The sequence below is a fragment of the Anopheles arabiensis genome, chromosome 3 (genome assembly GCF_016920715.1).
Source record: "Anopheles arabiensis isolate DONGOLA chromosome 3, AaraD3, whole genome shotgun sequence".
Taxonomy (NCBI): Eukaryota; Metazoa; Arthropoda; class Insecta; order Diptera; family Culicidae; genus Anopheles; species Anopheles arabiensis.
Genome location: NC_053518.1, coordinates 4191295 through 4332332, shown reverse-complemented (window position 1 = coordinate 4332332; position 141038 = coordinate 4191295). Strand labels below are relative to the sequence as shown.

The 141038-nt window shown below is 47.8% G+C and overlaps 10 protein-coding genes across 37 annotated transcripts; 6 read left to right on the top strand and 4 right to left on the bottom strand.

Moving 5' to 3' along the window:
• Positions 1 to 35898: 35898 nt before the first annotated feature.
• Positions 35899 to 104612, bottom strand: LOC120904492. 15 transcript variants are annotated; one of them, XM_040314515.1, is made up of 29 exons: positions 75670 to 75848; positions 62740 to 63388; positions 62151 to 62366; positions 57563 to 57966; positions 55341 to 56040; positions 55077 to 55224; positions 51840 to 51946; positions 51453 to 51776; positions 50938 to 51306; positions 49998 to 50501; positions 49247 to 49395; positions 48876 to 49160; positions 48505 to 48792; positions 48355 to 48441; positions 48220 to 48285; positions 47920 to 47964; positions 47265 to 47306; positions 47111 to 47200; positions 46951 to 47030; positions 46736 to 46884; positions 42071 to 46649; positions 41800 to 41933; positions 41611 to 41723; positions 39967 to 40088; positions 39749 to 39899; positions 39486 to 39673; positions 38070 to 39045; positions 37875 to 37996; positions 35899 to 37799 (listed from the first exon to the last, which is right to left on the bottom strand). In XM_040314515.1, exons 2-29 carry the CDS (start codon positions 62867 to 62869, stop codon positions 37643 to 37645), a joined length of 10725 nt encoding a protein of 3574 aa, XP_040170449.1. In that variant the 5' UTR covers positions 62870 to 63388; positions 75670 to 75848; the 3' UTR covers positions 35899 to 37642. The 15 variants fall into 15 exon arrangements, with proteins under 15 accessions (XP_040170449.1, XP_040170439.1, XP_040170438.1 ...); XM_040314505.1 differs by lacking the exon at positions 75670 to 75848 and adding an exon at positions 104310 to 104612 and having other exon boundaries at positions 51453 to 51946; XM_040314504.1 differs by lacking the exon at positions 75670 to 75848 and adding an exon at positions 104481 to 104612 and having other exon boundaries at positions 51453 to 51946.
• A 2255-nt stretch (positions 104613 to 106867) lies between these two features.
• Positions 106868 to 108211, top strand: LOC120902708. The gene is made up of 2 exons (XM_040311686.1): positions 106868 to 107719; positions 107797 to 108211. The coding sequence occupies exons 1-2, from the start codon at positions 107678 to 107680 to the stop codon at positions 108070 to 108072; spliced, it is 318 nt and encodes a 105-aa protein (XP_040167620.1). The 5' UTR covers positions 106868 to 107677; the 3' UTR covers positions 108073 to 108211.
• A 1997-nt stretch (positions 108212 to 110208) lies between these two features.
• Positions 110209 to 111072, bottom strand: LOC120902645. Its single transcript, XM_040311539.1, has 2 exons — positions 110711 to 111072; positions 110209 to 110639 (listed from the first exon to the last, which is right to left on the bottom strand). Exons 1-2 carry the CDS (start codon positions 110978 to 110980, stop codon positions 110310 to 110312), a joined length of 600 nt encoding a protein of 199 aa, XP_040167473.1. The 5' UTR covers positions 110981 to 111072; the 3' UTR covers positions 110209 to 110309.
• A 2392-nt stretch (positions 111073 to 113464) lies between these two features.
• Positions 113465 to 122048, top strand: LOC120901548 (peroxisomal acyl-coenzyme A oxidase 3). Of its 3 annotated transcripts, XM_040309576.1 has the most exons (7): positions 113465 to 113960; positions 114623 to 114829; positions 118171 to 118364; positions 118438 to 119361; positions 119434 to 119908; positions 119967 to 120144; positions 120217 to 122048. In XM_040309576.1, the coding sequence occupies exons 3-7, from the start codon at positions 118230 to 118232 to the stop codon at positions 120587 to 120589; spliced, it is 2085 nt and encodes a 694-aa protein (XP_040165510.1). In that variant the 5' UTR covers positions 113465 to 113960; positions 114623 to 114829; positions 118171 to 118229; the 3' UTR covers positions 120590 to 122048. The 3 variants fall into 3 exon arrangements, with proteins under 3 accessions (XP_040165510.1, XP_040165509.1, XP_040165511.1); XM_040309575.1 differs by lacking the exon at positions 114623 to 114829; XM_040309577.1 differs by lacking the exons at positions 113465 to 113960; positions 114623 to 114829 and adding an exon at positions 116616 to 116702.
• A 73-nt stretch (positions 122049 to 122121) lies between these two features.
• LOC120901550 (lamin Dm0-like) lies at positions 122122 to 124346 on the bottom strand. The gene has a single exon (XM_040309578.1). The coding sequence runs from the start codon at positions 124057 to 124059 to the stop codon at positions 122332 to 122334; it is 1728 nt and encodes a 575-aa protein (XP_040165512.1). The 5' UTR covers positions 124060 to 124346; the 3' UTR covers positions 122122 to 122331.
• A 542-nt stretch (positions 124347 to 124888) lies between these two features.
• On the top strand, positions 124889 to 125884 carry LOC120901551 (PPE family protein PPE11-like). Its single transcript, XM_040309579.1, has 3 exons — positions 124889 to 125208; positions 125306 to 125464; positions 125581 to 125884. Exons 1-3 carry the CDS (start codon positions 125114 to 125116, stop codon positions 125759 to 125761), a joined length of 435 nt encoding a protein of 144 aa, XP_040165513.1. The 5' UTR covers positions 124889 to 125113; the 3' UTR covers positions 125762 to 125884.
• A 1122-nt stretch (positions 125885 to 127006) lies between these two features.
• Positions 127007 to 132209, top strand: LOC120900235 (ATP-dependent RNA helicase glh-2). 11 transcript variants are annotated; one of them, XM_040306973.1, is made up of 8 exons: positions 127007 to 127077; positions 129228 to 129286; positions 129351 to 129389; positions 129453 to 129612; positions 130257 to 130355; positions 130963 to 131245; positions 131313 to 131382; positions 131617 to 132209. In XM_040306973.1, exons 2-8 carry the CDS (start codon positions 129241 to 129243, stop codon positions 131733 to 131735), a joined length of 816 nt encoding a protein of 271 aa, XP_040162907.1. In that variant the 5' UTR covers positions 127007 to 127077; positions 129228 to 129240; the 3' UTR covers positions 131736 to 132209. The 11 variants fall into 11 exon arrangements, with proteins under 11 accessions (XP_040162907.1, XP_040162901.1, XP_040162909.1 ...); XM_040306975.1 differs by having other exon boundaries at positions 127060 to 127127; XM_040306971.1 differs by lacking the exon at positions 127007 to 127077 and adding an exon at positions 127084 to 127206.
• A 561-nt stretch (positions 132210 to 132770) lies between these two features.
• On the top strand, positions 132771 to 135892 carry LOC120900233. Of its 2 annotated transcripts, XM_040306963.1 has the most exons (5): positions 132771 to 133029; positions 133405 to 133444; positions 133581 to 133598; positions 133709 to 135563; positions 135631 to 135892. In XM_040306963.1, exons 1-5 carry the CDS (start codon positions 132975 to 132977, stop codon positions 135784 to 135786), a joined length of 2124 nt encoding a protein of 707 aa, XP_040162897.1. In that variant the 5' UTR covers positions 132771 to 132974; the 3' UTR covers positions 135787 to 135892. The 2 variants fall into 2 exon arrangements, with proteins under 2 accessions (XP_040162897.1, XP_040162898.1); XM_040306964.1 differs by lacking the exon at positions 133581 to 133598.
• A 741-nt stretch (positions 135893 to 136633) lies between these two features.
• On the top strand, positions 136634 to 137602 carry LOC120900236. Its single transcript, XM_040306978.1, has 4 exons — positions 136634 to 136768; positions 136842 to 136887; positions 136962 to 137349; positions 137424 to 137602. The coding sequence occupies exons 1-4, from the start codon at positions 136711 to 136713 to the stop codon at positions 137547 to 137549; spliced, it is 618 nt and encodes a 205-aa protein (XP_040162912.1). The 5' UTR covers positions 136634 to 136710; the 3' UTR covers positions 137550 to 137602.
• Positions 137603 to 138378: 776 nt separating this feature from the next.
• LOC120900234 lies at positions 138379 to 140108 on the bottom strand. The gene is made up of 2 exons (XM_040306965.1): positions 139072 to 140108; positions 138379 to 138919 (listed from the first exon to the last, which is right to left on the bottom strand). Exons 1-2 carry the CDS (start codon positions 139835 to 139837, stop codon positions 138609 to 138611), a joined length of 1077 nt encoding a protein of 358 aa, XP_040162899.1. The 5' UTR covers positions 139838 to 140108; the 3' UTR covers positions 138379 to 138608.
• Positions 140109 to 141038: the final 930 nt, after the last annotated feature.

Sequence of the window (141038 nt, the reverse complement as noted above, 5' to 3'; positions counted from 1 at the left end):
TCGCTCCATTTTGGCACAGCAATGGCTGTGCTGCCAGTGTGATGGTGGTGTGTTTGGTGGATCGGATCGAGCATCAATCTCGCGTCTGGCCGTTACAATAATAACATAATAAAGCCAGCGATCCTTTCGGACAGTTCTTCCTTACATCGCCAAAGAACCAAGCCACGATCAGCGCGCTCACTCTATTGTTTGGACGGTTTTTCCATCCGATTTTTTTGTGTGCTCGCGAGCAGTGCATCCTTCTGGCTTGTTTTCTAGTGTTGGACCAGACAGACAGCAGGGAAGAGCAGCAGCAGCAGCAGCAGCAGCAAACCAACAACCAGGACGTGCAGTCAGTCGTGCACGGAATGAATAAACATGTGGCCGCAGCACTGCTCGCCTTGCCTTGGGACTCGGGATTCGGGTGCTTATTGTATTATTAAAGCAGAAATAAAGCGAAAACGTGAGCGATCATATCATTATGAAGTCTGCTGTTGGTGGCGGATGTTTGGGCTTTTCGGTGCGCCGCTGGTGCTGGAGCGCGATGCAATCGCTTGCACACAGCCAAACGAATTGACCCATTGCCGTGCCCCGTTCGTTTAGTTTGGACTGTGTAGTTGGGGCCACATTATTTTAAACGTCTCAATGATTGCTAATTTACTTTGCAGCAGCGGCAGCACCGAGGTTTTTTCAACCCTCTCACAATCGACCGCCAGTTTCACGCAGAGACGGCACAAAGTGTCTAACAAAGTTTAAGGCAGGCCATCGCCGCCATGTCGTGTCTTGTCTCGCATAAAATGTAGCAAAATGTCTTAGTGCAAATAGTGCCCGAAGCGATGCAGCAAACGTATTACAATGTTTCACGAGGGAAGCTTTTGAAAAATTGAATTTATTAATCTTCATGGATGATTTCTTCGCCGCCTGAACATGTGTGTCCTTTTCCATGCTATATGCTTCCATTCTCGTTGCGGGCGCGGAACACATAATCCCCTCGGGGGAACAGGCTAAAGTCCTCGTGTGTGTACAATGTACACACCTTTTTTGCGGATGAAATGACTTTTGCAAAGTCAACCAACCAGCCTCGCAGTCTGGTAACATATTTCCCCGGGACATGCGGCCAAAAGAAGCCACATTGTATAATCCGCTGTCATCCTAATTGAATGCAGATTGCTGCAGAGGTAAGAGCTGTACGAGCAGAGCAAACCCCAAAAAAATCACCTTAAAAGCAATAATAAATAGAAAGCTTAAGTACGTGCTTGCTTGGCGGCGGAAGCGAGCCCAAAAAGTGACACACACACACAAAAACATCACATCACAAGAGCCTTATTCGGTAGAGGCACGCACGGAACACGCTCGCAAGCGCCTGGCTCATCCCAATTCTATGAAATTGCCAACTCCAAAGCCGTCACCCGAACGAAAGCAGCTGCTTGCCTGCGTTTCCCTGCGTCAATGACACAACAGAAGCAGCCCCGACGTGCATAAAAGAGTTTAATGGGGTTGGGTCCTTTGCTCTTGTTCGGGGTGCACATCCGTGGTCCGGCTTTCTAGTCTAGTTTTGCCGACGGGGACACACACCAAAGCGTCTGTCGCATGTGCCGATGTCCTTATACGAACCGCTTTTATGTTTCAACCTTTCTTCTCCTGCTAATCTGAAGGATGTGCCGACTGTCTCGTTTTGTTTCTTGTTCACCTGAGCGTGTTTTTTGTCGTTGTTCTTGTGTGTCCACCGAGAGGCAGCTTAAAATAAAAACTAATTAAATTTCAAAGGACACCTACAAGTCAGCAGCAGCAGGCGGTTGGCATTTATGATGAGCTTAAAAAGAGGGCAAAACATTAAAACTCCAGGGAACGGTGAAGCAAACGGTGAGAGGCCAAGCTGCGTGGCTTTTCAGCTCTGCCGACGGAAAATTGTTTGCTCCTTTCAGGCAGAAATGGCAGAAGGTCTCTTAAATTGTGTGTGTGTCTTAAATTTAATTTTTGAATTTAATATTCTCTAATGAGTGTTTTGGTTAGCTCGTATTTCTTGTAAGACAGTGTGCTTGTTATTGTGAACTAAAAATAGTTAAACTCATCATTGAGAAGCTTATTTAAATACTCTTTTTATAGTCTAAAAATAGCTCCCTTGTTAATTTTAATTATCACCTTATTTTGTACACTTTTTTAATCACATTTAATGTCCTAACCTTAATGAAATATTCCGCTAAAACTAACTTTTCACTGTCAATGATTTTATTTCCCCAACAAAAAAGCAGCAACCAATAATTGAATTCACCGCTTGTTCCCATTTGTGAGCATAATTTATGTTTCACCGTTTCGCTCCATTTGCCCTGTCATTGTCGTCCGGTCGCAGTACAGTACCAAAAGCTTTGCTTTGCAAAGCTGCTGGCCCGAAATAAACCTGCCAGAGCACAACGCTACTACTCAGAGCTACTCGGCACCCAATCCAGGTCCAGCTTGCACATTTATGCCGTTTTTTCCCTTAACAGCAAGGGATGAAAAATCGATTTCACCAATCGAGACCGGCCCCTGCGTTCTATCCCCTGTGGTGCGGCAACAGCAAACAACAGTACATAATATTGTGACTTTTCTGCACCATTGCATAGAGACACACTCACACACACAGCTGTAGGAAGCTCAAATACCGTCCAAATACCAAAAGAGGGTGTTTTGTTGTGCGATGTTGTGCTTATTGACCGGTTCGATTGTGACCATTTAGGACCCTCTTCTTCTTCTTCTTCTCTTACTTCTTCTTGTTCTTTCCCATTCGTCCCAAAAGGTGGGCTGCTTGTACGGGGCTTGGGCTAATCGTTTTTCCACCGCACAAAAGATCAAACAAATCGTCCCATTTGGGCCGAAAGCGATCCAAGCCAAACCACGTTGATACAAATGATCCCGAACGGATCCACTGCACAGTGGTTTGTGTTGCATTTGGCCAATTTATGACAACAATCAGGGATGGTTGTGGTGTGTATGTGTGTCCTTTTTGTTTCCTCAGGAAGGATGGTTGTCCATTTTGTGTGATGCAGTTTATTGTACAGGATCGTTTGCCGAATTATAGAGGCTTATGGCTTAGGACATGGGACAAACCTGCCATTAAATAGAATTATTACATGATATTGAAGCTGTTGTTTCGGGGTTTGTAGTGTTGTCGAGCTTTCAGTAGGATTGGCATAGAAAATCAGAATTCAAATGGAGTTCTGTAATGCTATTAATTGCGCAGCCAAAAAATACGGTACACACAAACAACAAATCGTTGTGCGTACGAGCACTAAATAACCTTGATTAAAACACACTGACCCACTCGCTCTGTGTATTTAACCACCATTTTGTCCCTCGTCGTTTATTTGTTCTGTGCCGTAATGACCATGCTCACTCAGCCACAGACTCGGCCATAACGATAACGCATACGCATCATCACACGTTCATTAATCAAATCCAAATGGTAACAGGTAACCAGGGTAACACGATACGGTTAGCCTTTGTGCTCTGCTACCTTCGCTCACTGCAACCTGACCGCAACTGCCCAGATCCTGGACCGCATAAATCTTAATGTTGTGACATGCGAGCCCGGAAAGAGAAGCCCAATCATAACAATTCCTGCCTGAAACGCCCGAAAAAAAAAGAAAGAAGTCGGCCGGTATCCCAAAAAACGTATCGACACCGAAACGGTAATGACACAAATAAAATGCGCTCCGAAAAGGGAAAGAGCCCGATCCCGACAACCCCCGTGGTGCCGTGCGTTTTGGGGAAGGCTAAGGGACCCGTGGGCCGAGGGACAATTAGTCTTTCGATAAGGTGAAAAATTATTCCACACTGGAGAACTACAACGTAAACACAACACACACACAAAAAACGGGTCAAGAATACAACGTTCCTGACGACTCACGGGAGGACATACGGGTTGGAGGATTGTTGTACATGAGGTTGAGGTTTCCCTACTCTCTGCTACCTTCGTCTCCTTCCCTGATCGACACCATCAAACATCAAACGATGCGCGTGTGCCTCTGAAAAGGTGTTTATCTCAACGTAAAACGGCTTCCCCGGGGTGCGCTTGAATCGTCCTTGGATGCTCAGGATGCCGCCACCATTTTAATAGCCACCTAACCCTTGTGTCACCCCGCAAACAAACGGCCACGGACCACACACGTTGGGTTGGATTCGGGATCGTGGGTGCGTGTCTAGTTGTACCTTTGGCCGGTTTTATACCTTTCCTCACGTGATACGTACAAGAAAAAGGGAAGATCTAGCGGCGGATTAAACGTTATTGATCGCATTAGACAGTGCTATGGGGACGTTTGTTGGGTGCTTGTTGGCTAGATCATTAGGAATGTTTATGGCATTTTTCATAATGAATTCAACATTTGGAGTAAAAAACAATGGAATGGAGATTTTCCTCCAAAAATAACATAAAAATAAATGACCCCAACGCACTGTTATTTCTTTATACAATTCACTCACACACAAGCAGCATACAAATTACCCACCACTTTACACACAATGGTAAGAAAAGGCAGCACACCACCACCACCACCACCACCCACTCACAACTGTATTAAAAAAGGGCGCAAAGGCGTGTTCCCCGGCTGATAAGACGCTAAGCCCTACAAAGCGAAGGTGCCTGTGTACATAATCATGAACCAACGTGCTGCAATAAGTGATCTCCCCCCCATCGAGTTTCCCCTTCATACTTTCTACACTTTAAACCCTCAAAATGCAAAGCAACAACCGTTACGATCCGTGCTGCAGTGCATCGGCAGCGGCAGAAAATGGTTGGAAAATTGTATTGTAACCATTTTGCCGGTCTTGATTTAATTAACCCCTTGCCGGGCAGCAAAGCTTGGAAGCGAAGGTTTCACCCTCACCCAACCCACTTAACGGTGTTTCCAAGCTCCCATACAAACCATCCCAAGTACAAAGCGTTTATACCACTCGACAAAATTAGTAACACACACACAGACCAACCAACAGCACTTTTACGACGCCATTATTCCACCATGACGCCCGGGAGAAAACTCATCTTTTGCGCGTAAAGTGGCGTAACGTAATGCTGGCTAATTCAACCCAACGTCGTCGTCGCTGTCGTCGTCGTGATAGAGCAAACACGCGGCAGTGTGACACACCCACGCCACACGCCGTCCACCCCGTTCCAAAAACCGGGAGAAAATCCCGAAAACAGCGCACTGCTCATGAAAAACCCATTAAAATTATGAACGGCTGTCCCCGTTCGGGCACCAGGGAAAGATTCGGGCCGTCCCGCCAGACAGAACGAGTTTTCACCCACCAGCTCCCCACAGAGCCTTTTGAAGCCCTTTTCTCCCTTTGGTGGTGGTTTAAAACAATCACCCAAATGAAGTCGGCCATAAATTTCAATCTATCGGCTGAACAGCTTCACTGGAAGAGGAGCGAGGGAGCGGGAAGGCAATCCCAGTTAATCCACTTCAGCAAAAATAGGGGGAGATGGAAAACAATCACAATCCACAGGGAAGTGGAAGTCCTTCATGGCAGGGAATGGGGCATGAGAATAAAACATGAGCGCAGACAGAAGATTGTCACACTTCAGTCTGTTGAAGATGTTTGTTGTTTCATCCCATCCATGCTGCCTGGGTGCAGGGGTGGTCGTTTGATAGGAGCAGGAGGTGCCAGTGGTGTTAAATATTTAATTCAAAATCACGATCGTTTAAGACGGGTGGATGGACGCGATTTGCTGTGAAAAAGGGCTTATAGAGCACGACTGGATTGGGCTGAGAGTCACAGGCCTTAGAAAGCAAGGGTGGATTGATATATGTATAGGACGCGTGTGACCTATGTGTGGGAAGCGTGGCGAATTGTAACAACTATTTGAACAACACAGAAGAGTTGTATACAATAATTTCTCATCAACTGTCTTTATACACTATAACATCGATGAGAGATTGATCATTAACCTTAACAGAACATTTAATTTTTAATATATTGAAGATCTCTTTCAAACAAACTTCTAAATTTCTCTTTGTATCGATGCATCGCCTATCAATTCATCTTCAACGAATGCACCGAGAATGATGCTCGTAAACCCCCCGCATCGATCAACCTAATCACGCCTAATAGCAACATTGTAACACACTTAATGACGATCCGAAAGGGTCATTTAACACCTCCAGCTTTGTCACCGAATACGAACACACCGAAACCTCCCGAAAAAGGTTAAACGATCATCATGAACACCGCGCGCCAGCAGGCTGCAGCAAACAGGACCGTTCACCGCGCTCAGGAGAACGACTGCTGCGTGAAGCATCGGTTTCGGGTTCGTCGCTTAACCTACGGTCGCGAGTGATTCTCCCGCTGCCCTTCCATTACAATAAAACCCGCTCGCCAGTGCACCGCGACGGGAGAAATAAATGGCCGTACGAAGCGCGAGTGGACAGCTGTCCAGATAAGCTGCCGGTTCGGTTGCTCTCCGGGGTCGGCTTCAATGTGTCCCCGCGCACCGTCCGCTCCCGACGCCCGACTGAAGTGCATAGTGGCGATCTAAACGATCCTCCACGACTATGTGCGGGGCCCGCGTTGCATCTGCCACATTGGAAGCCCCGAATGCGTCAACGCGTTTCAGATAGAATAAATGATGTGACACATTCCCGGCCCATTCCTTCCGTCCCCCAGTCCGCTCGTCCCGAAAAAAAAGGTCGTTTGTTCGCGCGCTCGCGGTTACGTTTTCTCGCGCCATCCGCCTCTTCCTGCTTTTGTTGCTCTTCCCCCTCCCCCCCCCCTTGTTGTCCTGTCCACACAGCAGTGCATGTTTGTATTCGAAAGAGATTATTTTACCAACTATGATCATTAATTTGAGCCACCGGAGAGATAAATCCTGTTACCGTATGGGTGCACCGGTCAGGCGTCCCAGAACCCATAATGCACTCACGATATCGGTGACCGCCACCGCGGATTGCACTTAAAGGATGACGCAGGGAAGGGAGAAGGTGGAGCGATACATTGAGAGAAAAGGGAAAGAGCGCTAAATGGACACTATGGAGAATGGAGAATGGGTCGAGAAGAGCGTGCACTTACACGCAACGTGCGCGCACACACATACGCATTAACCACTGGCTACCTTTTAGCTGCCGTGCTGGCGCAGTCATCCTCGTCGGTGCCGGCTGATAGTAGTGTGTTTAACCCTCCGCAAGGGAAAATAAATGTCCTCGAGTGGATCGTGTGACAGCTTCGAGCCTGTTGATAAAAAGGATCGATTTTGGTCCCGCTCGAGCGTGTGGGTTCGGTTCGGTTGTGGTTAATCATTGAGTGGAGGGAAATTGATTTGGATTAGTGACGAGAAGGTTTTGGATCTGTATTGTAAAGAAGTGCTGTGATAAAAGTAAGCATATAAATTAAAAATATTTGCAGTAGATTATTAAACTTTCACTTGTCCTTTTCATACAATGTTGAAGCTTAATAGTCAACACACGTCCATTTGTGCGTGTAATGTGCCGCACACAGCAAGCCTTGAGCAAACAAATTTGCAACTCATTTTCACCGACACGCCATCATTATTACGAACGCGCGCGCGTACTCGGCCATCATTCGCCCGTTCCTGCGACCTCCTCCTCCGTCCAACGTGGAAAATCCCGCTCTATTCCTCCCCGCTCCATTGACCACATGAAAATGGTAACCACACAAACAAGCTAATATACCGGGGGGCAAGGCAGCAAGAAGCAGCCAAAAGGAATCCATTTGCGAAGGGCAAACTACCATCACAGCACACACACTGACACACTCTCTCTCTCACCCAGTTCCACGCTCAGTTTCACGCAAAACAGGGGTGCGCCATTTGTTGTGTGTTTTCATTCTCGTCCTTGTTGGTGTGTTCTTCTAGCCGCACGCTCACCGTAGACCGTTGATTGAATTTTCACCCCATATAATACAGTGGTGGAAAAGCGTCGCAGCTGAAATCGATCGCTGCTCGAGCGCAGCGAACCCCTTCCTGGGAAGCGCCAGTGAGAAAGAGATGCACAAACGCGCTCGGTTGGACTGGGTGTGTCCTTTTTCTCCCTCCCAAGGGCATTACGGAGTGAATTTGTTGGTTCAGTTCGCTGCTACTGCCTCTGTTCGCATCACAAATTGAATACGTGTTCATTATTACGCAATTTTCAGGATCCTTTGCGTCGCTTTCAGCCTGCACACTGGGCTTATGGGGATTTGTAGCTACACGTATCATGGCTTGTACGTTACGACTTTTCCTCCTAATGGTGGTTTCTGTACAATCAAAGGCCGGACGCTCGGTTTTGTTCCTGCTCGAAGGGGGAAAGGATGGGAGAAAACCCATCCAATCTGCTTTGTTTGCGATTAGGGTGATAAATGAAATGATCACATGAACGCTTCACGGTGCATCAATTCTTCTTTCCCGCCGGAGATGGGAGACGTCGCAGGGAAACAACATGAAGACAACCATAACGAAGTTGGTGTATATTGTTTTTTGAAGGGGGAAATGGCGCAATTCTTACAAACGACGATAGCCGGCGATAGATATTGTCACATGCGAAAGACCATCTTCCGTTTCTGTACCATCTTCCCTGCGTATCAGTTGCGCAAGCTGTGTGCAAATGAAGAAGCAAATTAACATCTTTATGAATGCATTTATTTTATCTTCGTGTCTTTTTATTGTCCCCTCTGAGGATGTGTTGCCGAAGGACATAAATTTCGGCAACACAATCTAGTTTATTGGCCATTTTGGGGGTACAGATTGAATTTATCTGTTCTCGGGGCAAGAAAAACAACACTTCCATTTTATTAAACACTTTCCACAATGTGTAATAGAAATGAAGGGGAATTGATGATATATTTTATTGTTTTTTTTTTTGTATGATTCAAACATCAACAGCAAACAAGGAACTTCTTTATGAAACCTTGTGTTTCGTGTGCTTCATTTTAGAAGTACTTTAACCGACGGCAAATAAGCGCAAACGTTCCACTAACATGTTTGTTATTATGAAAATGCTCAAATAGCGATAAATCCTTCCCAAACTATAATTGCCCGTAGCTGTACATGTTCCACTGCATCAGCATCATTTTAATCCACTCTGGAAACAACAGGCGTTTAAATCGTGTTAAAAATCAACGATTAAATCGAACCGAACTGCAACCATCTGGCTCTGGAAAGATCGTCTTTCCGTGTCAAAAATGGGAACGAACCTCTACAAAAACAGCACACTAAACATCTGCAGTACCCCGCTCTCTCTCTCTCCGCTTGCCACTCCGGGGGAAAACCAAAATCATGCTTTCGACGGGCACGAATAGCTCAGAGCACGATCGTAGGCATAAACAGATATTGATAGATATTAAACGAAGATAAACTTATTAAACCCGAACCACACCGGCTTGCACGGCCAATTCCAGTGCAGGCGAAACACAGGGCGCTCCAGCCACCCGTGATCCTGCCATGTATTCCCTCGCCCCCCCCCCTGCTTCCCCTTTGCACGATCATTTATTATGATGTTGCCAGCGACCCAACAATTCCAACCCGGGCGGGTGTTCCGTAGCGCTGAAGGTGAAACCATCAAGCCCCGGGACCGGGTAACACTAGGACACGGGCAGTGGAGAAGACCCTGTTAAGTTCTTGCCTTCAAAAAAACTCGCCCCATCCAAGAGTGCGATCGAGCAAGAGCCCCGAAGGGGCACCAGCAAGCACAGGCAACACACAGACGACACCCAAAACAAAAGCTACCATCATCATCAGCTAGCGCGAAACGATGAGCTTAAATTGGAAGAAATGGGAAAAACGAAATTCCTTCCATCACAACACAGCAAGAAGCACAAACATAAAACAAAAGCAACACGAAATCAGAAGAAACAAGAGCGAGAGAGAGAGAGAGAACGCAACCAAAAACTGATCCACAAGCGCGATGGCGAAGGCAGGTCTGTGTCGAATTGGATCCCCTTCCGGCGACGAAATGAAGACGAAAAACAACGGACGAAAGCAAGAACAGCAGACACCGAACGCTGCAGCAAAACGCTGGAAAAGGAACGATCCCAAAAACCCGCCGCACTGCGATCCAGGGCCGCGATCGCGTACGTTCCTTCCGCTCCCGCTGTCCCTCGCGCTGGTATGACGACGATGGCGAATGGGCGCGATCCCTTTTGGTGTGTTGCTGTGGCCGGGTCTCCGTCTCTCCCTCGATTAACGCCCATCTTCTTTCGCAGTTTCAGTTTTTCGATTTTCGGACCTCCTCGACCGGTGTGTTGCCGCGGGTTTCAAGCGCTACGAATTGGCTACGTTTCCCTTCTCGCTCTCTATGTCTCCCTCTCGTAGCTGTGCCATGTGCTCCTCCCCTCAGCCCGAGAGCCCTTTTTCGACCGTCACTTGCGCTTTGCGTCCCCGGGGCGATTTGTAATATTTCAATCTAATAATTATACACGGTGTCAGCCATATTGCCGAACGTTTGTATAACTTAACTAATAGCCGCGGAACGACGAGCTCGGGTGTTTTTTGTTTTTTTTTTTTTGTTCACTCTCTTTCTTTTCCCGTTTTTGCCTGCTCGTAATGATCAAGTTCTTGTTCTTGGGTTGGACCGGTGGAAAACATGGGTTCCCCTGCAACCTCCTGCTCCGGGACAGTAACAACAGCATCAACGGCGCATAAAGCCGTAACATAACACACAGCACACGAAACACAAAACACATCTTTTCCCCGTGCTGGTTCCTTGCCCATCTCGCTAGAATGAGAATTTTAAGCTGAATCATAAAAAGTAAATTAGAAAACGGCATCGGCAAAGGAGCGCCCCGGAGGGATGCGATGCAAGACATGGCACAACAGACCAGAGATGCCAGAGATGAAAAATGGCCCCGGTGTGTTGCTTGGAAACTGGGGAAACTGGGTGGCAGGCCGATCGACGTCACTAGGCAACGAGCTGGAGCGGAGAGTGATTCTCCCAATCGATCGAGCTTTAAAAATGGCCACCACAGGAACCTCACTATCGAATTCCGGGATTTAATGAACATCGGGTCCGTGTTTTTGATAGATGCTTTCAATGCCTTCTATCCTATCAAAGCGTGCAGAGAGTCCGCTTTCTCTCCGTGGACTCCACAAAAAAGGCCTTTAGAATAGAATGGAAAGATAGACCCTCGATTAAGCCGCTCGAATGTTCATACTGTAGGGCTTAATTAATTTTATAGAGTTATAAGCGATTCCGTTCACGATCTCCAAAGCCTGATCGAACCCACAGAAAGAGAGGTAGAGAGCAACGATCAGCCGGAAACCATTCGCTTCGGCAGAGCAGCAAACCAATCGAAACTGAAAACCCCTGGCGTAGAAGCTTATTCGGAAATGGAGTCAGAAATCACTTTAGTCACGATTGCTCACGATTGCAAACCATTCTCCGTTTGATTGTATCGAGCCAGACAGAGCGGGAGGTTTTTTTTGCAATTAACAACCAAAGACAAATTGATTCGTTACTTGAGCATCGTGTTGTTTGATCGAGTCGTTGCAAAGCAAATAACAACAGCAGGAATTGTCTTCATTTGCTTCCAAGAACAATTAGGTGTTGTGTTTTATTTTTAAATTATTTTTCATGCAACAAACCACAACCTACCCCGAAACGATCGATCGATATAGCACGATCAATTGAACCGGTAAAGTGCATTCCAAGAGGAATTAAATTCCACCACGTTAAACTATTCTCTTCGCACAAGGATGTGTGGTTTCCGGCTGTAAACTGAGAAGCTCTCGTCGCCACAAAATCGATCGCAATCGACAACTTCACCACAAACAGAGCATCAGTTCTGCATGGTTTAGCAAAAAGCTCATTTCCACCACATTCAATTGAATTCAATCGGCCCAAACGAACCACCGATCGGAAGCGAGTGTGGTTGGTTTAATGTTTTTTAAATGAATTCCATTCCCTTGGCAATTGCAATTGCCGTGGACAGGCAGGCACGTTTACGAACGTGCAAGGAAGCGGCCAACGTTCAATCAATTCGAAACAGTTCCCATTCAACCGTGCGTAATTTCTCGGTAAATAGTTTCCTCTCCTTTAGACACCTTTTTTTCCTACCTCACAACAATCAGTTATCAGCAGCATAATGAAAATACTATGTAGCAATCGACGCACAGAGGGGGCGAAAAAACAATCATCAGCAACATCGTAACCCTATCGATAGCTCAATAAATTGCAGCTGACAGATTGACAGGTTGCCCCGCTTGGACGGGACCAAACTGTGGCACAACTGTTGCCGTTGTCTACCGATCGCACCATCGATCAATCCGTTCAATTAACAGCCTCACCTCAATCTGCTCCCCTCTCCCTGCAATCGCTCCACCTCAAATAACAAATGTTTATGCAAACGCAAAGTTAACCAATTATTGACGCGATCGTAGCGCGGAGGGCGTCGAAGCGTCCGCGTTCGGCCAGCTGGACATCAATCATAAGTAAAACACAGCCCAACTTACCAACGCTTCCTTCGGGCGCTGAAAAGGTAACACAGAGAGATAAAGAGAGAGAGAGCGAGAGAAAGAAGGTAAGCAAGCGATCCTCATTCAAAATGAAACTGACGGACGAAATGGCTTCCAACGGGCGATCGCTCGGACCAAAGGCGTCATCATCATCATCGTCGTCGTCTTGGTCGTTGTCGGCGGCGTGGTGAAACTTTCCCAGCCCGGGCACAAGGTGGCCATCAAGCCACAAGTTGGAGGGCTGGGTTTTCAAACCCGGCCAACCATCACAATCGATCGTGGCAATTTATCATCCTCGCCCCAAACCGGACACCCCGAGTTTGCAGCGGGGGCCAGTCCATTCAGCTGGACGCTGGGGTCTCCCCTGTTCGGGGTCCCACTTGACGCCAATCTCGTTAAATTTCGCGCATACGAATGTGTCCGATTGCACACGTCCATCGTGCGCCGGAGTGTGTTTTTGATGGCGTGGCTTCCCCAGGCCTCCAACGATCCACACCACACCGCACCGAAGAGCGGTGAAAGAAAATCAAGGGTGTAGAATAATAATAACTGGTGGCGTGCCCGACCAGAGGGAAAAGGGTCGAGGGGAAGAGAGAGAGAGCAAAATGTCTGCGAGTAAAAATTACCAATCAACCAACATGATTACTATATAAAGTTCGACAAAGGAGGAGTCTTTCTTCCTCTTCCCCCGGTGTGTTGTCCGATTCGCGGTGTTCCACCGTGTCGTGTCCAGGCGTTTGTGTTGTGTTGAGTTTTGTTTTGTAGAGATCTCGCCGAGTTAAGGACTCACAAACAAGCACTCCCTGACCCTGAGGATAACCGTGGAGGGAAAGTACCGGACGAAGGGTGCAGATGATTTATTTAGCAAAAACCTGCGCTCGAACACGACCGTCCATCCGTCCGTTGGTGCCGTTACCATTCGCCGTTTGCTGTTACTGGGAAGTGGGAAATTATGTTGAGCATAAAACGAGTCCCTACGGGTAACACAGGCCAGAGCAACGAAACGAAACGAGGCGCACTCGCAACAAAACTGCGCGAACGAAAACGAGTAGTTGCATAAAGTCATAAATTTATTGAAGTCGTTACTCGGTACGTTTTAATACCGGACCTCTATGCGGAATGGAAATCGACTCCACGCGCACACACTGACCACGGCCCGTCACGATACAATCAACGCATTTTCAACGCCACATGCGAGCCCATGTGCCCCCAAAATCACACCTCGGTTGAGCTGGTCGCCTTATCAATAAGGCGTTGCAGTCACCAACCAAATACTCGCGATCGTGCGCAAAAGTGACTTTGCTTCATTATTCAACACACTCCGACGATCACTGGCGACGACTGGTTGGGCTGGGACGATGGCGACAAAAACGGGACGCCCCAACTACAGCAAAAGGAGAGGGAGAAAAAAAAATCAGTAAACGATGGAATTTTGATTGGTGTGCTGTGGATCCGTGTGAGACTCCCGTTTTGCACCTCCAAAGGGGTTTCTCGGGGTCCGGGGGCAGAAGCATTCGAGGGGGTCTTTATTTAGCGCCCTAACCCTGTCAGCACTACGCTGGTGGGCAAATTAATTCTCCACTCTAACGAAGCTGTAAATAAGTTGGCAACGCAATCGCGCAATCATCATCGGGTGAGTGGGGTTTTTTGCTGTATTTTTTGATGATTACGCGTATCGAATTGGAGCCGGTTTTAGGGGTGCAGATTTATTCATTCTCAGCTCAATACAGCATACCGATGATTATTGATTTCGGGCTTTGTACGGGTTTGAGGAAAAGAAAGGGAGGGATTTTTGTGTGAATGTCAATTAACATTGAAACATTTATGTAAAATCCAGAAACAATTGATTATGAGGATGAGCACAGGAAGTCCTACACGCTTAATGTGTAGCGCTTTTTTCAATATTTCCCTTTCAATGATGATTCTTGCTACTCACTGTGATCCGAAAATCGTTTGGGGAATCATCTGACTCCTACACGGACTTCTAAATGTGTTCCAATTCTCGTTTCCTACCCTGCAGTATATTAAAATAAGGTTCATACATCAATTACGATAGTAAGACAGATCTAGGCTACAGTAAGGCCCGTCCTTTGGAATGCTCTCTACCTATCTCTTGGCCTAAAACAATATCTTGGTCTAATTTCTGTTCCCAGTTATGGGTTTTTGTCAAAGATTCACATGATCTCTTGACTTCAGACAATATATGAGACTAAATATCAGCAATGTTGTTTCATTCTAATTTATAGTTACAGACAACATTACGACCCGTGTTACCTCCAATGAACCTGAACCTGTTTTGGCATTAGTATAAGAGCTCCATATTCTATTATTCGGTAAATACAGATCCGCAAGTATTTCACTACACATGTTAAAGCCTGCTTAGCTGTTTATGTGATCGTTCCTGATCCTTCTCTTTCTCTAATCTTCTGATTATTTTTATTTGGAATCCTAAGGCAGAGTTGAACTTTGTAAATCTAATCTGTAACCTTATATCAATGAATAACTCTAAAATTCGAATAACATATAAAAAGATGAAAAGAAGGCATAAGTCCTTGTGGATGTGGCCTTAAATCAACAAATAAATGCAACCCATCGCCAAACCTAAAATTAAAAATTTAAAAACACTGCAACGCATTGCAAAACGTTTGGCAAACATAAATTAAATCGCAATATAATCACAAATCATAAGCTCATAAACAAAACCCCAAAGCAATTGCAGTGCCGGACAGCCGGGAAAAACGAGAAAAACAAAAATAAAAACATTAATAACGCCCAAAGTACTTTGCGTTAAAATATGTACTTTACCCTTTTTTTTGTTGTTTTGTTTGGTTTCTTCCTACGGTTCAATGTTGGCATACCGTGGGCACCCAGTGCCCCAAACATTGAACGTTAGTTTCGAGGGGAGCAAAGGAAAAGCGATTGCTTGCCCGCGTTACCCCCCGCGCTACGGGTTTGCTGTAGCCCATTTTTTCCTCTGAGAATCAGCAAAATGTTACTTACTTTCAAAAACCAACACTTTCAGGTCCAACCTCCCTGTGTCTCTGGGCCCATTGGTCCATCAGGGAGTTTTGTTAACTTTAGCTTGCGGTATTTTATGTTTTAATACTCCTTCCCAAAGCACCGAACGGCTGCACAGCTGCAACAAATCGGGTCGGTGTAATGTCCCGCTCGAAATTCGCCTTTGCAAAAGGTGGCCACATCGGTATGCCCCTTTGCAAACAGCACAACAGCAAACAGTGTGTGGAGTAAATCTTTCTACCGACTAAAAACGAAGCAGTGAGCTGAACAACAAACAGACATACCTGAACCTCAAAACCGCCGGGTAACGGGTGAAGCTGCGCTGCCCCGTGAAAAGTAAACATGTAATTATAATAAATTTCACCTGCGAGCTTCATAAATCTATCACCCCGGTGCCAAACGGTTTTTCGTAACCTCCGGTGGTGTTGCGAATTGCTGCGCAGAGGAGAATTTTCCATCCCGCACCATAAGCTACCTTTGGCGCGTTTGTTTTTCACCCCATCCCGATCCGATCGTTCGGGAAAGGCGATTTTGCATCAACTCGCTGCGCTGCGTTATCGTTATTGGAAGGTTTAATATCCTGGTACTTGTTTTTGTCTCATTCTCTCTCTTTCCTTTGCCCATCAAACGGAGGTTGTCGAACGCCGCTACTTGAGAGGTTGGGAAGGTTAAGAAAAAAGGTTCTGATCAACGAGTGATAAATCAAAACCTCCGAATCGCGGGTTGTTGGGTGAAAATAAAACACACGACAGCGTTGCTAATAAAAAAAAAGGTACGCTAGTGTTTATTTTGCACCGCATTTTTACGACTGAACACCTTTCCCCCGTGTACTGGGAGCCTTTTTGGGGGTGAGGAAAAACGCTTCCAAGGCGTTCTGGCAACAGCCAGATAGCGGGAAGTTGTAGACTAAGGTCAACAAATGGGTGGCATATTATTATTAACATTTACCAGCAGAAGCATGCCGGGGAAAAGGTTATCTAGCACCTTCATCGCTGTGGGCCGTGGGCGGAAGATTTTCGAACAAAAAAATAAAAGGTAAATCTTCTTCTCCCTCTTCTCACTCAGGGTAGCCGCTCGGGCTGGAAGAATCCGTCATCCTAAGCGATGTTGTTTTTCATTACCGCTGATGTTTGGGTCACGTTTCGGTGTGCTCGTACACCAAGTGTTTGACCAGTTTGATGAGATTTCCGCTTAGATCTCGGTGAATCGGCTAAGCTGCAAAGGACCGGAGGCTACAGCACAAAAGGCAAAAGCTCAGTTGATTTATTCGATCAACAGCTTAACATCACGCGAAATAAATCCATTGCAGTGGAGTTGGAGCAATAAATATTAAAGATACAAGCCGTGATTATAAGGAAAGGCGGCGTTTTAGTGACCTCCTCTTCGATGGGGAACATTCTTCACTTTATGTGCTTTTTAACATCACTTGAAGCAACTCAAGCTTTATCTAGTTCAATTTAACATAATCTCTTGCATCACGAGTGCCGTCGATCATACAGAAACGATCAACCAACGGCGACTTCCAACTGACTTAAACTTCTTACTCAACTGCTACTACAATAATTACGAGCTCGCTGTCAACCCGTCCAAATGAATGGTGACATAGAGCAGCAGCAACAGCAGCAGCAGGAGCGTCCTATAGTCCCCTCCTGATCTCCTTTCACTTTGCCACAACAGCCACAAGCATTGACAGGCCACGACGTTTTTTGTGTGTGTGCAATGTCATTTTGACAAGCTTGAAACTATCGCACCGTTTGTGAGTCGTGCCGCTTGCCCCGGGACCGATCATCATTCATTACGCGGAGACGTGGGGACGTGAACAACTTTCCGGGCAGGTGTAATCTACCGCAACGGATTCATAATTCGCCTCCCCGCCAGCTTTTCTCATCGAAAAAACGAACACACAAAAAAAAAGTCCACCAAAGAAACGACATCGATCACCTAGCACACCTTAATTTTTACCGGTTTTCTCACCCGAATTACACGCCGCACCTATCAGGGAAGGGAGCTTAACGAGTGAGTCCCACGAAATTGCGGTTTTGACTGGCGGACAGGTTCCACCATTGGATGGCTGCCCAGGTGAGGCCCCGAAACAACATTATCAACAATTATCAGCACTTTTTCCCTCGGTCGCAGCAATGGGAGGCTCAATTTTCACGTACGAATACGCGTACACCGTGAGGGTACATCGTAATAAGGTCGTTATTTTGACACTTTTTCCATTACACCGACACCGGGTGAAGGTGATCGACGTTTCGGGGTGATACGATTGTTTTGTAAAATGATCGAGATTGGTGAAGATCCTGGGAGGGAGGGTGGGGCAAGCGACCCAGTACGTACACAATTTCAGGGGTAATTTAATGTTTCGAAAATGAGAAAATTGCCATCTCTACTTAAAGTTTGGATTGGGAGCTCTCGGTGCCTTCTGTTGTGCTCCTTTTTAACTCACCCCGAGGCTGCGCTTGGCCCCCGCTGATGCCGAGCGAAGAGAAGAAAACAAAACGTATAAAGAGTCATCCCGTTGTTCTCTTCATCTCTCTCCACTGTTTTGGCAGACAGCCGGTGAAAAGTAAATTGTTTTCGCTGCATGTTCCATCCACCTTCTGGACTTTCTTTTCACGCCCTGCACGATCGTACAAATGCATTTCCTTTGCCGATGATCATGGGCCGGCAGCCGCAGCATCATTATCACTGCACCAGTATGTTGAGTCCCACAACTGCACACACACACAACGACCCCAGCCGAACCGATGATATTATCGTCCGGGCAGGTTCAGTGGACAGTTTTTCGCTTCGCTCCGAAAATAAGTGGTTATCGATCGCGTTCCATCGGCTACCCTACGCACTACACATGCCCGCAAGGCGAACGCAACGGACCGGGGCTTTCCAAAAAGCTATCCCGGGGCGACACGGACAACTATTTCTGGGGCAACGACGACCGAGGACCGACCATTTTAAGGCTACGCGCTGTTTTCGTTTACGCTCCCTTAATGATGAAATTCCTAACGTTTGTCGAAGGAAGCGGGCCGGCCCTCGCTCCCTTTCCAGAAGCCAGCGAGAGGCCGAAAAGAGTTGTCTTCCGCCGGACTGTTCCGCAGGCCAGCAACGTGGCTGGCTGATTGTCTTGCCACGGGCGTACTCCTTAAAGCGAGCTCCAAAAATATCTCTATAGTTTGCTGTAGTTCGTTTGGGGAAGGATAGCAACGAAAAAAAACCACAAAATTACACAACCCCTTCTCTGAGCTGCTCCTGCTCTACGATCAACATCTTTAACTCAAGTGTGTGTGTGTGTTTGTGGGCAACGAAATTGGTCCTTAAATTGACACGATTGTTTCGGGAGGGAAGACTTCACGTTTGAGTTCTGCTACGCTTGCGAGGATCGTTCCAGGGGCACGCACAGTGCCCGGACGTGTTGCGAAATCTTCGTAGCTGATATAGCAATTTAATTTTTGCTTTTTTGGGCAGGCCTTTGTGTACGTTCAGGGAGATGCTGACACGTACAGCGACTGTTGGAATGAGCGTTCCCAACAAAAAACGAGTCCAATGAAGAGATATCCCTCTTGGTTTGTGGTCAGTTTGTGTTAAAATACTCTAAACGATGAAGGAGCAGCAGCGAGAGGTTAGTTGAAACTTAGCTGAAGTTGTTTATATTACACAAAATTTATCATTTTTTAACATTTTCAAAAGGTACAATGCTCGATCATACCACCTGCTGTTTCAAATTTGGTGTTAAATTCCTCCTTCACCATCATCTTGTTTCCCTGGGTTTACCTCGTTTTTTTTCTCCCGAATCTCACCTTCTTTAGCTCCTAATCAGCACACATCAAAACACATGACAACATCTCACCGTACCCACCGGCTTTCCTTTCTACTTTACCGCCACCCGACCGCTCAACGTTGGTGGTCCGACTAGAAGAATCACCAGACAAGGACTCATCTTTCGGAAGTCCCCTGAAACATTCCCAGGGAGCGCCTGTAAGCCCCTTAACGCGCCGATCGATAACGGATGGCCTTCGGGATGTTCCCCTCCAGCGAACCAGAAGGACAACAACAAATCGAACCGATTTGTAAAAAGCCAGCATTCCATTGTGTAACCGTGCCGGACACTTTCGGGTCCACACATTCTCGGACCATCGGGTCATCAAATGGACGATCAAGATGGCTACCACGGCATAAAAGAGCAGCCCGCTGTGAAGCGGCATCGACATTTCATTCGCTGGGTGTAGGAAGGAATTGTTCGTTTTGGAGGTGGCGGTCGTGGTGGACCTAGCGGACTGTTGTTAGTGATGTGATAATGCTGCAATTCCGCCGTACCACAATGGGCAATATCTTCCTCTCAAAACTGCAGTGTCTAGAAATTGACGTGGCAATATAAAGATCCTTCGCTAAGTTTCGTGACCAGTCAACCATTCATCGAGTTTGGGTTCTTCCGTTTCTGTTTCGCTTTCGAACTTTCAATCCAACGGCCATCGGCATTTCTATTCACCCCGGGACAGGATAATAATAGGAACCGGTGGAAAACACTCGGCAGCCCGTATTGCCTAGCCGAAAATTAAGTTTCTATGATAAATGATTGGCTGTCTGGCAGCTTTTTGGGGTGCGTTCGCCGAGGACCCTTCGCCGTTGATGGCTCGATATCCTGCCCTTGCACAGTTTGCCTCTACAGTGGGCCATTTTGTGCTGTGTGTACTCTTCCTTCGTTTTAAACGTGTTTGTGTATGTGTGTGTAGACCATTTTCGGGTGGTGAAATTAAATTATAGCTCCTAATAGACATTGTTTCCCCAACAGGCAGACAGGGCCCAGGCGAACGATTTCGGTACATTCCCTTCCCTTCCCGGGGTTGGGCTTGTGTGTTGACGTGTTTTAAAGTTTTTTCCTTCAAAACAACAGCTCAACAGCAACCCCGACACCCGTTGGCAGCCATCAGCATTTTTGAAGGGTTTTTTTGTTGTTGTGAAGTGTAATTACGTTCTGGGCGCCCGTCCCGTGATGGAATCTAGGTGCTGGTCCACGCTGCCTGCTCGAGAGTGACTCTTCCCGAGGGTGGAGGCCTTTGAATACACATTGAAACATTGGAGTATGTTGTTTGTGCTACAGTTTTGCCTTGGACTGTTGGAGATTGCCGAAGGGCCGCTGGAAGACAGGATAACTACTATATTACCCTTTGGATAAAAGGTTCAATTCAAGTCGCGGGCTAGTTTGGAGGGGTAAATGTTGTGTGGGACTAAGTGGGAAATTGTAGATAATGAAGCTGATTTGCATTTTTGTGCCACCCAACGGCATTCCATCACCGCTAAACAAACAGAGTGCGGGAGTGAAGATTACAGAAGGATATAATAGCCCGTAGTAGGACTTTTCGACCCATTTTTGAAATGATACATTCATGAAATGATACATTCATTCAAATTCATGTACCGGCGCTTATTATGAGTGTAACAGAAACACATACCGCCATGTTTTAATAGCTTCCTTCCCATTTCATTACTTCGCCATTCCACTTAATAGCCTTTTATCATCATAGCACAATGTCCAACTTTAAAAACCAACCTAATGACAGCTTCCCTATCATGCCAATTCCAATCCATATCACAACGCTAGATCAAACGATCACAAACTCACCCACTCACGATCATGTTAACGTCGTTGTTGAATGAGCGTCCAACATCAACGTCTGTGACTTTATCATCCTCCAAATATCTAGCTAGCAGGTTAACCAATGTTAACCCAAGGTCGAACAAAATAGCGCCCAATCAGTCACAAATGCTAACCCAGCAACTGCCCAAAAGAGCAAATCAAAAACAAGGTGTTCGTGAGCTGGTGCATTTTTGCCCGCTTCAGCCCAGCGTGATTAATTTAGCTGTCAATCTCTTGATTTAAAATCAGAAGTTACTGCTGTTGCTGTTGCTCGGTTCAGTGGTTCGCTCGCTACTGGCAACATTAGTCGCTCCCCGACTCCCCGTCGGTCGGTCGGTTGGTTAGTTGGTTGTTGATTTGATTACTTTTAATACCATAATCACACAGCTATCCACACATTCACACTGTCATTTTAAGTGCTTCACGGCTGACGGGGCTTTGGCAAACCGATCATTTGCATGTCTAGACAAACGGTTTCCTGCGGGTGCGGAGGTTCGTTATGATCACTTCAAATTAAGCGAGATCGTTGAATTGAATCGACATGACAATGTTATTATTTATATGTTTCTTAACTTAACAACACATAGTAAAAAAGGTTTTTGCTATGAAAAAATAATCCCAAACCGATAAGCCTTGTCGTGATAGTTGGATGGATTGCAACAAAGCCAGCAAACCTCCCTCCCCGTAGCCTTCAGGCGGCATAATTAATGTGAACTGCCGTGCATGCAACCATAATTTACTTCGTGCAGTATGCATTTCCCCATCAAGCGATTACATGCAGTCTCTCTCTCTTTCTCTCTGTTTCGCTCCATGTGCTGCTCCTCCAAACACGTTTGATTACATTGTAAACGAAAAACCAGCTCGAACGGCGGAACCACCCGCCCAGGGTGATAAAATACAGTAATTTACCAAGCGAGCAAACAAAAAGGATTCCAAAGTGGCCAGCACAGGCTCAACAGCAACAACAGTTGAGCGTTACCGCGTACAGCGTAATTACAATTACGATAATTATCGCCTCCTAATCGGTTGACCCAGTCGTCGGGCGGAGGGTGTGGTCCAAAACAGGGAAGTCAAGCAGCCGCTCCAATCACTTGATCATTGAATAATTGATGCTTTTGCTTACATGACGTACCGAACGAACGTTTCGTAAGCCGTCCTTCACACACTTGGAGTGGAGCCTCAAAGCGTTACAGATTTATCTTCTTCGTGTGTGTGTGACTGCAAGGAAAAATTGGAATTCGATCTCGATTCGATGCGCTCCATGTAGCAATAAAGAAAACACGCGATTATAACCCATCGATAGGCCGGTGCCATTGTATCCTGGGCAACCCCCGAAAAGCCCGAATCTAAAAGCAAAGTTGACGCATTTGTCAATCATAAATCATAAACGATCAGCGGTTCGGAATGGCCACACCACAGTCCCATACATACATGCCCGGAAGCCCTTTTCCCCTTTCCCCTTCGCCACGTCATTTGGAGCACTGTTTTACACCATTTCAATTATGTGCCCAAGGGGGAGCCAACCATCGATCTACACCGATCGAGCGGCGGATGACAAATGAGGTCGCGACAAATAATGTTGTAGGGAGCGGGCCCCGAGCGGTGGGCGAACGCGTCACGCGGAATTGACGAGGAGGATTGTAGTTGTTAATTGATTTTCCTGTCGCTGAGCTCAACACGAGGTGAAAGATTGGAATTAGTTGATAAATTTGTTCATATTAGGAGGGACAGGGCATTTTTCTTACCACGCACGCACACGTAGGTAACGATGAGGGTGAACGTTTTGGAGATAATACAAGGAATCGGCCATGTGGAGCTCAAAATAATTCAATAAACTATTAGAAACCTTTTAGACATTGTGCTACGATAATGTCTTCAAACGTCACTAAGCAGTACAACAGCGCAACGACTCTCGTAGACACATATCAATCGACTTGTTCTGAGCGCGGCACGCTCTCAACCCCTTCTACACCGTCTCTTCTGATCGGGGAAGCTTTTAAGATCTTGCCCGCAAGTCCCCGTGACAGCTCCGTAATTCGTTATGATTAATCGATCACGGTGCCCGTGTCAGCCGACGATTTGTCAGCCGCCGCCTCCATTCATTCTCTCGTATCAATCTCCAAGACCACCCAAGCGCAGTGCTACAGTGTACAGCAATCGTTCTTCCTTCTTTCCCCCAGGCCAGCGTGCCATTCTCACACGGAACAACTTCTAAATATTTTGAAACTGTTGTGACAATTATATTATTACGACCCCTTCTTGAGGCATGGACTTGGTTTTTTTGTGTGTGTTCTGTTTCCCGTAACCTTGACATTCTCGCAAGGAAAGAAAAGGCAACATCAAAGCGCAACCCGAACCTCCTGAGGCCGAACCTGAGGGTGAGCCATTGTCTACTGTCAAAATATTGTTTCCCTTTTGCGTTGCCAATGGTCACAGGTACCAACCGGCACCTGAGCGATCTGCCGAGAGATCAATTGACCGATATTAATTTATGTTGTGCCACGCAAAGCCACAACGCGAGGACCACAAGCGTCGCACATCAAACGGCCCGAGCAAACAGGCAAAACAGGGGAAAAGGAAATCGGGAGGCTAGAAGGATGCCTTCGTTTTTGTTGTTTTGTGTCAAACTCCCCGGGCCATGTTGCTTTTGGCACCGCATGCGCACTGCCACAGCGCACTCTGAAGGTGTGCTCCGGATCTAGCGCCCCAGGACATCTAGGAAAAGGGACACTTCTCGCTCTCTCCCTCCAGCCATTGGCTCAGGTTGTTGTTATCGAACTTTGCGGCATTTGTCACAATCAAAGGGATAAGTTTGGGACACTGCCATCATTCAGGATGAATTTATCGTCCTTTTCGATTACATTTTTGGGCACACAGAACAGATTTAGTCACTTTCACAAAGCGTAAAGCACACAAACGGAGCGAAAAGCCGCAAAACCAGACCGATGGCATCATGCTGCGGCATTGAACGTTTCAGAGAGGTTCGAGAGTCTTTGTTTGGGACGTGCAAATCCGTGGGAAAAGTTAGTTCCCGGTATCGCCTGGAATGCTCTTGTACGAATTGAGTTTCCATTCGGGATTTCGCTGTTATCTATTCAAAGCTTGGACGAATTTCACGCACTTTATTGAGCGCAAACATGCGATCAAGATATAAAACCAGTGGCCCAATTCGATCACGCTACCAGTCAATCAAGGAAGATCGAGAAATTTAGATACATTTCGTGCGTTTTGTTCGGCTGGAGACGCCTTTTTCCCCCTAGCGGAACAAAGAACGCCCTCCCGATCTGCTACCTTTAGCCGGCCCGCGGTCTTTTCGGTGAGTGTCGGAAGTACTTCCGTAACACAAAAACTCGTCGTAATGTCCGCTCACCGATTGCCTTTGTTACACCAATCCGGATGTGAAGCCTGTGTTCACGTATTTCGTAAGCCTTTTCTTTTCCACTTTTGGGGGAGAATAAAGAAAAACGAAATAATTCAATCTCGCTCTCCGATCGGGGCTTCTCCTTCCACAACAATGGAAAAAGATCAAAGCTCCCGCTCCGTGGAGGGCCGCGAGTTCTATGACATCCCAGGCAACGCACAAAGCGTGAAGAACCCTTTCCACCACCATCTCCTTCTTCTTCTGCCTCCATTTTCTGAGCTGTAATCATTATCTATTTGCTTTTCGTAATTAATTTTCATTGGTCATGCTACCGATACACCCCCGGCGGGAATGGCGGGGCGATCATGATGATGGCGAATGAATGCGGTGATGAATCTAGGCTAGAGTTGGGCTCCACTTCAAGAAACTTAATTCACAGAAGAAGAAAGAGAAAGAGGAGACCAACAACAGCCATTTTTTGGGAGGAGGGGGCGAGTAGGAAAAGAATAGAATTGTCTTATCACGGTGTGCGATCCATCGCGATTGAAACGCTTCACGCATCGCCATTGTAGACGAAACGAAACCCCCGCTCTTTTCCACCGGCACAGGTTGCAGACGGCAGGTGAAAAATGTGTCTGACTCAGTGCGTGTGCGCGTGTGTGTGTATGGTAATTTGATGCCTTTTGTGGCCACTCGCGGGAACTACAAAATTACGCGTGAAATAATTTGTTTCACCCTCTCGCCCCAAAACAGCGGCAGCAGCACCAGCAGCAGCTAGAAACTAGACGGCATCATTTTCAAACGCTAATGATCGATCGGACCGCCTCATCAAGGCAATGGCAATGGTATGGTGACTGTGATATCTGGGACCGTGGATCATCTGAACCATTGCGATTCCGATCCGTGACACCGTGTGCACCTGGGGCTTTTTGAGTGATGCTTTTTCGTCATCATTGCCGTCGCGTTTTCGTTCGTTAATTTTCCAACCGGTCAGCGGGCAAATTGGGCGCCCTTGGGCGGGTTGAGTGAAGTGACTAAAGCGGCGAGCCTCCAGAAGCTCATTTTCTGTTTTGTGCTCAGTGGGAAATGCTTTTGATGAAGGGAGGAAGCTTGGTATACAATTACTAATGGGTAGGTTTAATGATTGCTGGCACAAGGATTTGGTTACGGTGTGGGGCAAGGTTGATTGCTTAAATAGTTTAGGCAAATTCGTTGTTCCGATTTTCAAGGGGATTTTGATGGACGGTCAAATTTATTACCAACTGTGCTATAACTGGTATAACTGTGGATGAACTACTTTCGATGGTTTTAAGCTGATTAGTATCAATTTTTGTAGCTTATAAGTTTAAATATATTCGTTAAACACTTTTACCATCAACTAATAATGTCTGGGACTCAATTCATCTTTCTTTTCCCTCCAACAACAGATAACAAATCCTCCTACCCATGCAATTACTTCACCATCATTACATCAAACCTTTTCGCCCTCCCTCCTCCACTTTTGTAACCCACCTATACCAAGTGAACCAATTTGTTCGACTTGCGTTTCGTTCGCAATAATCAACTGAAAATTGTCAATCCACTCGCGGGCGGCATTTACTACCTCGCGGGCCGACACAAACATGGCAGGCGAGTGGGCTTCCAACATCCTTCTGCACTGCCCACCGTACCAAAAGCATCGTCTTGTTTGCACAAAAAGGGAACCGTCCTCCAACCCCCAAAGGGCAATCCAAACCGCGTACGATCAACCATGATTACCATAAACATATGCTCGATGACAATTTCTTTACTCTTTTGCTCGCCTCTCTCTCTCTCTCTCTTTCTCTCTCTAGAGATCACCTTCTGTTTCTTGTGCCGACCAATCACTAATGATATTGTTTTGCATATGGTGAAATTTTCATAATACAGTAGTGTAGTCCGTTGCGAGCTCTCGAGACGATTCCATTCTGCGATCGACGTTTCGCAATCGGTTGGCGCTTTCCTTAGCGAAAAGAGAGAAAAAAAACTTCCGAACCGAACCCAGTGCCAGTTTTATGGAATGACACACATGTAACAATCCATTCGGGGGATCCAGCTATCCCCCGCCGGCCTATTCAGCTGACTAAATAAGGCTAATTTATGCCGTAAATTGAAGCACAATAAATAAATAGATCGTATAGCTCCCCGGGAAAGGGCACTGACTCGGCACGGCGTATCCTCCACCCCATCGGCCAACCATCATCCCCCTCGGTAATTGAATAATCACATTTGGAGTTGAAAATTGCAATCGTACTTCCCTCGCCTCTCTCCTTCCCCTCTGCTGCATTGTAAATGGCGGCATTTTATGTGTTCTCCCGTTCTCTTCCTTCCACGAACAAAAGCTTTTCCGAGCTGTTTTCCGTTCTGTTTCCAACCGGTGCGGCTTGCGGTTGCATTGTGCAATATTATGCGTTGGCGATGAAAAATGCAAGCATCAAAATTGGAGCGGAACCCCGAGTGTGGCACCATAGCGTACCAATCAGTGGAACAATTGACAATATCGCATTTGGAGCGTTGGAGTAAGGGGAACTTGAATCGAACAATCGACGGCGAACGTTTATTCAATTTTCTTACACGACGCTCATTATGATAATGATGATGCAGCCGTGCGGGGGAATCGGTTTCTAAACGCCATCTTGTTTTGCTTCTAGGCAAAAGTGAAACCGACTCCAACTCCTTGGTTGCTTGCCATGTTTGCTGCCATGTCGCTGACGATTGGAGATTGGAGTAGTGACGACCAAAGCGGGTGCGCAGCTTATTAGGCTAATTACTTCATCAACAATTTACATTCAAGGAGAGAGAGAGCAAGAGAGAGAGAGAGAGAGAGAGAGAGAGAAAGAGAGAAGAAAATGGAACAGCTCACACATCGACACTCCGGGGTGGCCCATCCTCCCAGTGGAGTTCAATATGGAGCGAACTGGATTGCATATCATCAAAACTGGACAATGATTTGCAGCTGCTGGTCAATGCATTACTGTCAATGATGCGCTTTTTTGCCCCTTTTCTACCATAAAATACAACTCATTTTTAAACGTATTTCTAACGCTATATAAAGCCTTCATTTTGCTTAAAATAAGCAAACGACGAACCTGCGATCTTCTGCAATTAGTTCGCTTTTAATGACCGATCGAGCGCGACTTGTGCAATTACCAGCATTGTGCTGCACGGTTCGTTAAAAGGCCTGCATCGCTATTGGCACCATTTTGTAGACGAATATCATCACGTAATTTGCTGATGCGGACCACACAAACCAGAGCCACAAAAGGGGCCCAAATTGGTTGCCTCACAACGCCAAAGGGAGGACAGATTCGGGATTGTCGAGATGCTTTCCTAACACCGGACCATCGTTCGAGGTTTGCATTTTAATTAGCATCGGGTTTGCATCGAAGTGAAGAAGCGATCTCCGGCCCTACACACACACACACACACACACACACACACACACACACACACACACACACATTCACGGTTCGAATGACAATTATCGCCTGCTACGGATGACCGGGCGCGTCCCTTATATGTAGCTGGAAGCCTCATCAGCCCATCATCTTCAGCCCGTTTTGCGGTGCGATGCGTTGGCAGCGAAACAATTTAGATGAGCACACGGGACTCCTTTTTTGGGTTGTTCGGGGAGCGATGCAGCAGCAGAACGATCGCGCAACCCGCCACCGAAAACGTGAGCTGCCGTCCCGAAATGCGAAAAGATGGTGCACACCATGAGTGCATGATGCTGCTGGAGCGTGTAATTAAACGTGGCAATTGCTTGCGCATACGCCGTTGGTGCGATCAAATGAATCAATCGTTCCAGAAGAAAGGACAAAAGCGGTGACTTTTGATTTGATTAAAATACCACGTCAAATTCTTCCCCCTTCTAGTGAAGTAGGTTGAGGTTGGTTTGGTTGGTAACCTTTTTAAAGGTAAAATGCATTAAATTAAATTAAATTTAGTCTTGCAAAGGCTCACATCCCTCTATTGGCTCATTAAATCTTATCGAAACACTTACGTATACCATCTCGATGGGAAAGCTATTGAAGCTACAATGTTACAGCAATAAATCAACTGTTCATAATTGGACAGAAAGCAAATGACACATCCTCTCATTCCCATAAGGCACCATCGAGCAATGCAATCGTTTTGGTCAATCACCAACGGCACACGGTGCAAGGGACACCCCCTTTTTCCCTGCGGACCTCATCTTCATATGCCTCATTAGCCACGGAAAGCGAGTTCTAAGCAAAAAAAAAACCCGCCATCTACCAAACTAGGCACTACCAAAGCGCGAGGATCGTCGTATGGAAATCGGACCAGTTCTCCTGCGTTGACACAAAAGCTGAGCTGCTGCACAGCATCATAACTGACATGATCAACTAGTTCGCCGATGCCCTAAAGCGGGAAGATAGAGACAAACAACAACAGCAAAAAAGTTGCTGCACAAATGCTGCTTGTTTGCATCATAAGATGTTTCTCCCTTGCTGCTATGGAGCGCTCGTCAACTCACCGGAGCGCTTCTCGAGGACGATCTTGGCAATGCAGCCTTGCCAACTCATCACCATTTCGCACAAACGAGTGCGCCGTGACGTACGCCCGGAACACTTAAGAAGGAGTGGAGCAGACGACGACGACGGGGGTTTAGATAAAATGTTGCCCAAAGAAGGAGATCATTATGCAAATGGTTTGCCATCTCGCTGCCTCGTTACGATACAGGGCACTTGCCATGTTTGCCTCAGACCAGCAGACCCGCCGATGTGGTTCCATCGACTGTCCACCGAGTGTCAGTTAATTTGTTAATCATCAATGCAACTGCCTGTACGTACCTGTATGCATATGCACAGTGTGGGTCTTGCGCGATTGCGTCGTGTACATTTGTCACGACACCCCGAGTCGTCAACAGGACAGGAGCGCTGCTTTAATTTCATGCATTGTATGACGACATTCTGCTGGAAACTGGATTTTCTTCGAATTTTGGGACTCCACAACTTGCACCACTTTTTGTGTGTGTGTGTTTGTGCTACAAATTAAAGCACCCTCTTCTACCCTGTGCACTTCGAAGCGTGTAAGCATTCTCGAGCCTGATTCGAAATTTACATTAAATATTGGTGATCGCCCGGGCCCGCCTTTGCGCGATTGGTGGAAGGATGGTGCAGAGATTCATTTTAGCAGTGCATTGCGTGACGAAAGCGAGCCGTTTCGTATGCGTTTTTCTGCTCGTCGTCCTTTGTCGCGCTCCTTGCCACACGCACGGAAGGCACACACGGTGCAGCGCTTAATCAATTTAAATAACATCATCACCCGCCATCCCGGTTGGGTGCATTTGGTGCAGCAGGCCTTTCGCGTTGCTGCCTGTCACCGGGGCTCACTGTTAACAAGTTGTCTTGCCACCCATTTACCTTGCTCGCTCTCTCTCTCTCTATCACCTTGTCTCCCGCTCTCTATCTCCATTGTATTCACCTTTGTTTCTTCGAAGCAGTTTTCCCCAGACAGTTGGAGAATGAAATTGGCGAAGGAAATTGTGCAGCTGAACTTAACAGTCGTAGCACACTTGCTGGCACCGTTACATTGTAGTGGAAATTGATTTGCAAGAATGTTTTACATCCATTCGATGGAAGTGTTGTTGTTTTTCTGTGGTAGAAATTGGAAGCAGCTATTTTCGAAGAATAAAAAAGGGGTTTTTATAATCATTAGACAGCAATGAGACTGAAGTCTTATAGATAAATGAAGTCAATTAGAACATACATGAATCACATGAATAATATGAAGGAAATTCATATTCATTAAAAATAAATAAATCAAGTTGAAATCAAACAGCATCAACTCAATAGATCGATACTGGTATTAACCATTGTAAAAACCTTATTCCTTTTAAAAAATCAACCACTTCAGCCCCTCGATAGCGTACCTAATTAATATATCAATATGGAAACGCAACTCGGTAAGCGATATGGAAGTAATGATACGAAATAATGCTACAAATTTCACATTTTTTCCCCCTTTATCACCACTTTCCTGCCACCTCACACTTCAAGTCGATCGGCGATCATCATCATCATTTGTTAAAAATATCATCATCAGCACACCATAAACTCGAGCCGAGCCGAGTCGAGTATGCCCGCGCGTATGTGCGATCGCTATCGACCGCATGGCTCATTATCAAATGTCTCGGGCTCCCATTGCGGCATGCATCACTGCCCTGCCCTCTTCCCTCTCTCATTCCACCAGCATTGCAATGGAGCCAAGGTGCCCAGCACACACACACACACACACACACACACGCCCAATATGGACAGCGTGGTGGGCCATGTTTTCGATCCGATCCGTGCCCGGAGCCCGGAGACTCCTTATCGAATCGGATTCCGCAGCGATCGGTCGCGGACGGCACGCGCTTCCCGGTTTTGCCCCCTCACATACACACACAAACACACACACCCCATCGACACGACGTATGATTAGGTTGTTATGGTGTTTTTATCGGCTGCTTGACCAAAAACGTGCACGCCCGAACGCGAGCGCGCTCACCCATAATAGACTCAATTAATCAAGCGCTGCGGTTTCGCGCCGGATCTGCCGCTACGATATGGAAAATTGTGATCGAGTGATCGGACGGTCGGGCAATTGTCAACCCCAACCAGTGTGGACCAGTAAAACCCCTTTTTTGTCTCGCACGCACACACACACACGGTCCATATTCCAAAAACGCAACAAAAAGAAATAAGACCCGGCCGGTGCGGCGAGGCAAAAATTAGCGACACGAGACTGGGCTGGGGTTCGTCGCTTGTACATACGGCGTACGCGTCGTCGATTGATGATGTCTTTCGTTTTCACTGCAGTATCGTGTGGCCCTGTTTCTGGTGGTGCTGGTGGTGCGGTTTTAAGAGGATGGGTGACACATGGACACATGGACACACGGACACATTTGTCTGTGGACCTCGTTTCTAGTGCACGGCACGGCTCGATCGATGGGTTTTTGCTGCGATCGTGGTACGTGCAATGGAAAATATGGCAGATTCCTGTCAAATGGGTGCGTTTATCGCACGCTCCGATCCGAAAACTCAATCAGAGCTAGAAGGGGATACTAGAGAGCTTGGTCAAGAACTGCTTCTGTCCCTCAAACCCTTTTCAACCCGGGATCGGATCGGATCCCTCGGACGCAGGAATGGGAGTGAAAGCAAACGGGTTTTGTTTTTCGTTGGCTCTGGTGTGTTCTGGGCACAGCGTTCTGCAAACTGGCATGAAGAATATTCATTCTGACATCAGCCTAGCCTTCCATTTTCCTTTAACGGCAGTGGACGGGTTGTAAAGGGTTTTTTTTCCAATCTGTCGTGGAGTAGGTTGTGAAAAAAAAGAAATAAATCAGATGTTTTGCTACTAGTGGTGCGGAGAGACTACTAAATGCCTCCATGTTGTTTTACAAGGGAAAGAATGTAATCATCACGATCGCTGCTTGACAAAGATTTAAACACAACTTTTTCATTTGAACATTTAAATGTTAATTGTCCAAGAAAGTAGGAATTTGATGATCTTGTTTTATTTGAGTCAATTGCCCATTGTACGTATTGCACAAACAACATCCACAACAGTGAAACAATTACGAAAGCTTACTTTCTAACGATCAACAAACTCTCAAAACGAAAACACCGCCAAAGGAACGCGGTTCGGGGAAAAAAGGGCCCCCAAAGACAGGAAATGTCGTCCACAATCTCACGATGATAGGGAGGCAGTTCCACCGGTTGATTGTTATCCGATCCCGCACGGTGTAATGCCAATGCCCTGCTGTCCCTTCATAGACCAAAGGTCATGCTTTTGGGAAGGTAGATAGCTAACTATCTATTAAAAAGCAGTCCCTTAGGGCGGTCATAAGATGTTCATTACGGAGATGTTGGCGGGCCCTTAGAGATGGAGATGGAGACAACCACATCAAACAACAACAGCAGAAAGCCTCTAATCTGGGAAAAAGGGCGGATCGGGACGGAGATCACAAAGCACACAATCAAGCTAGTGCCACCATTTTCTTTCGATTTGTTTTTTCGTTTTTCTTTTGTCCACCATTGTACCTGATTAGACACACGGAGCTGGTATATTACGAGCGATGCCGTCCCACAGTCGCGCAATCGAGCACAGCGAGCGATCGGATGTCATTATCGCAGCATTTTTGGGATATTTATTGATCCGTTTCGGGATCATCTCATTTTAGCCACGGGGCTTTCCCTCCACTCTACGCGCATTGCCTCATTATGATACTCAACGATCAAGATCGGATTATGAGCGTGGGGCCACAATTCAAACAATTTCTCATCATCGAAAACGCTATGGAAAAGTGGTGGAAAACAGAAACAGTTGGCCCCCCGTGCTGCACAAACGCGCATTCGTTACGATGCCCAATTAGTGTTGCGGATTGGGATTTGCTCTGAGGACTGGCTAGGGAGCAAAAAGCGGGAAATATGTTTTCATATTTCACGGATACATAACTCGTTAATTTGTCTACTCTTTTTCTGCACTGGTGTCGAGTTTTATAGCTTTTACCTATTATCGATCGCCTAATGAATAGCATTATAACACGCGGACCTAAGCCACTGGAAGCGATCACAGCCGCAGCAATTTGATACCAGGATCCAGGTATCCAATTAGAGTGAAAATGAAGCCAAAAAAACAGAGCTCCGTATCCGTTCGGGACGATTTAAAATTTCCTCCGGTAGCCCACCTGCTGAAGAGGAGCTGAAAGTCGCTCGTTATCATGCGGCGATTGGTGGGCTATTTCGAACATCCATCCCAACTAATTGGCTCTGACGGGACACGGGTCATACGATGCGCGTACGATGAGCGCCGATGCCGATGAAACCTAATTAACGAAAGGGGAAACAAGACGCCAAACGCGCAACAGGCTGTACGCGGAAGCAAAAAATATTTGTTTTAAATTTCACTAAACTCTTCCGGCTGGTTAGATAACCCAGGGCGAAAGAAGCATGCCAGATCAGTTGCGTTGTCAATGTCCTAAGAAATGTGGTTTTGTGGTTACGCTTTTTCTGTGCGTGCTACGTGCAAATATTTATCTTCCGCCTGGTCTTCGTCTCAATCGGGAGAATATTAGAGGTCCAAGTTTTTGGGCACGATAATTACAATTGTTCTCTGCTGTTTTTACAATACTAAAGACATCAATTACGGGAGGGTTTCGAGTGTCACTTGTGATCATACAACGATGAGACAATAATCGAATGGTGTTCTCTCCTTTTTATGGTCAATGCTTACCTCAAAACGGCCACCATATGGCAGGTGAAGCAATGATGCGCACTTCCATTGAAATAACATCCTTTCCTGGATCAATGATGATGATGATGATGGGTAGTTTCGGTACACGATCGGACTGAAACGGGATATGGTAATTCAACGGTTAATGATTGTTATTATCGAAATGTAAAGAAAGGGTATTAAGACACGCAACTACGAAAAGCTTGTACATTTAAGCAATAGCTATGTGTTACAGGGGTAGATTTTCTTTAAAACAAGCGAAGGGCTGATGTTTAAAACAAGTCGCAGGCGAAAACAATAGAATTTTCCACAATCCGATCGCAAACGAACGAATGTAACGCCTTGCCAAGTGTAACGCTTTTAACGCATATCCAAATTTGTTGTACGAAACATTTCACATGAAGTATTTCACGGAATGAAATATTTCGATACGAATTGACCGTTTAAAATGTTTAAAATAGTATCGCAAATGTTTCAAGCTAAAATTACCCAACATGTAAAATGTTAAAAACAGTGATATAAAACTGAAACATACACCAAGCAGTTTCATTGTTTCATAAGTTTTTTTTCTCTCTAATTTATCATTTATTTTTCAAATATCATATACCTTAACTGTAGTGCTTATCGTTCGGAGTCGAAAGTATGTTTGTTTAATTTGTGTTTTACTCGCGAGTTTGCTCTGCCTCTCCTGCCCTTCTCTTCCCACGTCCTCATTCAGATCAAAATCGTCTCTCATTCCACGGTTAATACATAATCGACTGCCTATTTACACAATCACTTTAACACATTTGGAGGGCAACAAAAAACAGAACACACACAGCTCACGTTTAAATATCTCTTTCGCATTGTGGTTTAAAAAGAAGGAAAGTAACTCTTTAAACAAAAGAGCAAACTAAAGATGTAAACCAAACCAAAGACTTATTGGACATGAAATGCACTTCAGTAGCGTTTACAACTTTTCTTACTAACATTAATTATTAACAGTCAATCTTGGCGTGAGAAATGAAACCAGCCTAATTAAATGGACGAAATAAACACAAACATTAAAAGTAAACAGTACCTCTCTTTTGTCCTTGCCTACAAAGAGCAACCTAGGTAAGATCATTACGGTGCGTGGATATTTTCTTTTATACACAGTTCGCCCTCTCTCCATTTGCGCTTTGCTTTTTCTCTATAATACAACACAAATTAGCACACTTTCTACAAAAACTCCTACATTGCTCAACATTGCAATCATCTGCATAGCATCATCAACGGCAGCAGCAATATCATACCTCAAATGTAGATGATCTCGATCGATTCGCTGCGCGTGATCCAAATATTGAATTTTCCACTCCCACCACTATTATAATTGCTCCGTTTCCATTTCTTTCGCTTGCTGAACGAATTTGGAGGAATCCTCCCCGTTTCCGCCTGGTGCTTCATTGTTGCGCTACTATTGCAAGCACATTCAAACGCGTTTCGTTTCTTTATTTGTTTTCGTGTTTGTTTGTTTTCCCGGTTACCGGAAGGATGGCATTCTAAAGTATGTTTGACTTCGAGCTTCAATCTCTGCTACTCCTTACTAAATGCTTTGTTTTGTTGTTAGTTTAGTAGTTTTGTGTTGTTGTTGTGAGTTTACCACGAGCTTCATTCTAATTATCTCAGCAACGATTCATCTACTTATTAACTCACATACATGCTTCTTCTCTTCACTTGTATGCCCATTTTTCGTACTGTTCAATTAACTGTTTTCGGTTTATTTTGCTGGTGGACTTTCACTCTATCTTTTCCACCATTTTAGCTGTTACCGTGTTTCAAAGCGAAATACCATTTGCCTGCTTCCAAGTCTATGGCAAACGGAAAATGATACGTCCTTTTAAGAGATACTCGTTCCTTCCTTCGTTTGCTGCCCTTATTCCCATTTCCTGAGGAACTGTGTTTGAACATAAAAAATATATATAGATCTTTCCTTTAATTGTGTTGTGTCCGACAGAATAAAACTGTTTCTGTGCAATCGTCGTGACTTCATTGCCGTGTGTTTGTCTCCTTCTAAACCTAATCGACGTTAGAAATTATACGTACATCTGTCCCCGGTTGCCCCGGTGAGTCTGTCAGCGTGTTTACGTGTGTGAATGGGTGTGTGTGTGTATGTATATATATGTGTAAAAAATACTTCATTTTCTGTTCTAGCTGGGCACAAATATCTTAATGTTGTTCATCGTTTGAGGCGTTTTGTCCGCTAGTTCTTTTTTATTCCTTCAGTCAGTTCCTGCCCATTTACTCCTACACTCATAGCTGCGCTTCTCTCTTGTCCCTAGGTCCTACGGCTACGTGCATACACAGTTTGGTAGCACTCGATTTAATAAATATATCAATCCTTACCAACGTCCGATGGTGAAGGTATTACCAAAGATCGATTCACACCTTCCTGGGATGGAAGGAATGCAAACGTCATCGCACAACATGCCCAAACATTGTTCTCCCTTTGCAAACATCACATCTTTAAGATCCAATCCAAGAATATCTTCGCCCTATCCGTTCACCTACTGATAGGTACAACTTAAGTAAAAGCAAAACTCTCTCTAACCTATAATAATGTGCTCCTTCATCGTGGTGTACAATGAGGAAATTAACTCTATGAAATGTGATCCAGAATATACATGAAAAGTTGGCCTGTTTGAATGACGTTCGCTCTTTCTTAAAAGGTGAAGTCACATACGATGCATAAGATTCATAATGCACCGCCTCATTTCCTTCTGTTTCCGTGAATGATCCACCCAATTTCTCAACTATCTTCTCCTTATATCCTTCCGATCGGTAGCAGTGGCATCAAGGACACCAACAACTGCACCTTTTAAAAACGGTATAAAAAGAGAAATCTTCTTTCTGTCTTAACGTAAATCCGTACTCCACGGTCACTTCCAGTTCGTCCACTTTGTGATACGTCATTCAATTCATAAAACCAATGGAAAGGCAAATCAATCTACTGTTCTACACTTTAATGTCCTACTATGTACAAAAGAGGTTTGTTGGGCGGCATTTAAACGCAAATAAAAAAAGGGGCCGGGGTTTTGTACAGCAAAAAAAAAAACCAATCGACCAATGTCCGTACACATTAATCATTCCTGTCTATCTCTCTCTGCTGCTCCCTTGTCTCACTAATATCTTACTGTGTCACGAAAGGAAAAGAAAACTAACCTATAAAACTAATATACGAATGGCCTTATCGATGTGTTTGTGATGTAGAGGGAGAGACAGTTGCGATACAGTTGTTGGTAGTAGAAAGTATCAGGTGCCCCTGCGGACCGTTGCCTTTGTGTGTCTAAATCGTGTCACCTCCTTCCCTGCTGCCCTTTGTCAAGTTGTTCGATGTGTTCCAAATCACACTAATTATATTCACACAGTGTATACTTTTTCTGTGTAGTTTCTCTGCCGCCTGTCAACTCCAGAACGCTGCGGCGGACACAGTCTTATTTCTCTGGTTCTCTCTGGGGTCTATAAATAACGCGCGCACGTGTTGTAATACATGTTGTACTGTGTACTATCCTCTCTAGCTGTCTCTTGCCTCTCCCTACCATTACTCAATGCTTGCCACCATTGTCTCTGTTCGGTGTAGCAAAGTTTGCTACACCTGATCATTATCGTTGGCAGCATTATCCTTACCAACCGTACTACTGCTGCGTCCAGCGTCCAAATCATAATCGTTCTTTTCTGGGGATCGCTCATCACCGCTACTACCACCTTGCTCCATCCAATACTGTTGTTGGTTTGGCAGTAGCGACGTTGAAGTGTAGGAAGAGGATGGAGTCGGTTGCGTTGGCGTCGGAGAAGAAGATGGCTGTAGTTGTGCCGATGGTGACGAAGGTGGTGGAGGAAGCGGAGGCGTTAGAAACGTTCCCGTGTCTTCCGATGGTTTGGCGTCCATCTCGACCTCCTTGCCGGATGTGGTGGTGCTGCCACGGGAAGTGGGATGCGGTTGATGCAGCTGATGGTATCAAGAGTGCTTGTCCGTCAAGTCAGCCCATCGTTGCTCGAAGAACTTGCGCATACCGTGCCCGGCAATGCCGACAGGTGAGTCATCTTCGTTGAAGACTTCACAGTTGTCGAAAATTTGCCGCACGTCTGCTATAAAGTCTTCGCGTGATTTATATCTATAAAAGTGGGAGGAAGGAATGTCAGCGTTAAGCATAAAGCAAAGCATTTTAACAATGTTTTTCTTTACTCACACTAAATCCTGGAGGCGTTTCTTAATCGTCGAAAGATCCATCGGGCTTTTGATGACCTTACGATACGTCGGAAACTGTTTGGTGTTTACCGGCAGCAAAAATGGCCACGAGTCTTCGTGAAGCTACATGAAAGACAGCAAAAGAGCATTATAAACAACTGATAAAAAAAGCCTTCCATTTCATTCCACGAATTACCTCCATTTCCTCCAGGATGGTTTTGCAGACGGCCAACTCTTTCAGCAGTCTTTTGGTGGCCTTCTTCTCCTGCTTGGCACGCTCCTTCGCTTCGTCGCGTTCCTTCGACCGCTCCTTGCGCTGGTGGTCGCTAATACTACTGCTGCTACTGCTACTGCTGCCCGCCAGACACAGCGAGTCCTTCACCGGCGACGGTCGCGGTTGATACTCTTCCGACGAGTCACCACCACAGCTGCCCTCCTCTGCCTCGTGCCCGCCGGGTGTACGATCGCTGTCCAGATAGCTTGTCGAGCTACCGGCTGCATTCATCGCGTTGCTTGAAGGTGAATAAAATTCACCACCACCAGCGGCGGGAACGGGCGATTCCGATGACGCTTCGATTTGATCGTCCACTTCAGCGGGGGATTCCTGCTGATCTGGCTCACACTCCGATGTGCTTTGTGCGTGGGTGTAGCCTTCGGAGGCGGAATATTGTGCTGCCTCACCGGAAGCGACGTAATCCGACTGTGCTTCTTGTTCTACTGTAGCCGCGCTGGTCGCGCTACTTTCGACCGGAGTTGGATAATACGGTTGCTGTGGCGGAGCTGGCGGAGCTAGGGCTGGCCCAACCGAGGTTGAAGGTTGTTGTTGCTGATAGTACTGCTGATAGTATTGCTGCTGCTGCTGCTGTGCTTGCTGTTGACCGTACAGCGCCATCGTTTCGTTCGGCACCGGGGGATGACACATGGCGTAGTTGTTCGCATCAACCAAGGGTGCCCCGCCATACTGTTGCGGATGTGATGGTGGTGGTAGTGGTTGCTGTGGATGTTGCTGCTGCTGCTGCTGCTGCTGGAGTTGATGATGGTAAGCCGATGATGTTGAGGGTGTTGCTGGTGCCGCTGGCATCGGTACTCCCGGCACGCTGCTATGCGGTGGCTGTAGATGTTGTGGCGCCGACGATTCTTCATGACTCGTGGACGCTATTGAATGTGCTGGACTGTATTAATTGGGTTCTCTTTAATATCTTCTAAATTGTTCTCATCTTTACGACAACGATCATGTGTGTTAGGCCGCGTGCGGTTCCCCCCACACGGTTGGCGGAACCACAGCGAAAGCGAAAGCGGTTTCGATTGGTTAAAGGTTACACCAAGAAAACAAACCCCTCCCAACTACACCAGACAGTGAGTGTGTATGTGTGTGGTTGTAGGGGACAACACAAGCACAAGATGAGCAAATCATAAAGAGAGAAGCGGCTGCACAATGGTACGAGAAACACGTGTGTGTATGTGTCTCATGATCAACTGTGTTTGTTAATTGGAAATGAAATGATGAGCGTTTTAGTGTGTGAATAGAGAGAGAGAGAGCGAGTGACTGTGGCTGTGAGTGTGAATTGTGCGTGCAGGGCACGGGTGTTAGGATACAACAACAAATAGCTACCTTAACGGGGTCGTTGCGATATCCTCGTGGGACGAGTTGAGCGACTGGTTCTGCGAGCTGTTGAGCGAGCTGTTCAGCAGCGACTGGGAGCTGTTGTTGGTGGTGCGTTCCTTCGGCTTACGCTGCGGCTTCTTCTTTGGCGGTGCCTTTGCAACACAGTTCTGGCAGTACCATTTGCCTCGGGGATACTGAAATGATAGGACCAAAAAAGCATTACGTTAACATTTATCCTCAATTCCATCTTTTTCCCTTCAAACTCTTACCTTCAGCATCGGCGGTATGTAACAGTCCTGATGGTAGGCCCGTGGACACAGCTCACAGTAGACCATCTTGCCGAGCGGCGGTGGTCGTAGTCCTCCACAAACTATACACTTCCTATCACCAGTAGCTTTGTTTTTACACTCAAAACAATACCTAAAACGCAGCAAACACAGAGAAGGTTAGCATCGTGGGGTAGAATTACCATTTAACAAACACTTACCAATCACCGTCCGGAATCTTGTCCATGCGTGGCTTGAAGCAGTAGGTGTGGTAGCCCCGGTCGCAGCCGTCGCACAGCAGCAGCTTGTCCTCGGACTCTCCCGATTGACAGAACTGACAATTCTGCAATAGAAGGGAAGTCAATTTGGATTTCGAGAGAGTTTTCTTCTTCGGTTTGCCATTGGCCGCGTTGCTGCTGCCGGTGTTCATCGTCTCTGTTGCCGCCGTCATCGCCGAGCACTCCCAGGAGGATCCCGAGATGTTAGTAGTGGTAGTGGAGGTGGTAGTAGTAGTAGTAGTATTGTTATTAGAAGCAGTGCCTTTCTTGCTGGCCGGCGAATCTTGCTGGTTTGCGCTTGCAGCTGCACCGCCGCTCTTCTTCTTGCTTGACTTGCTCGTCGCCTTTTTGCTTCCATTCTTACCCCCCTTCGTGCATTGCTAAACAATCAATCATCAGCGATCAGCACACCATCAATGATCATGCGACAAGCGTAGCATTATTTCATAAAAAAGATGACGGTGGAGATCAGCGACATGGGATCCCACGTCATCAGTCCAAAATTGCGATTGATTCGCAGCGCCAGAAAATGAGGGGGTTCATCATTACCGCCATTATCAAAATCCCAATCCCAGTTAATAGCAAGGAAACACGGGAAACACATTCATCAACGACAGCAAACGAAGGGTGCACAGCGCCAAGCAGTTGTGGAGTTGTGGGCCCGTTTCGCCAAACGAATAGATACAAGTAAGAAGAAGTAAGAGAAAAAAACACCAAAAACAGAGCACATTGCACAATTTTCATCAGAATGAAAAAGAAAGAAAATGATAAAGAAAGAAAAACAGCAATCAGTATCAAAAGCAAAAACGAGCAGCCGCCCGAAAAAAACGGGTGAGCGTAAAAAAACAACAACAATGAAAACATTCATTCACGACACAACCAAACCAAACGAGTACATGGAATAGAACGGTTACAAAACAACTGAACTGACAAAACAACAATCATAAAATAAAACATGTTCCAACAAAACAACTAGATGCAAACCAAAATATCATGCCATGAGAGAATACAGAAAAAGGAGTGCTTTGTAACAATTGTATATAAAAATCATGCTAGAATCGGTGCAAAGCAGTCAAAACAAACACACACACACACACACACAAACAGCACTAAGAACATGCAACGCACACGTCAAACAGGGTAAGAAGGAATGGTTAAGCAAAGCGGGAAAGTAGATGGTCCTGCTATCTGTATCGTAGCCGGACAACGGTGTTGATGACGACGACGAGACGGCGGCAACAAAGACGATGATGGATGGACCACTCAAGGCCAGTAGATATACTGCTAGCTAATATAAACGTCATTCTCGGAAACCCAAAACTCCCGTACCCTTTTGAGTTGGGCCGAAATCGTACAATAACAACATCATCCCAGTGAAACAGTTACACGTGTACGATTCTTAGCACAAGGTACAGAGAAAAGTATTGACTGGGAGACACGCACACCACAAAAGACCAACGGTACACAAACATCACACCAAAACACACACAACCCCAAACTCTTGTGTACTTTGCGGGTGGTGCTCAAAACATTATATACACACACACGCACACCATCCTCCAGAAAGGATCCTACTACACTACGTACCGCTTTCATGATGCTCTTGTCCCAGGCGACGCACGATTCCAGCACGTACAGTGCCATCGAGAGTTGAGCGGTAGTGACGGATCGTTCTACTGCGTCGCGCCATGACAGCAGACCTGTTGGGAAGAAGGAAATGCGTTAGTCAACTGTCCACTCCACTCCATCATCTTCTTCGCCGCGCGTCTTTCTTACCTTTCGGGAGATTCTCATCCTCGGCGGAACTGTTCGAGCAGTTGGACAGGTTCGAGACGTTGTTCTGATTGCTGTGCGACTCCTGCTGCGCAATGACCGCCATCTGCGCCTCGGTGGTGCTGTGGATGGGAGACCCAAAGAAGCAAATTCACGAGGTATTACAATCAACCGACACGCCGTGCGGAAAGCACCCCGTTTTTCCACACCCCCACCACCCGTTCCGCCCCACCCACACCCACTGTCCCCCTGTCGCTCTCCAGATCATACTCACTTGATTCCCAGCGGTGGCTTGAGGTAGCGCCGTTCGATGGCCGCTTCCAGCCCGAGGATGCGCTCGCGCAGCATCTCGATCGTCACGTCCTCCACCACCCCGTTCTCGCTGTCGCCCTCGCGCTGCGGCATCTGCCAGCCCTTCACCTGCATCGAGGCGCTCGCCACCTTGTCCTCCATCGCTTCGATCTGGTCGAGCAGTGCGACCTCGACTCGCCGCGCGATGGACGGGTTCCAGGCGTTCCATGCTTCCGGCTCGATGTACCCGTTCGGTGGCGGTGCTGCCCGCGGGTGCGACACATGGTGCGGCGTGGTCAGGTTCACGCTTTCCGCCAGCGACTCCAGCAGGCTCTGGCGCAGCAGCCGCTCCCGGACGCCGCGCGGATTCAGCGCCTTGATCAGCTCGTTCAGCTCCTCGATGTCGTTGATCTTCCACCAGCCGTAGCGAAACTCACGCGGCACCACCTGCGGTTCGGTTTTCTGCGGTGCACCGTGCTGCTTCACGTCCTCCAGCTGCTTCTCCTCTTCCGGTGTCATCTGGAGCGGTTGGAACTGGTCGCACTGCACGTACGCGGTCAGATTCGACAGGGTAAGCGTCATGTACGCCGGCAGCGAAAAGTTCCCATACTCTTCCGGATCGGCCGTCTCCTCCGCCATCATCTCCGCCCGCAACCGGATCTGGTTCGGGTGGTGCTGGCTGTACGAGTACTCGATCGTTTCCCGCTTGAACGCCGGCTTCATGTCGGACAGCTGCAGCGGTTCGGGGCGACTCTTCTTGGCGATCACCTCGTTGATCTCGTCATCATCCAGCCCGGACATGGACAGAATTGACTCGTTCGGGAAATGGATCTCGACGCCCTTCTCCAGCGGCACGCTGAAGAACTGGATGTTGTTGCCAATGTCCCACCGGTTGCCCTGAATCTGGCAGATCTCGCGGCACGTGATGTTGGTGAAGATTTGCCGCGCCAGAGAGGCGGGCGTGCTGCCGTTTATCGTCGGCAGCGGACATTCCGTGCTCGAGAGCGGCAGCTCCTTGTCCACGATCGAGAACCAACGGTTCAGCAGCTGATCGCTAAACTCTTTCTCCTGCTTCGTGTCGGTGTTGCGCAGGTAAAGGTAGCTGCCCGGCGTGATCGGAGCACGGACCGCACAGTTGTTGCTGTCTTCGTCCTTGACCTCGATCATCTCAACGTCGCTGCCGTACGAGATCACCGAGGAGGTGGTCGTCGTCGTGCGCGGCTTACGATCAACTCCACCATTATCGCCGGCCGCGATCATTGGTTTGCAATCGTTCGCACTGCCGTGGTTTCCACGCGCTCCCGTCACTATCTCCTCGTCGTCGTCCACCTCCTGCAGCTGACACTCGACCAACTCGCCCGGATCACGCATCTCGACTCCATTTTCCATCAGTTTTGGCTTCATATCACAGTTCATGCTATCGGTCAGCGTCGTTGACCCCTTGTTGTCGTGCTCCGTCTTGACACCTTCGCACGGTGCCGTCGGCATCCGATCGCCACTCTCCGTATCGTCATCGGGGATGGTGATCGTGGGCGTTTCCTCCTGTACCATCGTCACGTCATCGTCATCTTCGGGCGTGGCTGCCGATGCTCCCGACCCCCCCGTAGGCTGATGGGGCGACACGTTCACACCACCAATCTGATTATTCACTTCCACCGTTTTCGTTTCATCGTGATCGTTGCCCTTCTGTACGAGGATCGCTGTCGGAATTGAATCCTCAATGTCCATAAGCTGATCGTCGGACTTCTTGGGTGTTGCGTTATGGTTCGGGGCGCCTTCCGCCGATTGGCCATCTTCCACCGATTTGTGGTTCTCCTGTTGCGCTTCATCCTGCTTCTGGCCATGGCCTTCTCCGTCCGCGTTGCCATTTGATCCATTATTGATCTCGCTCGAGGACCCGGTACAATCCTCTCCCGTACCCTCACGAGTAGCGGATTGTCCATTTGCACCATTATCGCCATTGCTAGCGCCTTCCTTTTGCACAACTTCCGGCTCTTCGATGATTTTACAATCATCGGACTGTGAATCAGCAGTACGACCATCCTCCAGCGCTGGCCCATTGCTGAAGCTCGTACGCGAACAGTCGTCCTCATCGTCTGGCCCGTCCTCTTCCTCATCATCACCATCATCCTCATCGTCAGCGGCATCGTTAAACCCACCGGCAGCACTGCCATGATTGCCACGGAACGATTCCCCACCCTCGGAGGTGGTGCGTTGCTTCTTTTTCTTCTTCTTCAACTTTTTAAGCGACACCGATGAGCAACGCTTTCGCTTTCGATCCTCCGTGGGCTGCAGTTCCTGTTTCGTGCCCTGTGCGTCAGCGATAATTTCAGGCTTAACCGCATCAACTTCACCTTCCTCTTTCTTGCACTCTGCTGCTGCAACATCTTCCGCTGGATCCTGCTTCACTGCGCTCTCGGGCTTGATGGCTGGCGCATACTTCGGCACGTAGTCGGGCCGGCTCTGCACTTCTTCGAGCGCATTCTCATACCGATACATCTCAGGCTGGGTTGATTCCATCGCCTCGACGTAGATGCCACCACACTTGCCCAGATTCCAGTACCGACGCCAGTACCGATCCTGTCCGAAGCATTTCACCCGCAGCTGGTTCAGTGCGTTCTCCAGCTGCTGCTTGTTCTGGAAGGACGTTTCCAGAATCTTGTCATACTTCCGCTGCGCCTCTTCCGCTGTCAAATGGGCGTCCTCGTCCTCCTCCAGCTGAGTGCCTTCGCTCTCCAGATCGCTGTTGTCTTCGTCCGCCCGATCACCGCATGTGCTGTGATCGTTGATCATGGACTTTGACAGCAAGTCCAACTCCGACGCGGAGTTGTTCGATTGATTCTGATGCACTTGCGGTGTCTGCTGCTGGTGCTGTGACGGTTGCTCGCCGCCGTTGGTCATTTCGGCGGTTAGTGGTTTGCCGGGAATGTTGAACACACCGCCGTTGGGCGTCTCACCACCCACCTCGCCCATCTTCACTGGGCTTTCCTCAGGCGTTGAGGGTACAGATATCGTCTGTATTTCGCCTCCAGCCATGTGACGCATACCCAGTGCCGAAATGTCCATACCGGGTGGCGGTATTTCCCCTGGCTCTAGCTGCATGATCGCCTTGTTGTGCTGCTGCATTACAGGATGCACGATGGCGTGCTGCGATGGTGGCGGTGGTGGTGGTGGAGGTGGTATGGTTGGCGGAGCGTGATGTTCCTCCGGCAGTGGATGATGTGCGCTAGGACCGTTTCCTTCGATCCGAGTAGAACAACCATCACCGGCAGGCGTAGGAGCGTCGATACCATTCAGAGATTCGGTGTGATTTTGATTGAGTGAGCTGGACTCGGACGGTTCCACCGATGACATATCCATTGGTTCACCCGATTCTGGCGCAGCGGTAGCTTCTAGCTTTGACTGGCCATTTTCTTCCCCTTCCACCTCGGACGATGTGGGGATAGTGTTTGGGCAGGAATCTTCCGTCACTGTACACGTTACCGGCATTGGGACGATTTCTACAACGTCATTATCGTCATCATCATCGTCATCATCAGTCTTATGTCCTTCCGCACCGAAATCTTTCTTGTTAACAATTTCACCTTCTTCCAGCTCTCCCTGCCCACTTGCTCCTTCGGCCGGTGGGACGGAATTGAATCCTTCCCCTTCAACTGGTGGCGCCGACTCCTTCTCCGTACCGTTCTCAACCACTTCACACTCACTGTCAACCGCTGTGGCATCAGTTTCACCTGCCGGAAGCTTAGTCTCTCCCTCGGCTGCTAACGCTGCTTCTTCTGACGACGCGGTCGCTGTTGAAGCTGCTGCCTCGGCTGCTGCTGCTGCGGCTGCTTCCGCTGCTGCTGCTGCGGCCGCCATTGCCGCGGCCTCTTCCGCACGTTTCGCTTCTTCGGCTGCCTTCATGGAGAGTGATTTCTCCAGCGCTGCTTGCTGTGCCTTCTCGTACTGCTCCAGCCGCTGTTTGCGAGCTACCAGCATCTTGTACTTTCGGATTTTGTTGTCCAGCAGGTACCGTTCCTTTTTGAGTTGCGCTTGCGCCTCCAGACTGCTGTCGATCTGCTTGCAGACGGCTTTGTTCATGAGCAGATCGTTGCACAGCATGGCCAGTATTTCCGTCTTGGTGGTTGGGTTGAGCGCCACGAACGGTTTGTCCTTCAGCAGCTCGGACAGTTTGTAGCGTGCGTTCTCGGCCAGCAGCTCGTAGAACTGGGAGTTCTTCGTGCTGCACATCTTGAAATCCTCGTCATTGACTAGATGATGCTTGGACGGGGCGTCACGATCGCGCTCGAGATTGATGCCGGACTGTAGCTTCACCTCGCCGGTGGCCACCGCGTACAGATAGATGCGCAATATTTCCGACACGTTCGTGTGCGTGATGTCCGCCTGGCGTAGCGTTTGGCCGAGCAGTGTCGTATGGCGGCCTGGATTGGGGATGCCCGGATCTTCTATTGCGCACACAAGGAGATGTGTCATCACAGACAGCAGCTCTTCCTCGGCATCGATCGCGTTCTCCGACGTTAGTGCGAGATGCAAAGATTGCAAATTGGGCAGTGACTCCATGTCTAAACCAACGAGAACACGGGTACGATCGATTAAAATGGCCGTTCTATAGCATGAAACACAAACAAATTAGGAACACTATACTCACCGAATCCAAGCGTTTCGCCAAAGTTGTGCAAGAACTCAAACACCATCAGCAGATCAGCATACCCAGTACCCGTCAGCTTGAGGCCAGGAATTCTTGAGAAAGAAGGCAACACCGTTTGATCCACGATTTCGGAGTCCTCTTGAGGTTTTCTGTGAAGATCAACAATCAATGTGAGATCCATTCCGCTAGAGATCTTACCACACCGTTCCACTTACCTCAATTCGGCTAGAATGTTTGTGTCCCGCTTTCTCATCACGAGTTTCTTCTCCCGTTGGATCAACTTATCCAGAATCACCTGCAATCCCAAACAAAAATCAAAATTACAAAATTAATGAAATGATTGAAATGAAGTCACAATGAACCAATGACCCTTACCTGGTGTTTCTTCTTTTCCTTCTCTTCGAATTTGCGACGCAGCTCTAACTGTTTTATCAGGGCCATATGTTGCCTTCGTCTTTCACGTTCCTGGAAAGCGAACAAATAATGAATTCTCAAGTTTTCCGTTGCGGTTACGTCGCAGATTTCTTACCATTTCCATTGCATACATCAACTCCTTCTGCTTGGCAAGTTCCTAAAATTAGATCAAGTCATAAAATCATTAGCACTATGTATGTAAACGTTATGGTTACGGCATTACAGGAAACACAAAAGGATGTTACAAACACAAGAGGAAACAGAAACAAACATAAGCTTGGGAGGGATTTCCTTTTTTTCTTTTGGTCTAACGTGCACGGTACTATTCTTGTTTAATAACTTGTGACCTACATTCATTGGAGCTATCTACAACTAGAGAGAGAGATTGTTGTCCTCAGTAAAATATTGAAACAACATAAGAAAGGCTTTGAAGATAACAAACAAAGAATTATATCGCACAAGAGAAACTTAGAAACAATAAGCTGTTACAACATAAATAAGGTAGACAAGGATCAGGAGTAGTACATCACAAATTGACAAAGATCATGAAGGAAACGAAACGAGAGACACATTTACAAACACACACACACAGGAACAAATGATGTCTATAGTTCATCTATTGGACGGGGTTAACTCTGTACAAACTCTGATGTCTGAGATTACGGATACACAAGCCAGCTAACAAACACACACACGCAACATGGTGAAACACAATTTTGACAACGGGAATGAGCAAGTCACTTGCTGTGGGTTAACGAAGATCTTAGTACCTGTTCCTTCTGCAGAAGTGCCTGCTGTCGTTTCTGTTCTTTTTCCTGCCAGAAGCACAATCAATTTTTGTGTGACAATTTCGAACCATTCATCCGATTTAAGACCAATTCGAAACAGACAAGAGATTCGGGGTTGGCCACATTCAAATTTATAAGAAATGAAAGGAAAAAAACCAAACATTAAGAGTACATATTTCCAATAAATCATGTTCGAAATGATACTCTCAATACGCTTAAAATAAGCAATTCTGAACACCTTTCAAAGAAATTGACTTCATCTTAATGCATAACTTTACGTACCTGTGCTTTACGCGCAGCTTCCTCCGCTTTCTGTCGTGCAAGCTCCTCTTCGCGCTTCTTCTTTGCCTATTTCGAAGGAAAACAGTAACATTTAAATACGACATCCAACATATTTGTATATTTGTTCGTCTTTACCTCTAGTGCCTGTTGATTTTTCAGTTCCCTCTCTTTGCGCTGCTGCTCCAAGCGTTCATTCCGTTCAGCTTCCTTTGCCTGTCGTGCCTGAAGAAATACCACAAAAGTAAGTCCCAATTCCTGCCCAAGTTTTCCTCTCACTAAACTTACCTTTTCCTTATTTTTGTTCATCTCTTCCTTGGCCAACTTCTTTGCGTCCCGCAGTGCCTGCTGTTGCTTGGCGATTTCGATCCTCTGTTCTACACCGAGTCCCGCATGCCGGGTGAACATTTTCAGATCCTCCAGCCGGCGTGCCACCTCAACGTCCGTCATCTTGATGAACTCCCCGTCCGTCGCGTACGGCAGTGGGGCAGGTTGCAGGAACGTACCAACGATGGCCTTCGCCGAGAAGCTAAAGTTATCGCGACTCAGATCCTTCGGTTTAAACTGATCTAGATACTATAGTGCGAGAGAAGGAAAGAGAACGTGTTCAGTGTCGGTTGCAGTTTCACCTCAAATTATGCGTTTTCAATGCAACTTACCAGCTGAATTTGATTCATGCCCTTCATCTTGTTCACGCTCTGCGGTGGGTAGTAGTACACATCACCCTTGATGTGTCCGTTTCTCGTGAGCCCGCGAATCACCGTCTCTCGGCGCCAACCCTTCTCGAGCGGAACGCGAAGCTCCTTCAAGTTAATGTGCTCCTCGCCCTCCGACTCGGACATGCCGCTCTCGGAGATGCTTTCGGTGTCGGTGTTGGTGTTGGAGGTGCTATTGTCCATCGATTGGTTTCGACTCGCCTCAAGCATTGCCTGGCGTAGCTTTTCCTATGGAAACAGAGCAGATTCGATGGTTAACGAACTGAGAAGAACAGAGCGATTCATCAGCGATTTGAAATCGATTTGGAACTTACAATTTCTGCATCCTGTGTCAGCAACTGCTGGGCAGTCAGTGGCTTCGAGCCAACGGCACGGCTCTGCGCCAACAGGGAGGCAACGGTGTTCTTCTTCGGCTTGGACACACCTCGGCCCAGATTGCGTGGACGGCCTTCCTTGAATTGAGCTGCATTAGCCATGAAAAGGAATAAGAATTCTGGCATTAATTTTCCGCAACTACAACGCATGCGTTACTTCAATCTATCTTCTAGTAAGCGATCAATTGTGTGCAAGCGCGTGTATTGTTACAATCGTGTTTAACATTGCACGATAAGTAATGGAGTGAGAAATCGTGTGGCAGAGACAGTGTGTGTATTATTAGAACAAGAAGCGTCGGGATATTCAACATTGGGTTTTTGTTTTGCGTCAAGCAGGATGCAAATGCACTCCGAAACGATGATTGTGATGAAACGAAAAGGCCTGGACAGATGTTATAAGCGATTTCATGCAAATTTCGCTTCTTTCCTTGTTAGATGTTCCCCTAAATACATGCTTTCCCTGTCCATTCTCTTTCCATCTAGATGAGAGATTATTTTTGTCGTATGTTCTATCGTTTAGGTCCGAAACGTTTTCCAGTTATCAACATGAAGAACACATGATTGATCATCCCCCTCTTACGTTTTTGCATTACTAAAGCAGCGCGGGATATTGTGAAAGAGGGAAAGGAACCGAGAGCACAGGAAAGTAGCGCGTAGGGAAAATGGAAAATGTTCAGTAAAAGATACTAACATCCGCCGCTGAGCGATGCGTAATCGTACTCCTCGTAATTGGAGATTTTCAAAAGCTCCGACAGTGAGCTGTTGAAGCCCAGCTGAGCCGCCATCAGCTGATGGTTGGCGGCATTGGCAGCAGCCGTGGCCGAGGACGAAGCGCCACCGGCGGCGCTACTGCTGCCCCCGGCAATGCCCCCACCGCTTCCGCTGCCACTGCTACCGCCGCCGCTGGTGGTTGTGTTGGAGGTGGTGGTGATGGTATTGGTACACGTGCCGGTCCCAACCGACGCCATCAGCAGGGAGTTGAGCGTGCTGGTGCTGTTCGTACCGGTGCCCAGACCTGCACCGGTCGAGACCGGTGCGGCCGCAGCGTATGCGGCTGCTGCCGACGCCAGGCTCATGTTGACACTCCCGTCCAGGCCGAGGGGACCGGCCCCGAGTGCGGCAGCGGCAGCGGCCGCCGCTGCCGCTGCTGCAGCCGCCGCATTGCGACGGTTTTTATTGTCGGACTTTCGACGCGCTGTTTTAATTTTTAGGGGTTTGGTACGAAATTACGTCCATTTTAACGTTCCAAGGATCGAAACAGTTGATCAAAGAGAGAAGAAAATGGAAAAATAGAGTCACAAAGGATACAAACAAAGACTAATAATGGGGTTTGCTAGGTGAATGGAAGATTGAAATCATAAGCGAGGATCATCTCAGGAATGTCCTGAGACAAACTGAGAGATTACTAGAAGAAATATCAAACCAGTAAAATCTCACACTTAGGTTCGGCTTCAAAGGTCTTGAGAACTTATTTCTGACATGTGCACAATGTATGTCCAAAATTTCCAACGGGTTTCTTCTTAAATTTTCTTGCACATTGTTGATCGCAAAAAAAGGTTCCCTCCGCTTTTCCTACTCGAGAAAATTAAAACGAAAAAATGGAACATAGACAACCCGCCCCAAATACTTACATCGTGACGAATCGTTCGCATTGCCGGCCGCTCCACCGAGCGCCGCCGTGATGGTGCTCAGGCTCTGCAAACTGTTGGCACTCGCACCGGACATGGCAGGTGAGGACGAGGATGCCGAGTGGGTGGAGTCACTGCGCATTCCTTCGTTGGTCGATTTTGACGGTTTCATCGACAGGTTGAGCGGTGCATCGTCCTGCTCCATCATGCCGGATGATTGATTGTTGCTTCCGCTACTGTTCATACCGCCCGCCGTCAACGAGGACACAATGGTGGCAGCGGCCGAAGATGACCCACCACCTCCACCCGATCCTTTCGCGCTCAGATTAAGTCCCGACCATTCGTTCATATGATCCATCATGGAATCTTTACCTGCACGGGGGAAGAGAAACAGAAACAACCATTACACTTCCCGTTCCAATCACACCCGCAAACGCATTCGCAAGAGACAAGAGAGAGAGAAAAAAGGAGACAACTTTCAAAGGAGCGCTTATGCATGGTCCGCGGCGCTTACTTACCCGCGCCCTTTCCGGCATTGTACACCCCGTTCGAGGTGATGGTCGGTGGCAGTTTGATGACCTCGATCCGATCGTTCGATCCGCCCGTCCCGGACGATGCTCCCGAGCCTAGCCCACCGTTGCTACCGAGCTGATGGTGGTGGTGATGGGAGAGACCGGGCGGAAGCAGTCCGGCCGAGCCGCCGCTTCCACTGCCCGAGCTGAGATGCGAACCGCCGCCACTGCCACCACCGCCGCCGCCACCACTGTTGTTACTGCCGCCTCCTCCTCCTCCTCCTCCTCCTCCTCCTCCATACTCGTTCGGTTCCAGTCGCTGGCGCTTGGCTGCACTTAAACCATGCATTTGAGCAAAAATGGAATTGTCTTCTAACGAAATGGTTTTCTTACGTCCACGGCCGGTCCCGCCCGATGCTTTGGGCCCCACGATGGAAGAGGTGTACTTGATGATCTCCGTGTCCGGTGGCAAACGCACGCCCAGCAACGAGGAAGGATCACTAATGAATGTGTTTTTTTTTTCCACGAAGCGAATGTGTCCAAAGAAGGGCGACAAGACCGGAAAAATAAAGCGGAAAATGGAAGAGATTAGCATTATGGACGTCAAGGACATGTAGTTACTTAAATAAATGTTAAAGAGGAAATGTAAATGATATCTAAACACAAACTACAACAAAATCGAAACACAAAGACACTACTAAAGATTATTTAATTTATTCTACTTAGCTGCTTATTTGGCTATCCCTAACGCGCTAGAATCATTTAAAAAGCATGTGAACTATCCAACAAGAACCCTCGCAAGCGCAACGCAATGTAATTATAATGGCAACGATCCAAATTGCCACCACAATCGATTTCCCGATGCAGTCAATTAGAAAATGCTCTTGGGTGTAGTTGTTCTCCCATTTTTGGACATTAAACAGCAAAGATACTAGGACCAAGAGGTTCAAGCGATCCTGCGATTTGGTTGCACAACGACCCCCAAACCGCTCCAAAAGTGTCTGTACGCCGCCGCTGCAACACCAGCAAATGTATCTTTTGGGACCGAAACTCTACCGCAGCGTAAGGCAAGGCCGCAGCTCTGTGTAAAGCACAGGGCCACTGCCAGCCAGCTATCGATTATAGACTCCCAGCAAAAGTGCCAATGGAACTGATGCAGTTGCAGGGACCAATTCTTCCGAAAGAAAGAACGAAAAATCCCGCTTCCAGCCCCTAGAACTCAGCTACATCTGCAATAGAGTGCGACAACAACAAAAACACCCTTCCCGGAGGTAAAATGTAAAAGTATGGGAAAGTGCTGAACTGAACTGAGCATCTCTCAGTGCCCTTCGTACCAGGGAATGACGGAGAATTTCGCACCATAGGACCGAGTTTTATTTGTCTCACCCCGTCCACGACTCCGTCCACCCATTGCTTCCACTCAAACCACCAACACCTCACGGCGTTTAACTGAAAGTTCACATTCATTAGCAGCAGCAGCAGCAGCAGCAGCAGCATTGGGAGGAATGGGGACTTATTCTCCACCCATCCAAAGTGCACACCACACACACACATACACACACACACACAAGTGCGCAATGTGGAATGCATTTCGAACGCAACGAGCGCTCGGTGCACTGCCGGTGGACTGTTTTTTTTGCCTGGAAGGGATGAAGATAACTTCCTCCCGTTGAGCAAAGAACTAGAAGGAGTAGAAGCTCCTCACCGTGCCGGGAATCGAATGTCGAATGGAGAGAAAAAAAACTCGAAAAACGGACACAAATCCTTCCGCATATGGCCCCGCGCGCTTGGTGAGAAAAAGGCTTCGGTTCACGTAGACTTTTCCACCGGTCCCATCCACCATCGGATGTTGGTTGAGGGATGTGGTGAGTGTGTTTTTCTTTTTTTACTTCACTCTCCCATTTTTCCTTAGCAATGGAACTTGCTGTGCCATCCGGGCCCAAGTTCCAACGGCATTGCTGCACCACAGCACCGTTCGCCAGGGCAGGGGACACATGCGCGAAAGCAAATGGCAGGCGTACGCAATCGGCAAGAAGCGGGTTGAAGAAGCAAACTGAATGGCTTGAGGGGGGGAGGAGCAATGGAGGAGGGAAAAAGGAGCGGTAGTTTTCCCCGATGTGAAATTCTCCATTGGGACACGGCGAACGGGAGGCAGATGGGAACTAGCGCGGAACGACCCCTCATTTGTAGCATCACGCTGTGCCTCCCAACGCTGTGCGAGGAGGAGGAAAAGGGGAAGGAGCATCATCCACAGGACGGAGAGCACCACAAAACAAAAAAAAGGCTCCCTTTGCCGAGTGAAAGAACCGCCTGACGCCATGATGCAAGCACGACTCCAGCAAACTTTACCATCACCCGGCAGAGCACAGGCACCAGCAGCCAGCAGTGTGTTGTCGTCCTTCGCTTCCCTGTCGCTTCCTAAGCCCCGGTTTTGCACAAACGCCGAACGAATGAAAATGCGCCCACCATCACCAGCAGCCGTCGTCCGACCACCAGCTTCCTCCCCCAGTCTCTCACCTCATGTTCCAAAATTTCCCGAACGATGAAATTGCTCTCTCTCTCTCTCTCTCTCTACCACCCAATCCCATTCCATTTTCCACGGGCCAAGGGACGGAATAATTTATTCGTTTACATTTCCTATATCCTTCGCCATCGTGAGCACACGTGCGGAGGTTTTTCGGGAAGGGGCTGATGATGAGGGGGGAGGGTTCGGTTCGGTTCAGTTCGGTGTAGGTAGTAATTCTTCATCGAGTCAGCGCTCTTACGCTGGTGGATTTGTACAGACCATCATATTATCGGGGGCAGCAAACTCACCATCCACCGAAATCCACACAAAACGACCGTCCCTGGTACGGGGATCACGGGCGTCGGGTCGGAGGAGGTGATTTACCGAGGCTCTGGTACATCTAACCAACCAACACAGTCACCCCCTACTATCACCCCAACAAGGCTGGAGATTTCACAAAATGGGCAAGATCACACGCGGATACACATTTACAATGCGAAAAGGATTGGATGGCGAGACTAGGCGAGACTAAGCGGTGAAAAAGAATAGAGCGAAGCCTCACCCAGAAAGAAACTAGATTCTTTCCATTCATTTCCATCAGCTTTCTCCTGTTCGGCAACGAATGGTTTCGGTTTGTTTTTTTCGTGGAATTTAGCAGCACTGTCGTCGCCTCACACTTCCCAGAACATCACGCGCTTTTAATTTCCCTTCATGTTGGAATAAAGGACGGTTTTTACCAGGAAACTCGGAACAAAGCGTCAACCTCTTCCCATCCCGCTCTGGTGTTATCTCTGGTCTTCAAGTTCGTGTCCCTGCATGTCTGACACTCGCTAGAATACATTTCCATCTATAAACGCCCAAAAAGGGCCCCAACGATACAACCCAGAGCCCGGGAATTTCGTTCCATCGATCCAGAAGGACACGCTGTCGATGCATTAAAATTATTCGCGAAAAGCATCTCTAAAACAACAACAAAAAACTACCCACAATGGACCACTCTATCGCATCTATCTAGGCGCGCTCGGTCCGGCCCGGATGCAACACTGTTTAGTTGCGCTTGTTTGGCGTACCATCGAGCGATGCAACCCATCACCCCTCCCAATCACACACACACACACACTCACTTCAGTATCCCGGATGAGATGTAGTCCTTCGCTTTGGCCTGGCTCGCTGCCAGTGCGTTCATCGTGGCCGTCATGTTCTGCTGCGTCGTCAGGTCGAGATTGTTAAACTGCGACAGTGTGCTCAGGGCGTTCATGGACGCGCTCAGACCTGCGGAGGCAGAGGGAAGGCAAACACAAACCAAGTTAGTTTATTGGTGCACGCTTTCGATGTCGTTACACTATTCCACATCCAACACGAAGGAACGGAGGGCACAACACACTCACCCAGATCGGCCGCACTTGGTCCACCGCTGGCATTGGCGTTGTTGCTATTGCCACCCTTGCCATCCTTCGACGAGCGCGACGACGACGACGACAGATTCTGCAGATGGTTCTGCTGGGCGGACGAGCCGGAGGAGGAGGACGAGGAGGACCCGGGATTCCCGTGGCTGGCACTGATGGTAACGCTGGGCGTTGGCTGCTGTTTGCTCGAGCTCATCGAGGGCGAGCTGGAACCGCGCGTGATCGATATCGAATCGTTCCCAATCAGCCGGCTCGCACCGTGCGGTGACGCGAGCGAGGAGGACGATCCACCGCCGCCGGACGAGGAGGATTTCTGTTTGGAGGATGAGCTGCCGGGACTGGCGCTGCCACTGCTGCCGGTGCCACCGAGCCCGGCCAGCATGCCGAGGCTGGCGAGCTGATGCTGCTGGTGTTGCTGCAGTTGCTGCTGTTGCAGCTGTTGCTGTTGCTGCTGTTGCTGCTGGTGCTGCTGCTGTTGCTGCTGGGACTGTTGACTGCTTGAGCTGCCACCTCCTCCTCCACCACCGCCGCCACTTCCTCCGCCGGAATGCTGTTGATTCTGGGCAGCGGCTGCGGCCGCCGTAATGGCCATCAGCTCCTTGTGCAGGGTCGCCTGGCTGTAGAGGGACTGTTTGTAGGCAGCGGCGGCCGCGGCCTGTGATGCGGACGGTGAGGGTGAGTTCTAGAACAAAGGGAAAAAGCAAACGCGTTAGATTCAGTTGAATGAAGAGAGAAGTGTTAAGTCTAAAATTATTAAAAGTTAAAATTCCATAAACATTCCTCACAAAGAAAGAGTTCAAACATATCTCTAATTACAAGCTTTTTGTCTCCAAAAAAGATCCATTCTCATTGAATAATGGCAGCGAGGTGTAATCAGCTTCCGTGCTCATCTACCTACATCTGGTCTGGTACTAATTAAATTTACATTGGCCACCTTTCTCCTTCCTACATTGTTGGATATTGAGGGATTTCGGTAAACTTCATGTGACATTCCATCATCCAGTAGGTACTTGCATTCCCATTATAAGGGTTCAGAGGTTCAGTTGCAAACTCATACGCTCTGGTGAGCGGTTGTGGAACTTGTCGCGTGGGCAGTGGACCGTTCGAATCATGCAATCGCGTGGTATGGTGCCCCAGCAACCAACAACACACAAAAAAAAAAACAATCTTTTCCAACCAATTGTGTGTGATGTACACACGTACCCACGATAGATGAATGTGAGGTGGGGTGAATCGTTGCGGTACACGTCGTCGTTCACGTTCGGTGGACATTTTTCGTAAATTAAATTTCGTACCTTTTTCTTTTTTTTTTTTGTTTTTTTTTTGTGGTGTGTGCATGGAACGAATTTTACCTCTGGCAAAAATCCTGCTCACATACACGAGCGAGAGAGTGTGGTTTTTTTTCTTCTTGCTCGTTTTTCACAGCCCCAGGAAAGGTAGGGGGGCAGCAGGGTTTATGAAAAAAAGAAGGCAACGCTACGGATTGCTGTGCTGATTACTAGGGAACTAGGGATTGTTCTACGGCACATGGTGCATAGGGCACACACACAGAGGGTTGATTGTCGGGTTTTCTATTTGCACCGAGCACTCTACCACTTCTTTCCCTCGCTCACGTTTGCCTGCCATGTGGCGAAAGCGGCAAACCGGGGGAAAACTGCCGGTAACGACATTATAAAAATGCATCCCTCCAGGGGTGGGTTGAAAAGTCAGGTGGGATCCCTCCGTAGAGCATTTCTAGGGGAAAAACACGATGCATTGCGATTGCGGCAAGCTGATAGAGGACGATAGAAGTTCCACGAAACAGCATCCAATCAAGTTGGAGTTGAAAACGAACAGTGGCAGCTGTTGTTATTGTTGTTGACTTAGTATCGTTTTATTTTTGTGCAATAATAATGGAAATACATTCGTTCACAAACACTCTATCATACACACACACACACACGGAGGGATCTTTTTTATCATTCTACTCTTTTGTAACATTGTTTTTAATAAAATAGAAAGCATTTCCAATTGTTCCATTATTTGATTGCTAAACAACGGAAGCAAAACAATGTGTTTTTACTAAAACCAATTAATCAAGAACAATCACAACATCAAATCATGGAACCATTTGGTTTTTTTGTTGTTATTACAAATAAATGCAATTAAATTCTGGAATTAAAACTCCCCACAAGTCAAATGAAGTCCTCCCAATTCCATCTTACCTTGTACGAAGAATTGTTACTGCCTCCCACGCCGCCACCCATGCCACCGGCACCCATACCGCCCATCCCACCAGCCGAGCCACCACCGCCCGAGCTGGCGTTGCTGCTGTTGCTGTTACTGCTGCGGTCACGCTTCTTGCCCTTGCCACCGCCCGAGCCGCCCTTGCCCGAGCCACCACCGGACCCACCGGTGCCACTGCCACTACCGCCCGCTCCACCACCCGCCGTGTTACCACCGGTGGCGGCAACGGCGGCCGCGGCAGCCGCCGCACTCATCGCCCCGAGCCCCAGCCCGGCCGGGAATGCGCCGGCCAGATCGTGGGAGAAGGGAAGCTGCGACATGCCGGTCGCTTGCAGGCGGGCGAAGTAATCCTGTGCTGCCAGCTGCGCCATCGACCACCAATCTGCAAGAAGAGGGAAGGAGAGAGGAACAATTAAAATCTGTTTTTCATAAGAAAGGAGCATAATCAACCAACTGAAAGTGAAAGAAAATGTGTCTGTAAGCCTGTAAACAATAATATTGTCCATCAATGATACAACTGTATGCATCATCAACCGCCTTTCTTTTCAATGACATCATCACATCGCGTCATATTTACGACCCAGACCGACGACCTAGCGAACAATTTACGTTTATCAATAAAAAAACTACACAACCCACCCGGCCACAGCCAATAATCAGCATAATTTCATTAGCAACAAGAAAACAACAACAATGTGTAAAGAGTCCTCGCACTCGCCGCACACACACATACAGCCACACAGCGGCGGCAGCATCAACGCAACGCGGTGGATACGCACGCGAAGAACGTTGTTTCATGCTCTTCCGCCAGCAGCAGCAGAAGAGGAAGAGAGCGGCGCGCGGGTGACACGCTAAGAAAAATAACAACATTTCACACCGCCGCACACATACAGGCGTGCATGCGTGCGTGTGGGCGCTTGTGTTAGTGAGCACGCCATATTGGAAGGGCTCGCACGCACACAAATACACCACATCAACCCCGTCAGCCAGGTGTGTGTGAATAAGGGGAAGCGCCGCTACAGCAAAATAGCGTGCATCTTCCTTCCAAGAAAAGTACGACAGAGACAGAGAGAGAGAGAGAGAGAGCAGATTTGAATGAAAGAGAGTAAAAGCAAAAGAGAATTTCACGTGAAAACAGCACCATTCGTGAGTTAGTGTTAGTTTGCCCTTTTGATTTTCGGGCTCGCTCTCTCTCTCACTCACTCTCTTTCGTGCACGCACACAAACACATGTGTGCTTCACGTTGCGGCAGGCAAGCAGCCAGAAACGCGCGCACGCGACTCCTCTCTCTCTCTCTCTCGCTCATTCGCTCGCACACGATCCACGGCGCTTTTGTTTCACGGTCTCGCATAAAACCTGACCAGACACAAGCGGCAAAACCGCGTCCCTTCCTTCCAGCCTTCCCCGCGATCTCTTCTTATGCTCGCCCTTTCTATGCTTGCTAAAACATCTCGCTCACGCACACAGCCACACGGAGAGTCACAGAGGCACGCACCACCACCAACCAACCAACCAACATCATCTACCAGCGCCATCGCAAGGAGCTGGTGGACAATTTTAAGCAAACACATCGGAAAGGGAGGGATGCAAAAAGTGACAATCTCTCTTCCACTCCCTCCTCCTGACCCCTTCCTAGCGACCCAACGCACAACCGAAAGGAAAGCCTCTAATCGAAACGGTTTCTTTGTTCTTCGCAACTTCCCCACCGGGCGATAATAACGATTTTTCGGACGGCTTTTCTTCACATTTAATAGGGCCACGGAGCGGGGTGGGGTTCGCGGCGGGACCCAACCCAAAACCGAGTGGCGGCTTGCGAAGGAAGAAGGTCCAGCATGGTGGTGGTGAGACAAAAAAAAAATCGAACCCAATTCTTTTCCACACCTTGACGCGCGCGTTGAAAATCCTCAAGAGGGCGCTCGCGTTGCTGCTTCTGGAGCGTGGCCCAAGGAGCGGCGCATAGCCCTGAATTTATGCTGGAGGAAAAGGGCAGAGCTGCTGTTTGGGGAATGATAGGGATAGGAATTTCATGGCCTTTGATTCGATTGTAATAAATTATCAACTTTCCTATCAGCTGTTTGATTAATGCGAATAAAGAATGAACATAGCATGAAAGAATTATGCTACCAGACTGCTGTGCCATGAAACATGAGAACATTAAAGCACTTTATTTACTACCAAACACACACATACACACACATACAAAAGTGCCTCAGTGTGCACACATACATCATACAGCGCTTACACCTACCAATGAACACACACCATTCAAGCACGCCTGTTACCTTGAACTTGACCTTCACTTTACTACTAATGCTAATGCAGCCGCCGATTGGCCGTCGAGAAAACATCAAACAGCTTTAACAACAACCCACTCAACATACACGCCAGAACAACAGCAACAGCTTCCATAATTTTTCCCCCCGAAACGTACATAGCAAACATACCATTGTTCGTGCATTTCTCGTGGAACACATTCGTGGAATGCAATCTGCACACTTATGTGTGCAATGCAATGCAGCCACCCACTCGACCCTACTACTACCACTACTCTTCCACTTAAATCAACTTCACTTTCCCTTTCTACACTACATCTAACAACAACAACAACAGCAGGACTCACAAACTAACAAATGAATATGATGCTCCATCACACTCTAACACACCCACCCAAAAAGCCCTCAGGCAGGGAGAGAGAACGAGAGAGAACGAGAGAGAGAGAGAGGGAGAGCAAGTTCATCAAACAACAGGTGATAAGGTTATGTTCACAGGTCATTGGCTTCTTATGCATGATTATGCTAATGCCAGTCCACTTGCAATGGAATGTTATGTTGCAATGGAACTGGAATCCATTGCAAAAGGGCACTTGCACAGTGCTGGATAGTGCTGGATTCGTTGTGTGTATGCCTTTGAAATTGTAAGAATAAAATATCCCTTTTTTTAGGTTCCACAATTCCATCAATAACAATAATCGATTTAAAATCATCTTCAGATGCTATTGTCTCTTGTAAAACTGCTTTTCGCCAGCTGTTACCACCACTCCCCATGTAGGTATTGCCTGTAGTCTGGAGGAGGTAATATAACTTTTTACATCGATCAATGTGGTTCCCCGCTCCCGACGTTTACGATTATGGCTATTATGATTGTCAGCCGGTCTCGTAGTACAGTCGTCAACTCGTGCGACTTAACAACATGCACGTCATGGGTTCAATCCCCAAATAGACCGCGCTGCCATACGTAGGACTGACTATCCTGCTATGGGGGGAAATCAATTAGTCACTGAAAGCCAAGCCCGCAAGTGGGTAAAGGCAGGCCTTGACCGACATCGGTTGTTGAGCCAAAAAAAAAGAAGAAGAAGAAGATTGTTACTGCTATTAATATGTTTACTGCCCTCGTTCGCGCTGTTGCAGCACCTACCATCGGAAGACTAAATTTGCAACCCCCCAAATGTTGACTGTTCCTTGTACAACAAAAGAGTTGGCTTAACAACAGACGCAGCGCCAAAGCTCAACTCGATAAAATAGAATAATTTAATGTTCCGAGACTGGTGGCGCTCGTAGTCGTTGTCGTTATTCGATCGATCAAAATGAGGTCAAAACGTTGGAGAACTTCGTTTCTGTTTCACCCAATCGATACACGGAACACAGAACGAATAAACGATTTAAATGATGTTATTCTTGCTTCCCTTCACAAACCAACAGGTTGAAAATGCTTTAAATTCCATTCCACGACTGCTGTTTGCTTAAAGCAACGGACCGGACGCAACGGAAGCACATCAAATATTCAGCTTAAAGTAGCTTGTTAACTCGTCTAGCAGCTTTAAACGGACGTTTGAAAATCAATTATTTAAAGTGTATTTTCAACACAACTAAACTTCACAGCACTAAACATAGCTTTGCGCTATGAAAAGATACCCAACACCTTTTGGGTTTATCCAACATTGATGCCACTTTCCCGCAACTTTAATGTGAGCTAAAACCCGACCGAAAATAGTTATCCCATGCTACCAACCAACCTGGCAGCCAAAGGGGAGCGCACCATATGTTTGCATCACAAAGAGGGAAAGCGTACACAGCAAATCGCGCGACTCATATGCATCGCTGACTTTCGATCTCGGCATCATCCAGGATCAATTGCCCTGAATGCACCATCACCACACACACCGCTACACAATGCAGCGCTTAAATGTAGCTAAATTTCGGGCAGCTTTCACCCAATTTTACGCCCAATTGAACAGACCGCCGCTTTTGGGGTTTAATGGGTTGGTAAAGGGAGCACCACGAACCAGCAGCAGCCAGTATACGGTGCTATCGATTGTTAAGGCCCTTCCCTTCGATGGCCCTCTGCGTCCATCTCAGTCAGGTCGCTCTGATGTATGATATGCTGATATTGCTCAACAAAACATTGTGTGTGTGAGGGACACTTTAATAATGCTGCTTTAATTGTAGGGGTTAGAGCAAGGTGCAACACATTTCGCACCCTAAAAGTGGAACAAAAATACAAACTACAAATTACAATTTCACCATTCCCGGAGGCGTTCGACGCCTAAAATTGCGGTACAGTACTTACTGTTGTGCAAACCGGCCAGGGAGGCGGCCTGAGACGCGGCCACCGCCATCGTGTTCTGGTTGTGGTGGGACATGGCGAACCGGTCGTTGCCGCTGCCCGAGCCGGAACCGGCGTTCGGCATCAGCCCGCCGAGCCCGCCGGGCATGCCGAACTGTGAGCCGAACAGGGGGTTGGAGACTGCGGCGGCCATTGCGGACGGATCCCGTCCCCAGTACGCTGTAACGAGAGAGGGGTGCGAAAAGAGGGAAAATAAGTGTTTCTGTTTGTTGGCAAAGAAAATACAAGTTCTAACATGACAATATTAATTCAACTACGACGCTATTCTCGGGCTGAACGTTTATGCTTCGTGTTTATCTTTTACTGGCTCCAATTAACAACAATCATAAAACGGTGCACAATGTCTGCACGTAACGCAAACTCATTTGATAAGATAGTAAAGCGTTGCAATGACAAGAAAGCAAGGGCAGTGTAAGCTTACTTTACAATGGAAATCGTTTCATCTATTCCTCCTATTAGCTTCCCTAGCACTCTTCCCAGCCAACTGAATTTCTACTCCCTTCGACCACCACATTCCACAGGCATTACTTACCGAACAGTGAGGCGGCATCTAGCAGCGCGGCCGGATCGTTAACACCGGCTGCGCCTCCCAGACCGGTTCCCGACTGCCCGCCGCCACCCTTCTTATCGCCGCCGCCCTTCTTCTCCCCGTCCTTATCCATTCGGCCAATTTTGACGGCTTTATTGCGGCGGCAGCTGTTGCGCTGCCGCGGCTACTACGCACGCTAAACGGAACCTAACGCACCTAAGACCGCGGTGCGCCCCAATCAAAAAGGGCACTGCAAACACACGCACTAATATATAGATGCAACCGTTGCTAATCGTTTGAGGATTTGATCGCTTAAGCACACTCTCACTTAACTCTGATCGTGCAACGGACACGCACACACACACGCACACACTTTATGCTTCAATAATTAAGTGACGCTGAATTCGCTCGCTTCATTCACTATTTCTTAGCATTATTATTATTATCATTATTATTCACATACATACACGCACACGCACTAATATACACAACACGCGCGCACATACACACACACACACTCAAGCACACTAGGTGGAATTATTTTACTACAATTACAACACACTTTTTTGCATTTGTTGTTGAGTTGGTTCGTGATTTTGAAACATTTGAAACACTTCTAGCAGCACAAATTCACGCCGTTACGCCGTCACATCTGCGAAGAAGGGGGAGAAATTCATTAGAATTGCACATGACAAGTGTAATTACTACTGATGAGACCTCGTTTACGTTTTTTTACACCTGCGACGGTATGCAATCCATGAAAAGGGTAAACTTCTACACATTTCTTAGCATGTTTCAATTATAGTTGCACTTTATATCGTCGATTATTCGATTATCCACACAGTACATTCACAATTACAAATAAGTTTAAGCACGCCCGGATTGTTCCAGTTACATCTTGCACTGTAAATGTCTTCGTTCTTTAACTACACCAAGGTGTGATCTTCACAAAACGTCTAAATCATATTCTTGTGTGTAGAAAAACCTCTATGAACATAATTAAACCGACCTTATTCCTTTGCCTCTCAACTTGTTCTATTCCGAACAGTTCAATCTGTCCCTGGTGGTCCATCAACAATCATTCAAAGGCAAATCCTCGCCATTATAAAATGCACAACAACTTGCCGACCATGATCGATACAATGCGGCGACCACGACCACCGCTTCCCCCAACGCGACATGGCGCTGATCGGCGGCTCAAGTGATCAGCAGCCCGAGCAGTGTGTGTCGACCGCGGTCGACCGAAACCGCCAACCTTATGACGTGGCAGAAAAGCTCACACGTCGCTCTGGCAACACACACAACGCCACACATATGGGTGGTGTGCGCTCTCGTGGCGAGAGTTCCTGTTTCGGCGATTGTCGTCTTTTTGTTTTCGGCCTGTGCGTTCACAAAATGCAGCTGCAACGAAAAGGCACCACACAGCCAAGTCCCGCCGCATGGGAACAGGACCAGGAACCATCGAAAAGATCAATTCCTTTCCACCATTCCAGCCCCGCACGCACCCCCGTTGTGTAACCATCGCGGAAAGCAAAAGCCGCGTCGTATTGGTTGGTAAATTGTGCAAACCCGCCGTTTGCCCGCACACACATTGGCCGCGTTCGTTCGTGTTTGTGTTGCTGCTGCTGTTGCTGTTGCTCCGCCGCGGCATACATGGAAAGAGAGGTCTCCCCACCGTCGTCACCGCGTGTTTTTTTTTTGGTTGTTCGCCCTTTTTCGGGGTGCTTGTAATTGCCACCATCAGATAAGCGCGTGAGAGGGCAGCGGATTTCACCGAAAATAGCCCCCTTCCATGCTGCCATGACCACCACCCGCCGCCGTCCGCTCCACTGATTTGGTTCGGTTCATCTGATCGTGATCGCGATTATTACTGTCTGCTTCTTTTTTTCATGCTTCTCCTCCTGTCTATTGCTGTTGCTTCCTCCCGCTGCTACCACCATCGGGGGACGGCTCTGAAACGGCACTGAAAATGGAAAAGAAGAGAAGCAAAAAAAACAGGAATTAATATGTTGGTGCACAAATTGTTATGCGCGATCGCCATTAGAAGGGAGGAGGGGTGGGGCCGCCACGGTTCATGTGATCGTGGAACACACCGCGATTAATGGCGATCGCGAGAAGAATTTGCTGGACGAATGGCAATCCGGTGGGAGATAAAAATCAGCCCCGAGAACGACCGCGGGATGGGATCGGACATTCAACAAGCTGCCTTTGAAGATGAGGAAGCGAACCATTTCCTACGATACACTATTCATCGATCTCTATCCCCCTCTCTTCCGCACGTTTTGTTACAGTGTGTGAGTGTCTCGAATGGGAAAAGACGTTTGCAGCGCGACATCGCACACAAGGAGCGCCATTTTCTGTACTTGAAAGCCGATGCGCGCCGCATAGAAAACCTAAATACGAACAAACAGGAACCCCACACACGCTCATCGCAAAATAAAACATACAAGTGTAGATCCGTCCCTCCGTTCTCCATCGCTGGGCCATTCCCCTTCAAACATAGAAACGTCGCATTTTTCTGCAGACACACATCGGTCCCGTCGTCATCGGTCGGAGGGGGTCTGTGTTGGTCGCGTAGGCAAAACAACAACTCCGAAATAGGTGACGATGCGTCCATGCCGGGGGGGGGGGGGATGATATGTATAGCTGTTTTGAGACGGAGGACAGAGCAAAAGGGTAAGCAAGCAGTGGAAGATGGTTGACGCGAACAAACAAACCGAAAGCGAGTAGTGCGCCGCAAGGCACTTGTGATCTACACCGACATTAGGGGCCTGTGACTCTAGTAACTGGTGGACTCTAGTTGACGGTAAAATTAAGATGCAAAACGCGCCCTAGAAAGAGAGAGAGCGCACCCGCGAGAGAGTAAACAAAACAAGCGATTGTGCATGACCTACAAACAGATAAACCACTCCTATGATGGTAACAATTAACTAGCAAAGGAACTGTTATTTGCTTGCTTTTTAACCCCCCCTCCCCCAACAACATTGGGGGAAAAGTATGCTTTAAGTGCAACTGTCACCAACCACGCGCTGTAATTCGATTGCGCTGCGTTGCGTGCGTGCTTGCGTACTCTGCTGGCGCACAGAACCACGACCAGAAGAAAGAAAACATCACGCACAAACACACACACAACCCATCCAAGCAGCCCAGGCAAATACACCCCTTCTGTGTCGACGGTTCAACTCTTCCCTCGGTCACCCGCGTCTGGCTCGTGTGGTTTAGAGGAGTGTTTGGAAATGAGAGGAATACAAAAAAAACGGCGTCCGTTAGCGCCAAATGACAGCAGATGGTCGTCGAGCTGTTTGGTGCGTGCGTCCAAAGGGTGGAAGAGGGGGGAGGGGGGAGGGGGGAGGGGGAGGGTATTAAATTTCCAATCCCGGGACTAATGGGGGAAGACACTCAGGAACAGAGCAGCACGATGACGAATCGGACCGTTTATTAGCGACACACATCGTGATTTGAGCGTCTGCCGGCTTCTCTCTGTCGGATGGGGTTGGGATTTTTGGGATTAAAATTAAAAAATTGCAACCGTTCGTGCCCCGTGCGAGGAGGAGAGCTGGTGTGTGGGCACATTAAATTAAATTCTCTACAAGACGAGAAGGGAAATTGGGTCGGTGTTCTATTCTGAATATCGGCGCATCAATAGCACATTTCCCTTGCAGCGTTTGCAAACTCCAACGTGAAGCGTAAAAAACGATGCTTTTAATTCAGCACACACACACACACACACAACACACTCAATCCATCATCGAAAGGCGCTTCTCAGCACGTAGAGTGCCGAGCGAGCGCACAATGTGGCGGCCGTTTGTTCTGTATGCAGCGCCACGAAAATTGCATTTTCCCATTTCTTCCGCCCCAACGCACACACTGCAACAATCTCCCCATTTCCCCCCCCCCCCCCCCCCCCATTCGGGAAGAAGAGTGCTGCAAAAACAGGCAGTCGAGGGGGAGAATTCAATTCGCCCAGCTCCAACCCGGGGACGGCAGTGAATGGAAGTGATGTTTTTTTTGTTGCTCTCCCTGTGTTTTCTGTGAGTATGTGTCCTCTGTCAGAATTACCACCACGACTAGGGCTTGGGATGGAAAACGCCGAGCAAGGAAAAAGAGAGATTATATTCAACCAGCAGCAGCAGCAGCAGCAAAGCGAGCTGTTCTGTGCGGCAAAAGGGTAGAAGGTGGACAAACATGATCATACACATTGACGACAACGAGGACGACGGCAAAGACCACGGTCGAGAGAGCGTGCCACACACCACATCACCTCCTCAGCTCCATCCGCACGCCGTACGAAATCAACCCAAAAACCGCCACCCGGAATAGACCAACAAGAACGAATACGCGAGGCACACTACTAGCAAAGAGGCTCAAAGCGCGGCGGGGTGGTTTTTGCGTACCCAACAAAGCACAACCACACACAGACACACACACACACATCAGCATAAACTCACCCCGGGGTTGCGCGCGATACAGCAAGAGAGCAGAGCACACACACGATGGGGGAAAGAAGGGAAGGGAACGACGACCAAAGCGAAAACTATTCCCCCTTTCCTTCTTGGTTCACCATATAAGCGTTCCCATCCCGGTGCCACTGCGGACAGAAACCACTCTCAGAGGCCACCGTTTTCCCCGTTTGCGAACACGTTCGCACCCCTGTGTGTCCCTGCACCCGCTTTCCACCCGTGGCGGTTTTCCTCCGTGGTGTGCGGTGTTGTGCGCACTATGAGCACCAAAAATGTTTGTGCTCACCCCGTACCCCGATTAAACAAAACCAAAAAAAAAAACAAAATCTGTTCGATTAAAACAGTCACACGCACACTCATTAACTGAAGGGACGAATGAACTGGTAGAGCGACAAAAAAAAAACCCCACAGGAGGTGTCTTTCCATCATTTCTACATTATTTATTGTTCATCGCCCTAATTTTTAATACACAACCACAGCACATCCCATAGTGAGAGCGAATGTGTGTGTGTGTAGAGTCGGCATAGGGAAAGAGAGTATCGAAGTGGGCCTTGTTTTTTCGTTGTTTTTGTTGTTGGTGGTACTCCCGCTTCTCCACACACACACGCGTGTGTATGCCTGGGTGGATAAGAGCAAAGCCATCCGACCCGCCCCGACCCGTGCGATTACGGCGAGCAAGAAGACAGGCGCGCACAGGGCGGCAACAATTCGGTTGGCCAATCTGGTGGACGGACGAAACAAGCAACAGCAGCAGCAAACGGATGACGGCAACGGGCAAAATATATGGACGTGAATCATGGAATCGTCGCCTCCATCGCGCACCATCGCCTCCATCGCGCACCATCGCCTCCATCGCGCACCATCGCCGCCATCGCTGCCATCGTCGTCGTGAGGATATATATCTGGCGTACTACGATCGATTTGCTGCTGCTGCTGTTGCTGCTGTTGTAGCCACCATCGCATCACATCTCACCGTCCGCGCTCGGCGTTGGGTCGTTTCGTTCGTTCGTCATCAGCACGCACCCTCCTCCTCCTCTCGCCACTCGCAGCCCCTTTTCCGCTCGTCTTACGTTCTGGCGCGCTCGGGACAGAAGTGCGCATTCACGTATTTCTCGCTCTCGTTCTCAGGCCGCCCCAAACAAGTTGAACACCGTCGTGTGCGTGCGTGTGTGTGTGTGTGTGTGTGTTTGTGATCCAACGCGGTAGGGAAAGCCTCCCCTGTCTTCAACTCCAGCAGCGTGAGGAACTAAAACCCAACCCCCCCCCACTCCAGGGAGCGAGGGGAGAATGAAGGTGACGGTGCGACAAGCAAGCGGCGGCAATACACAGGTCGACAGACACACAAAGGCGTTTCGACGACCATCGCCATCGCCATCGCCGTCATCATCATCATCGAGCGATCCACCGGAATCGAGCGAACAAGCAAAACGGTTTCGTGCTGGCGAGGGAGTTGCAAAGCAAGCCATGCCGCAGTTATCTCACACCTCTAGCGCGCATCAACAACCACCTCTGTCCACCCTCTTCTCACTCGACGTCCTCGAGAAGCTTTAATTACTGTAGAAACTGCACCGAGCAAGAATAAAACGATTACAGTGCATTCGGAATACAGACATCCCACTGGTACGGGAGAACTCTGGATGGACATTTAGCAAGTCGTCTGGAACTGTCAAAGGATGATGCAGCGAGAGCGCGCTGTTGATTGGAGTTGTGCGTTACCATTCATAATGCGTTCGGTTTAATAATGATGCCCCGTCGCTGGCCGTCGCAGACGGCTGACTTCCCGGTTGGCGCTTGGCCAACGAATCAATTCAATTTCAATTCTCAACATTGGAGAACACAACTAGATGCCAGAGATCCGACTGTAAATGAAGGCTTCCACTGGATTCTTCCAGCTCCAAATCTCCTGATGCCTGCGCCCTGAACTCTGGACCCGCATAAATGCATTCCACCATTAGACAACGCGCCAAGGGGACATCTCCGAGATGGGAGAGCTGTCGCATCAACCAACAGCAACCAACAACAACAACAAAACCCGCATCCAACCTAAAACAAAATCCCTCTTTCTAATGCTGAGCGCACTCCAAAAACAAAACCCAGGCTTCTCCTCCCCAAAAAAATGGAAAGAAAAAGCAAATTCCCCATTGCCAAACTCCAACTCGCAGGCCCCGGGCAGAAAAGCGATCGTCACGAGAGAAAGAGAGTGCCTGGGCTGTGAACTTTACTGCTGCATTCGTCCGGGGACGACACAAAAAGTGCTCTGTGCATTTTCAGTTTTGTTGGGCAAATGGGAGGTACCGCGGAGGTGGCAGCAACATAACAAAAACTCAAACACCGAACACAAATTGGGCTCTGCTGCAAATCCTCCATCTTGGACGATGGATGCCAGCCGGGGACATCGGTGCTGATGCTGGTGCTGCAGCACAGCGCCCAACTGAAGGTCCCTTCTATCCTCTTCCTCAGCACCTCAGTTCCAGAAGGACGACGACTGCACTCTGTGCCACACTATGTGCTGTGCTTTTCACGTAAAACAGCAGCGGCAGCAGCGCATCTCAAGCGCACACAGAGCGCAAAACTGTTGTTGGGGGCAAAAGAAAGCACAGTGGATGGGAGGAGGCGCATCGGCATTCGGGGGAGGGTTTCTTTTTTGGAGCATAGCCCGGGAAACAAATTCAAGCAAACCCCCTCCTGTCCGGTCCATCCCAGTACAGCTCCCTGTTTCGGTGTGGAGATGCTCAAAAAACACACACCAAAACGAAACGGATAACGATTCTGGGCTCTTGCTCCCTTTTGCTCTGCTGAGTAGCATCGTTTTGGGGTTTGTCTCTCCATTCCATCCTTGTTTCTCTGTGTGTTAATGTGTGTGTCTCGATGAACAACGGCAATACATATATCTTGAGCCAGGCCGCGCTAAAGGTACAAAACAGCAGTCTCGCTCTCCCTGCCCGTTTCACAGGGACGAATGCAGGAAGAACAAAAAATATACACAAAATCAAGTGGAGTAATGAAGGGAGGGAAAATCAACCCCTATATGAGCGTGTCCGTACCCCCAAGCAACAGCACCCGTGTGTGTGTGTGTGTTTGTGTGTGTTCCGCGCAAACGAATCATCAATCAAAAAATGTTCGGTTTTTTTATCCCATATTCCTTGCGCCAGGCGAATGGCTCGAGAGGAGGAAGACGTAGCACGAGCGATCCTTCTGAACTACCCCCGGACGACTCGGAACAGAGAGGGGTGGGCTCGAAAATAAAACACACACAAATCGAGCAAATCCCTTAAACCGAATAAAGGACAAACTCTCATGGGGGGAAGGGGATCAGTTCGGTAATCTAAAACGTGCCAGAGAACGCTCTGGCCGGACACACCCGAAGCTCGATGAAGCAGGGAGCAGGGGGGAAAAAGGGATGCTTTTCAAATTAATTTTAATCGTACCATGAGATAAAGCAATTGGCAGCCCTTGGGCTTCGATTGGATGAAGCAACATTATTCGATGGCGGGCAATTTTACTAAGAAATCACGTCCGCGAAAGTGGAACGGAATTGTGACAGCGACCGCCGAGGATTTGGTGTGAATGTTACGCTATGCTATTTGCCGCACAAGACCCAACAAAGAGAAAAGACCTCTCCGTGGCGTGTACCTTTTAGGAAGGCACAACACAACCACTCAACACACACGGCGGCGCCTGGGCTACGGCAAAAAAAAGGGCAGGAGATGAATAAATTGAACCCCGAACCCCCCACACATTCGCGCGGGTTCAGCGTTTTTTTCCGCACTGGTCTTAACCCCCCCTATCAGCCCACCCACCACTCCACGTCTTGTGTTGACACTTACCGCAAATTGTACCGATGGCGCGCACAAAAAAGTAATGCATCCGGAGGTTGACCCGTACCGTCGAGTGGCAGCAACAGCAGCAGCAGCGAGGAAGCGATGGCGATATTATCGAACGATGTTCGAACCTGAACACGGAGGAGCACGCTCGGTTGGCGAAAGAGAAACGCGCACACAGCTCGCGCGCGCACGCCCGTCCACCCTCAGTCCCGAGACCAGTCCACCGTCCACCGCCGCCAGATGAACATCAACCGAGCGATGGAAACAGAAATATTCTGCTTCTACACACTTCCACCGAGCAGCAAAACCGCCAGCACAGTTCACCTGTGCGCGCTCTTCCACCGCACGGTACGTGACCGGCCGCCGCCGCCGCCGCCACCAGCCACTCGATTCCGATATTCGATTGGAGTTCGTCGACGGGTTCGATCGGTTGAAAGATGGGCAACACAGCCCCCACAGCAGCCCCCAAACACACACATACCGTTCGCTTCGGTGGCCGCTGCTGCTACCGGACTGAAGGGATGCCAAGGGGATATGCCGACGGGTCGGGCAGGTAGCAGCGCGCAAAGTCGAGCACAGAACGCGAGAGGAGAAGCCAGGCAGGCAGGCAAGCAAACACGTACAACGGCAGCAGGGGCATGAACGCGCAGCAGTAGGCATCGGACGAAACGATTTCCCCCTATTAAACCCTGGACGACCCGCGCAGGGCAGGCGGGGTGTGTGTGTGTGTGAACGCGGGAAAAGGCAAAGAAGGCCGCAGCATTCGGGTCGGATGGGTAACGCAGGGCAACAACACACGCCACCATCGATACTCGTGAGAGCGAGAGAGCGCACGCGAGAAAGAGCGAGAGCAAGTCAACCCTCCGCTGCCACCACCTCTTCCCGCGTGTGTCTCGTCTCATCCTTCACCTTCTTCATCTTCGTCGTCGTCGTCATCGTCGCAGCCGGAGAAGAAGGTGAAAAAATCCAAAATGTCAGATCTGTCGCTCACTGTGTATGCCTTTGGCTCTCTCTCGTCTACCGCCAGCGCTCACCCCATTTTCAACCCTCCACTTTCCCTCGCGCACCCCTCTCGTACTTGTGCCCCGCTCTGCTCGCGTGAAGCGTTAAACCCACATCGATGCTGCGCTCCTCCCCCCGTGTCCGACCGGACCCCACAAACCCACACCGCAGCCGCCGCCCTGGGGGGAACGATGGATGGATTTGTGTTCGTTCACATCGGCAAAGAGCATCATCATCCGCAGCAGCAGCAGCGCACACGGGTCGTAATGAGAAGGAAGCCATCTTTTCATCGATGCCGTCCTCGTCGTCCTCAACCACCACAGCCCCGCTCACTGTCCCCCCTCAAACAAGCGGGGATAGGACGGAAAAGCGAAGAGTACACACACTCTCTGTGCTGCACAGCGAACGCGCATCATCCATTTTCCCGACCACCAGGCGGAAAAGGAAGAAAAATGGTACCGCGTGCGTACACCACACCCAGACCCCAGCTCCCACAGCAGGCCGTTCCATCGCATGGCCTTGCTTGGGAAAGAATGACAACCCATTAGCACACAGCAGCCGCCGCCGCACAGTGCGCCTCTCCGATGTAGTTTATCTGGTTTTTGGGAAGTGTTTGCACAGGTACCGTTCAAGGGACAGAAGGAGCTATAATTGCACACAAGACTGCAATGGACACTAGCCGTCCGTGCGGTGGTTCAATAAAACGGTGGGACAGTTGCTGTTGCCATGGTGTTGTTGTTCATCCTAGGTGTGGGAAATGGAACTGGTGTCAGATCTATGGCAAGGCGATCCAATTCCGAGATCATGATGGGCATTGAAACTGGTCATCTGTTTTGAGGATATTCCAGGAAGTCTACAGGAATTCGTGACATCTGATTGGAGATCTTCATTTGAGGGCTTAATTGGATACTTCTTCTGGGTTGCAACAAAACTATGTCTAACAATTCTAAACGATAACCTCCACAGAGCCTGGAGTCATCTCATACCTCAAATGTGCTAGATATTCTAACAGAAATTGCAAGTCTTTGTGCTCTCTAATGTCGCATCACAATTAATGTCCATCCAACCTCTGTACCTCAGTTTCCAAGAACCTGGGAAACTACAAGTCATCAATAGTCCAATAAATCTTACAGGGCCGAGCGAGGGGACTAACAACATCTCCTCTGTGTCATTCAGAAGCGCATACACTGATTGAAAAATGCCTAATCCACACTTTCGAGCAATTAATTTCCAGCTCTGTTTGCGTTTGCGTCCCTTGCTCGCTTTCCGGTGTGTAAACTTTTCCATCCATCCAACCATCATCGGAAAGGGCAAAACGAGGACCAAGTTTTGTGAATTTGAAATTACGGAATCGGGTTTTTTTTTAATTCTTGGCTGGTTCCTCCTCTACCTCAGAGTACCACCGCGCACAAAACCCAGGCAAACCAAGCAAAGTGGGAAGTGGCAGCAGCAGCAACAAGAGGGACGCTCACCATCAGGGACATCATGTTGCAACTTTATGCCTCTTTTTCTCCCTATTCTTCATCCCGCACTCCCGGTGTGTTGCTGTGTCTGTGTGGATGTGTCTGCTTTCTCCCTTCCCTTCCGTGCGCTGCACACCTCACCAGCAGCAGCAGCCCGAGACGTTACATTGCATTGTCTTTCGGGGCACAAACTTTGCCTACCCCGGGGGGAACCCGAAGAACCCAGGGAACGAAACAGGCGCAATCTGAGTGTAATATAAAAAAAATCAAACCAACCACCAGCCATCTCCTCGTTGCCTTTGTTCCATCTCTTCCGCTTCTGCACCCCGGTGGCATGACTTAGCGTACGGACGGGTGCGCGACGGCATGACGCGAAATGAAAACCAATTTTGATTTGCCCCTTCGCGCACCAAACAAGAAATCATCGCCACCGCTGACACGGTAGGAGCTTGTTCCGAGGGGGGAGATTGGAGAAGTACGCCAATCTTCACTATCTGCACACACCAAGGCACACACACACATGCACGTGTACACATCATTCAAACGCGTCTCCCACGGGAAGATGACGACCAACCAGCCGCAGCGCACCCTTCGATGGGGCGGAGGAGGTTCATGTGTCTTCGCGGATGGAGAAAAAAAGGCGAATCGCGACCGCGACCCCCACAGCAAAACAGTAGGAGGCCATGCAAAAACGGGAAGAAGGTACACACCGACACACAAACACACGGGCACACACACACTTGAGCTTCAGTCCATCCCCAGCGCCACCGCACACAGTTAACGAAAACATTTTTGCATCTTCTTTCTCTCGCACGCTTTTAATTCCTCCTCCTTCTTCTCCTCCGCTTGGCCTGTGCCTGTTTCCTTGGCCGAAAATCACACACACCGGGCTTTTGATGGTGATTTTCGATGCGGTTTGTGCACACATTCACATGCACACACACATATGCTGGATCATCATCATCTTCGTACCCAACGCAACAGAGAGAGAGAGAGCAGACAGGCGAACTTCTTCTATCTTCGCTCCCCTTTCCTCTTTGCTTTGCCGCGTTGTTCTTTAACGAGAGACACCCAAGAAGTTCGCGTTTTCTTGCCCCCCTGGTTTTTTTAAAATATATTTCGATTCCATCCCCGCAGTCCAGCCGTGTGCGTACGCCACCTACTCCTTCTCCACCATGCCCTTGTGCCGCACGGTATGTGTGTTGCGCCTCGGTGTAAACGTGTATGCGTGCCCTCTCCTCCCCGCATGCCTCCTGTGTCTCATATGCCCATCGGTTTGCCAACGACCAACGAACACACAAAACACAACCCCCGTTGACACCAGAAGGGACCACGGAGGGATGGACGCACACACACCCAAGAGTGAGACACAGAAAGAGAGAGAGAGCAGGCGCGTCGCCACCGTTCCACACCGAACCAGAGGACCAGAAGAGGCACCGGAACGGTGGTGGCAGGGAAAATAAAGAAGCAAAATATGTATCGAACACACAACGCGTGTACACAACCAACCCGTAATGGCGGCGGCTGCGGCGGTCGGTCGGTCCGTTCCCGGTGGCTGCTGCAACTCGCACACACGACGCTTACAAATCGCACACGCACGAAACACAATAAAACGCTGCATAAATTTACAGTCCCATTGCTGTATGCTGTCCTGTGTGGTTGTGTGCAAGTGTGTGTGTTGGTCGAGGATAATTAAGGGAAAGAGAAAGAAACATTCAATACGGCACACCGTGCTGTACCCTACACAATGTGGACAACACCTTTCCTTCCCATCACAGTTTACATTGACAAAAAGGTACGCACAAACACACACTGCAATCGTGACACACGCGCGCACGCACGCACAAGACGTGATTAGCACCAAAACGGGTTCTGCCGCTAGAGGTGACACGGGGGTCCACTGACTGATGAGCAATCAAATTCGCGATTACACACTGCGGCGGCGGCGGCGACAAACAAGCGCTGCTTCTTGTTACACTTCTTCGCATCTAATCGCCCCGTCGCCCGCACCCCGACCGCTACAAACACCGAACAACCCTGAACAGTACACCAGTGAGTGTGTGCGTTTACACACACACACACATACGACGCTTCTTCTCACACTCACGCGTCTTTCATCACGCTGCTTTATTCACGGAATATAAACAAATTTGAGCACGCACGGCGACGGCGGCTTTCACTAACCCTTTGCAATGAGAAACACACGCACGCACACATCCATTCACAATGGAACGCCGGCGGGATACAGTGAAGACACACAAAAAATGCTCACACTCTCACCGATAGAACTTGACATCCGCGACACGGGGCTCTGAGCTACGAAACGTTGTGCGTCCTCACGCGTTCAGCACTCATCGCTCACTGACACAGTCGCGCGAGAGAAACACACGCCGCAGCCCATGGACGGTCGTGTGCGCACACACCGCTACGGGAAGAAATAAGGTAAAACCGTCGCACACACAAAATCGTCTTTTTTTTCGGCCGCCGCCACCACCGCGCCATCGTTGCTCTCCTTCTCTAACTCTCTCTGTCTAACGCGCCCAAACGGGCAGTTGTGTGTGTTTTTTGCTGCTCTGTTTTTGTGTGCCGACTCTTTTCCCCCGCACGAGAACGGCAGAGAGAGAGAGCGGCAAAGAGTTTGTCTCTCGCTCACGTATTTTAAGGGTGATTTTTACTCTCGCTGTCTCTGTGTTCCGGGGGGGGACTTTTCTCCGAGAAGCAGACGCGCGCGCGAGTGTGCTTGAACGAAAACGGCAAAATTGGTGCTCTTGCTGCTGCTCTGGCCGCCCGCCATTGAAGCGCACACACACAAGAAGCAAGAGGTATCTGCTTTTCTCACAACACAAACCCGAAACCGAAATCTGCACGCTCTCCTCCGTTAGCTAAATGTGCATTTTCAAACAAAAACAATTGGACTACCGTTTGGAGTGTGTGAGTGTGTGTGTAATCGTTGCAAATTTCCCAAAACTATTATTCTTATTAGATATTCAAAAACTGATTCCATTGAAACAGCAGCGGACAAACACAAACTCCGACCAAACACCGGAAAGGAAGTGCTGCATCGGCTTACAGCGCTGCTGATGCATGCATGCACAAATATTCGATAGCTTTCTTCCTGCTTCCTGCCGACAGGGGGGGGGGGCAAGGGACGAGTGGAGTGTGCATGCATTCGCTTAAAATTGCAATTAAACTCGACCCGTCTCCTATAAGCCGCGCCACACCATCGCCACATTCGCCCTTAAAGCGACACCAAGAGCATTCTTTTCTTTCATCAATATCCGCCCCCTCTCTCTCTCTCTGTCTCTTTTCCCTTTTTTTCTTCCCTCTCGTAGCAGCTACCAATCGAACCTAATACACGAGAATGAATTATCGCCCATGGTTAGTGGCGTGTGTGGTGCGGTAAGATGAGAACGACACACACACACACGCTGTTCCGTGTCACAAATCGATCTCACTATGGAGGTCGAGGCGCAGCGCGTACATTCACCAAATATTCGGCGACAGTCCTTTTCCCTCCTTACACACGCTCGCTCCTTCTCTTCTCTCGTTCCCACTCACTCTTTTTCACCCTCATTCCACATTCAAAAACTCAACTTGACGCGGGTGCAGATGTTCTGTGGTTTATTTTTTGTTGCTGTTCTTCTCTGCCGCTCCTCTACAGAAAAGGAGGGCGATTTGGGGGATAGATGAGGTAGGGTGGGGGGTGAAAAAAGTACCAAACATCACACTCACCCCCATCCCACAGCATACAACGGAGGAGCGAGCTTGGCTTGGCTCTCGTTCGAGCTTGTGTATTATAAATTCTGCTCGACGTCGTCGCGCGGCGCTCATCTCACCGACACTTCCTGCGTTGGGAGGGAGCAACAAGAAGAGGGAGATGAAGAAGAAAAACGCAACGAGAGAAGCAAAAAAAAAACACGACCATTCTTACCTTTGCGCTTACCCTTAGGACAGTCTATTTTATGCGTCTCCCCAGCCCCCCATATCCTCATCTACCACTTTTGGAAACATTCACGAACGAGGTACGCGCGTGTGGAGACAACATACAATTCCCTCACAACACACACACATGCACACACACACACACACACAACCGTTGGTTCGCCTGTTCCATCGCATCCACCCAAGGGTGCTGCGCGCGCGAGAACGATGCGGTTTTTCATCCACCCTCTCCCTACCCTGCTTCACATTCCGCCCTGCGAGCGAACACAACATGCGGCAGGGCCTGGCTGTAGAGCAGCCGCGGCTTCTTGTTCTTGTTGCTCGATAACCACCGAAGCGCCTCAGCAGCAGCAGCAGCAGCCTCACCAACCGCGTCTCGCGCTGCTCTACCAACCACACCCCCGAGCTTCCTCCCCCTTCTCTCCCACCCCCCATCCGTTTATTTTTTAATTTCGTTGTGTCCATTCTCGATTTATAGCGCGCTTGGCACAACACAGTGACGCCCCGCGCCTCTCTCCAGCGCCGCGTTCACAATTTCAAGTTCCATTTGTTCGTGCACACCGTCGCCACCATCGTCCGGTAATAAATGAGGCACCACCACCACCGACCCCGGGAGAAGAAAGAAAAACGGAAGGAACACCACACGAGGCGAACGAAGGCGCAAAAGTAGCAAAGCGGCACCGAAGCAAAAAAAGAAGAACGAGAGGAAGGTACAAAACAGGCCGGAGAACTTGCCACAAACCAGGCGGCAGCGGCAGAGATAGAAGCACCAGCACCAGGGAACATAAAAAGTTCGTCAATCGTGCGCCTCCCCCCCTATTCCGGATCGAATGCCGCCCCGCGTTTGCTGGTTTCCCCCTTTTTGCTTGGTGGAGTGGATTGGCGTCGACGATGACGCCCGGGAGGATGAACAGGATCACATTTTGCTGAGGCTCCTTTTTGGGAGACTCCCTTCCGGAGAGAGAATATTTCCGGTGGAAAGTGAGATCGAAAAGGTGAGAATTGAAGCATTATGGTGATTGTTTTAGCAAACATTCCTTCTTGTAATGATGGCAACATATTTCTAACAAGAAAGACATTTGAATTGCCGGATAGAGAGATTCTGATAGAGAATCGAGCTAGAATTGATGGTTGTGAAACTCCATAAACCTAATTTAATAGAGTTCACACATAATGCTGACCACATTCCAATCGTAGTGCCATAAAAAAGGGAAAACTGCCCCAACCCCCCCCCCCCCTATCGGCCACTCGCGCCCGCGTCAGTGTGTCATTAGGATTATTCTTTCGGTCACCCTCGCACCAACCGATTCCTTCACCCTATCGTGCTATTTGTGAGTGGGATTCGTAACGGGTTTAAGGACCGTTCTGTTTTTCCTGCCCGTTGCTTCTTACTTTTATTTGCCAACCTCTGCCCTCCATCCATCCAAGAGCTACGTTGCCCCCGTAGAATCCATTTCCCAATAATTTTATGAGCCTTAGAAAAGCCCGGCTTTTCGCCTTAGCTCCAAGTTTGTTGCTGCTGCTACATTCCCCTCCCCCCCCCCCTCCCTTTCACTCTCTGTCACTTTTTTTATGCAAACCAATCGACAATCGTCCCGAAAGAGGGAAAAATGTACAGAAATCCTTTTCCATCCGACCCAGCAGCAAAAAAATGGAAGAAAAGCGAGGAAAACCCATCCTAACTTACCCCTAAATCTCTCTCTCTCTCTCTCTGCTTGCTCACTCTTTCACAAACAGCAGCGAAATACCCGTTTGACAGCGGCAAATCAGCCAAGAAAATCGAAACGAAATTGTCCTTAAGTCAGCGACGGACGGACTGGTGGCAAGGATAACTTCAGTGCCCACCCGAGGAACACCCGTGAGGGCCAGAGGGCGAGAAGTCGCGCGGTAAAATGAAGCAAAGAAACACATAACTGCCTGCTGCCTCCCTCATCCCCTTTCGGTGCCCTTTCCCCGTTCGGTAGCCGCGGTGGTGCTGTGTTCGAACGGGTCGGTCCTGCCAATTGCTCAAAAACGACACAACACACACACACACACACAGCCGCCGCGCGCGCCCTTACCAGAATGGCGTCCTTTCTTGTAGGCTCTCCTATCTCTCTCTCTCTCGCTCTCTTCATTCTCTTTTACACCATCACCGTGGTGGGGCACCGTGAACCGTAAGCAAAGGGTGAGAAGCGGGAAAAAGGTGACGTTTGCTTTCCCTTTCCACATCCTTCCGGGGTCGTGTGCTTGGGGAAGAGAGCCTTTAAGGCTGTTAGGGTGGGTGTGTGTGTGTGTGTGTGTGTGTGTGTGTGTGTGTGTGTGTTGTATGTACTACTGGGTATGAATTTTCCCGGTCCCCGGGTCCGGTTCATACGGTCAGGATTTATGATCGCACACACCGACCATCATCCCCACCCACTACCACCACCACCAGCAAACGGGGTAGAGAGACAACGAACAACTTTAGCGAAAGCAATCCCACGGCACAAATCCTTGGCCTCGTGGTGTTGTTCGCTCACTCGCACACAACCAACCGACAGAAAAAAAAACCCCGCACCGTCCTTTCCATATCTTTTGCCCCCAATCGCCAGGGTTCACCCCAGCGCCAGACACGCTGTGCCTTCCTTCCGCACTGACCGGGTTCGAGAGGGAGAGAGCGAGAGGGCGTCGATGGGGGTGGCAATCAATAACCGTAGGCAAAAAGTTAGCCATTTCCTCCACAACGCCACCGCCTTACCTTGTTGGGAAATGGCAGCAAAGCGTATTTATGCTTCGCGCGACTGTTGAGACTCTGTTGGTCGCTTAGTAGTAGTAGTAGTAGCAGTAGTAGCATGCGGCATAAAAGTGGAAACGGGTTCGCAATCAAGCAAAAGGAGTCCCGTACGTATGGCCACTCTTTGTGTTCCCTAGCTGTGATGAGATAGGGAGCGGTGGGAGGTGGTAAAAGCGAAGCAGCAGACGTATTTATCCCTCAACACGTGTGCGAGCTGTTCGGGTAAGAACACTTTCTTTTAGCGATAAACGATCCTTTTCTTAAACTGGGCATAACACGTTGAAAATGGGATTGGCGGCAGCTCATAGCACGATGGAATGGCTTGTTTCGAAAAGAGGCTCACATCGAAAGGGTTTCTTTATTCTTCAGATAAAACGATAACAGCAATCATGATAAAGCGGCATCCCAATATATGTACAATTATTAATCCAAAACTAATCTATTATTAACCCATTTGTTTTTGAGCCATCTTCAACGATTATTTCGAGTCACCACACGCCACACATTCAAACTTTGCCGCTTGATGACACAGTTTGATTGTGTACAAAGCACCATCGCAAACTATCATTATGACGGCTGGACACTGGAGTCGCGACGAATCGTATCAAGTTTCATCATACGGTTGCTGGTTTGTCACGCCGGTTGCTGGCCGGCGATAACTTAAACACTGTCCAAACAAAAATGCATTTGTAACTAGCAAACGGCAGTCAGGTGAAAGATTGAAATCGCTGGTAGGCCATAAGGCCTTCCAAAAACCGAGACTAGAGGGAGCACACACACACGCGCGCTAAGAAAAATATCTGCATTGTGTCACCAATTTTGCACGTAAAGAGTAAGAAGTGTTTGTTATAAAGTGGAACACACATACACACACACGCATAATACAAAACCCTCCCCAATTATAGTTTCAACCCCACTCAAACTCAACGCCAAAAAGTGTTCATCTACTGTGCACCGCAGCACCGCACCAACAACTATCCACATCCGTTGCTGCCACACTACCCCATTGCCCATTATTACGATGTCGATGTCGTAAACGATAAACATACTTTCACGCGATAGCATTCCGATCACGTTTCGAGAGCAGCAAAACAAAACACTCAAACCCAAACGAAGCGGACCAAGGTTGGGGGGAGGGACTAGCTGCCACGAACGGCAAACGCAGACGACGAAACGTTTTGGGTCGCTGAAAATGAAGGAAGAGCAACACACAAAGCAAAAGATGCTAATAAACTGAAGGCTACAGGGGGGGACAGTGACTGTGGGGAAGGAAATATGACTCCCCTTCTCCTTCCCACAACAAGGTAGGGACGGGTCCGTTCGCACAAGTGTGTCATATGTCACGGGGCTAATTATATCGGTATGAAATAGAACCGTTTTTGCAACCAAAAGTTTGGAGCGGCTCCGGTCAAGCTAATGAGTGTGTGTGCCGGTGGTAGTTTGTGCCATCAATCCATTATCCTCCGGCAAAAGATTCGTTTTCGAAAATGAGGTAAGACTGTTACCTTTTTAAATGCATTAAATCACAATTTAGTGTTTATACATATCCCAGCAATACATAAAGCCAGCATTAGTTAGTCTTCTTTTAACGACAAAGTGGATTCAAAGTCAACGCACAAACACACCGGAGGCCAAAACGATTAGATACGAATGGATGATTTTGATAGCACATTTATCTTTACAGCCTTTTCGGAAACGTTGGTTGGCTGTGCTGTCCATGGTCCGTGATGCTACCAACAACCCTTTTTAAAACGCGATTTAAATACGAAATGGGACGCTGCTAAACGACCAACCAAAACGTTCTCCCAAGTGTATTGATTACATTACGCTTTCTTCACGCTTTTCTGTACAATGTTTCATAATACACTTTCCACCTTCAATTACACAGCTCACGGAGACTCGGATTCGTTACCGGTCGGGTTTTGGAAAATGTACAATTCATTGTTTTATTGCATCTTTTTGCTCACGAAAACAAGGCACAACAGTAGGACTAAAGTTACTGTGGCTCTTTTTTTGTTGTTTGAACAGGAGAAGGAGGAGATTACGTTATTCCAACTGACCGAACAGAAGACCAGCGCTACCAACCGATAAATACCCCCGCGCTTTCCGAATGGGGCGAAACATACACGCGCAAGTAGAAAGATCGCGATCGCCACCACCAACAGCACCAGCACAGAGCACACTACTTCATCTCCACCAACTCCTCTCCCTTTCACCTTTTGAGATTGAACATGAATAAAGAAGCAGAAGCAGAGGAAACGCCACGAACGGGTTAATGCTTCACCGCTGAACCCGCTGCTACCGGGGACGGCGCAGCAGACGAACGACGACACATACTTATGACGATTCCGGCCAGGCGGAACCGAATCCAGTAAACTCCAACGCATCACCCGCGCGGAATATGGGGTGGAGGGTAACGGCACTGCTAGAAAAGACACGATAATTACGGAATGTGGCCACGGTGTGTATTAAGCCGCCTTCAGTTCGCGTGGAATGGTGGGTGCAGACACATACACAAACACACACGTGGGTCCGTCCGTCCAAATGGCATGCACAGGCCGCGTGTCGGTCAGCGACATGGTACGAGATTTGGGAGGCGCACAAGATGCTTTACTTTTTCGTTCGTGGAGCAAGAGAAGACTGTGGACGAGGCACGGATTTTAAGTGTCGCTCAAGCCACGTGATGATGAAGCGTATTTTTTGCGGTGTTTAGAGGTTGGGTGAGAAAGTAATTGCAAAAAGCCATTAAAAACCCGGGGAAGCAAAAGTAAGAGAAAGATGTAAATGTAAGTGCCAGGCACTATGATTAGCCAATATTATGCAAAACAGGCGAAAACATCACACAGCGAGCGGCATAGAAGGGGGGCCAATAAAATACTGCAGTAAATCGAATGTTCATTGAATAGGGCCGCCACACAGACACCACATCAGAGCTAACAGTTGGAAGGAAACATCACCTTCCACCGTGTCTTTATAGCTATTTAGAGGATGTTGCAAGGAAATGCATCTCACACCACGATTGAAGCAAATGCAATTACATTTTTAATTTCCATCTTCACACCAATTGAATACGCCAGCTGTGCAGCTTGCAAAGGCATGACAATAACAAAAGATTTACCTTACCCGTACCCTCGTTTCCCCCTACAATGGATTGAGGAAGAAACAATCGTCATGAAATCACTCACTGATCGAAAGGAAAAAGGTACCTTATCACGTATTTATCGCTTTTACTATCGTGTCGCAAGCTTTCACTTTCCCTGTGTGGGCTCTTCGCATCAATTACATAGACGAGGGAACACACACACACTTACTAATAGAATTGATTTGAGGGAGGGTGCAATAGGCAGCTCAATCAAGGGATTAACAGCAATCACTTTTATGTGTGATAGAGCTGATTAGTTTGATTGTAATGTTTCACCATGAAGATTAGACTTACATGGGTGGTTTTCGTAGATTTGTGGGTTGAAAGAGTCTTACCTGAAAAGAGGGAGAAGAAATTACAACATTAATGCAAATACTGACAAGAAAATCTCAAACAGTTTTCACAAATTATAGGTACAAATAATACAAAAAGGTAGATTACAATTAAAAACAATGTCGAAAGGCCACACTTTACATCTTCCAAAGCTTCCTGTGGCGAGTGTCACATATCTTGTACACAAATTTGCTCTTCATACCATCCTGTCCTGTTTAGATGAAGTAGAAGAGCAAAAAAACTAGTGAAGCATCAAGAAATGGCATTGCTGGATCCTTCAGCACATCCTGTTATGTCATGCCCACAGAAGGGACGCAAGACCCACTCGAATGCCTAATATTAGCTCGCTCCGGTTTTGCAAAGGTCACCTCGGGTTTTCAGTAAACGGGTCCGGTTTAATCTTCCGGTCCCCCCTCGGAAAACACCAGTCCTTCCTCCTTACAATTGGACCTTTCACAGACCCACACACAGACACACACTCATAACCATTGCCGGAAGTTGAAGCTCAGGAAACAAGAGATCGCAACCAACCAACCAACCAAGTCAGCCAACAAAAAAAGGGATCCCCGGCTGTCGCAAATGGATATCTCCGGGTGGAATGAGAAGCAAAATACACCCCCCCTCCCCCTCCTGTTTTCGTCCAGCTTAAGCTGTAGCAAAATGGCCTTTTCGGTGGAGTCTCATCATTTCCTACTGGCGCGCGCGTAACCCATCACACCCTACAGTGTACATTGGAGCGGAGAGAACTGCAGCAGAGTTAGATCCGTTCTGTGTGTGTGTGTGTGTGTGTGTTTTTTTGCTTGCTTACTTCTGCCTCCAACACGAGTCCGGTTCAGCCCAGCAGCTCGGGGACCGGAAAAGCTAAGGCCCTCGATTTATCCTAAGAAGCAAAACCAAAACCGGCCACAAAAAAAAATGTCAAGCGAAGGCACAGCAGAGTTAAGGGAGCAGCACTGGGAGGGAGAGGCTATAGGGCTGTAAAGCAAGTGTTAGTGTTTTGCTTACTTTCGCCATTCTAGTTGGTTGGAGAGTATGCTACGCTTTCTAAGAGCGTCCCAGAAACGAAAGCAAAAAAGTAGAATACGACCTCCCTCTAACCGTCGCGTCTAGCCTCTTCTTCTTCTACGTTTGCCCGAGAAATGAACAATTTGCCGTCCGGGCCGGGGATACAAGCAGAGCGGTGTGGTAAAACTTGCGCAAATCCTTCCCATTTTAGCCGTCTTTCGTTCGCCGTTGCAGGATGGTTTGGATCCTTTTTTTTTGTGTGTACTGTTTTGCTTGTTTGTGTGCTTCCCTCTGTATGCGGTGTGCTGTAAAAACGGCAAGCCGAACGAAAATCGTTACTGCATCGTTTGTCTCCTGCTTCATTCGCCCTCCCCACATCGCTCTCTTCGCACAGTGCTTATCTTTTTCTACAACAAAATGCTCGGGCACAAACTACAAACGAGCCAGCGTATTTACTGAACCTTCCTCCGGCTTGCAGGCGGCAGCTTTTCCGGAGGTTCATTCGCTTCCCCCGGGGAAGGGGTGTCGCTTGATAAATACACCAACACACACACACGCGAATAAACCACCAACAAACCCCGCTGGAGGTGAACGGGAAAAGGGGATTTGGTAGAAATGAAAAGTGGAAAATTAGATAGACCTGAGGCCTGGTCTGCTGGTGATGGTGGTGGTGCTGGTGTACATAAATTGTGCCTGCCACAAAGGGAGAGAATGTGTGTGTGTGTGTGGGTGGGTGTTCTAGTGCCGCTTTACACGGATGCTTTTCCCACGCTTCAATGCAGGAATGGTCACAATCTGAACGCAAAACCTGTACGTACATAGATGCGTCTCAAAGGAAGAAGACTCGACTTGGGTCAGGACGATTAAAGAAAATTCGATTAGTTTTTCCGGTGCTTTCTCACACACTGGTAGTGTTGTTTTTCTTTGTCAGCTACAATTAATACCAATAGCAGGAATTGCTGTACTGTATATTGTCATTTTATTGTTCAATTTGATAGTTTAAAGAGGTTTTCTTGCATTTGTCACATTGTAATGATCCTAACAATTGCAGCTGTATGATTGACAAACATCGTACGCCATCGACATTTCAGACATTTTCCTTCTCATGTCCAAAATCCTCATCAAAAACCGTCTCAGCCATAACATCAATGCACGCCACGTAGCGCTTCGATCCAACTTTACATTTGCCTTTGAATTTTCTCTCCATTATACTTACAAAAAAAGGAAACTGAACCTTCGATTCGTAACCGTAATCACCAGCCCACACACCCAACTCTCGCAGTAATGTACCAGTGTGTTTGTGTGCGCCGGTCCTTGCCTTCACACAGGGACAGAGACAGCGGGGGAGGAGAAGAGGAAAAAAACCACTCGCTGTAATATTTTTTCGCATCTAATTTTCCAAAGCAAGCTGTTGAAATGATCTCCCTTCTCGCTCGTGTCTTCCTCCGGGCGGCTCACGGCGGCCCGGTTGACTGACTCTCTCTGCCCGTGTGCTGTGTACTTCATTTTTCTTTTCTCGTTCCTCGTCCCTCGCAGCATTTTGTGCAATTAATTTAAATTAAGCAAAAGCAAACCAATGTCAACGGGAAGACGACTTGAGTGCGAAGGGCAAATGAAGATTGTCCGCGGGAAATGAAGGAAGCTCTGCCCAAACACTCCGTGGGGCCCACACTCATCCATCCATCCATCCATCCGTCCGTTCGTGTGCCATATCTCCTTGGAAAAGGGACTTGCAAGACTCACACTCACTTGAAACAAAATGTCCTCTCCCCCCCCCCCCTAACTCCCGAACAAAACGCAAAAGGTGTTCCGTTTTTTCCTCCTCCTTCCAAATGCGCGCAGATGAATTCGTTTCGTCTCCTCATTTTTCCACTTCAGCCAAAACCCAAACGACTCTGATTGTAAGGACTCACGCTTATTGTGTCCCTGCGTTTGTGAGTGTGTGCGTGTTTTTTTTTTCGTCATCAATTTTTCACTCCCACCTCTCTTGGTACCACCCACAAAACGGTTTTTCCTTTTTGTTTCTTGTTCAGTTATCAAGCGCAGGAGAGAGAAAAACACCCTCCCAACAGATCCTTGCCACTGTTGGAACCGTATTCTCATCACATTCCGAGCGAATCCTCCCTCCTCTCCCCATTGACAGCCGTCCTCCCCCGTTTCCACAGCATCCACTTTGTAGCAGCATCAGAGCGAGCCCCGAATTGGCTCCGCTTTTTGTCCATTTCCACTCGATTTTTTTTTTCTCCACTCGAGCCTTCTCCTCAGTTTGCCGGCGCGTGACCGGAGGGTAGGGAGCCAGGTAGAAAAGAAAAAGATAACGAACGCTTCCGGTTCGATGGTTGGTGACGGATTTTTACTCTCCACGTCCTTCAGCCTCCGTCGCCCCGGTTGCACCCTTCGCCCTTCGTTTGGTATTATTGGAAAACGAGGGACAAGGCGAGCGGATGTATTCTTTTTTGCCATCACCCGTCTAATGCTCGCAAGTATCGAGCATGGAAGGAAACTGCTGAAGCAAAAAACTAGGAATCGAATTTTAGGACTTTTAAATACAAGCAGCTCTACCGCCGAGCCGAGGGAAGGGAAGCAAAATGAGCAAAAGAAAGATTGAAGTAGAGCTTCTTATCGATGAGATCTACCGAAGCATTGCACGATGATCCGAAGAGTGAGTGTTTCTGAGCTTCAGAAAAGTGGAATTTTAACCCACAATGCTATCTTTAATGAGCAAATGATATCAAAAACTACACCAAAACTACCACTTACGAGCTGTGCACTTGATTTAACCTCTTCTGACACCAAGTCATCCCGTGGTTTCCAACTTTTACAGGAACTAACAAGTCCCCTTTGCCCGATCCAGGGGGACCGTCGGCAGCCAAGTCGGCACAGTACGGTGAATAATTTATTGAGCATAAAATCAATGAAACATCAAGCATAAACGGGGGCACGGTGTGTTATCGCCGTTGAATTACACGCCCGGTTTGCATAGAATCGATAATGGATGACATTATCGATGATAGATGGAGGAGCGAGCCTGCTCCTTCATGCTGAGGTTCGACTCAAAACGAGATAGAGAAATGATACAACGAACATCATGCGACGCATCTGCGCTGGAGTCATTCAGAACATTGTTTTTATTGGAATAAGTAATCATGCAATGAAAAAGACAAGCGACGCTTCTGGCTCTTATAGCGATAGAGTTCAATTCTAATAACTCCAACTGAAACCACTCGCTCGTCGAAAAGTGCCAAAGCGATTCGAGCACGTTCTGCCTTTTTCACACATGACCAGACACACACACAGACACACATATGGTGTACCGTTTCCTCCGCAAAATGGCGTAAAAGGTATAGGTTGCCATCCGTCCACTAGCGAGAGTTTGCGAAAACCTGTAGCAATCAAATTATAATAACCCTAGCGCGCCTCGGAACCGAACTCCAACCCACCAACCCCGAGTGACCGCTCAACCCGCCCGCCGCTATACCAGCGGGACACGGAGTCTAACCTAGCAACACGAACCAACGAGCCCCGGGAAAGCCGGCCCGCAAAATACTCGCCGGATCACGTAAGAGGACGACACTCGCCGTTCACCCCATTGCCCTCCACCATGGCAGAGCCCTGAGAGCCTTTTCTTTTTCCGGATGAACCCTCTGCCTTCCCTCCCCCTTTTTCCCCACATCATCCATTGTGCCTTCCGTGCAAATGAGCAAATGAAAAAGGTAACGGACCCGCCGCGCGCGCACCCGCGTTTGGAAAAGGATTGAACTCGGCAAACTGTGGACGAAGCGACGCCGCTTTGCGCTACCTGCGACGACGAGAGCGGGGGTTTTGCTGCTGTTCGGTTAAATTTTCCATTCCACCATTGTGTCTGTGTGCTCGGTTTGTCAAGACTGTGCCCCCGGTTGCGGGTGCGGGTGCTGTGGAAAACAGTGCGCCGCGTGGAAAATGGAATTGGAAAAATAGAACCCTCGGGTAGCGCGCGGCACGGGAGTGGTCCACTGCGCAGGCACTGGCAAAGACTGGGAAAGTTATTTTCACTTCCGAAAGTGCAGGCTCTGAGTACAGCGGATCGGATTGATAAGTGCATTGAATACAGTTTGAATTGGACGGTTAAACGCTGACCGCAAGAACAAAGATCTTTCCCAAAAGTTTTTGGTTGGTTCAAAGGTTTTTTGAGCGTTGAACAGACTCCACAAACTTATCAACCCACTTCTAACGGATATGAACGATTATTGCAACGCAGACACAAGGCAAGACGACTCTAGGAGACTTTTTTCACCCTCCCCTCGGCGCCGTTCCCTCTAAAATTGTTTCCCCTTTTCGCACTCATCATCTCTCGCTCCTCTTGCCTGCTTCTCGCACAAACAAAGACACTTGTGATATGAAATTCTCAAGCACTTCCCCGGCAGCAGCAGCAGTCGGTGTCACCCATGTCACGCGCTCCCAAACCACCCAACGCGTTCGTTCGTTCCACGGATGATTTTAGCCACGAGGCATTTCCGTTCTTCTTCTCCCCCTCCTCCACCCGAAAGCCGCGCACATCGCGACCAATTCTGGCCGCCCGCAATGATCCACCACCAGCGATAAGGTGAAGCGGAAAAAGAAGACGACAAACTGAACCGTCGCCGTGTGATGGGGGACTCTTGGGGGGACCGGAGTGAAAGAAAGAAACGGTACACAACAGCGCAAATGAGGAAAACCTTCGCGAAGGGGTGGCTCAATATTGCTGGGGAGCTCCCGAAACAAAGGGGGAGAGCTTGTGTGTCGCGTACCGGACGTACCGGGGAGAGAGGTTACTGCATACAAACACACGGACACACACACTCTTATCCGCATCTTATTTCACGCACATACAAACACACTCACACATCTAAACACTGAAGGTTTAAGGCCGGGCTACATTGATCGTACTCCGTAGTGTAATTTCGATTTTCACTAGCGCATCTGGCGGCGGCTGGTGGAAGCTTTTTTTGGTCGTCGGGGGAAGGGTCGTGCCGGATCTCAAAATTAAGTAGTTTTTTCACCGTTTTTTGATGCGAAAATGGCTCAAATACTTGCACAACATATTTATCTATCAATTGCATAGCTTTTTCAGTCCAGTTTAAGTAAAACACATGGAAAATAACATATTTTCTGAAGCGGCTACAAATTGTTTGGCAAAATGCTTCAGTCAGCCGCCGCCAGATGCGCTAGTGAAAATCGAAATTACACTGCGGAGTACGATCAATGTAGCCCGGCCTTTACTTTTTTTCGCACAACCGAACCCCGAACAGTCTCGTGAAATGAATTGCTCCTCCGAAAGGGCGACAAGATTGATGAAGGTTTGCGCGTTTAGCGTGCTGGAGGAGCAGGGCGACACAGAACAAGCTGAGGGCGTCTCTGTGTGTGTGTGTGCTTTGGGGTTGAAAAAGAGGGAACAAGGGATGAAAAGTGTCGAGCGGAGAGCAACATTCGCCTGTAAGACGACGAACGGACGAAGCCAACAGAACCAATCGACTGTTTGTTCCCCGAAAAATTGTTCCCAGAATCCGATTCCATCGGCAAATCAATGCGCACAAGGGCTGCGTTATCATTACGGGGGACCATTCAGCAGCTCAAGCCTGCCTGCCTCCTTGGTGGCAATTATTTTCGCATTGGTTGATTAAATTATCCGAAAACCTTCAACCCGCCCCGGGGGTTGGGGGGGCTTCTGCAATCTCAATCCCATTACCAGCCATTTAATTTCATATTCAAGCAACTCCATTTCCCGATCGGCACCGAAACAATAAAACAATACGCTTTTCCCTCTGCCATTTCCACCCAGTGAGTGGTCTCACTCGTTTCACCGCCGCACCACCTTCTTCCCAAGAGAGAAAGGATACAAATTAACTGATCCTTTAAATTGATAAGCAGCACGGGGGGGGAGAGAGAGACAAAAAAGAAACCCCCACGCATACAGGTGCGTGGCGGCGGCTACAAACAGTGCAACATTATTCATTATCACGCTCTTTGGCACCACCCCGTGAATGCAATTGGATCGGCACAGGCACAATCACACACACGCACGGACACGGATGCAGCAACAACCGCACGGTTTTTGGCCTTTCGGCTCCGGCACCGACTGTCGCTCTATTATTTAATTGCTTCAATTTATTGGTCTTTATGGCAATTTGTACACGCCCCAAGCCCAAGCGACAGGCGCGAGATGGACGCGAGTTGCTTGCTGGTAGTTGTGTCCCTCCAGCCCACAACCAACCAACCCTCCACAGAAGCCACCCGGCAGCAGCAGGGAATGAAAATTTAATGTGAATCCTGCTAATTAGCCGTATGGAAATTCAATTAACCTCCTCGGAGACTCCCGCGCACACAATCCCACCCACAGCCCAACCACCCACACGTTATTATGACCTAATTTGGGGTTGGGATGTGGGAGTGCGCGTGTATGTATGTGTGGGTGCTACTGGAGATGTAAAGGACATGGGAAGCGAGCAGTGAGAGGGCGTACGGTCGGGACAATATGGATTTGTGTGTTGGCGAAAGTGTTGCGTGTGCGTTTAAGCTTCTGACACTACTCACAAATACACACACACGCACACATCCACACTTACTGAAACTATTCACAGAGAAAAGGGGGCGCTACTACGCACCAAAAACATCCTCATTTTAGTATGAGTGTATTAATCAAGTGAGAGTGAAAGTGAAATGCTAGAGGCTTCTCTTATGTTTCACACTTTCACACAGGATAAACCAACGCGGAAATGGTTTCGAAAGGATGCGTTGGACAAACGTTTGAAGAACCTTGTAGAGTTGTTCAATAAAAAGGGTAAACATTCAATCAATGACGATAACATTCAACAAATAAAACACACTGTTGCAAAGTGTTTTAATCCTTTCTTCCCAAGCATTCAACACAACTTCATCGCCTCCGGAACACGCCACTGTCTGCTTGGGGGGGTTGGAAATTAGCAATGGAAATTCATTCCCTCCAGCTACGACAGTCTGTGGCGCGCGAAGAGCCAAAAAGCTACCATAGCCCCCGTTTTTTGGCAACCCAGAAAGGGGGAAGGGAATTGTGTGTTCGGTTACTATTAACAACCGCAAATCGGTGACGTCATGCAATAACAACAGAAAGCAACAGTGGTGGTACCGGTCGGGCCACAAATAACAGCTGTTGTTTGTTTGTTTTATGCTCTCTCAATACACACTCACACAAGCAGACCTTATATTGCATATTTATACGACACTCGGCATGACTTGTGTGGCGTGAAACCACAATGTTTCATATACATTTCAATGATCCTGCCACAGAAAAAAAAAACACCGGAAAACACCACACCGCCCAATTGCTACATAACGGATTAGGATGGGATTATTAGGTGTGAGTTTCATTCTAGCATAAGATTGTGTTTAGACACAAATCCTCACACTATGCAGATTTAAGCCCATTATCTGGATTATCGAACATTTTCCACCGCCGGCTGCCCTGGCTGCCCCGTGGCTCCCGTGGCCGAGCGGCGACAGTAGACTGCGGAGGTGGATGGCAGGTGGTACTGGGGTGTGCGCGCGCGACGGCATGAATCAAAATGGCCGCCGTTTTTCGGTGTATCCCGAGACTCGCGCACCACACTGTCACAAAGGACCATTTTTTGTGCACGTGAGGTTAGAATGTCGACGACCAGAAGAAGGTGGAGGACTGGGGGTGTGCGTTTCCGATGATACGTTTCCACTTGGTGCGATTTTTTCGGGGAGCCTTCGGCTTGCTATGGGACAGAGGGGGAAAAGGACGGATGGACGAAACGTACGCGCGCGCGAGAGAAGGAGATGAAAAGCAATGGAAAAATAAATCGAGAGGGCGCAACCGGGGGAAAAAACAACACCAAAAGAAATGCATCCCGGAAAAGCGCTCACTTTCTCGCGAGGTGAAAATTAAGGAAAACGGGACACACTCTGTGCACACAGTGAAGAGAAAGGTGACACCGTGTGCGTGAGCGAGAACGCTTCTCGGAATTGCTTCTTCAACGCCGGTTGGGATGAAAATTTTTACGAGAGAAAAGCTCCTGGATGAAAAGGAGCGAAGCGCGCTCTCTTTCTTTCGCTCTCGCTTTTCCGTGAGCGCGAGTGCGCACAAAGCTTTCCCTTTAAAGCGTGTGCATGTGGAAGAAAAAGGAATATCAATGTGTGACGCGGGGGCTAAAACCAAACCGGGAGGAAAATTAATTGACACATACACACAAACCCCGAGAGCGGATGGAGCAAACAGAACAGGGGAGCGAAGAGAGGGGGGGGGGGGCAATTTTCTTGCCGCCGGCAAATGGAATGTTGCTTTTACTGTTTAAATGTTGGGATTTGGTGCTACGACGACCCTGCGGAATTGGTTTTGGATTCCATAAATTGGACTCGATCGAGCTAATTGAAAATAATATAACGCTTTCCCAATATTGCCTGTACCATTGAAATTCATTATCACCTTCTTTATCTTCCGATTGAAAATATTAAGAACATAAGTAAGCTAGTGCAACTCACCTTTAAATATAAAATGCCTGACCAACTCCCGATCAAAGGAATATTAGAAAACCTAGAGAGTCGTGGAGATTCCTGGAAAGGATATAAAAGAACATCTCTTAATGTTATTGTTAATTATATGTTGTACTAGTGCTTCTAATTTCAATTTCAAATAAACATCGCCCTACTCCGCCCAGGTAACAGCTCCTCAGTAAGGTCGCACGGCACCTTCTCGCGGATCTAATCGTCTCGTATCGATTCGGATGAGTATGGTCGCGCCCCATACAACCAAACCATCAATTTACATACGGTCGCAGGCCTCGTGAGCCTCGTACACGAGAAAACGGCTGAAGCTCACTGTGTACCAATCAACAACACACACACAAACGAACAAAGACGAAGGACGAAGGGAAGCGTGAAAGGATCTGGGCTGGCTTTGGTCGGACACGGAGTAAGGCAGACGAGACTTTCGGGAAAAACCGACCCGTCGATAGTTCGATTGCGCAACAAGGGAAGCTTCCGTGCTGCCTTCACCTGTGCCGCCAACTTTCATCCACCTGGAGCGGGAAAGTTCTCCCGTGGCTCAGGCAAAGCGACCAGGGAAAATGCTTCGTACAGGCGCACACTCATCTCTTTCCAACACCAACACCAACTGCTAAATTGTCGACTCGGAATGGAACACGGAACAGTCCACCTGACCCCCGTCCCTTGCGATGGGGAAAAAGTTTTGCTTTCCGGTCCTACAATAGAGACACCCACAATACCTCACAGAGGCGGGTAGATGGTACGTGCTGGTGTCTCAACCTTATAGCACCATCGCGTACACTGTTTTCGCTTGCAGGTGTGCAAGTCTGCAGCAAGGCACATCCCGGGAGAAGGCCGACCAGCACCACCAGCAATGGGGTTGGTCAATAAATTTCCATTCGATTGGCAATGGGTGGAACAGTTGCCCGGTGCGACACGTTGGCGTTCGGAAGGACAATTTTACACCACATAAAACGAACGCTTTCCCGCAGCCCGGAGCTAAACATTGCAAGGCTTTGTGCACTGTGCTGCGAGTGACCAGAAAGTGTGAGTTTATGGATTGTACATACGACCTGAGCTGTATGTGGACTGATTGATTTGGTTCAAAGCAAGAATACTCCAAGAAGATATTCCATTCAACTGAGATTTATGTCACTGATTCATCTGGTATCGGTATTGTACTTTAAGCTCACAGAGCTTTATACAACAAAAGTGCATTATTTTATATTTCATGATTTATCTCACAAACATACTCCACACACACACACACACAGCAACTGACATAACTGACAATCACCTCTACCTCATCCAACGAGCCACCATTTGGCGAAAAATTAGTGAATCAAAACACGCACCCATCATCTCCGCGCAACGTGTGACAGTATGATATATGACGCAGTTCTGCAACCAGGCGTCAACCAGGCTGCTGCTGCTGCGTGCCTTTACCATGTAAAACTGCAGCCTTGCTCGGTTGCGCACAGAACGGAACGGCAAGATAACGTACGCAAGGCCTTGCGCTGCGCTTCGTGGGTTTCGCTGTGCCGGTATGTGCCTGGTCGTTGCGATGCAATTGCACAACCCAGCTTCTGCCGAAACACTCCAAAATTCCCAAAAACCCAAAATTGCCACGTTCGACGGTGGATGATGGAGGCACACACACACACACGAGCACACGCACACAAAAAAGCAAAAGGTAAAACAATCAACCGAAACTACATACCTAGGACCGTGCCTCAGAATATACTCGCTACTTCAGGCCACCCCGTTGGAATCTGTCGTATGCATTCACGATCGATAGCGACACCAAAGCAACGAACACAGGGGAAAAAAAACTGACAACTATTCTGCTCGCTCGCGATACCCAGGACAGATATGCCCCCCCCCCCCTTCATGCTTTTCGGGATGCTGCTGATCGGGATGCACAAAGTGCGGAATGTGTCCCAATTTCGGTGCATTGCTTTTATTTCACTTTCACAAGCGCACCGGACGGACGACCCTAATGGTGGACGGCGACATTGACAACTGGCATGTGCGGTGTGTATGCATTTTTTAACATCGGCGCTGGTAGATAAAATTGTATTGCGTTTTAGTTTAAAACTGATGCATCTTTTACGAGCTATGTCTCACTCATAGCGCTTTTTGGAGTCTTTGATATGTCTGGAAACATATCTATGTAAGTCAAAAAACCTTTGCTGAGCAGAATTACATCCCTCGGGCATATCACACGTAAACAGTGAACATCTTCTGGGATTTGGAGCTTCAGGAACCAAGATCATCAATGAGATCCTCTCCAAAAAGAGATTTCGTGTTATAATGATCAGATAAAAAGCTCAGAGAATTCTTCTAGACATCTTGAGCAGCAATAGCCAATATCTTCAATAGAATAGGCCCATACACACACACACACAGGGAATATTCCCAGGACTTTTGGGGACATCAAACATTCTATTGTAAGATAAAAATAGCTACCGATGTCTCATCAAACCGTTTAATCTGCATCGTTGTACCAACAACAATGGGCCCAAACAAAACAACTCCCAAAATGGTTTGTTAGAATCGAACACGAGATAGAAAGTAGGCAAAAAAATAATCATCTTTGCTCACGAACATGAACCCCAAGCCCCAGACGCAGCGCATCTCGCCTTCTTCGCAGACTAACGACCCCCGGGGACAGTAATAAAAGCGATGTCATTCTCCACCGGCACAACACAGGCGCGCGTATGTTCCACACACAACAGTACGGAGTTCGACACAAAAAGAGGAGATGCCACCCAAAGCATACTTTTTTTTTTCGTTTGTTTGTGGGACGATAGATAGCACTAACACACACATATACACACGAACACTGCTGCTCCGCATGGGTATATGGCGTTGGAAACACATCCCCCCCAAATTGGGCAGCCATTTCCCACGTTTCGGAAAGCTCGAGAGATCCTAACCGAAAGGGAGTCCGATGGTTGGTTTCGGTGCCAGTTGGTTGGAAAATTCCAACATGGCTTCTCGCGTGCCTCGATCCTAGAGCAAAGGGGCGCACCAGGGAAGCACCAGCGCAAGGGTCGATCCGGACGTGACGGACATAAATTAAATTTATTACTTAGCAATTTTCGGGAGCCGTTTACCATGCCCCGAAAAGCCCCCGCCGAAACGGAAAATTGTGGGGGAGAGAGCACTGCCGAAAACCGAAAACAAACTCGCGCGTGATAGCTGCGCCTTCGTGTCCTTTCTGTGGACAACAGGCCGGGCTGTTGGTAAGTGTAATCAGTGGGTGGGTGGGTGGGTGTGTGTGTATGTTCCCGGGCTGGGCTAAGCACCAGGAGAAAGGAGCAAAAACAATACAACACACACCACAGAGCACAAAAACCTCCACAAAGGACACATTCAACATGCTTCCCCTCCGGGTTTCGGTGGAGCTGCCGCTTGTTTGACTTCGCTCGTGCACAGACACACGAAGAAGCTGCTCCGAGAAGAAGATGAAGAAGCAACAGGATTCTGTTGGTGTTCGCAGGACATTGCAGCAGAAGTGAGAGGAATTTCACTGCTCGAACCAAACCAAACCCGAGTTGTTTGTCTGCATGAGTCTGTGTGTGTGTGTGTTTGTTGCTGCAGCAGTGAAAACTCATTGCCCACCACCACCACCACTGTTTGCATGCATTTTCAGAATAATGCAACGGATAGGCAAAAATTGGGTAAGAGAAAGACAGAGCTAAGGGCAAAAGGAGCAGGCAAGCTTTTGATGCCATAAAAGTTCCACCCAAAGCACACACACACACACACATACACAGAAACACACAGCCTGTCGATTATTTTGAAAACCCCAGCTGTTGCAGCTAAAACCAACCCCCATTAGAAATTATGAATACTTCTTGCACCAGCTGCAGCAAACGCTACTGACCGCACAAGAAGGGGGAGAAAACAACAAGCTCTGTAATACAGGTCATTCTATTCGAGCGTTGGTTGTGTGTGGCTTTGAGTAGCATTTTCTTCGCCTCCCCCCCTTCACTTTTCCGCAGTCAGACGTTTAGAGGAAGGAGCCTTTCTCTTCTGGTGGTACAATTATGAAAAGATGAACTTTCTTCGAAATCACCGAGACCCTTGAACCCATCTCTTTGCCGAAACTCTTATTCACCATCCCTCTGGTTCTGCTGGCGCGTTTCTTGTAGTTCGTGTTGGTTGGCAAAATTATGCAAAGGAAGCGTTATTTTACCTTTTCACAGACTTAATAAAAAGCACCTAGCGAGGAGGCAAAATGAAGCCGACGACGATGAAAAGGGCTCCGGAGTCTCACGTTTTGATCTTAAAATCGCAAGCAAACGGACCAAGAACGATTCGAGTGATTGGAATTAGATGCAATCATGAGCTTCTACAAAATGGGCAAAAGAGAAAGAGTGGAGGGGATAAGAAAAGGAGAAATGCGAACGAAGAAAAAGCTATTTTTATTTATTTTCCTCTTCTTTTCTAGCTTCTAGCGATTCCTTTTCTTTCCTACCGTTTGCATTGGAATGTAAGACGACGCAGCGGCGACAGTTGTGCCCCAAAATTGAACATCGTTCTCAGCTTTGCGAGGAATCGAAATGTTGAACACAGTTTTGGTTCATAAAAAAGCAATTCCACCACTCACAGGCAAGGATTAAAATTCCTTCTTAATAACCTAAACCCCATTTCTTTCGCGTCCCCATGGCAACACCGCTGCACAATTTTCCACAACCAACACGATAAAGGAAGAAAGGAAAGTGTTTGCCTGTTCCCATTCCACGTCTTTCACGCGGGAAAGACGACAACCGGGCGCTCCTGCGACACAGATCGATTGGGCTTCGTCAAAACTCCCGTGGCGGTAGCGTTTTCCAAAAAAGTTTTCCCTTCTCCACCGTGCACGTGACGAGGGTGGCAAGTTTAATTTATGGCCGACACATACACACACTCGTATTTTCCACTGCGTGCTCGTACAATTTCTCCTTCCAACAACATCCAAATCCAAAAGCAAATAGTAGTGTCAAGGAATAAACCCTTACGTACACACACACACACCCACACGTACATGAAAACTGCCCATTATGGGTACGCAAAGGACAAACAGGCGAATGAGCAAGAGGACAAACACAGCGCACCGAACGGCACACAAAGAGGGAAGATAATTATTTGCCACAAATATTAGATAAACAGGGTGCACGGGGAAAGGGTGGTATAGGGGGGGAATGTGCCAATCAAAGCATGCCTTTAAAATTAGAAAGACCCAGGGAAGAAGAAGGAACCGTACCCAGGGAAGACATCAGACAACAGGGAGCCGTCAGAAAGGGGGAGAAGCCGCTCCACTCACTCGCGCGGTCGCTCTGCTCCGGTAACGGGGTTTAATCATGTTTTCCCGGCAATTGGAGGGATGGCCGGAAGCAAGGAAGCACAGTGGGAGGCGGAGGGAGCGCGAAAACGTGACATAAACCTCACAGGCACACGGCGTTCGAGAATCGTTCCCCACCGAACCTTTGCACCTAATTCCATGAGAATCTCTACCCCCAGGCGGGGGATGGGACGATCGTCGTACAGGGGTCGTCGTGGAAAATGCACACGCAAACTAGATTGATTGACATTTGCCACCGAGTTTCTCAACACGCTTTCCTCTAACCTCGTTTTAGAAGAACCGCAGAGAACAGTTTTTCAAGCGACAGTTTTAACCCCTTCCAGCTTTCCGGGCAGTTTTTGGGGGTGGAACACACACTTCCAGACGGTTCCTGAGTAGTGTACGAGTAGCATTCCGATTAGATGTTTGTATTACTTCAATAAAAACAAAAAGAAGAACGCACTTGGTAGGTTACTTCGTAAAAATACTTTTTTCGCCAAAAGGAATCGTCTGTTTCACTCCAACAGAAAAACAACTTTGACCAACGCCGCCGTCTTCGAGTGTAGGAACGATGCAGCTGTTTCATTCTATTCATCACCACTAACAGCCGCCACAGTATCAACGGGGGGTTGCATTTTATGCAAATTTCTACCAGCCCCTCTTTCTGGACCCGTCCTGCAATAGAAGCCAGTGCGATCCCAGCGCGGTCGTTCGTTCGTGCTCATCATCACCATCTTTAGACGCAACCGACGGGCGTCGTCATCGTCGCACCGACCTGAGACGGACGACAAAATGTGGGTGACGCGAGGTGTGGGACGACGAACCTGACGAACCAAGTGATCGAACCGACCCCGCGCGCACGCCAGTCTCACGGCACACGGTATAGATAGCACACGTCCATTGCTTCTGTGTGTTGGTGTGTTATGCTGGTGGTGGTCGGGGAGCTCATCATCAAACATCAGTCTTCCCTGCCTTCCCTGCGTTAAATGGGGCGCTCACGGACCGGACCGGACCATCCCACCGCATCCGCACGAAGTGCCAATGCTCGCATAAACCATCGGATTTTGTCCAACTGCTCGTGCGGTGTTTGCTGACTTCTTTTCTGTGCTGAACCGTGGCCCTCTCACTTTGCTCACAAGCAAATACACAAACACTCACACCTTCCAGGAGGGGCAACCACGAGAACCACCCAGTCGCGAGGGAAATTCGGTACAGGTCATTCCCGGGTCCGTTCGGTTAAGAGTAGAAAAAGATGTTCCGTTCGATTATTCTATCTCTGCTAGAAGCTATTGCCATTTAGCGGGTTCACTCTAAGCAACGATAGCTTACACTATTCCAACCCTTTCGCCTCTCCGCTCCAGTTTACATTGTACGCCAAAAAAGATCAATTTCTTTCGGGGTGCAGCAACCAACACCAGGCGCGCAGGCAAAACTCTTTTATTTGCACAAAAATACACACCCATCCGCGCGCGTGTGTGTGTGTGTGTGTGTGTGTGTGTGTGTGTGTGTGTGTGTGTGTGTGTGTGTGTGTGTGTGTGTGTGTGTGTGTGTGTGTGTGTGTGTGTGTGTGTGTGTGTGTGTGTGTGTGTGTGTGTGTGTGTGTGTGTGTGTGTCCGTGGTGGCCCCATCACCGTTTACCGCCGTGGGGCGATTTATTTCCCTTTTTTTCTGCTTCTTTGCCCCCCCCCCCTTTTGTTTTTGTGCTGGAAGCGGGGCTGCGCTCAAAGAGGTTTCGGTCCGGCGGGCTATTTTCCATTCGTTCACGCGTCCACGCGCAAATCGAGCATATTTCTCGAGCGACGGCGACGCTGGTTGGCAGGAAAGGGCAGTCCAACAACGAGAGAGAGAGAGTGTGTGTGTGTGTGCCTCCTATATCTCGCGACCATCGTGCCAAAAGGTAGAAAAGACAAAAGCCAGATCCAGCCAGAAACACGCAGCCAAAAGCTTCCGCCCGCACCGCAGCCATCTTGTCTTGCACCTCCGTCACCTCACTAAGTGTTTGGGCTGGGGCAGCAGCACAGCAAAAAAGGCCCCTACGCCAGGCCCCATCAACCGCGAGCGGCTGGCTTGTTGACTCATTCTTTGCCCTATTTTGCTCTTTCGCTCATACTGCCGCTGCTGCTGCTGCTGCTGCTACTTGGGGAACGGCTTGCCCGGGGTTGGGGTATAGGTGCTGCTGTTGGGGTGATGGAAACAATAATGACCACACAACACCCTTTCATTCTTCCGTCCACCCCTTTTACTCGGGGAGCGAAAGGGGTGTGGGACTGGGCCTCAGTGCGCTCGCAACGTCCATTACGAAACATCATCCACGGTCCTTTCTTTCACCTCCTCCACCTTCCTGCGGTACGCGCGTGCTCTACGCCCCGCGTTACACACAAAGAAGTCGTCGCTCTCAAAAGCCAGTTGACGGGGGGGGTTTTGGGGGAAGAAAATTGACAACAGCAAAAAAGTACATGCTAGTGTTTGGCATTTACACGTCAGTCCCGAATCCGGCCCAGAAAGGGAAGGCATTGATCCGAACGGCAAAACGATGGCAGCTTTTTGACTTCTTGTGGCGACACTTTTGTTTCATCCAGCTAGTGACCTTCGCACCGTGAACTGGAAGTTTGGAATGTCTATAGACAATCAAACGAACATACTTGCTAAAAACAGTAGCTCGTTTAAAGTCTTTCTTCTGGGTTAGACCTCAGATTCACGGTTTAGCAACATCTCCGTCATCTAGATCAGATCTATAAGGGACCAACGGTCTATCCTCCAATGAATCGATCAACATGTTATGATTTGTAAGCTCATGAGAAGCTGGAGCATTAGAACTCGACCGATGTCCTCATAAATAGACCCAAGCATCTACAATTTCATGATTTTCGTCACCATTTATTCTTAGACACCAATTCGAATGATGTGCTTATTTAGCATCTTTGCGAACATGAAACATTGCCCAATCCAAAACTGAAAACACCCCCCTCAAACCTTGCAAGCCTTGTGGAGGAATAGAAAGAATGTGCTGGTCCGTGGGAGATGTTGGGCAGACATCACCCATCACCTCGCCGCTGCTGGCAAGACGCATTGAAACAACAAAACCCAAAGCCATAACCTAGTACGATCCCGGGCGCCGTGTCTTTTTGCCCGTGCCGATTCTGGCCCAACTGTGGGGCGGAATGGTGGCGCGGCAGAGCAGAAGAAGCCCATCGACAACGAAGGCATCCGCTGGTCCAAGGGGGTGTCGGTTCGGTGGGCGATATCCAAGGGGTGGGGTGAAGCGAAACCCGTCGACCAGAGGAAGCATGAAACGCACACGAAAAAATTGGTCTTTGCCAAGAAAACGTCCAAGCGCACAAGCAGGCGGGATATAGCGCAAAGGGACAGTGTGGAGGTTGAGAGCATGTCGTGGCTGGGTGTGTGTGTGAGAGAGAGATAGAGAGCGAGGATAGAGAGGGAAACCGGCATGAAGCAAGTTCGAGGGAACGCACGAGCATTTAATCGCAGCAAGCAGCAAGGCGGAAAGAAGCGAACGATGGGATCGCCAGATAGAGACAGCGCGATACCGCCAAAGGTAGCCCCAGCGATGTCCCGCGCGTCCGTTCGATTGCGTTTTAAATGAAACACAGCACAACACAGCAGAAGAAAAAAAAGCCATGAAATGGGGGCCGCCGCTTTTAGTGGACTGTGCGCGTGTATGCATATTTGTGTGTGTGTGTGTGTGTGTGTGTGTGCGTGTGTTTGTGGAAAATGAATGATTTATTTTAACCTTCTTTTACGGTGCCTTCGGCAAAAACCACACTCTCCACACCTGCGCACACCCTTTTTCGAGCCACCCCCCTCCCCCACACCAAAGTCGGGTTGGAAGACGCTCGCAGGGGTAGCTTTGTACACGACGCACTATTACCATTCCACCCGAACCGTCGTCTGTCTGCTGTATGCAAGATCTTCACTCAAATCGAAGCAGGCAATGCAACACTTGTGAGGCTCTCGTTTGTGCACTCGTTATGATCGTGGAGGTCTGCGGACAAGCTTGCAAAAGGTGAAAGCAAAGAGAAGAGAAACCTTCGGGAAGAGGTGTTTGTTTGCCCAATTAGGCATGCAACTGACCCAAAGAACGACTAAAGATATGAGTGGTAAACGAATCAAAAGTAAGGCAACACAACATTCTTGACACTGATTTTCCTATCAAACAGGGAGAATGTGCGGTACTGTTTCACTCATTTTAAGTAGAAAATCATTATCACATTTCTCTAACGGCAGCGCCTCCAAACGATTAGAGTCCGAAAGAGGTGAAACTTGACGGACTCTTCATTCAACTCCAATACACGGAAAAAAGGTGTAGTAGTATCTGTTACCCCTTTAACGGGAGTGTTTCATATTTTATGAATGATTCCATTCCTGGAAAACCGAACTGCGGCTTATCAACGTGCGGTATTGATGGTTTTCCAGAAATTCTCACTAGCCGACAACGCGGTAAAGAGTAAGCTACCGGCTAGACACACACACACACACGCCACATTATCAATGAATATTTCGGCGGGGAGTTTTTTCGCACAAGCAAAAGCGTTTTTATTGTTTGTAAAATGTACGGCAGTGAGTCATGGAAGCGGGACGACATAAAACGCAAGCAACTGCGAATCGACAGTGCACACATACACAAACAACCACACGCACTGATGCTTTCGTTTATACCCCGCGAGTTCAAGGACTCAGGCATCGCCAAATGGCACTCGGGAAGACAATGGGAGCTCAATTCGACTATTCGGCGCTGCTCTCTATTGCACTGCATCATCGCTCTGGAGTACGATTGCATCATGCGCCACATAATGGCAAGGATGAAGTAGGAGATGAATTGTATCTCATCCATGACAAATTACCCAAAATAATCGGTTGAAAAACTTACCCGTGTGGAACAGCGCTGCAGCATGACAAGTGACTCCAAAATTTCTTCTATTTTAATCGCATTTCTGAAGCACCCAGCACAGCATAGAACCATCGAGGGAAGCAATCACACGCACGCAGTAGAATGTATTTCTGTATGTTTGTTTGTAAACAATTTGATCTGTTTCACAAACAGCACCACCATCGCGCGGCACCATGATTTTTGATAAAGGGCAAAATTCCGTCCAAGAACAACAATCAACCACTACAATTACCTAACACCCCAGCTTCTTCGGATAGCAAAAAATCCCCAATCGTTCTCGACGTATGGCATACTACGATTGTTCCGTCTTTTTTTTTTTTTTTTGGCTATTCGACCATCGATGGATGCCAGCTCGCGGCCACTGTCACTGGCAAAACGCGAAAATCAAACGGCAAAGCGATGATGACACGCACACCAGCGCACCGGGGCCGCAGCAGTACGCGCAACGCGTTAAATTGGAACACAAAGAGAAGCGGTAGGCCCTTTTTACCGGCCAGCTCGCAGGCACACACATAGCACTGCACGCACACCACTACCACAGAAGCGCACGTACACACAAACACACGCGCGAACGTGCGCACACACACACACGGTAAAGCTGTGACGATAGACGGTTTTTGTTTGCATCTAATGTTCCTCTGCACTGAATGTTTTAGTTTGTCTTTTTTGCAAAACATAAAATTGGCTTAAAAATAGAATCCAACACTATAACACGACGTCTCACGGTGTAACCACACACACACACACACATACACACACAATGCTTGGTAGAGGTTTTTTTATGAGTGCAAAAACTTTGCATCCACACTCACGGTCACGGACGCTTCTTCACCCATCACCCAGCGTTTGCTGCGATTGTTCGTAGACTGGCAATCGTCGAGCGGATGAATTTTGGCAACATACTAACCAGAAAGGGAGAACCTATTTTTTCTATGACGACACCAGGCAAACAACACAAACTGTGGCAGTGCGTGAAGTGAGCCAGGTTGTTCTAGACTTTGCCCACGAGCATCAACACATTAATGTAGCACACTCCTCTCTATTTTAGTAGTAAACAAAACAAGCTCTTTCAACCCACCGAACAAGCATAGACCACACACACGCACCAGCCTGTACCAGTGCCTGTACGCACTTTTTTGCTTGGCTTACGAAAACGGCTTGAGTCGTACGCTTCAGGTGAACAACCGTACGGGTAAACTGACAGACACCGAATGCGTCTGGTGCGTCTATTCGGAGAAACGTACGAGCCACCTTTTCGAACAACTCTTTATCCGTTCTATTTACAACCATGTCTGGCTTTATAATAGGATTTACCAGCATCATGGACTGTGCGAAGTACGTGTGAAGATTGGTTTACTATTTGTGCAAAATTTAACTTCTTATTTTGTATTTGAATTTATTTATTTATTTGCAAGTTAATATTTAACTGTGCATCATAAAAAAAAGTTTGGCTGTGGACAAGAAGGTTACAAGGGCCATAAACTAGAAAATTCGTTTCAGTGATGACCTTTCCCATCTAGGTTCGAACGAACGTATAACAGTGTGCTTGATGTTGTATAATTTGGTGCGCGACCAACCAGGGTTTAGCAACATAACCAAACCACACTCAACAGCCGCTGTCCTACTGTGCTTCTGTGTGGGGAATTGTTAACTGTTTCTAAATTAATAAATATTAAGAACATTTGTGTAACTTGTTGTATGTTATTTTATAATTGTACATCGTAATAAAAATAGTGAGATAGTTATTAAACTATTAAAATATAAACAATAATAATACAGAGAAAAAAGGGTGAGAATTTAATAGTATTCCTCCTTCCCTAGTTTTAAGTAAAAATTGTACAGCCCAGTGAGGCAAACAATTATGAATAATAATAGAATAATAATAATAATAATAATAATAATAATAATAATAATAATAATAATAATAATAATAATAATAATAATAATAATAATAATAATAATAATAATAATAATAATAATAATAATAATAATAATAATAATAATACTAATACTAATAATAATAGTCATAATAATAATAATAATTATTATTATTATTATTATAATAATACTAATAATAATAATAATAATAATAATAATAATAAAAGTATTCACTTGGGAACTGTGGCTAATGGTATGGTTTAAAATATCATAAAGCCGGTTACGTGGTATAGTCGTCAAATTGCACGAGAACGCATCATATGAGTCACTATACGCAGTACTGACTATCCTGGTATGTGAAATATACCAACCAGTACTCTGCCACATTGGCTTTAGCAGCGCTGAAGAAAATAAATAATAAAAATAATCCAGAAATAGAAAAAAAAATACGAGGAACACAAGTGGTAATGCTCGTTAAACAAGATCAGGCTAACTTGCTGTACATACTTACAGAACGTAACAAAGAGCTTGTTTCGTTCGAATGAAAACTAACATAAAAAATCAACACAAATCAGCATTCAATTTACAATGTACAGCAAAGTAGTATATCAAAGATACTTTTTTTTTAATTTACTTTATACTAAGTTATCGTTCTTAATACAAAATGCTTTTCTATCACCTGACACAACCATTGTATACAAGTTGAATATACAACACCGTACAAGTGCATCAAGCATGGGAAGGTCTCACCCATGTATAAAAAGACAGATAACGTAACGTCCAATCATAGCGTTGCATTTGCTGATAACGTTCATACCAATAACAACAGTAGTCGATAACAAAACTTTACTAAAAATGGTCTTTTTTCCGGCAGAAAAAGAGTTTAAATTCGTTGAAAAATTCCGTCTCTGTGCTTGCGCTTAATTACCAACCAAGCTGACTGAAACGCTTCACGGGAGAACGACTTTGTAGCACTTTGTTTGCGATGGTCGCCATTTTATAACAACACACACAACAAAGATTGTTCGCCACGCTTTGTTGCCGCTTGCCCTGCCGTGTGTGCATGAAAAAGCCAGTTATAGTTTCAGTAGGCGGCCTTATTTACCGATTCGTTTCACCTTCCGTTCTTTCTACTTAATTCAACAGGTGTGTAGTAACGCAACAAATGCAACGCAATACGCAATACGCTCGCGTATCAGGCGCATGAAAAAAGATTCGTTACTGAACCAAAAAAGGTGAACATTTTATCAATATTTTATTACACTTAAAGAAGGAATCATTTTAAGCCATCACTTTTGCTCTCAAACATTATCCTTATCTTAGTACCATTATTCTTATCAAACATTATTCTTATCTGTCAAATCAACTTTTTCATGATTCTAATTCAAAAAAAATATCCTGTTACTCTTATTTCCCAAACAACACAGTAACAAAATTCGATTATGTACAAGCAATACATACAAAACCGATTCTAAAGCCGAATGGGGTAGCGCGAATGCAATAAACAACAAGCACGTTTCAAGCCTTGCTTGCATGCTATGCATTAGAATTTGCAATTCACCATAAACCACCGCGTCTATGCGAGCTTCGGCCAATCGTGAACCACCATGACGTTCAACAATTCCCCACCAAAGAATGGCGAGAATACACGAACAACGCAAGCGATGATTTTACTAAGCCGTCAAACCGATTCGTACGGGTATCTCAGTTCCTTGGCATATCGAATCAACATTACCGTACCGCTCAGTTTGCCCTTGAATGTCTGTCCACCGACATCAAAATCAGCCGACCCTTTGGTCATTGGTTCCAACTCGCTTACGGCATGCAGTTTTACGTACCAGCGCGAAACATCATCCTGCTTAATACAACCCCACCCAAGGGGAGCGAGATCCAACGAGCCGCCTTTCGCCGATGTTTTTATGTCTTTATTGCCCTCCTCACGGAGCTTTACCCCAACTCGAGCCCTTGCGTCCGCTGGTACTTCGCTGATACTTCTGCAGCGCGCATACGATCGCGTACATACATGCAAAAAATGGAAGAAAACGCATAAAACATCACACGCCTTAAAACTGCATCCGAGCCTTGGTGAGGACAATGATCGAGATGGTTGCGCTAAGCTTATTCACTACAGTTTCATTCGTCATCACACTGGAATGAATCGAGCCGTCGGTCGACTGGTAGTCTCGATGAGCTAACCCAGCGGTCTGAGCGGACAGTGGTACATAGTACCGGATATACATTTCCCAGTTCACCTCAATCTAGCCTCTCCGAGCCAGCAGTATAGTAAATATCAGTCAGTCGTCTACTTTCAAGCAGTTCAGCTCGCGTAAACGAACACTTTGCCCAGTTCTACTCATCTAGCCTCTCCGTGTCAGCTCGTGTTAACTAACGCTTCCAATGGTCAATCTATCCCAAGCAGCGATTGAGCGGATTTACGCTGTAAGCAAATTAGTCACCTCTGTTCAACGTTCTTTATTTAAGGTTTTTCATCCCCAAACTCTTTCCTGCTTGAATAGGAACCATTCAGCAACACTGCTCTCCAGCATGTCGAGTTGCTGTGCACCCTCGTGGAAGGATGTCGCGATGCGTTGGCCACGTGGAAAAGCTTGCCTGAGCGAAACATGATCGAAACAATCGAGATAGCGCAACGTTGCTGTGCCGAATACCGCATTGTGCATTCCATCGTATGCCGGGACGAGTTGGAGATCATCCGTGTGTATGCCCGGTTGATCGCACTGCGTTCGGAATGGATAAAACTGCTGACCATTGTAAAGTTTCTAATGACCGACTAGCCGTGTTTGCAATTTTTATTTTGTAATTATTGGCCAAATGTTTAGTTTGTTAAGCGCACTCCACATATATGTTTCTCCGCACCATTTCAACGTACAAACTGCAAAGGAACCATTCTCTGTACGATGAACGTTTTGAGCAATAAAGATTTGTATACACTACATGTTTCCCCCAATCGTTAAATGACACAAATTCCATCCGAAAAGGGTTCGCTAAGGTCTGTGCAGCTATCACAATTTCTGCTAACTATCACACAAATCGAAGAAGAATATCACACACATAAACAACAATTGCCTCTTCCATTACAAACTTAAAGAAACTTAAAAATATCAAACAATTGGGTTCGTCTTCTGCTCTTAGATGCAAATTTGTCATCATGTTTAGAAGTGAAAGACCACGCCACTGTTTTTGCAGGAGGATTAATGCATATTTATTCTTATTTGCTCATTCACAAACCAAAACAAACGCATGCTATACAAAAACGAAAAAGAACCGAACAAATTACACATGATTCTGAGCGGCATATGTGGCCAGCAAATGTTTGGTGACAAATTCGGAGAAGTTCAGGTATGTAACCAAGGTTGAATAGTTCGGGTCTTCGGTGCGGTTCTGACGTTCCATCATTTTCTTTTTGGCTTTTAAAAGCATCAATTCGCTGATCATAACAGAGATCGTTTCCAGCATCGTGTTCGAGAAGGATCGCTGCTCCGCATGCGCCATATTCCACACCTCAAAGGACAGGCTGGCTAGCTCCTTCAGCAAATTGTAATGGTTTTGTTCCTATGGTGAGAGGAGACGTATGAAGTAGGTGCTGTTGTGTTCTCACAAAATGAATAGCCTTGCCTTTCCTTACCTCCATCGATAGGCTCTCAATGCGGTATAACAAAGCACGAAAGTAACTAATATCAAGTGTAAGAGAAGACTGCTTTTAGGCTAACACACGGCTCGGACACGTTGCGAAACACTCGATGGCGAAAAACGAAGCGAACGCGTTGAAGTCACAGGAGGGATTGAACGCAACTTCATCATCATCGTCACTGTTCCCCATACAGTATGGGGTAGAGTTCCTTCTCCATTCAAACAGCTTCGAAGACATCGGCCATGCAGTATGGAGATAGTTTCTTCTCCATTCAAACAGCTTCGAAGCAAACGTTGCTTAGCCCCCAAACGATCGTAGGCTTCAGGCGGGGGGTGGCTATATTGCATGGGACTACAGTTTTATTGCCCGGATGCATTGTCCAGTACCGCTGGCCTTGTAAATTTTATTACGTGCGAGCAGTCGATGTCCGCGGTGTGTATGACTAAGCCCTTCGGGGCACAAATCAATGCATGGATAATGTGCAGCTGCGGATGCAAAAAACAGGCGGATGTGAGGCCAATTGTGCCAATGTGTCTATAGAAATAGATTAAAAATGAATTAAAAAATTCCTCGGCTCAGTACACTTTTAATGCCATTCAACACGAGTGTGTGTATGTGTTCGAAGGTGTGAAAGATCGTTCAAAGCAACTGCAGTATAAGTACGACTCATCAATGACTCATCAATGACTAATTTAACTTCTGCAACGGAAGTGGATGGTGTTTGGTGGAAACATTTTTAACATTAGAATCTTCCCTACTATCTTACTTATACTACAAAACTTCAAGGGTTCAAGCCTCATTTGGAACGACTCCCGTAGCAAGGTACTGAATCTTCGATTTTCAAAAGTGAAACAGAGCTCCCCGCAAAAAAAAAACACTCTTTTTGTTTGGAGCTTACAATTAGAAAACTACTTCCAACGTAGCGAACCTTTTAGTAGAGGAAAAGAAACCCTAAAGATGATCATTCAAAATGATTGTGTGTTTTTCATTCCTTTTTGATGAACTTATTTGTAGCAATATCACTTTATTTGCTATTTGTTACCTCAAAATTCGAGCACAACTGCTCCTTCATTCACTGCTAATCGGCGGACATGTTCAAATTCTCGAGACAATGGAGAGGGAAACGACGGCGAATGGTTGAATCGGTAATTTAATTCCCCCGAACAGAAATTCAACCCCACTCTGAAAGCAACGTGCGATCACGCAGCGTGAATAATCGCTGCTAAGCATGTTTGTGACCACTCCCCCCAAAAGAAAAAAAAAACAAACACCCCATAAGTAACGTAACATGAACAGATTCTTTATTAAGCGTTTTCAATCGAAATTTTTAAGCCAAACATTTCTTAAAATTCAACCACTTTTTAATCATTATTTATTGAATTAATCAACATTCATCCATCCATGTTCCGAAGCTTCAAGTATATCATTGAGAAACATTTTCGTCACCTGCCAAGCAAGCCGACGATCGTCAAGCGGTCTTAGCAGCTCCCTCATCTCCGGACAATCATTTTCGGCAACCACAGCGCTCAGCGAGGACCAGGTTTGGTTTACGTAGTTGATTTTGTCCCGATAAAACTGCCAATGCTCTGGTGGTAAGTACAGGTTGGCGTGAAAATGTGTGCCCGTCCATGTTTGGTATATCCCATACATCCAATCGATGTGTGCCACAACATCATTCGCAGCAACCAGCACGTACAGATACTCCGAGGCCTGTTAGTATGAAGAAAAAGTCCCTCTTCTGATTCTAATTCCAACACTTAGTGACACTATTTTGCACTTACAATCTCTTCTACAGGGTCGGGGATCATACTGAGATCCATGGAAAACGCAACTGGCCAAAAACAAACACTGAACAAAACAGCCCACGTTGTACGATAGTTGGTGAAATGAGTTTGCAAAACCGTTTGGAGAACCGTTTGGAGGTATATCAACACTCTGCACGTTGTTGCCGTTTGAAGCGAAGTTTGAACGCGACTGATCGCTCTGCACGGATTTGTGTAATGTGATAGGGCGCGATCGGAAGTCGGGTATATTGTTACACACACGACCATACAAGGTTTGATCTACGTGTGAGTACGACCGAGCATTAAAACGATCCCGCTCTGTGATGGGGCAAGAGAGCAATGGATGTCCTCAGCCATTGGAGAGTGCTGTATGGGAGCATGAGGCTGTCTGGAGTAGTCTGGGATGGGAAGTAATATGCACACAACGACAATACCTTTTTTTTTGCAAAACAGAGCAGAACAGACCGGATGACGAATAGGTTCGGTAGGTTTTCGGGTTCGGGTGAAGGTCTATACCACGAGTTTCGAATGCAAAGATCGAGTTGGTGGGAAGTGTTGAACCGAACCTACCATTCGGAACGAAACTACCGTTTGCAAACTAAACCTATTAGAACCAACAAGTTTAACCTAGTTCCGATCATTCCGTTTAAGGAACATACTAGGTTCGCTCCGAAGCGCGCATCATCACAAAGCCTGAAGAAGTTGCGCTACTGCAACAATCTCAGAAAGAGCGAGCTCGAGTTGAAAGAAAGAGATAGAGAAGGAGTAGAGACATGAACCGGCGAGACCCTTCAACGTTCCGCTCCAGCCGATACACTCACTACTCTCCTCTCTCGCAAACTACCACACCTTTCGGTTTGTGACTTATGGCCCCACATCCTCTACCCTTCTCCTTCCCAAGCCCTTCAAGGTTAGTCCTTGGGGACATCCATTAATTACGTAACACTCGTAGAGTACTCTAGTAGAGGTGATATGTTGAATGATCATGCAAACTATGGCCCCCTACACCTGGCAAGGGGATTTAGCAACGAAAAGGTAATATTGAGTGAATGATGATCCCTTTTTCGCGTTACGTAAGTTATGGATTCTACACGCACTTCCCATCGAGCAAGTGTACAAAGTCTTGCAGGTAAAATGCACACCATCACCATCACCATCACCATGTGTTGAGCAACTTGTTGACGTGTTTAACTTACCTCACAATCTGCCCTCGTGGAATCTCCCCGATTTCTTGCGCAGTCGCTCCCAGATGGCGCCACATGTTTCCGCTCGATCCGCCATATTAGCCAAGGCCGAAGGGGTTTGTATTGCAGCAGACACTTCACGGGCCTCGACCGGCATTCAATGTTTGTTTTTATTATTTGCACTTTGAACAAACACCATTGTTGGAGGGGGAAGAGGAGGGGAGAGGGGAGAATAAAAATGCCACACGCAATACACGCAGTTCCATTAAGCCCCGCAGGAAGCAAGCCACTTCACACAAAGAAACACACTCATACGATCGCACAACACAGCTTCTATATCCTTCAACACGCAACATTCACCCTTTCACTCGATTCACCAGGTACAATTCCTCGGTGGAAAGGAAACAAAAGCTTCGCCGGCGAGGTCCTGGGTGCATTATTAATTTCCTTTGCCGTTGAAAACATAAACAACTCCCTCCCTGCAAAATAGATATACAGATCGGTTCATGCAGCAAGGTTTGACAACAAGCAAGCAACTGACAATTGACGATTTGACAATCAATACGATCGTGTTGGGATCAGATCTGTATGCATTTTCCAAATGGTTTAAAATCTATAAAAGAATTGAAAAATCCACCAAATTAACAATCTAACGATAAACCGCCAAATTATATCATTTCCCATTAACTATGGCCAGAAAAAATCTATATTTACTTCTTCAATCTGAGGCGAAATTTGAAACATGGGGCGGTAATCTTCAGGGTACCAACCTTGCTGAATAACTTGTTGCATCACGGTGAAGCGTTTTTAAAAACTAGGCGGAGCATAATTGGTAATTGGTGGTGGGGGACGAAATAACTAACCGCCATTGCTCCAATTGATTACAAATATGACATCACTAGCAAAGTTGCGATGAAGCATTCAATATGAAATTACCGTTTAAAATGAAAATTTATCATTAAAATTCGAGTATTTTCATGTTCTTTTACTCAACAGTGAGACCAGGCAGAGCTCGTGGAAACTGTTTTGCATTTTCAGCACATTGTTTGCTCAATCACCTGTGCAGGTGAGTTTTGATTTATTTCGTTGGTTTATAAGTCCATCATTGGTTGGTCATTGTCCATCGTTCAAAGAATCCAATCCATTTCTATATAAAAAGAGCGATTAGATTAGGTTTAATATTAACAACACTCGACAATGAAGAGAAGAAACTGCATTTATGTTATTCTGTATAACAGTTTTTCGTGCTATTTATACTTCATAGTTCAAGCGTTATCACATTTCGCTCCTACGGGCGAAATCATTTTAACAAAAATCGAAAATTTTAGCAAAAGTCAACAAAATATTGTATACTACTCTGTTTTCAAGCCTGCAAGTCCTACGTTCGTGTAAATGAATAATTGAATTGCATTATTTTGCAATTTTTGCACATTTTGAACAATTACAAAAGAAAAAATCAACCTTCCCATCCACAAGCCTGCACTATGGGCGGTTGTTTTGGTCAAAGTTCCCCTTCCAAGCGGCAGCTGTCACACGGTCGCGGCATCACGCGCTGTCAAACTTCGTTCGTTTGCCGCTATTTGCCGCTCGGCCTTCCTTCGGTCTGGAATGGAAAATTAAAGTTACAAACTCGTGCGTCTCTTTCCGATTCTGTTCTGTTTTTCGCTCAATAACCCAAACGTTCTACCAGCGTAATAAAACACACATTTCTAGTTTTATTCGCGCACATTGCTGTGTGTTTGCTAGCGGCGTTTGTTTGTGCATTGTTTCGTGCAAGTGTGAAAAGTGCTTAGTGTGTGTGAGTGCGTTTGTTTTATCCAGTGTGTTTTGTGGTGGTGTACAAGAACGTTGTTAAAAGGTTAGGGGGAAAAGTGTAAACATATTCATCTGCTGCGGCACACTACTACCCAAAGATTACTGTTCCTGTGTGTACCGTGGAAGCAATCAGCAAAAGTCCCGAGCAGCGCCGCCCATCGAAGCAACCGGAAAATCTATTCTGCCTCGGAAAACGGCCCCCCAAATTGCGGTGAAAAACCATCCTCAACCGGAAACGCACCGTTCTGGTAAGTGAAGCGTACCAAAGTATCGGGTCACATGTATCCATTCCGCCCCCGGTGTAGGAAGCAGAGGGCAAATCTTGAAACGATTAAAACTCTCCCGGGAATCTTCTTCTTGTCTGTATCATCAAAAAAACACCCCGCCACATGTTGCACACCACGTTAGCGCGATCTAACGCGTGTGTTTCTGGGTGTGTGTGAGTGGGTGGGTGGTGTGGCGAGATTTTGGCACTTTTTTTTCGTTTGCTTTTGACCGAGCACATTTCACATATGAATAATCTATTCTGCCACACACCACGCGCACACAGCATAGCTTCAGCCGGGTGGAACGATAAAACAAAAAAAAAGAAACACACTCACACTAGCATGCCATGATGTTGCTATGTTGCCGGTTTTTTATTTGTGGGAGCGGATTGCCTTTTCCCATCACCAGATGACTCACGTGTGCTGCGTGTGTATGTGTATGTGTGAGAAAGAGTGAGAACAACGATAGCACGTCTGCAAGTGGCTAGAAAGAGAAGAGGGATACATTTTACAGGCCTCTAACAGGGGAAGAAGCATAGCGAAGCATAAGATCGGGAGTGATATGTTTATGGGGCCATTCCCGCACACCCATGTTTTTTGTTTTAAATTGATCAATTAGGTAACAGATTTATTGTTCCTTTCAGCAAACACCAGTCCAGAAGCTTATCAAAACCACAAGATCCGTGCGACGGTCGCTGAGGCATGTGCCGTTGGGGGTATGCTGGAAAGGAAGAAAACCGCCGGCATGTCTGTCGGTCATATGTGCAACATTGTGAAATTGTACGGGCAGAAAGTCGAAAAAGGAGAATAGCGGTGGCCAACAAACGCACACACACACACACGCATGCCGGGTACGATTTCCTCTGACCCGCGGGGCCGTTTGGCGACTGAAGAGAAAGTGAATATGACAGCGAATGTTGCTGTTGAACGTTACTGATTACAAATTCTGCGCACCGGTGGCCTTTCTATTGGGCCACAATACAACAGAAAACGGGACATTTACGGAGGGTATGTGGTCGTACGTGGTTGTGCACGTTAACCCCACCGACCGGTCGAAAAAGCCCCGAGTAGACGTATAGCCGATAAATACGCCAACATCTCTCCCGCCCCACTACTAACACGTGCACTAACGCAGGAGGCATGGCGCACGCTACAAGTGGTTGTGGTTGCGCAAGGGGAGGCTTGGGGCGTATCACATTTGATCAATGTGGTGGTTGTCGGTGTACATTGTAATAGTACACACACACAAACATTTTACACCCTTTCTACTACTTTATTACGCTAATATCGACCCACATAGTGTGACATCTTCATGTTGGCGCTTTCGATTCAGTTTGTCATTTGAAAAAAGAGCTTCAAACTGCTATCAGTTCCAAGGCGCCCCCGAGATGGATCATTGCACACAGCAAGCTCAAACAGTACCAGTTTGCCATACAGAACAACTATTACATTTAAGTGGCCTGATACCGCACCGGAACAGCGGCAATTCAAAAAAGGCAAGGAAAGTAAACATTCATTAGTCGCAAACACACACACACACGCTATGCAGTCATATCGGCTAAAAGATGTTGATTGTGTAGTAGATTGTATTAGAGGTGGGAGAAAAACATACATTAAACATAGCACGTGTCAACACCACAGCGTTGTTGTTTTAGCGGTGAAATGATTCATTCCTTCGATCCCGCCTGTGCCCCTGTACACGCGCGTAAACCGTGCAGAAACGATCGGATGATCTTGATCGTTGCGGGGAAAGGGCAGAATGCTCGCGTCCAATTGATTGGGTTCAATTTGTTGGCATTTTGTCGGTCAAAGTCAAAGTGTAATGGTTTAGCCGTCGGCTGCCGTCGACGAATAGTAGCGTGCTCACTCGTCTGGTTGGGCTATTTTTGTATCCCCTTCCCAAATCACCAATTGTACGATCGATAGAATGACGCTGGAGCATAAAATCCGTGTCGAAATGTGCCCGCTTGCACGGCTTGAATGAAAAACTTTCATTACATTCATCCCTTGTGCAGTGTGGTTCAATTTGCTTTCAGAAAATCGGTGCAATTGCATAAATAATGATAGCGTGTGTGTTTGCGTGTGTGTGTGTGCTTCCTCCAGGCATTTCAGTCAGTATCTAGTACAAGGCTCCGACATGAGCAAGGTGCTCTTTTTGATTAAGCACTGTTGTCGCCTGATGTCTGTACGTTATGCAGCTTTGCAGCTAGGGTAATCGGGAGTCGTTTTTCCAATTTCACAACAGAACCATTTGCTGTGTAACATACTCATCCCTCCCCACAACGGTCTATGTCTTTGCTGGATCACCTTCATGCTATGTTGTTATGCTGGTGTGTCCCCATGACCCGGGATGCGTGAAATGCAAACCTCCCTGACCAAATGAGCCAGTCGTGTCTCTAATACGGCCGTGTCGTTGCACTGCCGTTGGCAGACTGGTAAAAAACGACACCATGGAGTGGCAATAGCTCTGTGGCATTTGCCGATAGACGGACTATCTTTCGGCTACCGTTGCAACCTGTTTGACATTGGCCGTGGCTATCTCAGAATTCTATGTGTTGTTTCGCTATCTCTCCGTCTAGTATCGAGTTACAACACGGTCTATTACACACCGTTGGTACGTTGGCTTGTTCCAGTGTGTTCGATACAGAGCGGAGGCGGTGGTTAAACGCGTACCAAATAACACTCCGATCGATAATATCCGTTCTTCAAATAGTTTTGTTGAAAGTAAGTCTTATTTAGGATAATTTCTTAGTATTGTAATAATTCCCAAAGATTGTGTTAGTGTAAAAATGTATTCAAAAGTATGTATTACTAACATACTCGTTTTAAAAAGGGTTGATGTGTCATCCGTCCCTGTGGTGGCCGTTACGACATTATCCCCAATGTCTGAGTGGCTCCACAACGTGTCTGAGCATTCGCCCGCGCTCATCTTTTCCATCTCGTCTGAGTCGTTAAAGTACTCCACAACCTTTACCTTAACCCTCCCCCGGGTTCCGATAAAATGTGCCCACACACAGATAAGGGCAGATAAGGAGAAGGTGCGCCCGTACTGCTGCTGCTCCGTACGGCGCTTGTCGTGCGCTCTTTGGTGCAATTGTCGCGTTCTTGAATATTATATCAACGCTCAGCAGTTGGCGCAGTGATTGCTACTGCTGCTGCCGCCGCCGCCGTCGTCAGGTATTAGATAATCGCTTAAGAGTAGATACGATTTAGTAATGGATTACTTGCCGATGTGCATTAAAAAAGCTAATCGAATTAAAAGCCCCGATCGACTCTTATCTTAAGATTGTATGACAGGAAGCTAATTGATGGGCTCAAACAGAATTGGGGATATATTTTGGGATTGCTCATTGATTCACTCTCCGCATTGTTTTACCGCTGCAAAATGTGTCACAAACGTGATAAGGTTAATGGGGCTATTTTTATACTTCAAATACGATCATAAAACCCCACGCATCGGAAGGGGTTTGAGCAATAATCGTGCCGAGTGCAACGTGATCGCGAATACGTTAAACTCCTCATTCGCTGGGGGGCATAATACAGTGTGACACGCGTCTCGCGAGGTGAAAACTACACGGCTATGGTGCTCACAAACGCACACGCACACATAGAAACAAATTTCAGTCAGCTAATGCCATGTCACATTTTGTTAGCACTGTTTGGCTGGCGGCTGTTCTTCTAACCTTCCTTTCTGGCCCCCCAGAATGTGCGCTAGCGCAACCGCTAATAGCTGCTAATGTGCATGCACAAAGTGACGAATTGACGTGGGACGTGTGAAATGCAGCCAAGATGAGCGTTCGACACATGGACGGCGGATGAAATTCGTACCGAAGATGTGTGTTTTAGTGAAGATGTAATAGGCCACATGTGGTTTTGGAGTCGTGTTGTGTTAGGGTATTAATTTGTAGTTTTATTTACCTTCTAACTTGTGGTTGTGGTATTCGTTGAGCTCTTGCAGCTCCAAAACTCTTGTTTACAAACCGTCTCGAGTGCTGTTGGAGAAATCCTTCTGAAATGTCGTCAAAACACGACATGCATCTCACATGTCATGGTTCAAATGAAGACAACATTCTTGATTTGTTTGCAGAAGTGTTCCCGCGTGCCCCTGACGTAACGTGTATTACGTGCTCAAGTGTGTACTGTTGTCTCCCAACAATTAATCATATGCCCATCTTTTATTTCTTCCGTACAGAATCTCTCGTTTCCGTCTAAAAGTGTTCTATTTCATCTACAAAAAACAACACACACAACATGCCAGTAGACGAGGAGCGTACAGTCATACCGGATGTGCCCCGTGGACCGCTGTGTGATTACCGTTCGAAGGCACAGTTTAACTGGAAAGATTTTAGGCTAGTGCTAGAAGATAAGGAGCTGGTTAAGATCAAAGTAAGTTGCAAAGAAATGCATACAATTCCACCTCCTTCTCCTCACTGACGTTCTGTTTCTTCTCTTAATGCAGTACGACATATGGCGCCGGTTAGAGAGGGAACCCCTGTTTGCCCCGGTCACGTCCACGCTGTCGGTCGATCAGCAGAAGGAACGGGCGGCCCGTCAGGTGAACCGTATCGCCGATCTGGAGCTCGCCCCGCCCGAAATCTACTCGAAGCCGTACAAGTACCGGGTGCGCTATCTCATGAGCATCAACGAAGCGCTGCACGCGGTCTGCCCGAGCCTGTCGGTGAAGATAGCGCTCGGCGTGGGGCTGTTCACGAACTCGCTGCTAGCGATGGGTACCGACCGGCACCAGGAGATCTACAACCAGGCGTGGAACCGGGAGATCATCACCTGTCTAGCGATTACGGAGGTTTCGCACGGCAGCAACACGAAGCGCTGTCGTACGACGGCCACGTACGATCCGGCCACGCAAGAGTTCATCATCCACACGCCCGATTTCGAGGCGGCTAAATGTTGGGTGGGCAATTTGGGCAAAACCGCCTCGATGGCGCTGCTGTTTGCCATCCTCTACACAGCCGACGGGGAAAACCATGGGCTGCAGGGCTTTCTGGTGCCGATTAGGGACCCAAAAACGTTGCTGCCCTATCCCGGCGTGACGGTGGGCGATATTGGCGAGAAGATTGGGCTGAACGGCATCGACAATGGGTTCGTGATGTTCAACCACTATCGTATACCGCGGGAGAATCTGCTTAACCGTACCGGGGACGTGACGCCGGAGGGTGTGTACGAGAGTACGTTCAGTGAGCCGGGCAAAATCTTGGGTGCCGTGCTGGAATCGTTCTCGGCCGGACGGTTGGGCATCATGCAGGAGTCGTCAAATACGCTGTCGCATGCGGCTGTGATTGCGGTGCGGTATGCGGCACTGAGGAAACAGTTCGGCACGGATAGGAACGGTCCGGAGCAGTCGATCATCGAGTATCAGTTGCATGTAGGTAGTGGGAGATCGCTTTTAGTGAATGAACTCCATTAACACACTCTCTCTTCCATCTTCTTTCTGTAGCAATGGCGCATCTTCCCCTATCTGGCCGCTGCCTGCGTACTTAAGGTGTCCGTGTTTGCCATGACCGAGATCTATCTGGAGACGGTGCAGAAATCGCAGGCGGAATCGAACGGGTTCGAGCTGCTGACGCAGATCGTGTCCGAGATACACGCGCTTGTGTCGTCCTCGAAGCCGCTCGTCACGTGGACGGCACGCGATGCGATTCAAGAGTCGCGCGAAGCGTGTGGCGGCCATGGCTATCTACGGGCGGCCAATTTGGGCGAGCTGCGCAACAACCACGATCCTAGCTGTACTTACGAGGGGGACAATAATGTGCTTGGGCAGCAGGCCTCAAACTGGCTGATTAGGCAGTGGAAGAATGCGAAGGTGGAGAGTCCGGTCGGGACGGCTAGCTTTATTACGCGTAGGGATGCTATACTGAGCGGCGATTACGATGCACTGCTGCGTACGGGAGTGCGTCTCGAAAGCACGGAATGTAAGTGTGGAAGCAATGGGCAGAGCGAACAATGATTAATCGGTGTATTTTGTTGCAGTTGTCAGTCAGTGTTACGAATGGCTTATGTGTTGGCTGCTGAAGCAAAGCGTAGCTCAGATGGAAGAAGCGAGTAAGGCTGGCGTGGACACGTTTACCGCACGCAACAACTGCCAGGTGTACCGTGCGAGGGATCTAAGCCGTGCGTACGCCGAGTATTACGCATTAGAGAGCTTCAGGTAATGCCAGTTTTTTTTAAAGAATAATGGCAAAACCATCACTATTTTACTAATATTTATCATTTCTTTTAGATCCCGCTGTGCTCGAGCCGATGTAAACGCAGATCTGAAGCCAGTGCTGTTCCGCGTCTATTTAATCTACGGTTTGTGGTGCCTCGACCGACACATGACCACCTTCTACGCCGGTTCGTTCGCTAAGGGATCCGCATTCGCCGATGCAGTGCGCGGTACACTGCTGCGAATGTGCGGCGAGCTGAAGGACTCTGCCGTAGCGATTGCCGATGCGCTCGCTCCACCCGACTGGGTGCTAAACTCGGTAATCGCCAAATCGGACGGCCGGCTGTACGAGAACATTCAGTCAGTATTCATGACCAATCCGGGTGCGCTCGAGCGAGCCTCCTGGTGGAAGGACGTTATACCGTCCAAGCTGAGGGCCAAGCTGTAAGCTGTGTGCGGGTGGCAGGAATCAGAGTCAGGGTTTTAGAGCAAGCGAACGGTCCGATGTTGCATCGGGAAGAGTATGCAAAGTATTTTACGGGTTTTTTTCTTTTTGTATGTTTTATAGTATTTTTTAAACTGCTTTGTATTTGCGCTCGGCAAAGGCGAGCCAACGTGCCGTCGTATTCGTGCAAACCAACCAGTATATAGTGCAATTTCGGACGTGACGTTTCATCGAACCCTTTACATCTGGTCGTAAAAGTGTAAACTCGTACATAGATGTTTCCCTGTTAAACGTGTATAGTAGATGTGTGTGTATGAACGTTAGGCAAATCACACAGAATATTCGCCCTTTTATGAACTCGTACTTGCGTTTGGGGCAGAGCGGAGCAGCGGTTTTAGTATCCGTTTGTTTTCATTTTCTTGTTCGATTCGATGTATTCTAGTTGTTAGTGAACGACGAGACTCCTCAGTCTCCTTTGTAACATGTTCCTCCCATACCGTTTAGCAGCGGAAATGCGCTCCAGCTAACCCTCAGTTTATAATTTGTTTGATGTGTTCTAATACTGTTTTGATGAAATCTCTTGTTAGTTGTTTCATATCCTTCCTCAAACCTGGAGGCCTCGGCACGCCTCACCCGCAAGCAGGACAAATCAATAGTGTGAAAGAAAATGTGTCTTATCTATATTATATATTCGTACATCTTTATCACGAGAATAGTCAAAAAAAGGAAACAAAACCCAGCCTAGCTAGAGAATGTCTACCGATTAATGTAATTGGATCAAAATTTATAGAAAGAGTAGGATTTACAATCGTGTAACAGTGGCCACGGCCTCGAAAACTCTCCATTGTTCGTCTGTGTGTGTGTGTGTGTTAGTCTGCCTATAAGAGCATGATGGATGTACGTACGTTTAAAGTGTTTGTTGGACGAAGCAGGAAACTGTCTCTCGCTGTCGTTTAGAACGATCCCTGTTGATCGGTGGCGTGTTTCACCTTCCCCAAAAAATCAGCCCACCACAACCCATCGTACCGCGATAGTAACAACCATGTGATGATGTATAGTGAACCCCCTTCCCCCTCTTTGCCTCTATTGAATGTTATCGAATTGAAACTTCCTTTATGTTCACCATTGATGTGTATGTATGTAGGTTTTGCAACAAGTTTTGCGCACTAGCAAGTAGAGCAAGTCCAAGATCCAAGATCAACGATCGCGAAAGGCAGTTTTAATAGTCGTACGGGCCGTTCTTGTGCAAGCGTGCAAGGTGTGTCATTCGACGCGATAGTGAGGACATTAGGGAACGCGGTGCCACGATGTGTAGGAAATGTTTATCTACATGCAAGCAAGAATATATCTATATACACATTCTTATATATACACCAACCAACCACCAAACACACGTTGAATGGAAACAACCGAATACATTATATAAAACTGCGCGTTTCTTGAACGCATCCCTGAGAAGGAACGTTAGTGAAGCATTGAAAACTGAAAAAGCATTCGAAAAGGATCTTCATTTTAGGCTAAAAGACAAACAAGACTGATCTTTAGCATGCATTTATTGATCGATACAATTGACTATATAACGTTGAAACTAAAGCTTCTTCTCCTCGTGTACTTCTCGTGTCGTTTGGAGTTTACATTTTTACGTACAAAATGACACAACGACTGACTACGGTCTTTAACACTGAATGCAAAAAGGAACCAAACCGCTTACTTGTTCTACTGCGCCCAACATCGCCCACTCTCATTCACATGACGCTACACTGTTCATCGTTTTTGTTCCCAACACGCCCAGCCTCCGACCCGTTCGAGGGTGATTTCGACAGCCCGGACGCTCCGTACACCCCTAGCCGGCCGCCACTCTCCTCGTGGTGGAAGTATTTGTCCTTGGGCGGCTTCATCATTCGGTGCCGTTCGACCAGCGCCATCTCTTCACCCTCCTCATTCACCAGCACCGTCGACATGGCATCAGTCACCGTCCAGAGGGCACCCTTCATCACCAAATCCGTCGGTGGATCCGGCTTCCGGTTTGCCACCGTGGCCCAGACCGTCACCATCCCGTTGCCCTCGATTTTGGCCGACTTTGGGAAGCGATAGCTAACCTCGGCCCCATCCACTGGCCGCCGGATCAACTGCCAGCCGGCCAGCGCGTACTCCTGCTTGGACTTGTTAGCGATGCGCACGAACCGTCCCTCGGGATCACACTCCGTCACCTCGATGTCCCCTTTGGCCGACGTCACCACCGAGTAGTCGATCGATTCGTCCAGATTGTTGCGCTTGCGCTTCAGCGACGGCGTTCGAAACAGTCGCGAGCTGGACGTGAATGCGGAACTACCGCCGGTGCTCGTGCTCGTCACGTTCGGCGTAATGTTGAGGCGCGTTTCCTCCGACGACAGCAGCTTATCGTACGCCGCTATCTCCATGTCGAGCGAAATCTTTATGTCCATCAGATCCTGGTAGTCCTTCAGCTGCACCGCCATCTCGTTCCGCATCCCGTCCAGCTGCTGCTCGAGCTTGGCCTTCTCCTCGTCGTACCGGGTGCGCTCCAGCACCAGCCGCTCCTCCAGCGCCCGGATGCGTCCCTCGAACAGGTCCGATATCTCCTCCCGATTCAACCGCAGCTGCTGCTCGTACTGATCGCGCAGCTCCTGCAGCGTCTGCTGCAGCTTCGTCTCGTACTGCTCCATCAGGAAGCCGTCGATCTCGCTGATCTCGCTCTGCCGGCGCAGCTTGCTCTCGCTCAGCTCCTGGCTGTGCACCTGCTCCTTGAACGTGAGCTCCTCCCGCAGGCTCTGTATGTTGTTCTCCAGGTCCACGCGCACCAGCGTCTCGTGCTCGTAGTCCTTGCGCATCTTCTCGAACGTGCGGCGCAGCTTGTCCGACTCCTTGTCCGCTTCCCTCAGCTCGTCCTGCAGCTTCTTGCGCTCCGAGCTGAGCGTGTTGTAGTTCGCGGTCAGCTCGATGCACCGCGACTCGTTCGCCCGTGCCTCCTTCTCCAGCTCGCTCAGTTCCTTCGTCCGGCGGTTCAGCTTCGTGCGCAGCTGCTCGTTCTCCTCCCAGTAGCGCTTCGCGTCAATCTCGACCTTTGCCTTGTCGCGGGCCGTCTCGTCGAGCAGCTTGCGGGCGTCCGCCAGCTCGTGCTCGTAGATCGACTTCAGCCCGGACACTTCCCGGGCGGCCGTCTCCTGGAAGGTGGTCAGCTCGAGCGAGAGGCGTGAGTTTTCCTGCTCCAGGTAGCGCACCCGCTCGATGTAACAGGCCAGCCGATCGTTCAGGTTCATGAGACTGTTCTTTTCGTGCAGTCGGCTACGACGCGACGGGCTGAGGGCCGTTTCCGACGATTCCGAGGCGCTCGAAACGGTCGAGGCGGACGACGACACGGACTGGGCACCGCTGGGCGTATGGGCCGTGTTGCCATTGTTGGTTGCGGTGGTGGAGGATGGCTTTGCGGCCGGTTTCTTCATTTTCTGTGACATTTTTGGTGTGGAAAGATGGAAGCGTCCCAGCAGGATTAACCTCAACGAGAAAGTACGCGTCCGCTAACGCACGATCACTCGTATTTTGATGCGAATTACTTTTGTTTGTCTGAATTCGGGAGTTTGTTTTTGTTACTAAAAGTGATTAAAAAGGAAAACACTAAACTCGATCGTCACATTTGTGAGTTTTTAACTGTTTTAACTGTTGAAACGTTCGCTACTGATATGATGCTTCACACACTTCTGCAGCATCTGTAATGAAGTACGAGATTGAAGCTTTTGTTTCATCGATCGATCCAAAGTTCAATGGCGGTTAGGCAAACGATCTTTCGAAGATCAGTGGTTATAAACATCTGCTGAATATTGTGTTAGTTCTAATGTATGCAAATTGTTATTTAAATTAATTTTAGACTAAGAGATGTTTCTGATTCTCCTAAAAAATTGCTTAAAATAGTAAAATAAGTGATTGTATGGTTTTAGTGGTATTTTAGGTTATCCGTAAGATCGACCACTTACTGACCACTATGCAGTTCAGAGCTGTTATACGCTGGAATGGGAATCTAGTCACATTAATTAGATTTATTAATCCGCTCAGTCCCCCAAACAATACTGTGCCATTGAGTGGATCTATCCCTCACTATCTAACACATATTCCCCTTACCCTACATCGCAGGGTAATTGCATCAGTTGCAACAAGGCGTGCACAATCACAATCAAACGCCGATCTACGCCACTTCTACACTCGCCAGCCCCATTGCACAATCATAAAGGGAATCCTTTTACATATGTAAGCGGTGATCAGTTTCCCGTTTGGTGATGCCCGCCCCAATTAACCTTGAGTACTCCAACGGACGTGGCCACCGACGGCACACCGACGGGGTTTATGGTTGAAACTTTTATGAATCCGCTGAACGTAATGGACGATCACTCTTCATTCAGTTGCTGAACAACGGTTGCGTTTGGTTGCAGATCGTTGATTTCATTACAAGCTTCGGTGGTGAATCTTCTCGGAAAAAACAATCTCTGCTGTCCGCTCGGCCGCTGTAGCAAAAATATGCGTTTCGGAAGATTAATTAGCGGTGTTGTGTTGCTGCTGGGAGTAACCGCGCGTGTGGCAGGTAGCCGGGAGGAACCGAAAACGTTTCCGGGGTAAGCAGAAACTATGGGAACCGCACATCAAAACGTTCTGAGCTTTATAGTGTATCTTTTTTTGGTTTGGTTTGTGTGCTTCCGTTCTTGACCGTAGAGCGTCACTGGTGCTGCCGGCCGTTCTGCCAATTCTTGGCACGATCATACCCACCCTCATACCGGGCATACAGGGTCCACCGGGAGCGCTCCCAGGAGTGTCCGTTTCGCACTCCACGTCCATCGCCACCTCGGTGCACAATCGACCGATCGCTATAAGGTGAGAAACCCATTATTAGATAAAGAAGCTATTGTGTTCCTAATGTCTAATGTCTTAATGGTGATATAAAATCCTCTTGTTAATGTACTTGTGTGTGATTTTCTTTCTTTTTTTAGCCATAGTGGTTCGGTTTCGACAAATGGAAATACGGATGCTGGTTCGGGTGCTTCTGCCGGCTCGTCACACCATGGATCCGTGACGGCCGAGAGTGCTTCCAGTGCGAGGCGCAAAACTGGATTTGCCAAAGCGCCACAGTTGAGCAAACGATGGAGCAAATTTTTCAAAAAGCTTGGTTAAGTTTGGAGAATTGCAGAGAGAGAGAGAGAGAGCAGAACAAGATGAAATTGCGTTAAATAAGAAAATAAAACCCTTCTTTTTGGGGAAATAAAACATACTTGATACTTGATCGTTGATCTGTCATTCAGCTCAAACAATTCAATCATAAACATGAAGACTTTATGAGACGGTTATGTATCCCATCCATCCCTTCCCCATGGCCAGAACGTTCACATGCTGAAGTTAAAACACAATTAATTAAAACCGGGTTGTAATTTTTCACTTTCCAGTTCTGTTTATGCACCGAATTAGCCATTGTGTACCTTCGAAATCCGTTTTTGGGGAAATCCCTTATGGCCAGAACCGGTGACGGGTGGTCGTCGCATCGGAGAAACGTGAAAGCAAAGCTTCTGCAGAGAATCGTCTTCACATCCGGGAGCGACGGGCGCACACTAAAGGAATAAATAATCTTACGTATGCTTAAAGTTGCTTTTTGTACAATAAGAGCCAATTCTTGAACGCTCTTATCGTATGTGTTGTCTTCTAAAGCCGGCGAATAAAACAATCTCAATGTCACGATCGTCGCCAGACTAAACCTCCCCACCCAACAGACCCTTTTCCGGAGGTGAATGACTGACACGACGCGACTGTGTAGGGCGAACTTTGTTGTTGTTGTTTTCAAACCCCGGCTTGTGTCCTTCGCCCTTTACATGCGTACTTCGACTCCATAGCAACGACAAGAGCTAAGAAGCTCTTCAATGCCAACGGTGGTCTACTAGATCTAACGGGAAAAATCGAACGATCATTAGAATTAAAAGTTATTTCAAACTCTCTCCAGAGAGAGATCAGCAGCTTTCGCTAATTTGCGTTAAGAAAAGTTGTCCAGTTTCGTGCGAAATTTCTTCCTATCCTGATTTGCGAAAAAAGTTGGGAAATCCATTTCCCATTTTAGACATTTTTGCTCTTTTTTGCAAAAATCTTATCAAACTAAAAAACGTGTCACCAGCGCATGGTGCAGATTTGAGCGATCAAATTATGCAGATCACTTCAAGCACCCCCCAACACCACCACCACCACCCATCCACCGGGAACCGGTTCTGGGGCCCTCCGTTTTTTTTTTACCCTTTTTCGTTTTGTTATTGTTTAGCGTGCTGTTTATCTACTTGGGCTGTTGTGTTGTTTTCTTCTTCTACGACTCAGCCCTCGCCCGCGCGATCACACGCACTGTTCGCCGGGGTTCGCGGCTCTTCGCGCTTCGCGATCGTGCTTTTGTATAAAGCAACCTCACCGCTCGAGGTTACACCTCATTCTCGTGCCTGACGTTCGACCGGATCGTGGTGCGTATCATCTGCTAGGATTGAGTCTTTCCTCCTCTCTCTCTCTGTGTGTATGTGTTTATTAAACACGCCAAAAATCGCGTAATTTTCTATTTGATTTGCTGCCAAATCAGTTCAGTGCAGTTCAGTGTAAGTGGGGATGGGCGTCGTGATAGGGAAGCAGCACAAGGGATTATCGCACCACGAGGAAGGGGCGCGTTACAACGGCAATACGGCGAGGGGGCCGTTTTGCAATCGCGACCTCTGTTAACCTCTGAAGCAGCAGGAAGATGCATCTTGCACTGCACACGAGATCACGAATGTGCATAATAAAAGACAGAAATAGCATTTCTTTCGAGTGGTTTTGTGCAGCAAAGAAGCGATCTTACGCCAAACATTACACAGCAAGACCTCTCAACGTGTAGCCTTATCAATCATGTTCACGGCAAGCTTTTCGGGCACAGTGTTTGGTGGTTGCCCCACCGTGATCAGATCAGCGAGACAGAGCGAGAGAGAGAGAGACTTGTGGCCTGTGGTTCGTTCGGTGTAAATTAATGTGCCTCTAATGCCGGTCGCACGGTCACTGAATCTGAAGCTGGTCTTGACCGTGAAACCGAATCACAGTGTGTGTGTGGCGTGTGTGTGTGTGAGAGTGTGTGTTTGTTGGCCTGGCCTGCATCCGGCATGATCCAGTATCACAGTCGTACGTCAAACACGACCTCAAATCCCACGATGGCACGCCTCAGATAAAACTACTACCGGACCGGTGCGATCTTCTTTCCGACGTTGTTGAACCGGTTTGGCCTTTTTCCCTTCTTTTCGGTACCCCTGCGAGTCTCTCTCTATGCCGATGGGGAAGTACAACGATGTGTAGGAACAGGTTTGCGCGAGCACCACCCAACCCAAGGGACACAAAGGCCGGGTGATGCTTTTTACCGTGTCTTCTCAACCCGTAGTGTTTACTGATGAAATTTGAATCGGTTCGTGGGTTCTTTGGAGTCAGAGCCCCTCGTTTGCTCAGTTGTGTGCGTAAAGAGAAAAGGGGAAACGTTAAAATACATCGCCGTGGTGATAGTTTTAAGTAACTGCCGAGTGGGCAAGCGACGAACGTGACGATGATTTAGTGTGCGCTGTAGAACAATCGGGGCTTGTTTGCCTATTTCAATAGGAAGTTTCGACTTTGCACTTAGTAAACCGTGGACATGAATCTTAATGGTATGCTAATAAGTGAATAAACGAAGGATTGTTCCCACCCTGCGATCGTATGAACCGGTGATCAACAGAGAAACCAAGCCCAGACTGTTGAGCCGGCAAAGCAGTTTCGGCATTGACCATGAACGGTATTTGTGTTCCGTTTGGTGGTTAACAAATCTAATAAATTGCGGGATTAAAGCTACCACTGTTTGGGGTTGATTTTGCCACCCATACACAACCATCTAACATTTGGTGTTCTTATCTGTTCAAATCGCTTCGTTGACTCAAGTCGCCAATCACTCGCCAATCTATTTTGTTTTGTTTGTTCGGCAATTTCTGGTGGCTTAACTTCCTTCTCGTGCGTTGGTTATTTACAACGGATGACTAATTCTTCCTCCTCTCCTATGACCACTCGCCGTGCTGAAGTGTGTCTGAGGACTTGGACAGAGCGGCGAGCTTTGCTTTTTACTGCGCTGTTTCAGTTTCTGCTCAGCTGTTGATCGCGAGTGACGCGACGTGAGTGATATCATACGCATTACGCCTTAAATAACGCGGCCTCAAAATAATCCGCTAAAGTGCAACCCGAGCCGAGATGAATCCAGCCGGCAACGATGGACAGAGCAGGTTGGTGTGCAGGTTTTTCACACCATAAAGAAGGCTTATTGGGCGTAGGCAAGTGAGGATATGTGTAGGTTCTTGCCAAGTTTGGGAAATCCCCTCCAAAAACCTGTACAATTTCGGGTCGTTTTTTTGGGGTGAAAGTAGTTTTCGGTCGTTCCTGCGTACGATATGAGATGTTTGGTTTTTATGGCACACACTGTGATCACAGTATGGGGCAGGGCTAACCGGATCTGTGATTCAATCTGCGTCAACTGAAATATCAAAGGAGAGGACACAATTTGCAGAAGAATATAAAACTAATGGTCAAACGATTGTATGGTAGATTTTTTACGCGTTTTTCTGTTCCATTTTCGTAGGTAATTTGGCAAAATGAAGTTTCTTGTGCTGTGTACGCTCGTAGCCGGTGCTGCTGCAGGTAAGATCGCTGAAGAAAGCCTCTCCCAATCCAGAACTGACACCACCGCTTATTCTCAATCCAGGATACTCCGCCTCTACCTACCGGGATGGCAAAGCAACAGGTCTTTATAATCAGGTCCCCGCTGGTGTCGACTATGCTGACAAGTTCCCCCATGGTAACACAGGTTACAACGGCGGCTACACGACGCACTTCTCCGGACCGAACGGTGCCGGCGTGGCGGTAGGAACTGGCACCGGTAGCTTTGCGCCCGGGTTCGCCGGCTTCCCCGGCCCGACCGTAGACTTCAACAACTTCTTCCAGGGCATCCAGGCGAACTTTGCAAAGTAATACCAAATGTTCCAGTACCACGGCATGGCCCCCGTAGGCTCATGCGGTGGAAGAAGCTTTATTACGTTGTTTGCTTTTTTTGTAGTAATCAGTTTGTAGGTGATGGTCTGCCGTAAGGCATCTATAGTTGTTGTTGATGGGTGATGGGTCTTAAAACATACACTATCTTTCTTTCTCTTTACTATTGCACATTCTTTCCCGAAACATGCACCTTGTTGAAGAGTTTAGGTAGCGATTTGAAGATAATAGATAGCAGCACAACGTTGAAATCTGTCGCACAGGAAATAGTACTTCAGTACTGATGACTACATTCAGTCAAAAGTTAGTGTAGGCGTATTTTTCGAGAATTTATTCTTGAAGTAATATGAGCTGATGATATTATATGCTACCAATGATTGCAGATTTCAGCATCTTATTCCGCTTTGCTTGATCGGATCGCAGCACAAAACAGTACGCGATCGAAATGAGCATTGCTTTTTTTAGTTAAACCTCTTGATTACACTTTGCTTTTTGTTATTTCTGCTCCCTCCTCCTTTTGGGCGACACTGAACTCGCCCCCCCAAACGGTGCTCGTAATGACTCGAACACATCATCTTTCGCTTCCCGGTACGGCGATCTTGCGATCGCGATGCTCTCGAAGCTCGTTGACGCAATCCTATTCTGAGCCGAGAGCGACGGCATCAGCGTCATCATCACTCCTGGATCCCGCATGGCGCAAACCAACGTATCAACAGCACAAGTAAATGGCAAAAACAAATCTCCCGTCTGGACATCTCTCCCTCTCTCCCTCTCTGCGACGGATCGCGAAGCATGTGCATGCATCAAATTCATCATTTTTGGCAACCATGTTCACCTTGAGTTCACCTTACCTGATGCCTGTTCGATAGGGCTGAGAATTGGCACGATCTAGCCGGGACGTTGACGTGAGATATTGAGTAGGATCTTCATTCCCATCCATCCAGCCGGACGTACGCGATCAGTCGATGGGTGGAAGTTTTATGACTTCTCGGTGTATCTCGATCAGTGTGTGGGAACTGTTGTTTCTTATTCTCATCCAGATGGCATGTTGCGATCCATACTACACTACTCGATCGTGTGATACGATCTCTCTCGACTAATGTTCCAATTAAAGAATACATCGTAACTACTACTTCCCTTGTGATCAAAAGTCTATGGCTAACCAACACATCCTCCAAACTCCAAAACAAACACATTAAGTTTCCTCTGATCTGTCTTTTAAATGTTTTTTAGAACATGTGTGATCTTTGTTGGCAATTAGCGGAATGAAAATTGGCAGCTTTAAAACTAATCTTCTTTTTTTACTGTCATTCCTCCCCATTCTGTAGCTTGTATCAGCAGCAGTTTGCTCTGCAGCAAGCTCTGTTCCAGCAGCAGCAGGCTGCCTTTAACGGAGGGTTCGGAGGTGCTGGTTTCGGAGGTGCTGGTTTCGCAGGCGCTGGAGCCGGTACCGGCTTTGGTGGTTTCCCAGTGTATGGAGCTAACTTTGCCAGTGCTCCGAACTATATTCAAAATCGCTTCCCCGCCGGTAACTTCAACGGTGCCAGCTCTACTGCTTCGTTCGGACCGGGTGGATTCCACCAGACGGCTGCAGTCTATCCCGGCAATCCGGTAAGTTTTTTTGATTGGTTTAGCCTGGAGCAAGCTTTACTTATGTTTTTTTTTTTGTGTTTCACAGGCCGTACCGAATGTAGACACCCGTTTCGGTGGTTCGGAACAGGCGACCAGCTTCCAGAGCGGCAAACCAGGTATGTTACAGCTTACGAAAAAACATCATGTGTAGTAGATTATCAAGGAAAAAACCTAACTCGATGCCTGCGTTCGATGTTTACGTAACGAAAAATGTTGCGCATTTTTTCGCCGAAAACAGATAACGTGACCATCGAAACTCCCAATCGTTGGGAAACCCCAAACTGTCTGGCATTGATTGTAAGTCAACAAACACTGATCTTCGGCATTTTCTATTTCTCCTCTTCCATCAGGATTCGTCGGTGTGTCCAGCTTCTCGTCCTCCTCCAACATTAATGGCCAGACGCACCGCGAAGCAGTGACGACGGTGAACGATAATGGCAAGGTGACGACCCATCGCGTCCACTCTTAAACTGCGTCTTCAATGACCATCATCAGCATGCGACTACGGACGAAATGCCTGACCCTGGATTTGCAGAACAACGGAACAACGACCTAGAGTAGAGACAATCTCACGACCTACCCTCTGAGAGTGCAGTCAGCTTTGCTCCGGTGGAGCTTAACATTAAACTCAAACAAGCAATGTGTCAGTGTACACCTTCTCAGGATCGAGCGGAGCGAATGCGGATGCGACTACTACTACTACTACTACTGTGTGCTGTGCGGACATGTGAGGTGGTAGCGAGGCGATAGTCCACCGGACACTAAACTTGTGTAGGAGTGTGTGTGTGTGTGTGAATGTATTTTTAGCGAGCGAAACGTACTTATGTGCTAAAAATTTTACAACTTTACTAAGCATTTCGATAATTTTATCCAATATGTAAGACTGTCCACACCTGTCCACTGGTGATCGACAATAAAGCAGAAGAGTTATCAATAAGCTGAAGTACACCGCTGTAACGCTTTGTTTTCTTTTACCCGAACAATGATCTTCATCATGGCCCGATCAATCGGGTCGTTGTTCCATTCATCTGCCAGCCCTGCAAATGTATTAATGGCAATGGTTTGACCTAGACCGAGTTAGCGTTTACTGACATCGGACATGTGCGAGTGCCTCCTGCAAGGAGCAACTTCCGTCTGACCGTAGGCTGATAAGCGCAGGGTAAGTGAATCGTTGCTTCCTGGAATTCCGCCACTAGCAAACAATTAGAAGGCTACGGCGCGCTTGGCCGTTTGGCTAGCCGGACTGGATTGCGCTGGAATACTGTGAAGTACGGTAGTATCAGCACATGATCGCCAGCGACACACAAACACGCACACACACTCTTTCGCTGTCTCTCTCCGTTTAGTGGAATGTCCGAGCGAGGAACCCTGATAACGCGTGTCAATCGATATGATTGAGGTCATCCTCGGGAGCTGCCGAAGAGCCATGCGAAGCAACTAGAACGTACCGATCGGACCTCGGAATAGGCTCCGGCGATGTACTATAACATCATGCCACGGTTCTATAAAGCTTTCAGTACACATCGAGCTGCTCAACTGGAGTGGTGCACGGATTGGATTAAGTCTACTTCAACAAACAAACAGCAGGCTCGCCACTGGCTGGGAGCTTGGAATTGTCTAGTTGCTTTGTACTTAACAGTATTGAGGAAAGAGTGTCATAAGTGGAAGTGCCTGTTTCGAGAAATAAACGGTTGCACATTGAAGCATAATGTGGAAGGTTTGCGTTGTGTTGGGAGCCCTCTTACTGGGATACAGTAATGCAGGTAAAAACATACAAAATCCTTGGTAAAAGTGTTGAAACATCAGTGATCGTGGATAGTACAATACTTGATCTGCAACAGTTGCAATTTGTCTTTGCATCATGTGCTCCTCGTGCATTGGTGTCGTCAGCAGTCTTCTATTTTGTTGCCTTTGAAATGATTAAAGATTATACGTGAAGCAAGCAGCATGATCGTCATAACATATTTTTAGTCTTATCGCCATCGTGCGTGTCAGCCACCGCCTATCTCCTGGCTTGGCCTGGCAGGTTCTAGAAACAGTGAAGTGATGGAGTAGAGTACTAAGAAGAACTTCATCTACATATGTGAGGCTAGCCAAAGGTTGCTAATAATGGTTGTATTTTTCAACATCTTCTATAGGGATCGCTTCCTGGAGTGAGGATATCTCAGTGCACAACAAGTAAGTGTATAACATGCGTAAATGTATCTCCGATCATGCGTTGTTTGGCTCTGGTTTAACATTTCTCTGTTCAATTCCGTTTCGTTCCTGCATGCTTTGCTTTGGTTGTGTCTGGTTCTTCTTTCCCCCTTTAAAGTGCGGCCGTAACTGGAATGTAAGTAGCATGTGCGCCGAGTAGCTTCACGATCAACAAGAAGATCAATTTGTAGCTGAAATTGAACCATTGCTTCGTTACTCATAACCTTCTCATTATTCTACTCCTAGACACTACTCCCAGCACGAATCGTCCGTGAATGCGGCACGAAAAGCTGCAGCAGAGCGTTTGCAACAACATCAGGCCGCGGCATTAGTGGCGGGCAGCGGAAGCTCTACTGGACCGTGTGATACTCTGTGCTACAACAGCTACGCCGCCGATGCTGGTAGTGATGCCGAAACGATCGGACAGGGTATTGTAGGCTTTACCTCCACTGGTGCAGCCGGTGCAGTTGGTTCTTCGCAGAAATATTCGGCCAGTTCGTCGCGTATGTCGGAGTCGTCGGTACAGAACGTAGCCGTTCCGGTGGTCTACCCAGCCGTTGCGTCTACGGCAGGCACACGCTCCAGCTATTCTAGCTCGTCCTCCTCAAGACAGCAGAAAGTTCACAGTAGCGCAGGTGTAGCTCAGCCCGTTTCGGGCGCTCTCTACAGTGCCGATCATGGATTGACCCGTTCGAGTATCGTGCAGCCGGTGGTGTACCCGGTGGCCGCACCTCAAACACACGCCGCTCAGAGCAGTTACGAACGGTCGAGCAGTGAACGGTCGGTTGTAAGCCGCCCAGTAGTTAACAGTGTTGTGTACACTCCTCTTCCCGTGGCGGGTGCTAGCAACAGCTACAACACACGCTCGAGTTTCGCCGCTGCTTCGAACGAGCAGCAGGTTGTACAGCCGGTCACCTACCCGGCAGCAAACAATGACTATTCCAGGCGCTACGTTGCCCAGCAAGATCACACCCAGTACCGTCAGTATCCGTCCACATCGAACACGTACGTGCTGTACTCGAAGCCGATCGCCTCCTCCGTGCAGTACTATGCACCGTCACGATCACGCACTGAGGAAGCAGCATCCAGCACGTCCTATGACGCTTCCGGACGAGTGGTGAACTTGAACATCGCCCAACCAGTGCACTCGGAGCGTGTCAACGAACAGCGATCGCAGCAGCGTGCCGAATCGGTGCAAACTGTACAGCGCCAGTCGGATCTCTATCCCGTCCGGGCAGGGTACGATCATCAGGAAAAGGAAGCAGTACAACACCACCAGGAGGTTGATTACGAGGATACAGTTGATACGCTGGTGACTGACCGTCCCGTGAGACTGCTCACACCCACGGTTCCGGCCGCTTCGTCAGCGTCTTCACAACGCCGCACCGAGCAACAGAGTTCGTACGTTCGTACGGGATCGTACGTTCCCAACACTGGTTCCAGCACCCGATACAACACTGCCCAATCGATGGAGGGTCAGCGTCGTCAAACGTACCACTCTGCACCAACATACGTCGCACCTGTTCCTGTGACCGGATCTGTTTCATCCTCGAAGTACGAAAGTGCCGCGGAGTCCCAACAGCGACACACCCAAAACTCACTCAACGTTCCGATCGTAATACAGCCCGCTCCAGTGAGTGCTTCCTCGTCGGCTTCTCGGTATGCATCCTCAGCACACGAACAGCGCACCGGAGCTAGTGGTCCTGTCTACTACGCACCGGCGGCTGGAGCATCTACATACGGTTCGCAGTATTCCAACACCGCTGCCAGCTCTTCGCACAACAGTCGATACAAGGCCGGAAGTGCAGGTGGCTTCGTACACTATCCTATCGCGAACGATGACTTTGGACGTCGGTTCGGTGCCGTAGGTGGAGCGGGAGGTTTCGGTGCGGAAACGGACCTACAGGACATTATGAGTGAGTCGGAGGCCCTTGCCCGGCTGCAGGCTCAGAATGTGCACAATGGTGCCGTGACGGGAAGTGGAACGATCGATGCAGAAACTCGTTTTGGAGGCGAGTCGGACGGTTTGGGCACAATGCCGGGTGGTTACCAGCGTACCAAGTCTTGGTCTAGCAGCTCAAAGTGGGCCTCAGAGCAGCGTGTAAGTAGAAAGGGCGGATTCATTAAACAAAGACATTTGCTAATGATTTTTTTTGTCTTCCTCACAGTATGGCGACGATGGCAAACCCAAGACGTTCAATATGCTCTCCACTGCCGAAAGCGAGAAGCACAACATCAATGGAAAGACGACAGGATATAAGGCAGCCACCACGACCCTGGATGACGATGGAAAAGTCAGCACGTACAGTCTGCACACGACGTAAGGAGGTTTCTTCCTCAGTTTGTTTGCGTTATAGTTGATGTAATTAAGCATTAATTTATGTAGTTTGTAAGACATTCGTTCAATAAAGTATGAAGTCATCTCTTAGACGTTTCACGTGTTATTATAAATCAATGAGCTGTTTGAGAAAGCATAACGTCTTTCAGGCTTAACTGAAATGTCTGCAAGGAAAGAGCGAAATCAGAACTAAACCATTTTAAGACCTCCAATCAGGTTTGAAAGCCAGCATGCTCGCTCTTTGGGCAGAAGAGTAGTTCACGATCATTCATACTGATCATACTGATCATACTGGTCATACTGATTTCTGAGCTAAATAGGATAATATTAAATTTTTTTTTCTGGAAAAAACCCTCTTCTAAACTTTTTTTTTGTATTTGAAGGAACTAAGGCAGTGTGGAATGTGTGTGGAAAGATGTTTGACCGGGGATCATCGTAAAATCTTTGATCAACGATCTTAGAGTAGTATTAATAAACTAGATCCCTTTGCCATCATCTGGTCAATGTATCCCCGCGCACATTATTTAAAAAAATGTACCAATTTCATGTTATTTTTGACTGGTTTAACACGAAAACGATCCTAGCGTCAATGCACTTCCGTCATCCTTGATCTAGTCACCCATGATCCTGAACTTATGCAGCCTCTACACGAGTAACTGCTGTCGGAGTTTGTTCAACCAGCAGCCCCAATGTTAACTGTAGCTGATAAGCAGTACTTCGTTAAAACCTTGACTCGTCGGGAAAAATGCATACGAGTGTTGTACGCCTATGGTTGGAGTGTTTACGTTTCGCTTACCTCCCTGATAACTGGGTCACCGGCATCGAGAATCGCACTGCTAAATGAAGATCAGTCATAGATTGAACGCAAAACAGTTCGGATTGATTTTCGCTCCCAAGAATTGTGTTGATAATGAGACGATCATTGGTCGCTGTGGTTGTGATGTTATACCTTGGGTGTAGTAGAGGCTGTAAGTCACCGTTTACTGTGGTTATTGTAGAAGTGTGTGTAATACAGCGTATTTTGTTTGCTCTCCGTTACAGCTCCACTGCTCGACTGGGGAAAACAGGATGGAAGCAGTTTGCTTGGGTGAGCTTGTGAAACTCAAAAGTTACAAAATCGTTCGGAATTACTAACTCATTGAGCTTCCTTTCCATTTGAAGCAAAGTGTCCACGCTGAAACAAACCGTGTACGAGAAGAAGCGTGAGTTTCTGAACGGTATCAACGAGAAGGTTTCCAAAATGCTTTGGATTCCACCCTGGTCTACGACGGAGGAAACTCCCGTCAGTGATTTACCTCAGCATGATCCTGTTTCCGAGACGCCGAGTATCTGGTGGTGGCAAACTACGGAGCAGCCACCAAGTAGCACTACTACAACGGAGCAACCTTTAAGTGATCCCATTGTTATAGATCTTCCTACTTACGTTCCGATCGTGCCCACAACAAAAGCTCCATCAACTACATCGACGGCCAGAAATCCTTCAAACAACGATCGTCTTGTGTTCACCGTTGCCGATACGAACGAGCTAGAACTACCTAATGTTTACATGGTAAGGACACTAATTTACGGCCTTTAGAAGACCTTATCTTAACCATTTAACATTGGTTTATTTCTTCATCCTAGTACGCACGAAGCGGGTTCATTCCTCCGGAACTTCGTCTAACAGATTCGGTGGAATACGTCGGTCCCGTCGTAGGTGGGGGTCCCCCAGTGCAAAACAATCTAACGAGACGACTTATTATGGTGTAGGGGGGTTGTAAGCTCTAGTTTTTTAACAATAAACCACACACTTTATTCATCGATGATCATTTCGCATCTCCTGCACACTTGGACTTTCCTTCGAAGCACTGCCACTTTCGCTCGATTCTTCCGATCGCTGCCGTTGTTCAAAGGTTGGAGTGAATCCGGGAAGTGGTAGCGCAGTTACGGTGACGGCATGATTACATCCAACCAGTCCAAGCACTTCCATTTCCTCCATTTGATCCATATCGGTTGAGGCGGGTGCTGCAAGTTCAAGAAGGAAGAACGATCGTTAGCCATCAAGAATGTCGGAGGTTTTTCACACTATTTACACATTACCTGCACTTGACGGAGTAGCTAAAGAGAACACAAATACTGCACCAATCAACACAATTATCAAACACGACTTTGTTTGCATTTTTACAAAAAAATCAAACACTCAAATTTAAGCCCTAACCAACTCGCTGCTTCCCGTGATGTGATCGAGCGCGGAATGATTTGCATCTGCGTCGTTCGAACCTCGCTCTGATGTCTTATCAATTTATTGGAGGTCGGGCCAAACGGCTACGGCATCAGGTCGCTGTCTATGTGTGTGTCAGCGTGTCTATCGTAGCTTAGAAAACCCTTCCCGCAGTCCACACAGTTGTGTTGGTGATGTGAAGGCAACCGGGTTGTCTCACCCAACTGCGCTGCATTCAGCAGGCTAAAGCGGGGAGGATGCACAGGTGACATAATGCGGGAACGATCAGCGGGAAGATCAACCCGAGCTGGTTTGTGACGATCCCTATTCAGACACAGAGGGTATAGAAGCGACGAGGGAAAAATGCTCCAAACGAAATCTAATGGTAGAAAAAAGTGTGTCAACTTTTATTGATCATTTACAAAAAAAATACAACAAGTTGTTTGAGGTTGCTTTTCCCAGCTCGTGCTTTGGAAACGGGAAATGCACTGCTGCTGCTGCTTTCTTATAGACTAGTGGGGTGAGTTTAGGGCAGGACGGAAGGAGGGGGTATGGTGATGGGTGGTGATCGATGGGCTTCTCCCACCAAAAACCCGAAATGCATTCCGCTACGAGTGGATCGATCGATAGTGTTGCTGGTGCGACGGTGCCGGCGGTGGCGAATGGACGGCCGGGATGTCTACTTTGTTGTCGACGCCGTTTCGCGGTGGCGGGTGAGCGGTCGGGTGCAACGTTCCCGTGCCGGGCAGGACGGGATTGGATGGCGCACGTGCACCCCACGGCTGGTAGATGCTGCAGTAGCACGGTTTCCAGTCACCGGCGTGATGATGATGGGGATGTTGCTCCGCCGACTGCGAGGGACGGTGGCCCACATTGTAGGGCACGTAACCCTTGTAGTACGGTGGCGATCGATGTTGCCCTGTAACGAAGAGAGAGAGAAAAAGAGATGCATATTTCGTGAGGAATAGTCTGATCGTTATCATTCGTTTGACAGCTGGAAGATACTGTGTTTGTTGTGTGTTTGTATGTCACCACAGCGTACGCTAACGTGACGTACGATCACCGGCTTACCTGGATAGTCGTAGTCCACCCGGCGAAGGTACGGTCGCTCGGTGGTCCAAACGGCCGTCACCGTGTGCGACGGGTAATGCGCATTCCAGCCATCGTACTCTCCACTGATACGGTTGCGATCGTCACTGCCCGGGCCGTAAAAGCTGCTCACCGTCGGTCGCTGATTGTACGTTACGATCGGTCTGCTGTCGGCATGTGGAATCGACCCACGGGTTGGTGTAGGTTTCGGCTTTTTAGTGGACACTCCCGCCATTCCCTTAAACACTGGGATGCTCGCATTGTCATCGTCCTCATCGTGCGTTCCTTTGCCCGTTCCGTTGCGATCCTTTTTGCCACTTCCGGCAGCATCTCCACCACCCGTACCACTCTGACCATTGCGATCCTTTTTCCCATCACGATCACCACTGATGCGCGTATCGTTTGCCGACTCTTCCGAAATTTCAATCGTTATATCCGTTCGCACTCCAACGGAGGGTCGTTCGACCGACTCCGAACCGGAACTGCCGGAGCTGCCCGAGCTCGACTCATCACTTTTCGTTTCCGGCTGCGGGACACGCTTCAGCTTCTGCGTGTCTACAGTCACCTGAATCTTGGGGAAGTTTTTGTACACACTCACGAACCCACCGTTGGTTTCGTCGTTCAAATCATCCGCCTCGGAAAAGTCCACCTTTCCCGAAGGAGTAACAGCACGGCAGGTGCCACACAACACAAGCGCAAGTAGCGCGAAACAGTACCAAACGTATCTCATCTTACTGTGGGCAATCATTCCCGATATCAACACACTCTTGGTCGTCTAACACCTGTCCCTCGTACACTGAATGGGCACCGTGCAGCAGTCACTTAACTAATGATATCTACGCGCCGTAAGCGACGAACCTCGACTGCGAGACGAGTCGCAACTACTGGGCTTGTGTTTCGCGTGCAAAGAACGTCCGCAGGTCACAGGTTCTCTGACCACGACGGGTGGGTGCTAAGGTTTTTTTTGCGTGATGAATGATGTTGGAGGGATGAATTGAAACGTTGCTGCCTGGGAAGAGAGACGCGCGCGCGCTCAAACACAAAAGGGAAGGGAGAAGATGAGCTTCGAGATGGACTTTTGAGTTTGGGAAGAATCAGTAGAAGAATTCAAAAGGTTTAGGCTATTTCTAACCATGAAAAGTGTGTGATGACAAGGCTTCAAAAAGTGTTGGGATATGATCAGAAATGTAATTCTTACACAAAATCTCCCAAATCTTTGCTATGATGCTGTCTAATTAAATCTTCAAAACTCTCTAGTTCATGATGATCATCATATAAGGTGAATTAATCACTTCGATCGTTTCACTTTCATTGAGACCTTACAAAAGATAGCATCTGAGCAAAGAGCAGTTATTTATCTACATTATCACTATGCAAACAAAATCACAAAACCAGTGCTTATACCTTCGTACCTTACGGTCGATCTCATCATGGCCATAAATTGCTTCCATAAATCACGCAAAGTGGCCGTCACTTTCTCAGCTCACTCGCCTCACAATCATCACTATCAACCCTACCTTCCAGGGCAAACGTTTGGCCTACGAGAAAAGCTTCTAGACCGTGCACGAATTTTCCACCTCAACACATCGTAAATTGTGCTCGGGCGCAGTTTTGCATAAGAAACGGGCCGTAGCGTATTCCGATTCGCTTGAACGGTTCTGCTGGTACGCGAGATCGTTTTGTGGTGGAAAGATAAAATCAATCGAATTCTACGATGTCAACCACACGATGACCCTTGCTTCGAAGGGGGTGGGGGAACACGTTACTGTACCCTGTAGCTTTTGAGGAGGAAATTGCGTGAAATTCTCGCTCGCGAAACATCAGCACGTGAGAATAAATCACCATTTCGGGTTGAGGTGGTGGTGCTGGTGCAGGAGTCGCGACTTAGAACGGTCGAGTGACATTCAATTGCTTTGTAAGCGTCTAGGTCTAACACTTCGGCATTGACG

Excerpts from the sequence above, each read along its gene's own strand:
- LOC120901550 (XM_040309578.1), bottom strand. The coding sequence starts at position 124,059 with ATGTCACAGAAAATGAAGAAACCGGCCGCAAAGCCATCCTCCACCACC.
- LOC120904492 (XM_040314505.1), bottom strand. The coding sequence starts at position 62,869 with ATGGATAAGGACGGGGAGAAGAAGGGCGGCGGCGATAAGAAGGGTGGC. Across the intron at positions 41,934-42,070 it reads AAGCCACCGCTGGGAATCAA|GTCTCCCATCCACAGCACCA; the intron begins GTGAGTATGATC and ends TTGCTTCTTTGG. Across the intron at positions 37,997-38,069 it reads CCATCCTGGAGGAAATGGAG|CTTCACGAAGACTCGTGGCC; the intron begins GTAATTCGTGGA and ends TCTTTCATGTAG.
- LOC120900235 (XM_040306967.1), top strand. The coding sequence starts at position 129,241 with ATGAAGTTTCTTGTGCTGTGTACGCTCGTAGCCGGTGCTGCTGCAG. Across the intron at positions 129,287-129,350 it reads CGTAGCCGGTGCTGCTGCAG|GATACTCCGCCTCTACCTAC; the intron begins GTAAGATCGCTG and ends TTCTCAATCCAG. Across the intron at positions 130,356-130,962 it reads CCAACGTATCAACAGCACAA|CTTGTATCAGCAGCAGTTTG; the intron begins GTAAATGGCAAA and ends CCCATTCTGTAG.
- LOC120900234 (XM_040306965.1), bottom strand. The coding sequence starts at position 139,837 with ATGATTGCCCACAGTAAGATGAGATACGTTTGGTACTGTTTCGCGCTA. Across the intron at positions 138,920-139,071 it reads GGTGGACTACGACTATCCAG|GGCAACATCGATCGCCACCG; the intron begins GTAAGCCGGTGA and ends TCTTCGTTACAG.
- LOC120902645 (XM_040311539.1), bottom strand. The coding sequence starts at position 110,980 with ATGGTCGTGTGTGTAACAATATACCCGACTTCCGATCGCGCCCTATCA. Across the intron at positions 110,640-110,710 it reads CCGACCCTGTAGAAGAGATT|GCCTCGGAGTATCTGTACGT; the intron begins GTAAGTGCAAAA and ends TCATACTAACAG.
- LOC120900233 (XM_040306963.1), top strand. The coding sequence starts at position 132,975 with ATGTGGAAGGTTTGCGTTGTGTTGGGAGCCCTCTTACTGGGATACAGT. Across the intron at positions 133,030-133,404 it reads ACTGGGATACAGTAATGCAG|GGATCGCTTCCTGGAGTGAG; the intron begins GTAAAAACATAC and ends CATCTTCTATAG. Across the intron at positions 135,564-135,630 it reads AGTGGGCCTCAGAGCAGCGT|TATGGCGACGATGGCAAACC; the intron begins GTAAGTAGAAAG and ends TCTTCCTCACAG.
- LOC120901548 (XM_040309575.1), top strand. The coding sequence starts at position 118,230 with ATGCCAGTAGACGAGGAGCGTACAGTCATACCGGATGTGCCCCGTGGA. Across the intron at positions 118,365-118,437 it reads AGGAGCTGGTTAAGATCAAA|TACGACATATGGCGCCGGTT; the intron begins GTAAGTTGCAAA and ends CTCTTAATGCAG. Across the intron at positions 119,362-119,433 it reads TCATCGAGTATCAGTTGCAT|CAATGGCGCATCTTCCCCTA; the intron begins GTAGGTAGTGGG and ends TTCTTTCTGTAG.
- LOC120900236 (XM_040306978.1), top strand. The coding sequence starts at position 136,711 with ATGAGACGATCATTGGTCGCTGTGGTTGTGATGTTATACCTTGGGTGT. Across the intron at positions 136,769-136,841 it reads CCTTGGGTGTAGTAGAGGCT|CTCCACTGCTCGACTGGGGA; the intron begins GTAAGTCACCGT and ends TCTCCGTTACAG. Across the intron at positions 137,350-137,423 it reads AACTACCTAATGTTTACATG|TACGCACGAAGCGGGTTCAT; the intron begins GTAAGGACACTA and ends TCTTCATCCTAG.
- LOC120901551 (XM_040309579.1), top strand. The coding sequence starts at position 125,114 with ATGCGTTTCGGAAGATTAATTAGCGGTGTTGTGTTGCTGCTGGGAGTA. Across the intron at positions 125,209-125,305 it reads GAACCGAAAACGTTTCCGGG|AGCGTCACTGGTGCTGCCGG; the intron begins GTAAGCAGAAAC and ends TCTTGACCGTAG. Across the intron at positions 125,465-125,580 it reads AATCGACCGATCGCTATAAG|CCATAGTGGTTCGGTTTCGA; the intron begins GTGAGAAACCCA and ends TTCTTTTTTTAG.
- LOC120902708 (XM_040311686.1), top strand. The coding sequence starts at position 107,678 with ATGGTCAATCTATCCCAAGCAGCGATTGAGCGGATTTACGCT. Across the intron at positions 107,720-107,796 it reads CGATTGAGCGGATTTACGCT|GAACCATTCAGCAACACTGC; the intron begins GTAAGCAAATTA and ends CTGCTTGAATAG.